The sequence below is a fragment of the Spermophilus citellus genome, assembly GCF_964194105.1.
Source record: "Spermophilus citellus genome assembly, chromosome: 19".
Lineage (NCBI taxonomy): Eukaryota > Metazoa > Chordata > Mammalia > Rodentia > Sciuridae > Spermophilus > Spermophilus citellus.
The window spans coordinates 20,097,144-20,229,834 of NC_138201.1; the positions used below are offsets into that span (position 1 = coordinate 20,097,144).

Here is a 132,691-nt window from a genome sequence, read left to right on the forward strand (position 1 = left end):
ATGGTTCTTACATATTTGATGGTTAGGTGCAATCATCCTATCTTCTTGAGTTCTGGAATCCAGTCTGTGAAAGTGTCCCAGAACTTGTCCCCACCAGCGTAATTTGTGTTCTCACTGGTAGAGATACCTGTATTGCTCACATAAATGACAGGTTGTTGGCTGAGGAATGGAATCTAGCACATGGACGTGACCCAGGCAGGGCTCTAGGTAAATTACATTTCTAAAAGAAAAGTGGGGGTCTGCACAGAGGGCAGGTTTATAAAATGACTCACTGATCTGCATGATCCCATCAATCACATCTGCATGCTACCTGTCTCTATCAGTATGTAGCTGAGTGGTAGAGCTACCACGAGCACTGAAAATAGATGATAGATAGATAGATAGATAGATAGATAGATAGATAGATAGATCGATCGATCGATCAAGGCAGGGATGAGCTGCATCTTTGAGAACCAATTATGTATCACCCCATAGAGTTCCCTAATAATTTTGCATTTTAAAAATACAATCTTTGGCTTATAAAATTTAATATCCACTGGTAGGCCAGGTGTTAGATATTCATCAAAAATGGAAAAAAGTAGAGACCAATATTGTGTGACCAGAAACTCAAGAAAACTTTTATTCATGGGCCATAAATCATCTTTCAAAACCAGTGAACATTTTATCAGTTTTCTAAAACAAACATAAAAACAAAAACAAAACAAATAACCCCACTGGGCATTCTGCTCAGAAAGGGGAATGCAATCTTCTGGAATGGAGGAGGAGTTTGAAGGTCAAAACTTTCTGAGCTTCTAAATCTATTCTGTCCCCATTTTTTATTTTATTAACGGTGACATCTTTTTTCTCTGTCTGCCTCCCCAAGCATTCAGTGTTTCCAGGTCTCAACATCTGTCCATGCCCCTGTGTCCCCAGAGGTTCTGCCTGTCCTCTTTGCCACCTCGCCACTCATGGCTCCTCCCTGCTTTCCCAGGTGTCATCTCTGACCCTCTACTTGCCTCTCTCTCTGGTCCAGATGTTATTGGAATTGTTACAACATATTTCTAAGCCTTTTTTAGACAATCTGCCCATCCATACCTGTGGCCATATGCATGGATTCTGCACCCAAGGTCTCAAACCCTGGTGGATGGGAAGGATCTGAACATGACTTGCTCATGTACCAAGTAAATGTACAGATTTTCTCCCAAGTAACGACAATGGCATAATGGCTACTTACATAGTGGTTACTTTGTAGCAGTTTTTTAAAAAAATATTTTAGTTGTAGATGGACAGAATAACTTTTTTCTATTTATTTATTTCCAGGTGTTGCTGAGGATCAAACCCAGTGCCTCACAAGTGGTAGGTGAGTGCTCTGCCACTGAACCCCAGCCCCAGCCCTGTAGCAAATTGTACTAGTAACCCAGAGATCATTTAAATTATAGGAGGAGGTGAGCAGGCTGTCTGCAAACTGTATACATAAATTGATGCACTTTGCAATGCTTTGGGGATTGCTGGCCTGGAACAAGTCACCCACCTATGATTAATGAAAACTGCAAGACATCTCCACTGCTGAAATCAGTCTTCACTTTTCTCCTCCCACAAACATTTTTTTTTAATCTGGGTTCTCACATTTTGTCACCAAGAACTTTGAAGTGGCTTTGACTCCTTGTCCTTGGTCAGCTATCTATTCTATTACTTGCAATCATTCACATGGAAGTTTTTCTGCAACTCTCTTCTCATTCAGCACTGGTACGGACCCTTACTGGCTCTTGCTTAAACTGATGGGGAAAAAAAAACAAATCAAAAACAACTTCTCTCTCACTTCTTGACTTCAACCCTAATCATTGAAACAATCATTATTTTTATCATTAAAGAAAATTAACTGAGCCAGGCAGAACATTGCATGCCCATGATCCCAGCAACTTGGGAGGCGGAGGCAGGAGGATTATGAGTTCAAAGTCAGCCTCAGAACTTAATCAGGAGTAAGCAACCCAGTGAGACCCTGTCTCTAAATAAAGTATATATTTTTAAAAGGGGGGGCTGGGGATGGGGCTCAGTGGTTAAGCAGCCCTGGGTTCAATCCCTGGTGCCAAAAATAATTAAATAAATAATGAGCAGAATTGACCACTGAAATTCCTTCTAAGAAACTTTCAAACTCTCACAGCCTAGTATTAAGTAGAGGCTGCAAAATGTTAGCCCAGGATCACGAAAAATATGTGCTTCTGCATACATTATATTGTATGAGAATGAGGCTTAAATTCTTCCATGGATGACGACCACAGCATTTTCCTTTTGGAGAGAACAAGGACCTCCACTGGCTCCTCGTTATGCCCAGGGACTGATACTTCATCCCTCAGATCATAGTGGCACTGGGGGGAGGGGTTACCTTGTGTTGTCAGATGAAATTAAGTTCAACCCTGGGCGTTAAGCATACACCAGACTGCCTTGTTGACACATGAGCCATTCTTAAAGGACACTTTGGCATACAACCATATACTATGGAAACGATGTTCAACTTCCTTCCTGGTGGACATTTTAGCATTACAACGAAGTAGAATTGACTTCCTAGTCACTGGCACTTTTTCTTGGGGTTATTTGTGAAAGGGGTTCGTTCTAAACTTATTAAACACATCTCAACTTCTTGGGTCAGAGTCTCATGGGAAATCATGTTTGCCATTAGGAGAGGGTCAAGGTGTGTCTTCTATTCTTAGGTTCCAAGTGCTAACATACAACATGGGCACAAACAGAATGTGGTGCATGAGTAATTGGAGAGATGTTCTCTTCTACACAAGTGGAGCACTGTCAAGACAGTCAGTCTCTCAACAAAGATGGCAACTAGAAACTAACAGGAAGGTATCCAAAAACAGTATATCAACTGGGAAACTGCTGGAGAAGGCAGAGGCTCCTGCCCCTGGAGGGCTGGGGTGGGGTGGGGTGAGATTTCATCATGCTCCTCAGAACACTTTGCAATTTAAAACTCATGAGTTGCTCATTCTGGAATTGTCTATAGCTTACAGAAAGGGATACCATAGATAAGCGGAACTATGATAGTCCAATTTCTGTAAAACAAATACCAAGAGGCAATCTCGTGAGTGGTCAGAGACAAACAGTTGTTCAGGTACAAGATAGCATTAGTGGGTTTCCCTAGAGAATCTAAGAAGCTGGAAGGCAGTGGGACAACATGATGGAACTTGTTTTTATAAACAATAATTTTATATCTTGCAAAACTCTGCTTCAAAAGATAAGGGGAGATTTGTACAAGGAAAGGTTTGCAGTGAGTAAACAACTCTTCCAGAAATGCCAATAGAGCCATCAAGGATAAAGGAAATGAAAAAAGACAGAACCTTGAGCCAACATAAAATAATGAGAAATGGTGGTAGATATAGCTCAGTAGCTCAATATGGTAGCTAAATATAGCCAGTGTCATGGAGTATTTAGTTTCTAACTCTTTTCTATGTGTTTTAAAAATATAAGTGTAAAAATTGTACTCTATATGTGTAATAAGAATTGCAATGCATTCCACTGTCATGTATTTAAAAAAATAAAATTAAAAACAATTAAGAATAAATGAGTGAAAAAGTAACACTTAGAACACAAAAATAACACAACATAAAAATAACACTTAGAACCAAACAAACATTGATGTTGAATGATTACAAGACTCCATTTTTCATTGCTATCAGGAAATACTTAAGGATGAGTAGTTTGTGAATAAAAAGTCATTTAGGTCAGAATTTTAGAGTCCAAGATAAAGGCATGCCATCCACTTGGCTTCTGGGGAGAACCCACTTTGCTCTGTTCCAGCATGGTGGCTGTCATCAGAGTGGGGACAAGTGGAAGAGGGAAAATCATATGGACCAACACAAGCCACAGAGCAGAGAGGGGCAGTCTTGAGTTTTCATAACAACTCGTTTTCTCAAAAACTCATTCCAAGAGACTAGTGTCCATTCCTCCTGAGGGTGGTGTCCCCAATGACTGAATTAACACCCAGCAGACAGCACATTTGAAAGGTTCCCCTGCCTCAGTGCTACCATAAGGAGGATCAAGTATCCAAAACCTAAGCTTGTTTGTGGACAAATGATATCCAAGCCATAGAAGACACACGATGCATGAAGTTATAGTCTATGACAAAGATAGAAACCAATTCTGAGGGACAAATCTGTAAGCTCAGCAAAAATTTCCTATACTATTGAAACTAATTTGTCATGCATAAAAACTGATTGTCATAAATTTAAGATGTTAGAGTTCCCAGCCCAATCACTAAGGAAAAACTAAACCATGTGCCAAAAGAAGAAAATAAAATAAAAATGGTACAGAATAAAAATGAATCATTAATAGGCAATAATGGAAAAATTGATGAACCAAAAACATGTAGGTAGAAAACAAGTGGCAACATAGAAGAAGCATTTGGTTCATTACTATTACTTTTTTCATTACTATTACTGCATATAGATCCAATTTGTTCCAATTTTCGAAAACATATTGATCAAGTTGGGCATGCAGCACACATCTGTGACTCTAGAAACTCAGGAGGCTGAGGTAAGAGGATTGCAAGTTTGAGGGCAAATTTGATGACTTATGGAGAGCCTGTCTAACTCATCATCATCTGGGCACAGTGGTGCAATGTTGTCTCTAACCTACTTGTGAGACTGAAGCTAGGGTATCACAAGTTAGATGCTGGCTTCAGCAACTTAGTGTAACAGTGTCTGAAAATAAAATATAATAATATTAAAAATTGGCTGGGGGGCTGGGGATGTGGCTCAAGCGGTAGCGTGCTCGCCTGGCATGTGTGCGGCCCAGGTTCGATCCTCAGCACCACATACAAACAAAGATGTTGTGTCCGCCGAGAACTAAAAAAATAAATATTAAAAATTCTCTCTCTCTCTCTCTCTCTCTCTCTCTCTCTCCCCCCCCCTCACTCTCTCTTAAAAAAATTGGCTGGGAATGTAGCCCAGTGTTACACTCTTGGGCATAAGACCTGGAACCAAATAAAATTATTCTGCTGTCTACATCAGATTCACTTTAGATTCCAAGGCAAAGACAGGATGAGAATAAAAATAAATATAAAAAGATATAAAAATAGCAATCAAGAGCCCACCACAGTAGTTCAGTGACTCGGGAAGCTGAGGCAAGAGGATCATGAATTCAAAACTGCAGGTGGTATAAATAGAGTTCCTCTTGGTGGAATGGTCTGGCTGCAAACTAAAAGCTAAGAAAGGTAAAGCCGGGGGAATAACCCACAGGATACAGGAAGTAATTTTAAAAGCGGGGATGGGGTGGGCTAGCTGATCTTAGCGATGAAGCTTCCACACTCAAAAGAGCAAAATGGAGCCCCTGTTTGCTTTATTTATATCAGGGAATATCAAAGGTTTTCCATAGAATGTTCTTTGCCAAGTAAGGTAGAAGGTGGGCTTTGCAGTTCCCAATGGGTTATGCCCAACTCCGGAGCTACAAGATGGTCATGTGCTTTGGGCAATCTAGTGCACTCTGGGGGGATGTGGATAGTTCCCAAGGTAAGACCTAATTCTCTATGGCTCCATACTCAGAGAAGACCCTCAAGTAATTCATGGGTGGCACCCTGCATATTCCCCCTTTTTACTTTGCAAAAGAAAATGATGAGCTGTTATTTCAAGTTCCTGGATTTTTTTTCTGATAGTGTGACAACCTATTATCACAATACAAAAAAAAACTAGGAGCAAACATCTCATTCCAATAATATACCATGCAGAGTGTTTCAGCGTGTTTCCAGGGTTAAAGCCATTCCATTCTTGAAGTATTTCCAGTTTGAGAGGTAGGATCCATAAGTTCAATTTTGCTTTTTTGAATATCCTGGATGTCGTGTTGTAATTCCATAAGATCCAGGCTATTATTATTTGCTATGCCAAATACCCATTAGATGATTTAAACTTTCCCCAATCCCATTAGGAAGGTTTATATTTGGCTGTAGTAACACAGATCTTCATAGTCAGATGGAATTTAAGCCTTTCCTTAAAGTTGAGAGCAGAAAGCTCATTACCAATATTTATGACAGTAGTTTCTAAGGCATTCAATTTAGTTTCTATATTTTCATCAATATTTATGATTATTGGGGGCTTTTTGAACCAAAGACATATAGGTAGTATTTTGGAAGTATTTTGAGCCAAATTATTAAGAAAATTTGCATGTTGAATGTTCTGAGATATAGCCACTGAGGCTGTAACCATAGAAGTGATAAATTAAATTAAATGAAATTATAAAAAATATAACCAAGAATTATGAGTCCAAGAGCTCACTTAAGTCTGGTCACCTGAGCATGCGTCTATTGTAAAACCTCAACACCAGCATCAGCATGCCATGGCTCTAAAATGTTGACTGGTAGTAAGACGAAGGAAGACTGGTGAAGGATTAATGTTCCTTTCCCCTCTGTTATATCTAGTGATGCAATTAGGTAAATTGCACTTTTTACAGGCTACAAGATATTTATCATCCTTTCTTTTAACTCTCACATTTCCAGTAATTAAAACATAAGGAGATTGAACACAGCCGCCAGGCCATACCAGGAACCCTCTTTACACCCCCTGCCTACAAAGTCAGGCATAGGGTTGACAGTGTAATATAGGAAATATGAGGCTGCAATTAAGCACCAAACATCTTTTTGGATACCGCTTCACTTAAGGTTAGGATATTACCAACAAAACCTCCAGGAATCATGCCATCCTTATGTGCTTGATTTTGTCAATTCTTGGAGACCAGCCTAAAATATATCCACTATTTCTAGAACCTTTTTGTTGTACTGGCAAGACATCTGCACAGTCTATCCATTTAGGAAAGGTGCCAAATTCTATTGCAGAATGATTAGGACAGTAAGGTATTGGCAGACGTTCTGTGACAATGACTAGCTTTTTATGAGAAAGTCCCATTTTAATAACTGTTTGGACATATTTCTTACAGTCCCAGGGTCCAGTACGATTGGCTGGTCTAGACCCCAGATATGCTGTATTTTCTTCAGAAGATACCCCTAGATAGCCAGCATGCTTATCATGGGACCAATATATACATAGTTGTCCACTGTAACCAGTATAACTAAATCCAGTCACAGGGTTGGGTGTAATCCGAGTTATCTGTAAAACCACACAGTACATGAGTATCATTCATAAATTCTGGGATGGATTCTCCGGTCCACACCACTGGGTGTACCAAAGGTGGGTCTGGAAATATGTCCAATTGGTTTCTCCCTGGACCCCATTTACTGGACAGCTCAACAGAGCTAACATGGCCACAAACATTGTGGCTGCAGAGTTCATTCCTCCTTGTGTCAAAGTATCTGTTCAGGCTATAGCGTTAGATTCTACAGTTGCCTCCATAATGGTAGTTTCAACATTCAGTCTCTCTAGGCCTTCTTCATCCTATTCCTCCTTTGTAGCTTTCACTTCCTGCTGGGGGTCAGGTCTGACATCTCTGGATCAATCTTCAGTATCTGAACCTCGGTTCCAGGTCCTCCATGTTTGATAGCACATTCAGGTACCCCAATAGGATGAGAGGCACCTTCTGGGAAAACACAAGCATGACCTCTGCCCCACATTATCACTGGATCTGATATTTTCTGTTATTATGTTTGTAAATCTTTCCACAAACCTTGGCTCAAGGGACCACCTGCAGTAGAAGAAATGAGTCCTTTGGCTGCAGTGTGACTTTCAGAGTCACAATTTAAAAAAAAATTAAAACAAAGCATGATTAAAGTTATTTTGTGGGGCCTTGTAATTGTAGCTTAATAGATAAATGAGCTCATTCTACAATGGCTTGACCTTGAGGCTTCTATGGAATACCTGTTTTATGATCAATACAAAATTGATGGCAAACTGCTGAAAAGAAAAATTAGTATAAGCTGGAGTATTATCAATTTCAATCTGTAAAGGACATCATAATGCTTCAAAAGTAGCTAGATAGTGAGAAATAACATGCTGAGTATTTTCTTTTACACAGGCAGTGGCAAAAATAAATCTAGAGTATGTATCAACAATAACATGAACTTAACACTGTTTGCCAAATTGAGGGATGAGAGTTACATCCATTTGCTATAACTGATTTGGTCATAAACCATGGGATTAACCCCAGTTGGTGAAGATAAAATATGTTGAAAACATTGTGAGATTTGATGAACAATTTGACAAGTTTTTCCCCAGGAATATTAAATTTTTATGTAAACTAGAAGCATTCTGATGATGTAAAGAATGTGAGGCTTTTGCACAATCATATAAAGACATTTATTCACAAATGGCAATAAGTTTATCAATCTTATTATTACCTGATTCTAAAGGACCTGGAATATTAGAATGTGCCCTTATATGGCTAATGAAACATGGATGGTGACATATTTGAATTATCTTTTATAAGGTCTGAAACACTCTTGCAATGGTGTGTTCCCAGTAGTTGATGTTTCAATATTTTTTGTGACTTCAACTGCAATATAAACTATCAGAATAAATATGGATTGACTAATTTGCAAAATGAATTAAAGCCCAAATGAGAGCTTAAATTTCTGCTCATTCTGCAGAAGTATATGCTGTCTGTATTATCTCTGTATAAACATGGCTATAGAAACATGCTTTTCCTGAACTCGATCCATCAGCAAATACTGTTAGTTCTCCAACTATTGGTTAAGCACATACAATTTTGGGAAAAATAAATGTAGTCACAAGAGTAAACTGAATAATTTTCTCATGAAGGTAATGGCTTTCCATTTGACCAGGGAAATTAGCAAAAGCTATCTGCCAAGTATTAGAAGATTGCCAAAGCCAATCATGCTCTTGTGTAGAAAAAGGGCCAACATTAATATTAGACTATGACCCAACTCTCTGCAAAACTCGTGTTCTTCCTTTAGTAACTAACTGAGCAATAAAGCCATGGTATGGAGTTGATGAATTTTGAGGAGAATGAGGTAGGCAAGGCCACTCAATAATTCCCAATTATTGCCATATTGCTCCTGTAGGTGTATGAACAGTGGGAAATGTTAATCAATATATAGGCTCTTGTGGATTAATTCTAGTAAGCTGTGCAGTAATCCTTGTAGATTCAACTTTTGTTATGGCAATCCTTTCTTCTGCCAAAGTTGATGAGAAGGAAGAGAAGGATCTCCCTGTGCAATCTGAAACAAAGGACACAAATCTGCAGTGGCTAGTTTTAAACTAGGTCATAGCCAATGAATATCACCTAGTAACTTTTAGAGTTCATGTGCCTTGGGCAATTTAATGTACCTTGGGGAGCTGCAATACTTCCCAAGTTTAAATCTAAATCTCCAGGACTATATAGAATATTCTGCCCAAAAGAGTAGAGTACACATTTTACTCCAGTGTGTAGGAAACATTGTGCAGGACTTCCCATTTTAAATCCATAAAAATGTCAATAAATTTAAAAGCACTGAAATTAGGACAAGTATCTTTTATAACTACAATGAAATTAAAAAAAAACAAAAAATTTAAAAATTTGCTAACATGTAGCAATTAGACAGTGTATTTTTAGGAAGAAGTAAAAGAAAAAACAAGAAAATAGTTTAGGTGGATAAATAGACGACCCCCAAGTAATTCACAGGTGGCTCCTTGAAAGTCAGTGAGGCCCTACCTCAAAATACAACATAAAAATGGCTGGGGATAGGTCTCAGTGGTAAAGTGCTCCTGGGTAAAACCCCCAGTACAAGTAAAAACAAATAAAAAACAACAAAGAAAACAGCTGGAGGGCTATGCACATGTCAGACAAAATCAGCTGTAACAGAAATTGTTAGATAGAGGCAAGAACATGATATATACTTGTAATTACATATATTAAATTATATATTAAATACATATGCACATTTATGATAAAAATTAAAATATATAATACATATCAATAAAGGGGGCAATCTCACAAACTAAGTTATAAATGTATACATGTCAAAAAAACAATGCTCCAAAATATGTGAAGTGAAAACTATCAGGATTAAAGGAAGAAAAATTTCTCCAAAAAGGGGTGGATAATTTGTGATATCCCATTTTCAAGAATGAATAAAATGTCTAGCAGAAAGTCCATGTAAAACAAAACAAAATGACTTGAACAACAGTATAACTATACTAGGTCTAGAGGACTATATAGAATATTCTGCCCCGAAGAGTAGAATACACATTTTACTCCAGTGTGTAGGAAACATTATGCAGAACTTGCCATTATAAAGCCATAAAAATGTCAATGAATTTTAAAGCACTGAAATTAGGACAAGTATCTTTTGTAACTACAATGAACTAAAGTTAATAAAACAGAAAATTTAAAAATTTACAATCATGTAGCAATTAGACAGTAAACTCTTTAGGCAGAAGAAAAAGAAAAAAAATAGAAACTAGTTTAAATAGATAAAAATGAAAATCAAACATGAAAATGAAAGCAACCATGCCAAAACTGATGAGATGCAGCTAAAGTAGCCCTCAGAAGAAAATTCATAACCACAAAGGCCTACATTATAAAATAAAAACTGCCCAAACAAAAACCTAAATTTACACAGTACTAGACAAAGAGAAGCAAGCTGTAATCAAATTGCACAGAGGATAAATTTTAATAAAGAATGGAGCAAGCATAAAACAAATAGACAAAAGAATTAAGAAAACAAACTTGATTGTTCAAAAGATTTACAAAATTGATTGTTCAATTAACCAAGCAAAGAGAGAGAGAGAGAGAGAGAGAGAGAGAGAGAGAGAGAGAGAGAGAACTCAAGTTAATAAATATTAAAAAAAAAGTGAGACCACAAAAACAGACTCCACAAAAAAAAATTAGAAAAATTTAAGGGCATATTATGAACAACTGAATGTGAACAAATTTTTACATAACATCCATCAAACTGACTTAGACATAGAAAATCTCAAAAGACTTAATAAGAGATTGAATCAGTAAAAAAACACAATAGTAACATCCATATCAGAGCTGAGCATGGTTGGTGTACACCTGTATCCCAGTGACTTGGGAGGGTGAGGCAGGAAGATCGTGAGTTCAAAGCCAGCCTCAGCAAAAGCAAGGTGCTGAGCAACTCAGTGAGACCCTGTCTCTAAATAAAATACAAAATAGGGCTGGGGATGTGGCTCGGGAGTCAAGGGCCCTGGAGTTCAATCCCTGGTACCCAACAACAACAAAATTCCATATTAGAAATGTGAACTGAAACTATCAAACTATATCTAACTCTAAAAACAGATAGATAGCTTTGTGTGAATTAAATCCTAAGGTCTCTACGAAAGAATGATTTAAATAAAAAAGTTCAGCATTTGTGCAGGATATAGCACCAATCAATACAATTTTTGTAGCTGAACAATAAATATTAAAAGCAAAATTACTTTAAAAAATTCCATTTATGGTAGTATCAAATATTAAATACACAGCAAAAAATTAACAAACAAATATGTCTTGTAAGCAGAAAATACTATAGAAAATGTTTAAAAGAATAAATAGGAATTGACTATTTATTGATAAGATTAATGTTGCTGAAATGGTAAAATGCAAATTGATTTACATATCAATGTAAACCTTACCAAAAGTCCCACATGCCATTTTTGAAAAAGATGTAATAATAAGCCTAAAGTGAATATGGAAGTTCAGTCAACCTCAAATACCAAATACAGTTTGTTTGTTTGTTTGTTTTCAATAAAAATATAAAGAACAAAATTGGGAGACTTATACATCCCAATTTTAAAGCTCATTATAAAGTTTCAGTACTCAAAGAAACTGGATCCCTATTCCTCACCCTGTTCAAAATCAATTCAAAAGTGGTAAAAGACCTGACTGTGAAACTACAAAATAAACAAGGGAAAGCAATTTAAGACTCTTGTAAGGACAACAAATGTTTTGGACAGAATTTTGAAATCACAAAAAAAGTAAAAATTAAAAATTCCATTAAACTAAAAAGTTGACGAACAGCAAAGAAAAAAAGGGGGGAGGGAATCCTTATAAAATGGGAGAAAATCTTTACCCAGTATGTGTTTGATACAATCTTCATATTTAGAATATGTAAAGAACAAAAATAATCATAACACCAAACAAACAATCAAAAAATAAGTAATGCCATTCAAGTGGGCAAACAAAGTAGACAGTTTTTCAAAAGAAACAAAAAGTTCCAGCAAACATGAAGAAAAATATTCAATATAAGTAGCCTTCAGGAAAATGCAAATAAAAAATGCAATGAGGAAGACTGGGGAAATAACTCAGTAGGTAGAGTGCTTGCCTTGCATGTGCAAGGCCCTGGGTTCAGTCCCCAGCACCACAAGAAAAAAAATACATGAGGTATCATCACATCCCAGTAAGAATGGATAAATTAGAAAAGTGACAAACACGATGTGGATGTAGAAAAAAATCAACACTTAGGCACGGGTGTGTGCAAGTAAATTGGGTAGCTGATATGAAAAACTGTGCATATTACTCAAAAAACTAACAATAGTTGGGATCATGGCACATGACTAATCCCATATATTTAAGAAGCTAAAGAAGGAGGACTACAAGTTTAAGGCCAGCTTGTGCAAGTTCAAGTTCAAACAGTGCAAAACCCTGTCTCCAATAAAAAAGAAATATGCTGGAGGCCAGGAATGCTGATAAATGCCTGTAAAGTAGGCAACTTGGGAGACCACAGGAGGAGGATCCTGAATTTGCTGCAAGGATAGGAAACTTAATGTAATGCTCCCTCAAAAAAAATAATAATAAATAATAATAATAATAATAATAAGGCACTGTGATGTAGTCTAATTGTCAAATGTTTGCCAAGCACATGAGGCTTTGGTTAAGTCTTTTGTATCTCAACTAAATAATACTAAAATAGAATTACCTTGTGATTCAGGTATCCCACTTGGGAGTATGTAATGAACAAGAATGAAACCTTCATCTGATACCTGGATGCCCATGTTTATTGAGGCACATCCCAATTGAAAAGATATAGAATCACCTAGGAATTCTGGGGCAGATGGATACAGAAAATATGGCATATATGTAGGCATACATCCATAAAAATCAAATCCTGCCACCTGCAACCAATTGGGTGAAATTGGAGGGCAGAGTGGTAAAATGAAAAAAAAACCAGACACATAAATACAAACACTGCATGCTGTCCCTCAGGTGGGGGAGGCTAAACCTGAATTTAGGTTGGTGATTTTCAAAGGTTAAAGAGTGAAGGTGGGAAATGAGAAAGGAATTTCATCAGTGGATGAGGCGTATGTGTTAAAATACCATGCAGAGACCCTTTATTGTGTATATATAGTACATCTTCATCAAAGCTATTTTGAAAATGTTACTGTAATCAGTACTGAGTCACACTTACAAAATGATTAAATGGAATAATATCCCAGGCATGGTTGTGGATGCCTATAGTACCAGCAACTCAGGGCACTGAGGAAGGAGAATTGACAATTTGAGGTCACCCTTGGGAATATAGCAAGATATTGTCTCAAAACCGAAGAAATAATGAACTGGGGATAAATCTCAGTGGTAGAGTGTTTCTAGATTCAAATTCATTACTGCAAAAAGAAATAAGTAAATGGAATACAATTTAGAAATAGATCCTTATATTTATGGAACATGATCTCAAACACTATCTCACACATTACACAATTAATTTTAAATGGAATAAAAGTGTAAATATGAGAATTGGGACTACAAGATTCTTGGCAGAAAACATGTAAAAATCTCATAACCCTGCATTGAACAATGGATTCTTAGAAAAGACAAATTTTCTTTGTTTCTTTTTGGTACCAGGGATTGAACACAGGGGAGCTTAACTACTGAGCAACATTCCCAGCCCTTTTAAAATTTTTACTTAGAGACCAATTGCTAAGTCTGGCTTTGAACATGTAATCCTCCTGCCTCAGCCTCCCAAACTGCTAGGATTATAGGCAGGTGCCAAAAGATACTGCTTATAATGTCACATATTTAGAAAGTATCGACAGGATTTTAGATATGAGGTTTATGATGTGGCATAATAAATTTTGTGAAGGGTAAAGAAAAATATATTTATAATTTAGCCAATATGTTTTTTTTTAAACTATAGACTTCATCTAGACTTCCATATATACTATTTGAAATTTCACTGTTCCCAACGGGGACTTCTATCTGAAAAACTCCAACCACATTTACCTTGTATAAGTCAAACCTGGACATCCATTTTTCTTAATCTATAGACTTAAATAAAATTGAAATTTCTCAAGAGTAAAGATTATTCCTCTGGAGCCAAATGATCCATAGCATTGTGTGGAATCATATAAGCTGAAGGGCTGTAAAAGAAATAATATTAACTAATTAACTTCTGACCCCAAATAAAATCTGTATACTTGTCTTTTCTTCATGTAGTCATGAATGTATTGTTGAGTCACAAAAAAAAAAGAAATATAATAATTTTGTGGGCATATTTTTTAGCAAGTTATGAATTATCATGAAAATGGTTCTCATTTTCACCAAACCCACAGAAGTATCAACAGAGTCAAGATTAAGCCTATTACATTCAGAAATGTCTTTGCTCCTTTATTAATTATTTGTTGGTACAGAAAATTGAACTCTGGGGTGCTTTACCCCTGAGCTACATCTCCAGTGCCTTTGTTCATTTTTAAATTTTATTTTTTTTATTAGTGAATTTCAGTTACATGTAACATTAAGGTTTATTTTGACATGAAATCCTACCACTTTTAAACGGGGATTATTCTATCTGAGTGGCGTGATTAAAATAAATACAAATATTATATAGCCATAGCCACATCCAAAGTAATGAAAATTTCCTCAACTGTTTTTATGACTTTTATGCTTCTAGCTATTACACAAAGGACTTTGATCCTTTTTTTAATTTTATTTTTGTACATGATGTGAGGTACGTATCCAAATACATTTTTTCTTCTTGTGGATATCTAGTCATCTCAGGGGCATTTTTGCTTTACCTTTCATTCTTGAAAAATATAAGCACTGTGTGTGTGTTTTTTTGTGTGTGTGTGTGTGTGTGTGTGTGTGTGTAATCCCTCTGAACACCAGTTACAAATTGCTGCCCATGCAGGTCAGGCAAATTGCTGCCCACACAGTTACAAATTGCTGCCCCCGACCTGCAAAGTCAGCTGACCTTAAGGGCACTCATGTGAATTTCCAGGGACACCAAATAAAACATAGACACACTTTACCTTTACACAAGCTTCAGGACTTCTTCTCTGCTCTTGGCCTCAGGCCCCCCAAACGGGAGGGCAAGAAAGTCACGAGAGGCTGGTGAGAAAGTGACCACATTCAGAAGAGAGCTTTTATTGGAGGACTCTTGTTCTTAGAAAGTTCTATTCAAAAAAGGCCAGAGGGGGCAGGGTTACAAGGGACACATGAGGATAAGTCAACCCGCATGGGTAATGCCTACATCTGAAGACCCATCTCTCTATCTAAGCTGGGACAACGCCCAAGTCACCACAAATGTAGTGACTGGTCAGAGCCTCCTGCTTCAGGACTGGAAGGCATGGGTCATTCAGAAGGGCTTCCCACATATCCGTCCTTCTTTCTTTGAAAAAGCAGGTGATGGGTCATTATTTTGAGTCCCTGAATTCTTCTTCTAGGGGCACAACATCCTACAATTACAACACAAGAGAGAATAAGTAGCAATGAGAACAATACAAGGATATACCATGCAGAGTGTTTAAGAATGTTTCCAGGGTTAAAGCAGTTTAAGTATTTGATCAGCTAAAGAAGTAGGATCTGAAAAATGAATCTTACAATTTTGTATCTTGAATCTGATGATGCAGCTCCAAAAGATCCAAGCATTATACTGCCAAATATCCAACAAATGGATTTGAACCTTCTCCCAATACCACTAAGAAGCATTGCATTTGGCAGCAGTGACACACACATACCTATAGCTAGCATGAATTTAGGTCTTTCCTTGAATTTCAAAGTGGAAAGTTCATTATCTATATTCACGACAGCAGTCTCTAAGGCATTTAGCGTGGTCTCATTGCTTTCATCAACATTTATTTGATTGTGAAGAGCACTGGAAGTATTCTGAGCCAAATAATTAAGAAAATTTGCATGTTGAATATTTGAGATATGGCCACCAAAGCTGTCACCATGGAAGCAATTAAAAAACAAGGGAACAACTCTCACTATTATGAGTCCAAGAGCACACTTAGGTCTCGCTAGCTGGGCATGTATTTGTTGTCTCAAGAAAGAGAAAAGAGGCGGAGCCTTGGTGAGGGTGTAGCTCAGTGGTAAAGCAGCCTTGAGTTCAATCCCCTGTGGAGACCAGTGACAGTGATTGGGAGACAAGTGTCTGAGATGGAGGTCTCTAATGACGTAATGGCAGTGGCATGCTTGGTGACTGGAAAAGTTTCTATGCAAAAGTATAGGATGCCTGGTTGCTATGGCAATGCTCTCCATGGGGGAGACTCTGTTGTGGGAGACTTTTCAGCTTTGACCTTATTCTCAGGCACAAAGTTCCCTGCTAAGTCAACTACATAGTTCACCACTTCCACTGTTTTAAAGGAAGCTTTAAAATAACTTTAAAGGATGGACTTTCTTGAGAGCTGCAGGGTGCTCTTAACATTGCACATTCCAACTATAGAATGTAACTGAGGAAATAGCTGCATACTGTTGCTAAGTGTGTAACTTTCATAAATACAAAGAATAATGCTTGCATAGTCTTTAATATGATCAATGAAAGATACACAATAAAGATTGCTGGTGTAATTCTTTCTTTTTTTTAGAGAGATAATTTTTAATATTTGTTCATTTATATTTTTAATTTTTGGTGGATACAACATCTTGTATTTTATTTATATGTAGTGCTGAGGATCAAACCTAGGGCCCCACAAACGCCAAGTGAGCACGCTACCACTTGAGCCACATCCCCAGCCCTCCTGGTATAATTCTTTAGACCTGCTGCTCCATCATAGAGCAGTGCTCCACCCGATCCCAGATGTTGTATCTTCTGCGTGTGTGACTCTTTATTTCTTCCAATGTCCCATCAAACCCTGACAGAACCTGCTAGTTTGGCCACACTTGTCACAGCAATACCCAGTAACAAAAATAAATAAAAACCATCAATCTCTAATTAAATCACTTCATATGTTTTTTGATATGTTAAAATAAGGTATATGAAAACTAAAAATTCCTATAAAATCTGATGTACTTCTCAGAATATTTAATAGTCTAACATTATCTAATTCATTAAATATGAAAAAATCAGAGTTCTATCTGGGCATCCTGAAATGTGTAAACATAGTCACTGATAATCACAGAGGAAAAAAAAATACCAACTACAGAAATACAGATATTCTCTATCTCAACATTTGCCTTGGGTAGATTACTGCTACTTTGATAATCTGGTCCCGTCTGTAAGTATCCATACCCAATTCCAAATATAATGAAAATTACTAATCCTATCTCATCAACAACTGGTATATATTTTGGCCTCAGAATTGGCTAATATATCAATATATCAAGTATAGGGCAAAATATATTTTGAGAAAGTGCCTCTCTAAACAATATACACAAATGACATTGTTTTATAATTCTCTTTAATGTGCCTACATACAGCACAATACATGAGCCTTAGAACAAGCACAAGTGACAAGAGTGGTGGTCCCAGAGTCATCAACAGATCAATAAGCAATCAAGGAAAAGGAAGAGGCCAGCTGCAGGGAACACAAGACACATCCCTATGGTCCCAGCTGCCAGCCTCACCCCATCTCAAAAAATAACAATTAAAAGGACTGTGGAGAAACTCAGTGGTAGAGCACTCCTGGGTGAAATCTGAACAAAGAAAGAGAGGAAAGAAGTTCAGAAGAGCCATTTCACCAATCCTTACCAAAGGCTGGAGTGGAGAGGCCAAAACTGACATACACAATATGTAATGAAACATTAGCCACAAAAGACTTAAAATCCAGGAAAATGGAATCTAATAATAAGAGAGATTTAACCCAGAAAAACATGTTGCTTTCAAATCTTCATGCTGATGCAATGCTCCTGTCCAACCCAGGGTGCAGTTTTGTTACCTCTGAACACATAAAAAAAAAAAGAAAGAAAGAAAAGAAATGAAGGCACACACCATTTTCACACACCTACAGTGGTTATCTCAAAATAAATAAACAAAATGAAACAAAATAAAATTTTCCTCAAGTCTGAACAAGTTCAAATGGATCTGAAACAAGCAAAGTTCTCACCACATTTCTACATACAGGGCTCTTCTCCAGTGTGATTTCTTAAATGCTGTTCAAAGGGACCTGGAAAGTTGAAAGTGTTACTGCAACTTTTAAAGATAGAAAAAGGATTTTCACAGATGTGAATTCTTTTATGCCTTTGGAGAAAACTCTGAAAGCTGAATACTGCCCCACATAGCTTATCCTCAGCATTTTCTACAGTATGAGTCCTTTCATACAACTGAACAAAACTAGAACAGCTGAACCCTTTATATTTCTTACTTGCATAGGATTTATTCTTTTTATTCCAAAACAATATTCCCAGTCCTTAAGAAAAAAATGAGAAAACTAGAAGATTTCCCACATTTCTCACATTCACAGGGCTTCTCTGCATGAGTGTTTTCATATATTGATTGATCTCTCTCTATCTCACACATACACACACACACACACACACACACACACACACACACATTTTCAGCAGTGTGAGCCTCTCTTGTCTTTGAGGATGACATGAAATATTGATTTACCAGATTTCACATTCAAAGGGTTTTTCTCCAGTAAACTTCCTACATGTATATGAGTGAAACAGTAATAACAGAAGAGTTTACCAATTGTTTTCATGCATACGATTTCTATGCAGTATGTGTTCTTTCACATGTGTGAAGCAGACAAGATGGGGCAAAGGCTTCTCTATGTTGTTGACATTCATTGGGCTTCTCTCCAGTATGTGTTCTTCCATGAATCTGAAGGTAACTAGATCTAGCAAAGGCTTTGCCACACTGCTTACATTCTTAGGGCTTCTCTCCAGTATGAGTTTGTTCATGTGAGTGAAGGTTAGAGGACTGAGTGAAGGCTTTGCCACACTGCTTACATTCATACGGCTTCTCTCCAGTATGAGTGTGTTTATGCATCCGAAGGGAAAAGGCAGTAGTGTAGGCTTTTCCACATTGTTGACATTCATAGGGCTTCTCTCCAGTGTGTGTTCTTCCATGTCTGTTAAGCTGATAGGATGTAGCAAAGGCTTTTCCACATTGTTTGCATTCATAGGGCTTCTCTCCAGTATGTATTCTTCCATGTTTATGAAGCTGACGGGATGTAGCAAAGGCTTTGCCACACTGCTTACATTCATAGGGCTTCTCTCCAGTATGAGTTCTTTTATGTATGTGAAGGACACCAGATCTAGCAAAGGCTTTGCCACACTGCTTACATTCATAGGGCTTCTCTCCAGTATGCACTCTTCCATGTATTTGAAGTTCACTGGATCTAGAAAAGGCTTTGCCACACTGCTTACAATCATAGGGCTTCTCTCCAGTATGAGTTTGTTCATGTGAGTGAAGGTGAGAGGACTGAGTAAAGGCTTTCCCACACCACTTACATTCATAGGGCTTCTCTCCAGTATGCATTCTTCCATGTATGTGAAGACGACGGGATGAAGCAAATGTTTTTCCACATTCTTGACATCCAAAGGGTTTCTTTCTAGTATGTGTTCTTCCATGAATCTGAAGGTGACAAGATGTAGCAAAGGCTTTTCCACACTGCTTACATTCATAGGGCTTCTCTCCAGTGTGTGTTCTTCCATGTCTGTTAAGCTGATGGGACATAGCAAAGGCTTTTCCACATTGTTTGCATTCATAAGGCTTCTCTCCAGTATGTGTTCTTCCATGAATCTGAAGGTAACTAGATCTAGCAAAGGCTTTTCCACACTGCTTACATTCATAGGGCTTCTCGCCAGTATGTGTTCTTCCATGTGCATGAAGCTGACGGGATGTAGCAAAGGCTTTTCCACACTGCTTACATTCATAGGGCTTCTCTCCAGTATGAGTGTGTTTATGAATCCAAAGGTACAAGGCAGTAGTGTAGGCTTTTCCACATTGTTGACATTCATAGGGCTTCTCTCCAGTGTGTGTTCTTCCATGTCTGTTAAGATGATAGGATGTAGCAAAGGCTTTTCCACATTGTTTGCATTCATAGGGCTTCTCTCCAGTATGTGTTCTTCCATGTTTATGAAGCTGACGGGATGTAGCAAAGGCTTTGCCACACTGCTTACATTCATAGGGCTTCTCTCCAGTGTGAGTTTTCTGATGTATTCTAAGTAATCTGGGATAAGCAAAGTCTTTCCCACATAGCTTACATTTGAAATGTGCATTCCCTGTGTGCGTGATCCTGCGCTTTTGAAGACTTGTGTGTGAAATAAAGGTTTGACCATCTTGTTTACATTCATAGAGTTTCTCTCCAGAATGAGTTCTTTCATGTCTTCTAAATAAAGAGGAGAAATGAAAGGCTTTCCCACATACCTCACATTGAAAAGGTTTACCTCCACTGTGTGTTATCATGTGTCTTTGAACACCTGGGAGAGAAGAAGAGGCTTCACCACATTGTTGACATTCATAGGGTTGCCCCCCAGGATGAGTTTCTTCATGTGTTTGAATGTCATTGGAACAACTGATGACTTTCCCACATACTGTACTTTCACATGGTCTATCTCCAGTTTGTAACAACATTTGTGTGTGAACACTTTTGAAAGAAACCAGAGATTTCCTATATTGTTTAAATGCACATGGCTTCTCTTCACATTCTTCATGCTTATAGTATTTGTGTCCAGAGTGAGATGTGATGTGCCTATGAAGGAAAGAAGGACATATGAAATCTTTTGCACACATAATGAAGTCACATGGATTTAATCTATTAAAATTTGTCTTTGTTTGATTAAGAATTGGAATCGATTTGAAGGTTTCCCCACACTATTCTGTGGGGAAAGTTTCAAGTTTACCATAGGACTTCTTTGAAGAAGAAGTGACCAGCACATAATTGATATCTAACTCATTCACAGTTTTCTATTTATTTATAGGTCTTTACATTTCTACCAACATCACGTAAAGGCTAGATTTTCTGACATGTTAAAGTTCCCTGAAAATAAAGAGATTGAAAGGAAACAATCCTTTGCAACACAGCTTCTCTATGGCTACTATTCACATAGTCATATTCACATATGCAATTTCATACTACTTTTTGCATGTCAAATACTTTGAAAAGACTGAATACCTGTTCCAGATAAGTATGTATTTGTGGTAAAAAATATTATAAGAATAAATACATTTCCAATTATGCATACTTCTTCGGTTGGTTTGCTTTAAAAATTATATGACAGTTCTCAGATTCCCTCACGAATTCCTCGTGAGTACAGTTACCTTAGGTTGCTTCCAGAGTTTTCAATCTGATCTTCAGTGGTCTTGTCTTCCCACTTGTTTCCTAAAATGAGACAACATAACAATCTTTATGAATATTTAGGAGCTAGAAATGCTTTGCCATATTTTAGGTGCCATTTATGCTTCAATAATTCATCAACTGATTTCCTTTTCACCTTCTACATAAATGACCAAAATAAACATGAGTTCTCGATTTGATTAACTTTAAAACCATCATTGTTACCTATAGAAGCCAGGTTTCTGAGGACTTCCCGCATCACATCTATGTAAAGGTTCTTCTGAGAGGCATCCAGAAAAGCCCACTCCTCCTTGGTGAAGTTCACAGCCACATCCTCAAAGGTCACTGAGATCTGAAATATACCACAAATGTATATACAACTCCAAGACACATAAGTATGAAGATATCCAACATACAGAACAAGGAGAGAATATTAAAAGCTACGAGAGAAAGAAGGCAGATTACATTCAGGGGTAAACCAATTAGGTTAACGGCTGATTTTTCATCACAGACGTTGGAAGCAAGAAGATCCTGGAACAACGTATTTCAAATGCTGAAAAATAATCATTTCCAACCAACAATACTGTATCCAGCAAAATTAAGCTTCAGATTTGACAATGAAATTAAAATATTTCACGAGAAACAAAAGTCAAAAGAATTTGCAGCCAGAAAACCAGCACTGCAAGTCATTCTGAGCAAAACACTACAAGAAGAGGAATTGAAAAACAGCACCCAAAACTAACATTGGGAGGGAACCCAGTAAAGGGAAGAACAAAAAATATAACCAAAAAGGAAATACGAGCCATATTAAAATAAATACATAAATAAGCATGTCTGGAAGTACAAACGACATATCAACAGTAAGCTTAAACGTTAATGGCTTAAATTCACCAATCAAGAGACAAAGGCTAGTAACCTGGATTAGAAAAATGAATCCAAGAATATGCTGCCTTCAGGAGACTCATATGATAGGAAAAGACATACACAGGTTGAAAGTGAAAGGCTGGGAAAAATCATACCACTCACATGGTCCTCGGAAGCAAGCAGGAGTGGCCATACTCATATCAAATAAAATCAACTTCAAACCTAAGTTAATCAAAAGGGATAAAGAAGGCCACTATATACTGCTAAAAGGAACCATCCACCAACAAGACATAATAATTATCAATAAGTATGCACCAAACAATGGTGCTGCAACGTTCATAAAACAAACTTTCCTCAAGTTCAAGAGTCAAATGGACCACAACACAATAATTATCAGTGACTTCAACACACTGCTCTCTCCTTTGGACAGATCCACCAGACAACAGCTGAATAAAGAAACTGTAGAACTCAATAACACAATTAATAACCTAGACTGGCCAGAGCAATTAGACAGACAAAAGAATTTAAAGCCATAAAAATAGGAAAAGAAGAACTTATATTATCACTATTTGTGGATGATATGATAATATATCTAACAGACCCAAAAGGATCTACAAAGAAACTACTAGTGTTAATAAATGAATTCAGCAAATATAAAATCAACACGCATAAATCCAACCATTCCTGTATATCAGCGCCAAACCTTCTGAAATGGAAATGAGGACAACCACCCCATTCACAATATCCTCAAAAAAAATAAAATACTTGGGAATCAACCTAAGAAAAGAGGTGAAAGATTTATACAATGAAAACTACAGAACCCTAAAGAGAGAAGTAGAAGAAGACCTTAGAAGATGGAAAAATGTACCCTGTTCATGGATATGAAGAACTAACATCATCAAAATGGAAATATTACCCAAAGTTCTCTATAGGTTCAATGCAATGCCAATCAAAATCCCAAGGGCATTTCTTGTAGAAATAGAGAAAACAATTATGAAATTCATATGGGAAAACAAAAGACCCAGAATAGCAAAAGCAATTCTAAGCAGGCAGTGTGAGTCAGGTGGTATAGCAATACCAGAGTTCGAACTATACTACAGAGCAACAGTAACAAAAACAGCATGGTACTGGTACCAAAACAGGCGAGTGGATGAATGGTACACAATAGAGAACACAGAGACCAATCCACAAAATTATAACTATCTTATATTTGATAAAGGGGCTAAAAGCATGCAATGGAGGAAGGATAGCATCTTCAACAAATGGTGCTGGGAAACTCAAAAAAATTAACAATAAGAAAACAAACAAGGGCTGGGGATGTGGCTCAAGTGGTAGCGCACTCGCCTGGCGAGCATGCGGTCCGGGTTCGATCCTCAGCACCACATACAAAACAAAAATGTTGTCTCTGCTGAGAACTAAAATAAGTAAATATTAAAACTCTTCTCTCGGCCTGGGGATGTGGCTCAAGCGGTAGCGCACTCGCCTGGCATGCGTGCGGCCTGGGTTCGATCCTGAGCACCACATACAAAGAAAGATGTTGTGTCCGCCAAAAACTAAAAAAAATAAAATATTAAAATAAAATTTCTCTCTCTCTCTCTCTCTCTCTCTCTCTCTCTCTCTCAAAACTCTTCTCTTTCTCTCTCTCAAAAAAAAAAACAATAACCCAATCAACATATGGGCCAAAGACTTGAACAGACACTTCTCAGAGGAGGACATACAATCAATCAACAAGTACATGAAAAAATGCTCACTATCTCTAGCAGTCAGAGAAATGCAAATCAAAACCACCCTAAGATACCATCTCACTCCAGTAAGATTGGCAGCCATTAGGAAGTCAAACAACAACAGGTGCTGGCGAGGATGTGGGGAAAGGGGTACTCTTATACATTGCAGGTGGGATTGCAAATTGGTGTGGCCAATTTGGAAAGCTATATGGAGATTGTTGGGAAAGCTGGGAATGGAACCACCATTTGACCCAGCTATTGCCCTTCTCCGAGTATTCCCTGAAGACCTTAAAAGTGCGTACTACAGGGATACTCCCACATCGATGTTCATAGCAGCACAATTCACAATAGCTAGACTTTGGAACCAACACAGATGCCCTTCAATAGATGAAAGGATAAAAAAAAATGTGGCATTTATACACAATGGAGTATTAAGCAGCACTAAAAAATGACAAAATCATGGAATTTGCAGGGAAATGGATGGCATTAGAGCAGATTATGCTAAGTGAAGCTAGCCAATCCCTAAAAAACAAATGCCAAATGTCTTCTTTGATATAAAGAGATATAAAGAGAGCAACTAAGAACAGAGCAGGGAGGAAGAGCAGGAGGAAAAGACTAACATTAAACAGAGACATGAGGTGGGAGGGAAAGGGAGAGAAAAGGGAAATTGCATGGAAATGGAAGGAGACCCTCATTGTTATACAAAATTACATATAAGAGGTTATGACGGGAATGGGAAAAAAAAAGAAGGAGAGAAATGAATTGTAGTAGATGGGGTAGAGAGAGAAGACGGGAGGGCATGGGAGGGGGGATAGTAGAGGATAGGAAAGGTAGCAGAATACAGCACTCACTAATATGGCATCATGTAAAAACATAGATGTGTAACCGATGTGATTCTGCAATCTATAATTGGGATAAAAATGGGAGTTCATACCCCACTTGAATCTAATGTATAAAATACAATATGTCAAGAGCTTTGTAATGTTTTGAACAACCAATTAAAAAATGAGAAAAAAAAAGAAAGAAAGAACTCAATGACCTAAAAATGTCACCATGGGCTGGAGATGTGGCTCAAGCGGTAGCACACTCGACTGGCATGCGTGCGGCCCGGGTTCAATCCTCAGCACCACATACAAATATGTTGTGTCTGCTGAATACTAAAAAATAAATATTAAAAAAATTCTCTTCTCTCTCTCTTTAAAAAGAAAAAAACCCAAAAAAATATCACCTTGTCCAAACAACAGCCTTACAAAGTTTTATAACTCTCAAAACAATCTTCTTAATAAACAGCAGGCACTACTTTTCTAAGTCTCACAGCAACAATGAATGTCCAATGATTGTCAAACTCTTCTTAACAGCAGCCGGTTCACTACCATAATATACATTCATGAGACACATACCAATGTTGTAATCAAGGACATTTTGATCAAGGGTTGGCCACATTTGCAAAGGTTGTCTGTGGTGAAAGAGATTCATCGTGCCTGTAGCAATGGTGGTGTAAACAAACCTAAGGCAGAAGTTCTTCCAGAGTGTGGTAAAGCAAGAAGTTTGTAGCCCAGAATTCTGAACTATCCCACACAGTCCGTGTGTGAAAGAGGCCACCATTCACATCTGTAAGCATGCTATGATGTCTGCACAGTGAAGGAACAGACAAAAAGAAAATGTTCCTGCCACTTACACAGAAGCATACTCAAGGACTGAAACCATACAGAACCACCCCAAACAATGAAGAACCCACAATTACCCTCAGAGACATCAGCCCAACTCTGTCAGGAAAATGATGCAGACAGGAGGGCTTCATGGACCTTCAACCAAATGGGAAGCACACTGAGGTCTCAGGGTCACAGCAACACTCCACAGGACATAAACCATACCCCTACAAGTGCACCACCAGTGAAATCCCATGTATACTCAAAGAACATGAGAGCTAAAGCAGAAATCAGATCAGAAGAAGCTGAAAGGCCTCCAGGGAAGGGGACATGAAACACAGGGCTCTGAACAGACACAGGACAAAGAGGTGACTCAAGAGAAAAGGTGACCATTTTGAAAGAAAAAAATATAAAAGTCCATCATAGGAAATTCATAGAGAACACCAGAGGTGGCGCTGTATTGGTATCTAAGTCATCCAACACACATTCCAGAAAAGAAGAGCTAAAAGCAACCAATGAAACTGCCGCTTCAGAAAACCAGAGAAAGAAGAGCAAGGTAAACCTAAATTAACCACAGGTAGGTTGCCGCAGTCTGGCTAGGCACAATTCAGGAGCCACTTGTCAAACAAAACAAACCTCATTTTTAAAACCACACACGCCAAACAAAAAAGCTCCTCAATAAAAACCTTCAGAGCCCAACTGCCACCACCGGCTTCCCACAAGCCTCTCAACCTCCCCCACTCCTCCTGCTCTTGAGGCCGATTGGCGGGGTCATGTGGGCGGAGCCAAAAAAGTCCCCCAATGAGCAGCTCCGTAGTCTGAAAGGGCAGGGAAACAGCCCAATGAGCATCACCACAGAGGAGCCAATCAGCTAGAAGTTGCTCGGGCCCCTGTGATCCAATCATCAGCTGGCAGTCTGAAAGTTTGCTGGGGCCCCTTCAGCTGTGGCTCTCAACATCTCCCTCTCTCTGTTTAAACAACAAGCATGTGGCTTAGGGACCGTGCCTGCCTTAGGTTGTCCAATAGTACATATGGTCCTTACCCGTTATCTTAGGGTGCTACCATTGCAATTGGATCTTACCTATCACTGACTACCGGTCCAATATACAGCCACACCTGTGGATAGGTCTTTGTACCAGCGGGGGGGGGAGAGGTTCTTTGCCTAACCTCTGTTGGCCCCCAAATTTTAGCTGAACGATCATGACAAGCAGAAGGGAGGAAGATACACAAAGCCAATTGACGGCTCCTTTGGGAAAAATTGTACCACCAAAGACATCATCAGCAAAAATACCCCAACGCTACCACAAGTCGCTGCACCAACAGATAGTTCACAATGCATACAGGTGAGTTCACAATGCATACAAGTGATACATAGTCCAGGCAAGTTCTGCAACCAGCTCAGTGATGGCTATTGCAGAAGCTGTAGATTGGTTTTATCTTTGTCTTCACCAGCACTGGGATGAAGATAGGAATTCTGGCAATAATGGCTAAAGAAAAAATTATGTAACATTCCAGAAGGCAATAAAAGAAAACAATTTTCTTAACAATTTACATTGTCTTCACCGGCACTGGGATGAAGATAGGAATTCTGGCAATAATGGCTAAAGAAAAAATTATGTAACATTCCAGAAGGCACTAAAAGAAAACAATTTTCTTAACAATTTACATTATCTTGAAGAGAATTATTAAATAAAATGAAAAGAAAAGGTGAAAGTAAACAAACAAATCTGTTAAGCTCCTTTTTTGTTCACGTATTAAAACAATCCTCAACAGTTGTTTACCCAATTTAAAATAAACCACTTAAATCATGTGAAAAAAAAATATTTCCATCCATTTTTTCATGAGTGCTCATCATATATGATATATGGACATATGTACATACAAACATACAACATAAAACACAAGTGTGCACACAACACATAACATAATAGTAAAGGCCTTATAACTTTTTACAGGTGAAATCTCCATTGCAATATTTAAAAACTCTATAGTCAAAAAATAGAACTGATCAGCAAAACATTAACCTAGGTAGGTCTGTATGAGCTCAAAAAACAAAATAGAACTTCATGATGTGGGAGGGCAATAATAAAATAGATATTGAAAAAAGCATCCTGGTTCTGTCGACGATGTAAGGGTAGCCAAACTGGAGTTCTGGATATCAGCTGTTATGGATTTTAGCCAAATCATCTTCTTTTTGGTCTGTAGAAATCGCTTTAGTTAGGGCTAAAGATGTGGCTCAAGCGGTAGCGCGCTCGCATGGCATGCGTGCGGCCCGGTTTCAATCCTCAGCACCACATACAAAAACAAAAGATGTTATGTCTGCCAAGAACTAAAAAATAAATATTAAAAAATTATCTCCCACTCTCGAAAAAAAAAAAAAAAAAGAAATCGCTTTAGTTAATCTCTCTGGAATCCAAATCGGCTGCTGTTCTCCCTGTGGAAACACATAAACACACTCCCCGACTCCAGACAATTACTGGGTCAGGACCTTTCCATTGTCCTGTTAGAATATCCTTCCAAAGTACCTTGGGCTTATGTACATTTTTTGGACACATATGCCTTTCTGCAGCACTAAGACCTGATGAATCCAAATTTTAAAAGTTTAGAGTAAAAAGGGTTATTTTAAGTTTAATTTTGGGGAATATATACCCCTTCCCAATTCCTTCTTTTTCTTTAATAAGTACATTTTAATAGTTTGATGAGCTCTTTCAACTATGCCTTGTCCCTGTGGATTGTATGGGATTCTTGTTATATGAGTAATGCCAAATGTTGAGCAAAATTGTTTAAAAGAGTTTGAAGTATAACCAGGGGCATAATCTGTTTTGGAATGCCCACAGTGGCAAAATTTTGTAAGGAATGAGCTATAATATCTTTAGTTTTTTCTCCGGCATGAAGGGAGCCCATCAAAAATCCAGAAGAAGTATCAACTGTAACATGCAAATATTTTAATTTTTCAAATTCTGGCAAGTGTGTGACATCCATCTGCCAAATATGGTTAGGTATCAGTCCTCTAGGATTGACTCCAAGATTAACTTGTGGTAAAAAGGTCACACAATTTTGACATTGTTTTATATTTGTCTAGCTTGTTCCTTAGTTATTTTAAGATGCTTTTGTAAAGTATTAGCATTGACATGGAACCTTTTATGAAAATTTATAGCTTCTTCTAGTGTAGAGAAAATATGTATGTCATGTGTAGTTTTATCTGCTAAATCATTGCCCAAACTAAGGGCTCCAGGCAATCCTGTATGTGCCCTGATATGTCCTATAAAGAATGGATCTTTTCTGTCCCAGATTAGACTTTGTATAGTGGAAAGAAAAGAGAAAACAGTAGAGGAAGGGGAAATCCTACCAGCATCTTCAAGGGATACTATAGCATTAACTACATACTATCGGAAAATAAATTAAATACAGAATCTTTAAACATCACAAAAGCTTGTAATACTGCATTAAGCTCTACCTTTTGAGCTGATTGTTTGGGTACTAAAAATGTAAAAGTTTGATCAGGGGTAACTATTGCTGCTGTACCATTATTTGACCCATCAGTGAATATATTTGGAGCATTCATGATAGGGGTTTTTCTTGTCATTTTTGGAAAAATTACAGGATGCAATGACCAAAAAGACAATACAGGATTAGATGGTAAGTGGTTATCAAATGAAACATTAGACTTGCACATGATTATTGCCCAAGTATTTAACTCATTAGCTAACTCATCAATTTGACCCATAGTATATGGAGTAATAATTTTATTGGGAGAAATTCCAAACACTCCCTTTGCTGCTTTTATTCCTTTGAGTATTAATTGTCCTACAGCCTCAGGATACCTAGTAAGAATAGTGTCAGGAGAATAAGATAAATGTATCCATAATAATGGACCTTCTTGCCAAAATACTCCTGTAGGAATATATTTTGTTGGTAGTACAATAAATAATAAAGGCAAACTTATATCAATTCTATCCAAATGCATATTTTCCATATATGTTTCAATGATTTTTAATGCCTTTCTTGCTTCAGGCATTAACATTCGGGGTGAATTTGGATCTGATGGAACTTTTAGGATATCAAATAAAGGTCCCAACTCTCCTGTTGGTATACCTAGATAAGGCCTTATCCAATTTATGTCTCCTAATAACTTTTGAAAGTCGTTAAGTGATTTGAGTTAATCTACTCGTATTTGAATTTTTGGTGGACGGACCATGGTTGAGGATAATAGAACTCCTAAATAATTAATTGGAAAATTTAATTGTACTTTATCTATTGCTACCTCTAGATTATAATTTTTTAATAAGTTTCTGAGTGTGGCATAACATTCTAGCAATGTGTTTTTATCTTTGTGTACCAATAATACATCATCCATATAGTGAAATATTTGTAGTTCAGGATTTTGATTTCTAAGTGGCTGGATTACTTTGTTAACATAAATTTGAAACATACTTGGGCTGTTAGCCATCCCTTGAGGGAGTACTTTCCACTCATATCTCTGATCAGGTCCTTCATGATTCAGTGCAGGGATAGTAAATGCAAAATGTGGACTATCCTCAAGATGAATTGGAATTGAAAAAAAAAACAATCTTTAATATCTATAACTAAAACATACCAAGTTTTTGGCAAAGCAGACAATTCACGAATCCCCGATTGAGCAGGTTCCATAATAACCATCTCATTATTAATGGCTCTGAAATCTTGCAATAATCTCCCTTTACCAGATTTCTTTCTGATGACAAAAATGGGAGTATTATGGGGAGATACAGAAGGTTGTATATCTCCTTCTGCTAATTGTTGTTTGACCAGGTCATGGGCTGCTTGTATCTTTTCTTTAGTCAGGGGCCACTGAGGAACCCATACTGGTCTTTCTGATTTCCAAGTAATTTTTATTGACTTAGTGGCCCTTTGTGAAAATCCAACCCATGTCTGTCAATTCCTTGATCTATTTGTATTGGTGCTGCTATACCTTGTTCTTGTTTTTCTAATCTTTTTCCTTTCCTAAAACCTTGTCTAGTCATAATAGTGGGTGCATTTTGGTTGATGTTATTTGTTAATGTCAAACCTAATTGATCTAGGACATCTCGTCCCCATAAATTTACGGGAAGATGATCCAATACATATGGCTGTATAGTTCCTTCACATCCTTCAGGATCCTTCCAATCTATACCATTGCACTTCTATGGGGATTAGCCGCCACTCCCAAGCCTCGAAGTGTTTCAGTGGCTTGTTGTAATGGCCAATGTTTTGGCCATTCTTGATGAAAGATAATGCTAAGGTCTGCACCTGTATCCAGTACCCCATTAAATTCATGTCCTTGAATATTTAGCATGGGGCGAGAATCTAAATTTAAAGAAAGCATAGCCCAATCTACACCTGTGGAGCCTAATCCCTTGGAACCTCTTTCTACAGTACGACTGGAAAATTTATCATGTAGGCTGGGTATTATTAGTAACTGTGCTATTCTATCTCCTGGTGAAATTACTGATATACCCTTTGGAGAACTGGCTATAATTTTTATTTCACCTTCATAAATTGGGATCAATTACCCCAGGACTTATCATAAGTCCTTTTAGAGTAGAAGAGCTGTGTCCCAATAATAAGCCTACTGTTCCTTTGGGAAGAGGTCCTTTTACCCCTGTGGGAATGATTTGAACTCCCATCTCTGGAGTTAGTACTGATGTGGAGGAGGCGCAGATGTCCAACCCTGCACTCCCTCTGGTTTGTCTGATGAGGGATCTGATGGACAATGTGTCCTGGGCACTACACTGATGGAGTTGCTGGGTTCCTCCAGTGCTCCGTATATTTGTGGTTTGGGGCCCCGGAGCATTGGGAACCCCTGTCCATTTTTTGGCAATGGAGCCCGATGCCTTTCTCCATGATATCGTGGATAAACACCTGGTCCTTGTTCATTTTTTGATAATGGAGTACCCTCTATGGTGGTTTGAGAACGGCATTCATTAGCCCAATGTTTCCCTCTACAGCATTGTGGGCAAATACCCGGTATTCTACTCCTTTGATACCTAGTTTTGTTAAACCCTCCTCCTATGGGGCAATTCCTTTTAAATGTCCTGTTTGTTCACAATTGTAGCATGTTCTTGGCCTGGCATATAAAGCCTGTTTTACTGCAGCTGCCACGACTTGCCCTTGTTCATTAATGTCTCTGGCATCTAAAGCCTGTTTTACTGCAGCTGCCACGACTTGCCCTTGTTCATTAATGTCTCTACATAATTTAATATATGTGTTTAAATCTTCATGTTTCCATGGTCTAATGACTTCTCTGCACCAATGATTCGCTTGCTCATAAGCCAGTTGTTTTATTAATGGCATTGCTTGTTCTGTATTCCCAAAAACTCTGGTAGCTGTTTGAATAAGCCTATCTACAAATTCAGCGTAAGGTTCATTAGCTCCTTGTATTACCTTAGATAATTGACCTTGTAAACCTCCATGCCCTTGTAATGTCTTCCATGCCCTAACCACATCTGAAACAATTTGTGCGTATACACCAGGATCATATGCAATTTGTTGCTGCTGATCCTCATAAGGTCCCTTTCCTAACAACATATCTAGATTTCTCTGAGGATAACCAGCTGCTGCATTTTGCCTAGCCGTCTCCTTGCAAAATTCCTCATTGGCAACCTTCCATAACAGGTATTGTCCTCCATTTAGCACAGCTTTACATATATTAGCCCAATCTGCTGGTGTCATGTTCAAGTTGGTAATGGATTCGACCATGCTTACAGTGAAGGGTGCTTGAGGACCATAGGTTGTTACAGTCCCTTTCAGCTGCTTCACTTTTTTGAAATTTAAAGCATGGTGAATTCGCTGCCCTCCTGCCTCAAATACAGAGCATGTTAATATTTGAGATCCTGTCTCAGGATCCCAACTATCTACTACAGGGGTTGGGGGCCTCCCAGCATATGGAGGTGGCCTTGTTGGTTGGTCACTTACGTCCTCTGGTGATAGAAAGGTGTTAGTAGCAGTCTCCTGTAGAGGTGGTGCTGTTGGTTGGACACTTACACCCTCTGGTGATAGAAAGGTGTTATTAGCAGTCTCCTGTTGTAACTTTCCCCTGATGGCTTTTTCTGCTTTACACTTTCTTTCTCTGACTAGCTTAAGAGGCCTTTGGACTAAGCAAACAAGATACCAACATCCACAATGGCAATGTGCCAACTGGCAGAGTCCCTGTGCTTTTCTTTTCTATTCTTTTTAAATCTTCACCATGATGGTTCCATTGTGATATATTCAACAACTCCTCCTTAAAAAGCCATGGGCCACATCTTTGTATTGTATCAACGTATGCCCTGACTGTTCTTGATTTTACTGGGATGCCTCCTTCCTCTAACAATTTACTTAACAGTCTTTCGGTTTGTTTTTTACTAATTTCTGATCCCATATTTCTACTATACTACAACCCAACAAGATGACGCCAAACAAAACCGAGATAGAATGAAATAAAAATGGTCAACAAAAAATCATTATACCCTATCTATCCTCCTGACATGTGCATCCGTCCTTTCTCCCTATCTGTTCCTCAGATGTAAAGTTTTTCCTCAGATGTGAGCAGATTTTCTTCCGTCTCACTCATCTCCAGGGACAGGCAACTTAAAACAAAACTAAAGCAAAACAAAAGAAGAATCTTAAAATGGCTACCCATCCTCTCACCCTGCCTTCAGGGGCAAGCAGTTTACCTTATCACTTACCCTCAGTCATTCCCCGAGCGGCCCACCAAATGCCGCAGTCTGGCTGGGCACAATTCAGGAGCCACTTGTCAAAAGAAACAAACTTTATTTTTAGAACCACACATGCCAAACAAAAAAGCTCCTCAGGAAAAACCTTCAGAGCCCAACTGCCACCACCGGCTTCCCATAAGCCTCTCAACCTCCACCACTCCTCCTGCTCTTGAGACCGATTGGCTGGGTCACGTAGGTGGAGCCAAAAAAGTCCCCCAATGAGCAGCTCCATAGTCTGAAAGGGAGGGGAAACAGCCCAATGAGCATCACCGCTGAGGAGCCAATCAGCTAGAAGTTGCTGGGGCCGCTGTGAGCCAATCATCAGCTGACAGTCTGAAAGTTTGCTGGGGCCCCTTCGGCTGTGGCTCTCAACAGTAGGTAACAGAGAAAGTGTTGATGAAACCAGAATCAGGAAATCCGCAGTCTGCAAAATCAAGTTCTTCATGAACATCAGCATCACTGATTAACTAACAAAAGGCTAAGAATACAGAGGACAGAGACTGGGGTTGTAGCTCAGTGGAAGAGTGCTTGCCTAGTGCTTGGGAGAAACTGGGTTCAATCCTCACTGCCACATAAAAAGAAAGAAATAAAAAGTGTAAAATACACAATAATATTAAAGAAAAAAAACAACAAGGACCGAATACCTACTAACAGTTTTAAAAGTGTCATCGTCAACAATGCATTGGAACTTCAGATTATCATAAATGTGCTTGACACAAATTAGACAACTTACAGAAACTGGACCATTTCTTTGAGAGAGACAATCTCCTACAACTTACACACAAGGGGAAATACTCAAAACAAATGAGCCCATGGCTGCTGAGAAAAACAGACTCAATAAATAATTACTTCCCAAACAGGCAAGGCAAGGCTCTGACATCTCAAACAGGCTTCCATGAGACACATAAGAACTGCCACCAGTTTTCTACCATTTTTCCTGAACATAAAAGCTGAGTTAACACCTCCTAAGTCTTCCTGAGGCATAAGTTACCATATTATCCAAATTAAATAGATAAAGAAAAGTATTAAATAGAAAAGAAGACTATGAATGATGCTCATAATCATAAATGCAAAATTTAATTATATATGCAAAAAACTGTACAATTGAGTCATCACACTCCAGGTGTCTATGCAAATGATGTGAAAATTATGGGCACAGGAACCCTCACTGCAGTGACTACAGCAGCCATATCCAGAACTGCCCAAAGCTAGATGCAAGGAAGATGCACCTTTCAATACTGAGTGGACAGCTGCAGTTTAACCACACCAAAGAGCATCACCCAGAAAATGAGCTCTGCAGCCTGGAAAGATACAGCACCCTTAAAGGCAGACTGGTAAGTGAGAGAAGCCAGTTTGAAATGGCCAAGTGCAGCAAGATTCCAAGTCAAGAACATTCTGAAAAAGACAATATTACAGATGCACTAGCAGAATTGATGGGGGCCAGGGACTTAGGGAGCAGAGAGGGAGGAAGGAATGAGGAGGAGTGATGAACAGGTGGAACATTGGATTCCCAGAGCAGTGAAACTCTTCTGTATGACATTATCTTGTATACGACATGACACACACAATCACATCACAAGGAAGGGGAACCCTAAAGTAAAGGATGAACTTTGGATTATCCTAAGTGTTGCTTCATCCATTCTCTTTATCAAATGTTCAACACTGGTTTAGTAACTAACAAACACCCTACACCAATGCAATATGTTGAAAACAGTAGAGACTATCAGCTGGAGAAAAGGCGTATTTGTTACTACGTGTAATGGTACATTTAATTGTCACCTTGATTGGATTAAAGGATGCCAATGATTAATGAGCTTCTGGGTGTGTCCATGAGGGTATGTCTACAAATGATGGGCATATGGGATAGTGAGCCAAACTGGAGAACCTCCTTAAGCTAGGCAGCACCATCCAATAGAACGGTGTCTTGGGTGGAACAAAATTCTTCACACACCCAAAGTGGACTCTGCCAGTGATTCTCTAGTGAGTTTCCAGAATCTTTGGTCTGGACTAGGGCTGCACCATTGATCCCCCTTGTTCTGAGGCTTCAGCCTCTGGGACTCTGCAGCTACTACTTCTCAAGCTCTCCAGCCTGCAGATGGCCACTGTGGACATCCACCTTCGGGTAAATTAGGCCAATCTAATGAATCCCCTTTGATAATCACACTTCCTCTTGATACTGTTCCTCTAGAGAACACTGACTAATAAACTATGCAAGCCTAAAATTGCTCATAAAAAAAAAGTTTATCTAATAAAGAAGTAAATAAACTACCAAGCCATGAAGTTTTAAAAATGTAATCATAAGAAACAATATTATATGCTAAATACCTTTTTCATAATAATGCAAAAAATGAAGCAAAGAGGAAGAGTCATAATTACAAATTTTAAAAGTATGAACAAAAGCAAGAAAACTGATTTTCAATACTATTTTCATCTGGAAAGAAATTGGATGATAACTCTTCAAAACTCATTCCAACTACTGGTGTAGTGGTGTGCACCTGTAATTTCAGCCACTAGGGAGGTCAAGGCAGGGAAATGGAAAAAGTTTGAGGCCTGTCTCAGCAACATAGCAAGACACTCAGAAATTTAGTGAGAATGGTCTTCATCAAAAATAAAAAGGGGGTCTGGGACTGTAGCTGAGTGGCAAACCACTTGCTAACATGTGTGAGGCACTGGGTATGATCCTCAGCACCACAGAAAAATTAATACAATAAAGATATTCTGTCCATCTACAACTATACAAAATACTTTTTAAAAAAGAAAAAGAAAACATAAATAAATAAGAAGGGCTGAGGATGTGCTCAGTGGTCGAGTGACTGTAGATTTATTCCCCAGTAAAACACCTGCCCACCTCCAGAACGTTGCTTACAAATTGAAATTTATTTCTGGAAGATAACTAAGCATGAGCAAGTCCATGGCATCAATTCCCAGCACTCAGTAAGTAAGCAAATAAATAAACAACAGTCTACAATACTAATTCTCTTGGGCTGGAGAGCAGCTTGGTAAAATACATGTAATGAGAGATAAAAATGATTAGCATACATAAGGTACATAATTAGAGGCATAAAAACACAACAAAATCAGTGGAAAGACACCACACTTTCTCACAAAGAAGATTGAATGTTCCCATGTTCTAAACTCTCTGAAAAAACACTGAGCTTTTCAACAAATTCTGTGAAATTTAGGGCATGGTTTACTGTATTTTAGAGGTAAACTTAGAAAAACTATATCTAAAAATGGAAATAGTAGGGTTGGGATTCTGGCTCAGCAGTAGAGTGCTTGCCTAGCACGTGAGATACCCTAGGTTTGATCCTCAGCACCACATAAAAATAAATAAATAGGTATTGTGTCCAACTACAGCCACAACAAAAAATACTCTTCAAAAAATTGAAAACAGTAAACTGCAACTAAGACCAGGCAAAACGTTGTACAGGACAGAGAGAATAGAGAGAGCATTTATGTTACTCCCAAGTTTCATAAGCTAAAAGGCTAGCTCCCAAAGGGGTGGCCCTACGAGGAGGCAGTTGGGAGGGAACAGGAATTAGGTGACATGGTGAGGGGATCAGCACCCTTATTTAGACACATGGATCTCTCCTTTGCAGAAAACAGGTGTCATTTACTCTTTCACTGATGTTCAGTGATTAAATGATTACAGTTGGGTATTCAAGGTATTGCCAAAATTGTCCTTAAAAATTACAATGAAGACGGGTGTGATGGTGCACACCTGTAACCCCAGCGGTACAGGAGTCTGAGGCCCTAGATGATGTAGCAAGACTCTGTCTCAAAACAAAGAATCTAAAAGGGGCTGGTGGTTAAGCACCTCTGGGTTCCATTTCTGATAACAAAAAACCACACAGTTAACATGAACCTGCCAAGTTCAAACAACAACAGTGAAAAACTGTCGTCCTTTGTCAAATTCATCACCTTGGGAAGGACAGATACTAGTTTTCATGAAATCACATTCATAAATTTGCCCACCACTATTTTTGTAGAATTGGACTCAAATTCTGCAGCAATAATGCAAGACAGACTTTCTCTGTATCTTACGTGGTATTTAGGAATCGAAGGTTGGATTTCAATTTGAAACCACTGAAAAGACAAATCTGAATCTTACAAACTTTCTATACATACTCAGGGGTAGCAACAGTTAAATTAGGTAATTAGATGTTTTCTTTTTCTTTTTTTCTTTTTTGCTTGATGCCCCCGAGATTAAACCCAGAGATATTTTACTACTGAGCCACATCCGCAGTCATTTTTATATTTTATTTTGAGACGCAGTCTCACCAGGTTGCATAAGGCCTCGCTAAGTTGCTAAGGCTGTCCTCAAATTTGCAACACTCCTGTCTCAGCCTCTGGAGCAGGAAGGATCACAGGTGTGCACCACTGTATCTGGCTGTAAACTGGGATTTTTAACAACAACAACAAAAAAAAAACGTGACGGGAGTTCATAACCCACTTGAATCAACCTGTGAAATATGGTATATTAAGAACTATGTAATGTTTTGAAAGAACCAACAATTAAAAAAAAAGGTGGATTTTAACCCACGTCTCTATTGCCTCTTTAATAATAGTCCATCCCATTTGGCTCTGAATAAATAAACCTGGGCCTCAGATAAGTGAGTACATCATTTCAAAGTGATACACAGAAAGCTTTGGTGCTGAGGGAGCACAGATGTGTCAGGCTCAAGGGGCAGGGAATGTCCCTGACAGCTGGGACATGCTTCCTCCTGGTCTTGCTCATGGAAAGCATCCAGGATCACCCTCCCAGGCACCTGGACCACGACTCCAGTCTATGAGGCTTTTTAGCTTTGCACAGCTCTGCACTGGGGTGGGTGGTCCTTATGCTCTGGGAGAGGTTTTGCTCCTTCACACTGTGAGACTAAAAGGGCAGGAGTCACTGCTGACCTGGCCCCTCAGCACCAGCATCCACAGGCTGACTGTCCACCTGTCTCCAAGGATTGGGAACAGAGCTTGGGGAAAACAAGGTCCCAAGGAAGTAGCTGTTTCGATGAGGCCTTTTCCAGGAGATTCCTCAGCCCAGGGCCCCCAGCAGCTTCCCTGAGAGGCTGCACCCCACACCTCAGGCTGCCCTCTAGGAGCAGCTGACCCAGGGCCTGAAATTCTGTTCACCCTGCAAGGCATAGGACACCTGTGGGCACTCTGCGGCAGCTCCAGGAGAGGATAGTGGCTGAGGACATGGGACTCTGGGAGGTGTCCAAAGGGAACCTCTGCCCAAGAAATCTGACATGGTGCCTATGCCTAAGGAAGATAAAAGGAGAAGCACAAGATTTTTACAGCTGTGAACTCAAGTACTCTATACAGTTGCATCTACAAAGAACCTTCAGAGTACTTGACTTTGGCTAACTAAACCACCATGAGGGTGGAAAGGCAGGGTTCTGTATGGAGAGCAAACATTATCTTGGGCTATCTTAAGCCCTTTAATAGCCAATCATCTTAATTTCTGTATCAGACCACAATCTCAAAACTTCTCAGAATATATCACTAGCCTTACCAGACGTCTCCAAAATCTATCAAAGCTCACAATGCAATAACAGACATACAGAAGAAATTTTCTTTATTTTTTTTTCTGTACCCCACCAATGTGATGTTCCTACCAATGCAATTGGTTAATGCAGTGATACACAGTTTCTTTTATAAAAGTTCATGGAGGCCAGGCACAGTGGCACACAACTGTAATCCCAGCAGCTTGAGAGGCTAAGATAGGAGGATTGCTAAATTCAAAGCCAGACTCAACAACTGAGTGAGATCATGTCTGAAAATATAATATAAAAAAGCTGGGAATGTGGCTCAGTGTTTAAGTGCCCCTGGGTTCAATCCCTGGTATGAGGAAGGAAGGAAGGAAGAAAGGGAGGGAGGAAGGGAGGAAGGGGAAGGAAGGAAGGAAGGAAGGAAGGAAGGAAGGAAGGAAGGAAGGAAGGAAAATAAATAAGTAAAAGAAAGAAAAAAAGAAGTGATGTAATCTCTTCCAGGGAGGGACACACACATCATTTAGCGTAACTTGAATCCATGTTCCTTAGTATGATAATTAATATTTGGGTTAAAATGAACTATTTTCTGTAGCTGGGGATGTCGATGCCTTTAAACCCAACAGATTGGGAAGCTGAGGCAGAAGGATCACAATTTTCAGGCCAGGCTGGGCACCATAGCCAGATCCTTTCTGAAAATCATACTGAAAAGAGCTGGGGATGAAGGACAGTCAAGGAATCAGACATTATTATAGTGGCATCCCCTCTTTTCACAGAAAATTTTAACTGGGTTTCTCCAGAAATCTTCACCATGGCTAATTTTAGGGCTGTCAACAAAAGAGTGTCCACAAAAAAGTTCAGTGTAGATAAACTTCCTATTTTTGTGTTGCCCTATTTTACTGGGCTGCTAGTCTGGAAGAAATCAGCACTCCAGGTGCTGGACTCCCCCTTACTAGTTTTTTTACACACTTGTATCCAGTATACTAGTTTGTAGAAATGTGCAAACAAGGCCTCTGGCCTTGAGCTGGGTTTCACAGAGAAGTCACCAACTGGGCTCCATGGGAACAGCTGGTGGGGGAGGAAAGAAAGGGGAGAAGAAGCTCTCCCCTCCTCAGGTGCTGTCCTTGAAGGGTTAACTTGGCCAGAACAGAGAAAGAAAAACCTGCTTTTATGTGTGTGATGTGACAACTTGACTATGGTGACTCCACTTTGTGAACTCAGCCATGACACTCAAAAAGCTCATGACTGGGGCCATTTGGATTCTTTTGTTCATGAAAATTCCCCAAGAACACAGAGTTATCTATGGGGCCAACTGGAGACTAACTGACCACAACTTTCAGGCTTGCTTACGTTGCCTGGACCCCAAAACTTCCCTTTTGTTGTTTTTGTGCTTAAATATGGAGCCAACTGAAGGCAGGGGCACCACTCTGACCATCTCATTCATTCGAGAGCAGAGTGTCTGCAATAAGGCTTAACTGGAATGAAACTGTGTGGTCTGAGAGTTATTTGGGGGTCCCGGTATTACAATGTGAACTTCTAAGCCCCTCCCCTTACATGCTGGGTATAAAATTCTGAAACCACCTGAACTCGGGGTTCAGGGGATGGATGGATTGATTACAGCAAAAGCATTGCCCTCTGAGTCTGGCTGCAGCCAGATAAAACTGTTCCAGCTATCTTCAGTGCCTTGCCTCCTTTGTCCCTACATCATTATCACCCTGTATGCTTACCTAACTACAGGACTGGTGTGACTCTACATCATGGACTATCAGAAAAAGGAGCACTTACACTCTATTGATGTAGCCCAGGATTCCATATCCCTGGGATCTATAAACAACCCCCTTATTCCCTTTAAAGCAGTTATTCTGACCAAACACAAGGAAGTGTTAAGTAATCATTCTTTCCCCTCAAGGATACTATTCACAAATAGAAAACAAATGCTTTCAAAAGTGTTCTTCTTGCCAGGGACATTGGCACAGGCCTGTAACCCCAGTTAAGCGGGAGGCTGAAGCAGGAGGATCACAAATTGGAGGCCAGCCCAGATTCCAACACAAGGGGAAGGGGGGAAGGGAGGGGGAAGGGAGGGGGGAAGGAAGATTGATTGATTCTTTCCAATATTTCACTAAGCGGTAATGACAATTAGCAGACTGTGTCTATTTGAAACGAGTGGGAAGAAGGAATGTCTGGCTGAGCTGCGAGGTGGACGGAAGGTGGCCTTTTAGAAGGCAGGAGGCGCCTGCAATTTGGAGGACCTCCACTGGGTGGAGCTCCACTAGGAGACGGAAGGTGCATTTGTGGCCCTGCTTCCTACACGTTGGGAAAAGTGAGTGCGGGCCACAGGTAGGAAGCAAAGGGGACACCTGGGACCTGAGCCTCCCTTCCAAACCCAGGGAACCAGGAGACAGGGCCCAGGGCCACCCCGACAGCAGCGACTCCGCGCGCCACTCAGCAGCTCACCCGCCCGCCGGGCCCCAAGGCAGGTGCTGACCGTGTACCTTCAGCGAACTCACCATTTCAGGCTTCTCTGGTGACCTGACGTCCTCTGGAGGAACCTCCGGGCACCCGAGATCCCCGGGAACACGGGCAGCGCAGTCACCCGGGTCCCTGGAGCAGAGAACGCGGGGCCTGGAGCAGGAGTAGCCCAGTCGGTGAGGAAGAAAAGACCGCCAGAGTGCGGAAGCCCGCCCTTCCCCTCCCTCTGCGCACTGATTGGACAGTTCCCCCCAGCGACCCTGGATGGATGGCCTTCAGGCCCGCCTCTGGATCGTGACTGACAGCTAACTTCATTCAATCACTGGCTGAAATTGGGTAGAGTGACAGATTCTTGGCCCCAGCCCTTTTCAGGAGGAGCTTCCCGGCTGTGCTGGGAAGGAATCCAGGTGGGAAGCCTTGGCTTAGCCTCTGCGACAGAGGTGACACCTGCCGCTGAGCTAGGCTTTAGCCATAGAGGGCTTTCCGAGCATGGCGGGGCCCTGGGTTTAACCTCAACACAGAAACAAAGCACAGCTTCTCCTGGAGGCTGAGGCTGGAGGAGCCCAAGGTCAGGTCAGCACCTGCAAAGAGTGAGACCCTGTCTTCAAATAAAATGAAAAGGTGGGGATGGAGCTCAGAGGACGGGGTCAAGCCCCATTGGGTTTATTCCCCAGTACCTTAAAAAAGAAAGAACGATATTTTATTATATATTATATATATAATCTATATTTTATATATTTTTTGTATATAAAATATATATCATATTTTTTATAAAATATATATAATATATTATATATTTATATATAAAATATGGATTTTATATAATATACTTTATATATATAAAATATATTTTATATGTAAAATATATATTTATATATATAAAATATATAATATATATATATTTCTCACACCAAGTACATCTAATCAGAATATTATCTATAATATATTATATAATATATATATATATTTTTCCCCCAGCTGATGCTACCTCAAGTGACTTAGAAAGACACGGTCTCCAAATTTTTGAAACACTTTTTAAAGATATCATATATATGACCCATATATAATATCTAAAAATCAGAACAATTTGAAAACTATTTAGTAATTCTCCCCACCTCCTGGCCTCTGTTGCTTTGAGGAGGCTCCTGATCTATGAAAGGAAGCAACTGGGGTTGGCTCTGATGCCCAAGGCTCCCTCCCCAGCAGAAAGGGTGGGGGAGGAAGGAAGGCGATCCTCTAGGACAGCAATGTGCTGTGGAAATAAAATGGGTGCTTTGAGCTTAGTGTCGATGTTCTACTTCGACTGTTAGGAAGTCTTCTGCAGAGATGTGACTCTGGTGACCCCACAGGTCTGGTCAGGTGTTCACCCAAAGCCAAACAGAAAAGGTTATGATGCAAAGCAGGAAAGAAACTTTGACCAGTGCAGCTACACCAGGAAGACAAGGAAACCCTGTCCTTACCCTGTCTTCAGATGCTGACAAGGACTTTGAGGTTTTATAGAAAGGTTAATCATAGGCATGTATGGATAGGGGAAATCGTATCTAGGATTTAGTATTATCTGTAGGATTTAAGCTTAAGGCATCTGTGGTCTTATAACTTGTGTCTGAGCTCACACTCACTTGCCCCCTGGACGCATGTCACTCCATTGCACAGACTGACCTCACTTTGTCAGGAGGAAGTCCCCCTCCAGTGTATTCTTTCCATGTCAAGGTTTTCAAGAAAAGCCACAAGCCCTAGGAAGCAACATACCCCCAGTAGCTGACCCTCAGCATCCTGGGTTTCAACTGATAGTCAAACCAGAAAGAAACCAAATCCCTGCTCAGCTGGGCCCATTAACCCTGCATATAAACCATAAAAAATTGCCACTTGAGGCCAATACTGCCTGTCATGTCTATCCCCCTCTTGGAAATTAAGTACAACTTTATTCTCTACTCTTAAGTTGGGCTTTGTGAAGTCTTTCACATCCTGCTCACTGGCCCAAGTTCATTCTACCTAACAATATTGCCCATGGCCAAGGGGGGCTATTGTGTAAAAAGTCCTATTCCCACGGGTGTGGAAAAGTGGACACATAGTTGCCCAGGGCTGAGAATTGAATTCCAGGTGCCTTTATTGTCCCCCATGGTAGAGATTGAATTGAGGGCAGGCGCACTTTGCCACTGAGCATCCCTTTTATTGTGGTTCAAAGAAGGTGGGTGTGAGCATAACTGTAATGGGCCTGAGAGAATAACTCCAGATGGTGACTCCAAGCTACTATCAATCCAATGAAGAAGTTGACAAATCAGAGGGTGAGACCCAGCATGGTTGTTCATGCCTGTAATCCCAGAGGCTCAGGAGGCCGAGACAGGAGGATTGCTAGTTCGAATCTAGCCATCAGCAAAAATGAGGTGCTAAGCAACTCAATGAGAGCCTGACTCTAAATAAAATACCAAACATGGATGGGTATGAGAATATAGTATTTTGCCTTAAATGTAGAATTGAGACATAAGAAAGGCAGCCTGAGAGCAAGGAGAGCAAAATGGAGAGTCACGTGTACAGCCTCAGACTGTGAATGTGGCAGATCCCGAGTCCATGCACCTGAACCAGCCTGGACCCACAGGAGGTAGGGGAGGGGTCACCCTGACCAAGAGAGAAAGAAACAGTGTTGATTTAGGTAAAGTGAAGAGTGTCTAGGTCCAAGATGCACTCAACCCAAGAAGACTTTCCCGGCACAAAAGGACAAAGGGAGTTGGGGACAACTAAGGGTGTATTGCTTTATATACAAATATGGGGGGGTTTTGATACCAGGGATTTGACTGAGCGCTGCCTAGCCACTGAGCCAAACTTCCAGCTCTTTTTTACTTTTACACAGGGTCTGGCTAAGTGGCTTAGGGCCTCCTTAAGCTGCAGAGGCTGCTTCCAACTTGTAGTTTTCCTTCATTAACCTCCCAAACCACTGGGATTTCAGGCATGTGCCACTCTGCCCTGCAGCATGCTTCTTTAAACAGCCCAGTGGGACACAGGGAAACCCAGGTGAAGATCTGGAAGTTGGTGCACCCCATAGTACTTTGCCAAAGAGGAACTGGGGTGGGAAGCGGGGACCCTTGTGAACCAGAGGAAAGAATGCTGACTGCAACTTGCCTGCTCACCCAGATGTTCCATCGTGAAATACTCTCAGCGAAAGCTGTGCTTTTTCTGTACCTGTGTCTCTTAGTCTTTTAGGGGACACACACAAGAATGGTGGGAACAGACGGTTAAGAGAATAATCCTGGAAAATAGGCCCGCCGTGCTGACCTGCACATGCATTCTTTTCCAAAGAGCAATTTACCTGCAACTCTGCCTGGCCTAAGTGGACAGGAGGTGTCACATACCTCAGCAAACTACCTGTGATCTGCATGAGAGATCCAGGCAGGAAACCCCCTAAGAGGAAGCCAAGTGACTATGCGGGGACAGACTTTGTGACTCTTTCCACAGACCAGATTTTGGAAGAAAGGATAATTTTTTGGATAAGAATCCAATTAGAATGGCTCAGAGTGGGCCAAGGTGACATAGAGTTGCCACGACTGTCGAGACTTGAAAGTATGATGTCACCCTGCTGTCAAAAGTCAAAATGTGCACCTGGGCAGGAGTCTCTGGAAATTTCCCAGGGACTCCAATAAAACTAGAGTGCAGAAGAGGCACACGGTCTCTCTGCTTTCTGAGAGGACCCACTCTCGCCCTTGAGAATGTCTCCTTCCCCTTCAAGAAGTTCATGCCTGTTACAGGGTAACCTGTCTGAAAACTTTCTGATGTGATTGCAAAAATCAAGGGTTCAAGGAGGTCTTTTCACTGCCTCAGTTTCTCAGGAGGTCCCAGCTCTATAATGAGTTCATTCTCTCTAAAAAAAATCAGAAACCTTCATTAACAAACAGCAAAACAAACAAAAATAGATCAGTAACCAGCTAGAGCAGCCTAAGCAATTTAGCTTCACTCTGTCTCAGAATAAAACTTGCAATAGAGATGTAGTTCAGGGCATGTAGTTCAGAGGGCCGAGCATGGTGGCGAACACTTCAAGCCACAGCAGCTTGTGAGGTTGAGGCAGGAGGACCGTGAGTTCAAAGCCAGCCTCAGCCATGGTGAGGTCCTAAGCAATTTGGCCTGATGCTTTCTCTAAATAAAATACAAAATAGGGCTGGGAATGGGGCTCAGTGGTTGAGTGCCCCTGCGTTCAATCGCCAGTCCCTACCCTCCCTCCAAAAAGACATAAGAAAATAGAATGTAAAATGGCAGATATAAATCTAACGACATCAACAGTGACATTATATGGGAATTGACGGAGCGATCCTATCCAAAGGTAGAGGTCATCAAAAAAAGTAAAAACAATGTCCAATTCTACGCACCTGAGACCCAGATCAAAAAATGTAATGAGCAACCTAGTCCCATCTTTGCCCCAGATCTCCCTATTGGCTGCGTGATACCTTTTTCGTTGGGTTCTATGATGTCTCCTCTGACCTTAAGGGTTCACAGAAAGAGAGAGAAAGAAAGAGAGACAGTTTCAGGGGTTGATGTTGTGATCAGTCAGAGCCTCTTGCTTCAGGACTGGAAGGCAGCGGGTCATTCAGAGTGGCTCCCCACATATCTCCTCTTCCTTAATATTTGAAGGCGATTGGGAAATTGTATCTTTCAGTCACTGGATTTTTGGTCCCAGGTCATCATGATCTACTATTGAAACACAAAAGGCATTAGTAAAAAACATACTATCTCTAGGACATAACCAACTTGGAAGATCCAGGTTGTTGTTGTTGTTGTTGTTGTTATTATTATTATTATTCTGCCAAACACTCATCAGAAGATTCTTCATCTTTTCTCGATTTTATTGGGAAGCCTTGCATTTGGCAATGGTAACACAGACATATTCATTTGGCATGACGCTTCAGCCTCTCCACAAACCATGAAGAAGAGGGCTCAGTCACAATATTTATCACAGTGGCCTTTTAGAGCATTTTAACTCCGTTCTAATTTTTCCATCAGCATTTGTCTGACTATGAAAGCTCTTGGAAGGAATTTAAGTCCAACGTTAAGAGAATCCCTATACTGTAAGTTTGAAACAGAGCCATAAAGACTGTATAATAGAAGCAAGGAATAATATTTAAAGTAGTCACTTCAAAGATCCTGAGACCAGGAGCTGGCCTAGATCTGGTTAACTGGCATGCACCTGTTTCAGACCTGAACCTTAACTTCAGCAGAGTGTAGCTCTGAAATATCAGCTGGCAATAACTAAGATGAGTTGTATTCATACAGGCGACAGGATAGTCATCATCCTTTCTTTAATTCTCACATTTAAGGAGTCTCTTAGGTCTGTCCGTGAGGTAGATATTCTGAAGGCAGAAGACAAACATCCTAACATCCTTTTGGGTGCCATCTCACTGAGGGTTAGGGTATTACCAGTAAAACCTCCAGGTGACAGGCATCTTCCTGTAATTGTTGTTGTCCATTCTAGGAGACCAGCCTAAATGCATCCACTATTTCTAGACCTCTTGTGTGGAACTGACTAGACATTTGCATAATACTCAGGAATACTCAGGAATAACACTTAGGAAACGTGCCAATTTCTATTGTACAATGATCAGGGCAACCCTACATTGGTGGATACCTTATGTAAATAACTGGCCTGTAGAGAAAAATTCTATTTCAACAATCTTTCTCTTTGGACAATGGTCCAGATAAGGAGTCTTAATTTCTAAGGGCAGCATGATTGTCTGGTTTAGGTTTCTCGTATGGTGACTATACCTCAAATAGAATCCCAGACAACCTGCTTGCCATAGGATCAACATATAACTGGCCACTACAGTCAGTAGGATTAATCTAGTTTCATGGGTGGAATTTCCAGTCCACACTACAATGCACATTACAAATGGATCTGAGGGCTGGGGTGGTGGCTCGGTGGTGGAGCGCTCGCCTAGCACGTGTGAGGCCCTGGGTTTGATCCTCAGCACCACATGAGACCATAAACAGAATAAAGGGATTGTTTCCATCTACAAGTAAAAAGCAAATTTAAAAAAAATAGATCTGAGGAATGGGTCCATAGAAGTCTCTTCATGATTTTTACTTACCTGACAATTTCATGAAGCTCCATGGTTGGAAACTCTGTAGTTGGAAGATTTACCTTCCTGTGTCAGGTTTTTTGGTCATTTTCATGATGACAGGTTTAAATTCTATCTTTTCAAATCTGATTTAATTTACTGAATCATATTCAGCAGCCATGAACATGATTCAGTAAATTCAGCAGCAGTCTCAATTTTTTTTTGATGGTGCTGGGGATTGAACCCAGGGCCTTGTGCATGTGAGCAAAGCACCCTAACAACTGAGCTATATGCCCTGAGATTCTCAATATTACAATTAAGAAAAAAAATAAATATTTTGTAAGATCTAGTGTGTGCCTCTGGGGTCCTGTGTTCCCCCTTTTCTTTATTTAATAAAATTCAGTAAAGACTTGGCATAAGACATAGTATCATCAGTTTAAGTTATGGATACTAGTACAAGTATTTAAATAATCAGATTTACCTTGTATTGATTATTGTAATTTCCCAATATATATGCTAGTTGATCCATCCTAACAATTTAAAAGGAATCCTCAACATACAACTTTAATTTAGAGAACTTCAGTCCTAATAAAATTCCCAGATCTCAAAATGATTCAACAAACAAAATATGCAAGAATGGACAGTCTTTGAATCAATCAAATTGAGTCTCCAGGGAGAATTGTAAAAATTAGAATCTAAGTCAGCAGTTTAATGTATTTAGTGTTTAATCAAGAATGTGAATGTATTCACCGAAATTAATCCTTGCTTTAAACAATAAGAATCATTAGGCAAAAAAGACTTTGCTTAAAGGAATTAAACTTAATATTTTAATAGGTCTTTATCATGTCAAAATATGAACAGAAATATTAGCTCAGTATCAGCATAGAGAATAAAACCAGGGAAATAGCCTGAAATATCCTTGAATTAATCAGTTAAAACTTTTAGTCAGTCCAGTACATATAAATCTTTTTTTTACATTTCTATATTATCTGTCTAATTAATAATATAAAATATTTCTATTTAGGAAAATATTTTTATCATAAAAATCTAGAATATAAAGATCTTGGTTTACCCAAAGATGATTTCCTTCTTCTTAGGTCCTCCAATATCTGCTTCTCCTCTGTTGAAATTCCTTTTAGAATTTTTCCTGGTTACACTTTGAAATAATTTCTGAAAATAATTTCTGAAAAATACTTATATTTGTACCTTGATAAAAAGAAATATCAATGAGGGCTGGGGTTGGGGCTCAGTGGTAGCCTGCTTTCCTGGCATGCATGAGGCACTGGGTTCAATTCTTGGCATTGCATACAAATAAATTTAAAAAGTAAAGGCTCATCAACAACTTAAAAAATATATTTTTTTTAAAAAAGAAAAGAGATATCAATGAAAATATAGTTAAAGTCCTTGGATATTTCTGTAGATAAGGGCATAACCTATAATTAACACAGTAGAATGGATTAACTTTATGTAACCACATGGTTCTTAAGATATTTTGGATCCATTTCAATTTGTTTTTAACTAGAAGTGCACGCCTGCATGTGATGTAACGCGATGTAACTGATGATCCTTGTGTATACATTTATTTATTTCTTGTAATTATAAAGTCAGGAAAAAGAAGAAGGATTTGGGGGGTCATCCCAGGAACATGGATGGCTTTGTTTCTGCAATGAGCAAATGCATCCCTGAGTTACAGCCATCTGATCCGGTAGGAGGTTCAGAAAATACACACACACACACACACACACACACACACACACACACACACACACACACAGGCTGAACCCTTTTATTGAGGAGAAGCCATTCAAATGAGGCCAGGGGTCAGGTTTCAGGGGGCTGAGTCTAGCTCCTGATGTATTGTCCACAAGAGGCTTGGTTTCAGCTTTGGAGTTGTTCTGTATCCTCACTTGCAGGGAAAGCATGAATGAGAGTCAGACCCCATCATTCCTCCTCCAATTAAAAAAATCCTGCAGGAGAAGGGTGAAGTGTGTGGGAAGGGCGCCCCCTGCCAGGCTCTTGCAGGAACACACGGCTGCAGAGTTCTTAGCGTCCCTGTTAGCCTCAGATTGTGTCACCTGAGCCGCAAGTGGAGACCTACTCTAAGTTCCCCCAGATTTCAGAGATGGGGGTATTTGCACAGGACATATCAATAACCTTTGGAAAACATTCATTAGTAAAATCATGTTATGTTGATGTATGCATAGATTTTGGAATGCTTCAATCTAGAGACTGTTTTCACATTCTTTATGGTGTTTGAAGAGAAAATTCTTATCAATTTGATGAGGTAAACCTTATCAAATTTTCTGTTCTTGCTGGTGTAGTGGTTCATGCCTGTCATCCCAGCAGCTCAGGAGGCTGGTGCAGGAGGACGGCGAGTTTCAAACCAGCCTTGGCAACTTAGTGAGGCCTGAAGCAACTCAGTGAGATCTTGTCTCTAAATAAAATATAAAGAAGAGCTGGGCATGTGGATCAGTGGTTAAGTGCCCATAGGTTCAATCCTCCAAACCAAGAAAATAAAATAAAAAATAAAAAATTTTTAAAAATGGTTACTGATTCTACCTTCAGTATGATTCTAAGACATCTTTCCTCTCTCAAGATCCCCAAAATTCCCTCGTTTTTTGCCCTGATAACTTGAGTAATTTCAGTATTTGCATTTCTGTGTGTTCCATGACACTAGAGTATATTTGGACACATTATACATACATGGAGTGTAACTTATTCTGATTAGGATCCCAGTCTTTTAGTTCTACATGATGTGGAGTTACCCTGGTCTGTAGTTATATATGAACATAAAAATGTGTCCCATTAAGTTTACTCTCTTTCCTATAACATCCCCCCCCTTCCCATAATTTCCCTTTATCTAATCCAATAGACTTTTATTTTTTTCCCTCCTCAATCTCCGTGTGTGTGTATGTGTGTGGGGGGAGGCAACTAGGCTGATTGCATAGTTGAGCTATTGTGAATTGAGTTGCTAGAAACAGTTTTGTGGCTGACTCACTGTAGTGTGCTGATCTTTAAGTCCTTTGGATATAAATCGAGAAGTGGCATAGCTGGGTCAAATGGTGGTTCCATTTCAAGTTTTCTAAGGAATCTCCATACTGCTTTCCAGAGTGGTTGCACCAATCTGCAGTCCCACCAATAATGGGTGAGTGCCGGGTTTCTGTTCTCGTGACTAAAAGGCTCAGGGGTCACTCTAGTTAAACTGGGCTAACTGGGCTGCATGAAATAACCACACAAGAGACACAAATACCTTTTTCTTTGGGGTTGCTGTGACAGCTCCTCTGACATTACGGGTCCGCAGAAAGAGGGAGAGAGAGAGCACGCGCTGAATCCTTTTATTGAGGAGAAGCTATTCAAATGAGGCAAGGGGTCAGGTTTCAGGGGGCTGAGTCTATCTTCATGATGTCCACTGTCAGCAGGTTGACTGACACCTGGGTAGGCCACACCCAAGGGCACAGTAAGAGGAGGGGACACACACAAGGCACTTCCGTGGAAGATTCTATCCTAAACAGGGCAAGGGGTTATATTACAAGGGAACAGGTGAGCATAGCTTCACCCATGGGGCTGTAGCAAGACACACCCATTTCTGTGACTGAGCACCTCAGCACCCAGCTGGGGAGTGTAACTCAGTCACCTGTGAGGTTGGCCTCCCACATATTCCCCCTTTCTTAATATAAAAAAAGGAATGCAACTGGGAAATTTCTTTCAGTCACTTGGCTCTTGGTCCAAGGTCATCACAATCTGCTATTGAAACACAAAAAGAATTAGTAGAAAACATATTATCTTCATTACAGTCAACACAATAATCTGGATTATTATTACCTTGCCAAACACTCATCAGAAGATTTTTAATCTTTTCCAATTTTATTGGGATGCATTGTTTTTGGCCATAGTAACAGACATTTTCATTGCCATGGCATTTAGGCCTCTCCATAAACCATAGGGCAAAGGGCTCACTCACATTATTCATTACATTGTCTTCTAGAACATCATTACTTAGTTCTCATCCTTCCATTAGCACTTATCTGACCATGAAGGAAGTTGGATGCAATTTAAGTCTAACATTAAGAAAATCCATACATTGTAAGTTGTAAGACATAGCCACAAAGGCCAAAATTGAATAAGGAAGGAATAATATTTAAAGTAGTTACTTTAGGGATTATGAGACCAGCAGTTTGGTTAGGTCTGGTTAATAAACATACACCTGTTTTAAAGCCTGAATATTAACTTCAGTGTATTATAGTTCTGAAATATTAGCTGGCAATAATTAATGAGGCAATAAGTTGTATTCTTATAGGCTACAGGATATTTATCATTTTTTCTCTTCACTCTCATATTTAAGGAGCTATTTAGGTCTGTCAGTAATACAAATACCCTTGGAAAAATTTATTTTAATAATCTTTCCAACAATTGTCCATAAAGGTAAATGTAGTCTTGGTCACTAAAGTCCAGCAAAATTGGCTGACTTGAGTTTTTTATCTGCTGTCTAGCATAAGTTTCTGTCACTGGTGTGGTCAATTTGTTGCTCTGCTATTTGGCTACCTCAGTCCCGAGAGCTGGTGATAACTGGCTGTGACAAACCTCAAGTCAATGTCCAGTAGCTCAGTTTCTTTTTGGAATGTACACAACTATTATAGGGTTTGAGTGGGGCGTGCCTGTCAATCTACATAAGCAAGATAATATCCATAAGCCAATCATCTTCTGCCTAGTGTAACCATACTGTGAGGAAACTCTATATGCTATATGGATTTTAGATATGAGGTTTATGATGTGGCATAATAAATTTTGTGAATGGTAAAGAAAAATATATTTATAATTTAGCCAATATGTTTTTTTAAACGATAGACTTCATCTAGCCTTCCGTATATAATATTTAAAATTTCACTGTTCCCAATGGGGACTTCTATCTGAAAAACTCCAACCACATTTACCTTGTATAAGTCAAACCTGGACATCCATTTTTCTTAATATAGACTTAAATAAAATTGAAATTTATCAAGAGTAAAGATTATTCCTCTAGAGCCAAATGATGCATAGCATTGTGTGGAATCATATTAGCTGAAGGGCTGTAAAAGAAATAATATTAACTAATTACCTTCAGACCCAAAATAACATCTGTATACTTGTCGCTTCTTCATGTAGTCATGAATGTATCGTTGAGTCAACAAAAAGAGAAATCTTATAATTTTGTGGGCATATTTTTTAACAAATTATGAATTATCATGAAAATGGTTCTCATTTTCACCGAACTCACAGAAGTGTCAAAAGAGTCAAGATTAAGCCTATTACATTGAGAAATGTCTTTGTTCCTTTATTAATTATTTGTTGGTACTGGAAATTGAACTCTGGGGTGCTTTACCCCTGAGCTACATTTTTAAATTTTATTTTTTATTTTTGAATTTCAGTTACACATAACATTAATGTTTACTTTGACATGAAATCATACCACTTTTAAACAGGGATTATTCTATCTGAGTGGTGTGATTAAAATAAATACAAATATTATACAGTCATAACCACATCCAAAGTAATGAAAATTTCCTCAACTGTTTTTATGACTTTTATGCTTCTAGCTATTACACAAAGGACTTTGATCCTTTTTTAAATTTTATTTTTGTACATGATGTGAGGTACGTATCCAAATACATTTTTTCTTCTTGTGGATATCTAGTCATCTCAGGGGAATTTTTGCTTTAGCTTTCACTCTTGAAAAATATACCTATGATTACTGGTAAGATTTCTTACTTCGAAAGTCCCAATAAAACACTTAAAGTAGTTAAAGCCTATTACTTAAAAGCACTTTTCTGAAGTGCTTCTAAAATGAATGTATATTAATTTTATATTATTCTATTTTTAATTCCAAAGGTAATTTTCTTTTTCATATGACCTATTTATCTGCTTTAAGAGTTTCTTTGATACTTTTCCAAAATACAACTATTCGTATGTCTTTGTAATCTTTAACAAAAGAGCAGGCTCTTCAGCACAACCCATTTACCATTAATATTAACAATGTGTTTCCCATTTTGATCATGAATTCCTGTGTAAGGCAAAGGTGGGCCTGTTACTGAAGGGAAATGTATGTTGCACAGATTATAGATTAAGAATGTGGGGTTTAGTGCAAATTGTTAAGTTTTTCTCAAGAACCTTGAGATTTGTAAGATTTTCTTCATAAATTTTGGAGGAATAACACTATTGTTTGAATCCTGAGAGATATCAAAACACATCTCCAGGCATGCCTTAATTGTATCTTTAGTCTCATTTTGGGAATTTTCCTGCCATTTCAGTCAACATGTACTTTTATTATTGATTGATGTATACCCCATTTTCCATATTATGAGTATCGTAAACAATACATTTAACCCTCCACATGGTTTCAGTTTCCAAATGGTGTAGCTCTGCCACGGCATATCCCATGCTGTGACCCTATCAGACAGAGGGTGCAGGAACAACTTAACCACCTTATCTATAAGACACCAGCTATTTTCCATATGACTTCTGTGGAACTTGTGATTGAATCTTGAGTTCCAGCCTATAGTGGGTCAATTAATTGTCACTGGATAACAAGTCATTCTAGAACTTATTGGCTCACTCGACCCTTGAGCCAAATCCCCAGCAGTATTTTGTATTTTATTTAAAGAAAGAGGTTTCACTGATTTGCTTAGCACTTCTCCCTTGCTAAAGTTGGCATTGAACTCATGATCCTTCTGCTTCAGGCTTCCAGGACCCTGGGATTACAGGAGTGCACCACTGCACTCAGCTCTGTTCACAATTTTAATGCCAGCATTCCCTCTTTGCCTTATCAACTATTTTTATGCTATATTTCTAATAGATGCAGTATTTCTAATTTTTCCTCCCAGAACTGGATGACAGTTTATAGATTTTTCTTTCTCTTTGTGAGCATTTCACATGACAAAAAAGCAGACACAATGATGTGATGTGAAGAAAGAAAAAGGTGACACTTTAAACAGAGAGAATGTGTCCTCTCTGTAAAGAGAAGAGCATGGCTCTCTTTCTCTCCAATTTTATTAGAGATCTAAAAAGAGATTCTAAAGAATCCTTCCCAGGTACACTTCTTGACTTTGGACTGACAGAAGGACAATATCAAACTCTCAAGTATCCAGTGCCATGAAAACTTTAGGTTAATTAGCCTCATGTTCATGATTTATAATTGAATTCTTAATCATAAACTCTTGCAGAATTTATGGTTAGTAAGAATTATCTTTCTTTCCCTGAGTTCCAGAATCTGGTCTTTAACAAGATCACAAAAGTCTCCCCTTTAGTGTAACTTGTGTTCCTCTTACAAAAATTATTTTGAAACTGCATTTCTCCTGCAGATAATAGTTTGTTAAAGAATGTAACACATCCTGTCCAGTTAATCCAGAAAGGGTGCAAGTAAATTGCTTCTTGGAAGATAAAGCATAGGGTCAATGTGTTGAGCCTATTTATTTATTTATTATGCTGTGTGTTGAAATCAGAGCTAGTCGACCACTGAGCTACATCACCAGCTCCTTTTTTATATTTTATTTACAGACAAGATCTCAATGATTTGCTTAGTGCCTGGCTGATATGTTGCTGAGACTGGCTCTAAATTCATGATTCTCCTGTCTCACCCTCCCAAGCTGCTGGGAATACAGGTATGTGGCACTATGCCCAACCTACCATTTACCTTAAAAGTACTTCAGATCTTTTACCAGGTTCTGTGAAAATTACTACAATGAAAATATAAATGTAGTCTTCTATGATCTAATGACTCCAATTTTTTTAGATACTTACCCAGAATTACTACTACTGAATCATATGACATTTTTATTTTAACTTATTGAAGAACCTTAATACCATTTTCAAAAATACCTTTATTCAATTTATATTCTCACCAGCATTTTTACAGGTGAATCTTTATATCCATGCTCATATGCTCTGGAGTACCTACTATCTTTCAGATTTTTATTTTTTACTTCTAAATATTTTACTTATTTATTTACTAGTCATAGATAGACAAATAACTTTTATTTTATTTATTTGTTTTTATGTGCTTCTGATGCTTGCACACAGTGCCTCCCATGTGCTAGGGAAGCACTCTATAACTGAGCCAGAACCCCAGCCTCTATCTTTCAGATTTTTATCATAGGCATTCTGACAAGTCTGCATAGGGGGAAGGAAAGTTTTCATTTGATGCATTAAATTTCTGAGGCAAGTGTGTTATATTCCAGGGTGTCAAGTAGCTAGAAGAAGAGTGTACTGTATTTTCTGTGGTGAAACAGGAATCTGTGGTTTCTAACACATTTTTAACAGGACTGCTGCAAATTTTAGTTTTTGGAAGCAGTTACAAACAATGCAAATCCAACTATTTGTAATGTATGAATATTTGCACATGCTCAGTCTCTGTTGCTTATAGAAATTGGATGTTTAGGATATACACCCTGGAACAGAAGTCACTAATTTTAGATGCTCAGTACATGGAGAAACTACTTCTGAAAACAACTGGAAGGCCTGGAATTATTACTGGGGTGAACAAGAGTAGGTCAGGGCTCAGAAAGTGCTCAAATATTATTGAGTCTATCAGTAGTCTGTTTAATTTTCCCCTTTGGTACCTATAATTGATTTGAGAGAGAAGCAATTCTTCCAGCAACAGAGTTAGCAAAACTACTGGAACTTAGGCCTAGTGCAGATGACTAGAAACTTTCTCTAGAAACTTCCAGATGACTGGGAGCAAAAAGTGACAATTAGCATTTTGAAAATCATTCTCAGAAAACACCATAAAGAGTAGCAGAAAAATCTGAGGGGTTCACAATTCGGAATTCATTTTTTAATTTGTTGATCATTTTATTATGGAGTCACTAGAGTTCCTTTTATACTCTGAATATGATAGATAATTAAACATGTAATGTAAAATATTTTCTCCTGCTCAGCAACTTGTTTTTTTAAAAAATATTTTCACATGTATGACCTCCTCAGCAGCCACATCAATGTTTATAGCAGCTCAATTTGCAATAGCTAGACTATGGACCAACCTAGGTGGTTCTTGAAAGATGAATGGATAAAGAAAATGTGGTATATATAATCAATGGAATATTAGTCAGGTTGAAAGTAGGCTAAAATTATGGCATTTTCTAGTAAATGGTTGGAGTTGGAGAATATCATGCTAAGTGAAATAAGCCAGTCTCGCAAAACCAAAGACAAATGTTTTCCCTACTATGCTGATGCTAATTCAGGAGGGAGGGGGCACTGGGGCAGAATCGCTTTACCTTACATTAGGTTGAGGGAAGTGATGGGAGGGAGGGGAGAGGGATGTGGGAATAGGAAAGATAGTAGTAGATTGAAACAGACATCATTACTGTATGTATATATTTGACTACATGACTAATATGATTCTGCAACATGGACACTCAGAAAAATGAGAAATGATATCCCATCCAAGTATGATATACCACAGTATATATATGTGCATTCTACTGTCATGGGGATGAAAGAGGGTCTGGGGATGTGGCTTAGTGGTTAAGAACCCCTTGTACTATAATGAGTGAGAGAGAAAATAGGGAAGACAAATCAGAAGGCAGGATGGATCCACACAATTCCAACAAGTTTCCCATAATCCCTACCCTCATTACCAAGTACTTAGGGTCTGTGTGGTATTGGTCCATCTGTGAAAATTTGAAAAAAAGTATTTTTTCTTATGATCTGGAGACATAGAAATGGACTTGCAAATTTCTACCAGGCCTGGTAGAATGGGTTGGAAACAGTAGTCACATCCTATAGAATTCCAAAGTTATTACTCTAATTGAACCACTTCAGCTGAGTTCCCAGCAAATGGGACTGCCATTGGGGTAACGGTTCAGAGACCACATTGCTCCAGGTTTAGATGACTGTGAGAGCAGCCTGAACAAGAGTCCACCACTGTCTCAAGAAAGAAAAAAGAGGGGGGGCCTTGGTGAGGGTGTAGCTCAGTGGTAAAGCAGCCTTGGGTCAATCCCCTGTGGAGACCAGTGACAGTGATTGGGAGACAAGTGTCTGAGATGGAGGTCTCTAATGACGTCATGGCAGGGACATGCTTGGTGACTGGAAAAGTTTCTATGCAAAAGTATAGGATGCCTGGTTGCTATGGCAATGCTCTCCATGGGGGAGACTCTGTTGTGGGAGACTTTTCAGCTTTGACCTCATTCTCAGGCACAAAGTTCCTTGCTAAATCAACCACAATGTTTCACCAGTTCCGCTGCTTTAAAGGGTGCTTTAAAGTAACTTTAAAGGATGGACTTTCTTGAGAGCTGCACACTGCTATAACATTGCACATTCCAACTATAGAATGTAACGGAGGAAATAGCTGCATACTGTTCCTAACTGTGTAACTTTCATAAATACAAAGAATAATGCTTGCATAGTCTTTAATATGATCAATTAAAGATATACAATAAAGATTGCTAGGGTAATTATTTTTTTCTTTTCTTTTAGAGAGAGATAATTTTCAACATTTGTCCATTTATATTTTTAGGTTTTGGTGGATACAACATCTTGTATTTTATTTATATGTGGTGCTGAGGATCAAACCTAGGGCCCCACGAATGTGAGGTGAGTGGGCTACCACTTGAGCCACATTTCCAGCCCCCCTGGCATAATTCTTTAGACCTGCTGCTCCATCATAGAGCAGTGCTCCACCCGATCCCAGATGTTGTATCTTCTGCATGTGTGACTCTATTTCTTCCAATTTCCCATTAAACCTTGCCAGAACCTCCTAGTTTGGCCATTTGTCACAGAAATCCCCAGTAGCAAAAATAAATAAACACCATCAATCTCTAATTAAATCACTTCATGTTTTTTGATATGTTAAAACAAGGTATATGGAAACTAAAAATTCCTATAAAATCTGATGTGCTCCTCAGAATATTTAATAGTCTAACATTTTCTAATTCATGAAATATGGAAGAATCAGAGTTCTAACTGGGCATCCTGAAATGTTTAAACACAGTCACTGATAATCACAGAGGAAAAAATAAAACACCAACTACAGAAACGCAGATATTCTCTATCTCAGCATTTGCCTTGGGTAGATTACTGCTACTTTGATGATCTGGTCCAGTCTGTAAGTATCCATACCCAATACCAAATATAATGAAAATTACTAATCCTATCTGATCAAAGACTGGTATATATTTTGGCCGCAGATTTGGCTAATATTTTCTGTTTTCTCTCTTTCAATAGCATTCTAATGCAAATTGTCCTTATCACTAACAGGGCCAAATACATTTTTAGACTACTCATGAGCTTTTCACAAATGACCTGAGCAGAGAATCACAGCATCAGGTTTTTGCAGGAGCACATCGTAAATTGCTGACATCCTCCTCCAAGGTTGCTTGACACACTCCTTGAAGACAAGAAAATCTGACACCTTTTAGGCTGCCCTGGACCATGTGGCAATGTGTTCTTCACTTATCAGTTTCACTTGAGCTCCCCAATGACATCATCTATAAATCAGAGACCTCCATATGGAATTCCTCCATCAAAAGGCTCTGAAAACACAGACACGTTTAGCACCTTCATAGACTCCTGCACAATAAAAGCTTTCACAAACTCTTTATGATAAGGACATTATGGCCACTTGTGATGACTACCAATTACAGAGGGTTCCCAGAGCAGGAAGCTGCTCCTTATGGACCTTGCTATATTATTACTTTTTAAACCATACACTTGATTTTTATTGAATTGGTGAATTTTACAGAGTTCCTGAATTAATGAACCATGCCTGAGAATCCAAAGAAGAAAACAATATAATGGACAAGCCCATCCACCCATCATACGGTTTATTAAAACTTGGTTTCTAATGCATTTTTCTTGGGGATACTGGGAATTGAACTCAGTGGCACTCAACCACTCAGCCAACTCCCAGTCTTCTTTTTTATTTATTATTTGAGTTACTTCTTAGAGACAGGGTCTCACTGAGTTCTTTACTCCTTGTTATCCAGGGACGCCACCTTTCAAATCACAACCCTTGAGTTAAGGTTGTGGCTCAGTGGTTGACAATGTGCCTAGCTTGTGGGAGGCACTGGGTTTCATTCTTAGGACAAAAAAAAAATTAGTATATATATAATTTTTTTAAAAAAATGAAAAGATGGGCTGGATGTGGTGGTGTATGCCTTTAATTCCTGAGACTCGAGAGGCTGATTCTGAAGAATCAATGTTGGAGGCTAGCCTCAGCACCTTAGGAAGACCCTAAGAAACTCAGCAAGTCCCTGTCTCAAAATAAAATGTAAAAAGGAACTGGAATGTAGCTCAGTGTATAGCACCACCAGACTAAATCCCCAGTGGATGGATGGATTGATTGATCTCTCTCTATCTCACACATACACACATACACACACACACACATTTTCAGCAGTGTGAGCCTCTCTTGTCTTTGAGGATGACATGAAATATTGATTTACCATATTTCACATTCAAAGGATTTTTCTCCAGTAAACTTCCTACATGTATATGAGTGAAACAGTAATAACAGAAGAGTTTGCCAATTGTTTTCATGCTTACGATTTCTATGCAGTATGTGTTCTTTCACATGTGTGAAGCAGACAAGATGTGCCAAAGGCTTCTCCACATTGTTGACATTCATTGGGCTTTTCTCCAGTATACATTCTTCCGTGTCTGTGAAGGTCACTGCTTACATTCCTAGGGCTTCTCTCCAGTATGAGTTTGTTCATGTGAGTGAAGGTGAGAAGACTGACTGAAGGCTTTCCCACACTGCTTACATTCATAGGGCCTCTCTCCAGTATGAGTTCGTTTATGTATCTGAAGGTTATAGGCAGCAGTAAAGGCTTTTCCACATTGTTCACATTCATAGGGCTTTTCTCCGGTATGCATTCTTCCATGTATGCGAAGATGACGGGATGAAGCAAATGTTTTTCCACATTGTTGACATCCAAAGGGTTTCTTTCTAGTATGTGTTCTTCCATGAATCTGAAGGCAATTAGATGTAGCAAAGGCTTTTCCACACTGCTTACATTCATACAGCTTCTCTCCAGTGTGTGTTCTTCCATGAATCTGAAGGTGACTAGTTCTAGCAAAGGCTTTTCCACACTGCTTACATTCATAGGGCTTCTCTCCAGTGTGTTATTCCATGAATCTGAAGGTGACTAGATCTAGCAAAGGTTTTTCCACACTGCTTACATTCATAGGGCTTCTCTCCAGTATGAGTTTGTTCATGTGAGTGAAGGTGAGAGGACTGAGTGAAGGCTTTCCCACACCACTTACATTCATAGGGCTTCTCTCCAGTATGAGTTCTTTCATGTATGTGAAGGTCACCAGATCTAGCAAAGGCTTTGCCACACTGCTTACATTCATAGGGCTTCTCTCCAGTATGCACTCTTCCATGTATTTGAAGTTGACTGGATGTAGCAAAGGCTTTGCCACACTGCTTACATTCATAGGGCTTCTCTCCAGTATGCACTCTTCCATGTATTTGAAGTTGACTGGATGTAGCAAAGGCTTTGCCACACTGCTTACATTCATAGGGCTTCTCTCCAGTATCAGTTCGTTCACGTATCTGAAGGTAAGAGGAAGCAGTAAAGGCTTTTCCACATTGTTGACATTCATAGGGCTTCTCTCCAGTGTGTGTTCTTTCATGGCTCTTAAGCTTATAGGATGCAGCAAAGGCTTTTCCACATTGTTTGCATTCATAGGGCTTCTCTCCAGTATGTATTCTTCCATGTTTATGAAGCTGAGAGGATGTAGCAAAGGCTTTGCTACACTGCTTACATTCATAGGGTTTCTCTCCAGTGTGAGTTCTTTCATGTATGTGAAGGTCACCAGATCTAGCAAAGGCTTTGCCACACTGCTTACATTCATAGGGCTTCTCTCCAGTGTGAGTTCTTTCATGTGTGTGAAGGTCACCAGATCTAGCAAAGGCTTTGCCACACTGTTTACATTCATAGGGCTTCTCTCCAGTGTGAGTTCTTTCATGTATGTGAAGGTCACCAGATCTACCAAAGGCTTTGCCACACTGCTTACATTCATAGGGCTTCTCTCCAGTATGTGTTTTCTGATGTATTCTAAGTAATCTGGGATAAGCAAAGTCTTTCCCACATACCTTACATTTGAAATGTGCATTCCCTGTGTGTGTGATCCTGTGCTTTTGAAGACTTGTGTGTGAAATAAAGGTTCGACCATCTTGTTTACATTCATAGAGTTTCTCTCCAGAATGAGTTCTTTCATGTCTTCTAAATAAAGAGGAGAAATGAAAGGCTTTCCCACATACCTCACATTGAAAAGGTTTACCTCCACTGTGTGTTATCATGTGTCTTTGAACACCTGGGAGAGAAGAAGAGGCTTCACCACATTGTTGACATTCATAGGGTTGCCACCCAGGATGAGTTTCTTCATGTCTTTGAATGTCATTGGAACAACTGATGACTTTCCCACATACTGTACTTTCACATGGTCTATCTCCAGTTTGTAACAACATTTGTGTGTGAACACTTCTGAGAGAAACCAGAGATTTCCTATATTGTTTAAATGCACATGGATTCTCTTCACATTCTTCATGCTTATAGTATTTGTGTCCAGAGTGAGATGTGATGTGCCTATGAAGGAATGAAGGACATATGAAATCTTTTGCACACATAATGAAGTCACATGGATTTAATCTATTAAAATTTGTCTTTGTTTGATTAAGAATTGGAATCAATTTGAAGGTTTCCCCACACTATTCTGTGGGGAAAGTTTCAAGTTTACCATAGGACTTCTTTGAAGAAGAAGTGACCAGCACATAATTGATATCTAACTCATTCACAGTTTTCTATTTATTTATAGGTCTTTACATTTCTACCAACATCACATGAAGGCTAGATTTTCTGACTTGTTAAAGTTCCCTGAAAATAAAGAGATTGAAAGGAAACAATCCTTTGTAACACAGCTTCTCTATGGCTATTATTCACATAGTCATATTCACATATGCAATTTCATACTACTTTTTGCATGTCAAATACTTTGAAAAGACTGAATACCTGTTACAGATAAGTATGTATTTCTGGTAAAAAATATTATAAGAATAAATACATTTCCAATTATGCATACTTCTACGGTTGGTTTACTTTAAAAATTATATGACAGTTCTCAGATTCCCTCACGAATTCCTCTTGTGAGTACAGTTACCTTAGGTTGCTTCCACAGTTTTCAATCTGATCTTCAGTGGTCTTGTCTTCCCACTTGTTTCCTAAAATGAGACAACATAACAATCTTTATGAATATTTAGGAGCTAGAAATGCTTTGCCAAATTGTAGGTGCCATTTATGCTTCAATAATTCATCAACTGATTTCCTTTTCACCTTCTACATAAATGACCAAAATAAACATGAGTTCTCGATTTGATTAATCTTAAAACCATCATTGTTACCTATAGAAGCCAGGTTTCTGAGGACTTCCAGCATCACATCTCTGTAAAGGTTCTTCTGGGAAGCATCCAGAAAAGCCCACTCCTCCTTGGTGAAGTTCACAGCCACATCCTCAAAGGTCACTGAGATCTGAAGTATACCACAAATGTATATACAACTCCAAGACACATAATTATGAAGATATCCAACATACAGAACAAGGACAGAATATTAAAAGCTACGAGAGAAAGAAGGCAGATTACATTCAGGGGTAAACCAATTAGGTTAACGGCTGATTTTTCATCACAGACGTTGGAAGCAAGAAGATCCTGGAACAACGTATTTCAAACACTGAAAAATAATCAATTCCAACCAACACTACTGTATTCAGCAAAATTAAGCTTCAGATTTGACAATGAAATTAAAATATTTCACAATAAACAAAAGTTAAAAGAATTTGCAGCCAGAAAACCAGCACTGCAAGTCATTCTGAGCAAAACACTACAAGAAGAGGAATTGAAAAACAGCACCCAAAACTAACATTGGGAGGTAACCCAGTAAAGGGAAGAACAAAAAATATAACCAAAAAGGAAATACGAGCCATATTAAAATAAATACATAAATAAGCATGTCTGAAAGTACAAACAATATATCAATAGTAACCTTAAAAGTTAATGCCTTAAATTCACCAATCAAGAGACAAAGGCTAGTAACCCAGATTTAAAAAATGAATCCAAGAATATGCTGCCTTCAGGAGACTCATATGATAGGAAAAGACATACACAGGTTGAAAGTGAAAGGCTGGGAAAAATCATACCACTCACATGGTCCTCGGAAGCAAGCAGGAGTGGCCATACTCATATCAAATAAAATCAACTTCAAACCTAAGTTAATCAAAAGGGATAAAGAAGGCCAATATATACTGTTAAAAGGAACCATCCACCAACAAGACATAACAATTATCAATAAGTATGCACCAAACAATGGTGCTGCAACATTCATAAAACAAACTCTCCTCAAGTTCAAGAGTCAAATGGACCACAACACAATAATTATCAATGACTTCAACACACCGCGCTCTCCTTTGGACAGATCCACCAGACAAAAGCTGAATAAAGAAACTGTAGAACTCAATAACACAATTAATAACCTAGACTTAACTGACATATATAGAATACATCAAACATCATCAAATGGATACACATTCTTCTCAGCAGCACATGGATCCTTCTCAAAGATAGACCATATATTATGCCATAGGGCAAGTCTTAGTAAATATAAAGGGGTGGAGATAATATAATGCACCTTATCTGATCATAATGGAATGAAACTGGAAATCAATGATAAAAGAAGGAAGGAAAAATCCTGCATCACCTGGAAAATGAACAATATGTTACTAAATGATCAATGGGTTACAGAAGACATAAAGGAGGAAATCAAAAAATTCTTAGAAACAAATGAAAATACAGACACAACATATCGGAATCTATGGGACACAATGAAAGCAGTTTTAAGAGGGAAATTCATTTCCTGGAGGTCATTCCTCAAAAAAAGAAAAAACCAACAAATAAATGAACTCACACTTCATCTCAAAACCCTAGAAAAGGAACAGCAAAACAACAGCAAATGTAGCAGAAGGCAAGAAAGAATTAAAATCAGAATGGAAATCAATGAAATTGAAACAAAAAAAAACATTGAAAAAATTGATAAAACTAAAAGTTGGTTCTTTGAAAAAATAAATAAGATTGGCAGACCCTTAGCCATGCTAACGAAGAGAAGAAGAGAGAGAACTCAAATTACCAACATATGGGATGAAAAAGGCAATATCACAACAGATACTACAGAAATGCAGAAGATAATTAGAAATTATTTTGAAAACCTATATTCCAATAAAATAGAAGATACTGAAGATATCGATAAATTTCTTAAGTCATATGACTTGCCCAGATTGAGTCAGGAAGATACACACAATTTAAACAGACCAATGACAAAAGAGGAAATAGAAGAAGCCATCAAAAGACTACCAACCAAGAAAAGCCCAGGACCGGATGGGTATACAGCGGACTTTTACAAAACCTTCAAAGAAGAATTAATACCAATACTTTTCAAATTATTTCAAGAAACAGAAAAAGAAGGAGATCTTCCAAATTCATTGTATGAGACCAACATCACCCCGATACCGAAACCAGAGAAAGATACTTCAAAGAAAGAAAACTACAGACCAATATCTCTAATGAACATAGATGCAAAATTCCTCAATAAAATCCTGACAAATCGAATACAAAAGCATATCAAAAAAATTGTGCACCATGATCAAGTAGGATTCATCCCTGGGATGCAAGGCTGGGTCAATATATGGAAATCAAGAAATGTTATTCACCACATCAATAGACTTAAAAAAAACACATGATCATCTCGATAGATGCAGAAAAAGCATTCGACAAAGTACAACATCCCTTTATGTTCAAAAAACTAGAAAAACTAGGGATAACAGGATCTTACCTCAACATCGTAAAAGCTATATATGCTAAACCTCAGGGTAGCATCATTCTGAATGGAGAAAAACTGAAGGCATTCCCTCTAACATCTGGAACAAGACAGGGATGCCCTCTATCACCACTTCTATTCAATATAGTTCTAAATACACTGGCAAGAGCAATTAGACAGACGAAAGAAATTAAAGCCATAAAAATAAGAAAAAAAGAACTTAAATTATCACTATTTCTGGATGATATGATACTATATCTAACAGACCCAAAAGGATCTACAAAGAAACTACTAGAGTTAATAAATGAATTCAGCAAATATAAAATCAACACGCATAAATCCAAGCCATTCCTGTATATCAGCGCCAAACCTTCTGAAATGGAAATGAGGACAACCACCCCATTCACACTATCCTCAAAAAAAAAAAATACTTGGGAATCAACCTAAGAAAAGAGGTGAAAGATTTATACAATGAAAACTACAGAACCCTAAAGAGAGAAGTAGAAGAAGACCTTAGAAGATGGAAAAATGTACCCGGTTCATGGATATGAAGAACTAACATCATCAAAATGGAAATATTACCCAAATTTCTCTATAGGTTCAATGCAATGCCAATCAAAATCCCAAGGGCATTTCTTGTAGAAATAGATAAAGCAATTATGAAATTCATATGGAAAAACAAAAGACCCAGAATAGCAAAAGCAATTCTAAGCAGGCAGTGTGAGTCAGGTGGTATAGCAATACCAGAGTTCGAACTATACTACAGAGCAATAGTAACAAAAACAGCATGGTACTGGTACCAAAACAGGCGAGTGGACGAATGGTACACAATAGAGAAAACAGAGACCAATCCACAAAATTACAACTATCTTATATTTGATAAAGGGGGCTAAAAGCATGCAATAGAGGAAGGATAGCATCTTCAACAAATGGTGCTGGGAAACTCAAAAAAATTAACAATAAGAAAACAAACAAGGGCTGGGGATGTGGCTCAAGTGGTAGCGCACTCGCCTGGCGAGCATGCGGTCCGGGTTCGATCCTCAGCACCACATACAAAACAAAAATGTTGTGTCTGCTGAGAACTAAAATAAGTAAATACTAAAACTCTTCTCTCGGGCTGGGGATGTGACTCAAGTGGTAGCGCACTCGCCTGGCATGTGTGCGGCCCGGGTTCGATCCTCAGCACCACATACAAAGATGTTGTGTCTGCCAAAAACTAAAAAAAAATAAAATATTAAAATAAAATTCTCTCTCTCTCTCTCAAAACTCTTCTCTTTCTCTCTCTCAAAAAAAAATAATAACCCAATCAACAAATGGGCCAAAGACTTGAACAGACACTTCTCAGAGGAGGACATACAGTCAATCAACAAGTACATGAAAAAATGCTCACCATCTCTAGCAGTCAGAGAAATGCAAATCAAAACCACCCTAAGATACCATCTCACTCCAGTAAGATTGGCAGCCATTAGGAAGTCAAAAAACAACAAGTGCTGGCGAGGATGTGGGGAAAGGGGTACTCTTATACATTGCTGGTGGGACTGCAAATTGGTGTGGCCAATTTGGAAAGCTATATGGAGATTCCTGGGAAAGCTGGGAATGGAACCACCATTTGACCCAGCTATTGCCCTTCTCCGACTATTCCCTGAAGACCTTAAAAGTGCGTACTACAGGGATACTCCCACATCGATGTTCATAGCAGCACAATTCACAATAGCTAGACTTTGGAACCAACCCTGATGCCCTTCAATAGATGAATGGATAAAAAAAAATGTGGCATTTATACACAATGGAGTATTACACAGCACTAAAAAATGACAAAATCATGGAATTTGCAGGGAAATGGATGGCATTAGAGCAAATTATGCTAAGTGAAGCTAGCCAATCCCTAAAAAACAAATGCCAAATGTCTTCTTTGATATAAAGAGAGCAACTAAGAACAGACCAGGAGGAAGAGCAGGAGGAAAAGACTAACATTAAACAGAGACAGGAGGTGGGAGGGAAAGGGAGAAAAAAGGGAAATTGCATGGAAATGGAAGGAGACCCTCATTGTTATACAAAATTACATATAAGAGGTTGTGACGGGAATGGGAAAACAAAAACAAGGACAGAAATGAATTGTAGTAGATGGGGTAGAGAGAGAAGACGGGAGGGCATGGGAGGGGGGATAGTAGAGGATAGGAAAGGTAGCAGAATACAGCAGTCACTAATATGGCATCATGTAAAAACGTGGATGTGTAACCGATGTGATTCTGCAATCTATAATTGGGGTAAAAATGGGAGTTCATAACACACTGGAATCTAATGTATAAAATACGATATGTCAAGAGCTTTGTAATGTTTTGAACAACCAATTTAAAAAATGAGAAAAAAAAAAGAAAGAAAGAACTCAATGACCTAAAAATGTCACCATGGGCTGGAGATGTGGCTCAAGCAGTAGCACGCTCGCCTGGCATGCGTGCGGCCCGGGTTCGATCCTCAGCACCACATACAAACAAAGATGTTGTGTCTGCCGAGAACTAAAAAAATACATATTAAAAAAATTCTCTTCTCTCTCTTTAAAAAAAAAAAAAGTCACCTTGTCCAAACAACAGCCTTACAAAGTCTTATAACTCTCAAAACAATCTTCTTAATAAACAGCAGGCACTACTTTTCTAAGTCTCACAGCAACAATGAATGTCCAATGATTGTCAAACTCTTCTTAACAGCAGCCGGTTCACTACCATAATATACATTCATGAGACACATACCAATGTTGTGCTCAAGGACATTTTGATCAAGGGTGGGCCACATAGGCAATGATCGTCTGTAGTGAAAGAGATTCATCGTGCCTGTAGCAATGGTGGTGCAAACAAACCTAAGGCAGAAGCTCTTCCAGAGTGTGGTAAAGCAACAAGTTTGTAGCCCAGAATTCTGAACTATCCCACACAGTCTGCGTGTGAAAGAGGCCACCATTCACATCTGTAAGCATGATATGATGTCTGCACAGTGAAGGAACAGACAAAAAGAAAATGTCCCTGCCACTTACACAGAAGCATACTCAAGGACTGAAACCATACAGAACCACCCCAAACAATGAAGAATCCACAATTACCCTCAGAGACATCAGCCCAACTCTGTCAGGGCAATGATGCAGACAGGAGGGCTTCATTGACCTTCAACCAAACGGGAAGCACACTGAGGTCTCAGGGTCACAGCAACACTCCACAGGACATAAACCACACCCCTATGAGTGCACCACCAGTGAAATCCCATGTATGCTCAAAGAACATAAGAGCTAAAGCAGAAATCAGATCAGAAGAAGCTGAAAGGCCTCCAGGGAAGGGGACATGAAACACAGGGCTCTGAACAGACACAGGACAAAGAGGTGACTCAAGAGAAAAGGTGACCATTTTGAAAGAAAAAAATATAAAAGTCCATCATAGGAAATTCATAGAGAACACCAGAGGTGGCACTGTATTGGTATCTAAGTCATCAAACACACATTTCAGAAAAGAACAGCTAAAAGCAACCAATGAAACTGCCGCTTCAGAAAACCAGAGAAAGAAGAGCAAGGTAAACCTAAATTAACCACAGGTAGGTTGCTGCAGTCTGGCTGGGCACAATTCAGGAGCCACTTGTCAAAGGAAACAAACTTCATTTTTAGAACCACACACGCCAAACAAAAAAGCTCCTCAGGAAAAACCTTCAGAGCCCAACTGCCACCACCAGCTTCCCACAAGCCTCTCAACATTCCCCACTCCTCCTGCTCTTGAGGCCGATTGGCGGGGTCATGTGGGCCGAGCCAAAAAATCCCCCAATGCGCAGCTCCGTAGTCTGAAAGGGCAGGGAAACGGCCCAATGAGCATTACCGCAGAGGAGCCAATCAGATAGAAGTTGCTGGGGCTGCTGTGAGCCAATCATCAGCCGGCAGCTGGAAGTTTGCTGGGGCTCCTTCAGCTGTGGCTCTCAACATCTCCCCCTCTCTGTTTAAACAACAAGCATGTGGCTTAGGGACCGTGCCTGCCTTAGGTTGTCCAATAGTACATATGGTCCTTACCCATTATCTTAGGGTGGTACCATTGCAATTGGATCTTACCTGTCACTGACTACCGGTCCAATATACTGCCACACCTGTGGAGAGGTCTTTGTACCAGCGGGGGGGAGGGGGGTAAGGTTCTTTGCCTCACCTCTGTTGGCCCCCAAATTTTAGCTGAACGATCATGACAAGCAGAAGGGAGGAAGATACACCAAGCCAATTGACGGCTCCTTTTGGAAAAATTGTACCACCGAAGACATCATCAGCAAAAATACCCCAACGCTACCACAAGTCACTGCACCAACAGATAGTTCACAATGCATACAGGTGAGTTCACAATGCATACAAGTGATACATAGTCCACGCAACTTCTGCAACCAACTCAGTGATGGCTATTGCAGAAGCTGTAGATTGGTTTTATCTTTGTCTTCACTGGCACTGGGATGAAGATAGGAATTCTGGCAATAATGGCTAAAGAAAAAATTATGTAACATTCCAGAAGGCACTCAAAGAAAACAATTTTCTTAACAATTTACATTGTATTCACCGGCACTGGGATGAAGATAGGAATTCTGGCAATAATGGCTAAAGAAAAAATTATGTAACATTCCAGAAGGCACTAAAAGAAAACAATTTTCTTAACAATTTACATTATCTTGAAGAGAATTATTAAATATAAAGAAAAGGAAAGGTGAAAGTAAACAAACAAATCTGTTAAGCTCCTTTTTTGTTCACATATTAAAACAATCCTCAACAGTTGTTTACCCAATTTAAAATAAACCATTTAAATCACGTGAAAAAAAAATATTTGGATCCATTTTTTCATGAGCGCTCATCATATATGATATATGGACATATGTACATACAAACATACAACATAAAACACAAGTGTGCACACAACACATAACATAATAGTAAAGGCCTTATAACTTTTTACAGGTGAAATCTCCATTGCAATGTTTAAAAACTCTATAGTCAAAAAATAGAACTGATCAGCAAAACATTAACCTAGGTCTGTATGAGCTCAAAAAACAAAATAGAACTTCATGATGTGGGAGGGCAATAATAAAATAGATATTGAAAAAAGGATCCTGGTTCTGTCAAAGATGTAAGGGTAGCCAAACTGGGGTTCTGGATATCAGCTGTTATGGATTTGAGCCAAATCATCTTCTTTTTGGTCTGTAGAAATCGCTTTAGATAGGGCTGGGGATGTGGCTCAAGCGGTAGCGCGCTCGCCTGGCATGTGTGCGGCCCGGGTTCGATCCTCAGCACCACATACAAAAACAAAAGATGTTATGTCTGCCAAGAACTAAAAAATAAATATTAAAAAATTATCTCCCTCTCTCTCGAAAAAAAAAAAAAAGAAATTGCTTTAGTTAATCTCTCTGGAATCCAAATCGGCTGCTGTTCTCCCTGTGGAAACACATAAACACACCCCCCGACTCCAGACAATTACTGGGTCAGGACCTTTCCATTGTCCTGTTAGAATATCCTTCCAAAGTACCTTGGGCTTATGTACATTTTTTGGACACATACGCCTTTCTGCAGCACTAAGCCCTGATGAATCCAAATTTTAAAAGTTTAGAGTAAAAAGGGTTATTTTAAGTTTAACTTTGGGGAATATATACCGCTTCCCAATTCCTTCTTTTTGCTTTAATAAGTACATTTTAATAGTTTGATGAGCTCTTTCAACTTTGCCTTGTCCCTGTGGATTGTATGGGATTCTTGTTATATGAGATATGCCAAATGTTGAGCAAAATTGCTTAAAAGAGGTAGAAGTATAACCAGGGGCATAATCTGTTTTGGAACGCCCACAGTGGCAAAATTTTGTAAGCAATGAGCTATAACGTCTTTAGTTTTTTCTCCAGCATGAAGGGAACCCATCAAAAATCCAGAAGAAGTATCAACTGTAACATGCAAATATTTTAATTTTTCAAATTCTGGCAAGTGTGTGACATCCATCTGCCAAATATGGTTAGGTATCAGTCCTCTAGGATTGACTCCAAGATTAACTTGTGGTAAAAAGGTCACACAATTTTGGCATTGTTTTATTATTTGTCTAGCTTGTTCCTTAGTTATATTAAGACACTTTTGTAAAGTATTAGCATTGACATGGAACCTTTTATGAAAATTTATAGCTTCTTCTAGTGTAGAGAAAATATGTATGTCATGTGTAGTTTTATCTGCTAAATCATTGCCCAAACTAAGGGCTCCAGGCAATCCTGTATGTGCCCTGATATATCCTATAAAGAATGGATCTTTTCTGTCCCAGATTAGACTTTGTATACTGGAAAGAAAAGAGAAAACAGTAGAGGAAGGGGAAATCCTACCAGCATCTTCAAGGGATACTATAGCATTAACTACATACTATCGGAAAATAAATTAAATACAGAATCTTTAAACATCACAAAAGCTTGTAATACTGCATTAAGCTCTACCTTTTGAGCTGATTGTTTGGGTACTAAAAATGTAAACGTTTGATCAGGGGTAACTATTGCTGCTGTACCATTATTTGACCCATCAGTGAATATATTTGGAGCATTCATGATAGGGGTTTTTCTTGTCATTTTTGGAAAAATTACAGGATGCAATGACCAAAAAGACAATACAGGATTAGATGGTAAGTGGTTATCAAATGAAACATTAGACTTGCACATGATTATTGCCCAAGTATTTAACTCATTAGCTAACTCATCAATTTGACCCATAGTATATGGAGTAATAATTTTATTGGGAGAAATTCCAAACACTCCCTTTGCTGCTTTTATTCCTTTGAGTATTAATTGTCCTACAGCCTCAGGATACCTAGTAAGAATAGTGTTAGGAGAATAAGATAAATGTATCCATAATAATGGACCTTCTTGCCAAAATACTCCTGTAGGAATATATTTTGTTGGTAGTACAATAAATAATAAAGGCAAACTTATATCAATTCTATCCAAATGCATATTTTCCATATATGTTTCAATGATTTTTAATGCCTTTCTTGCTTCAGGCATTAACATTCGGGGTGAATTTGGATATGATAGAACTTTTAGGATATCAAATAAAGGTCCCAACTCTCCTGTTGGTATACCTAGATAAGGCCTTATCCAATTTATGTCTCCTAATAACTTTTGAAAGTCGTTAAGTGATTTGAGTTGATCTACTCGTATTTGAATTTTTGGTGGACGGACCATGGTTGAGGATAATAGAACTCCTAAATAATTAATTGGAAAATTTAATTGTACTTTATCTATTGCTACCTCTAGATTATAATTTTTTAATAAGTTTGTGAGTGTGGCATAACATTCTAGCAATGTGTTTTTATCTTTGTGTGCCAATAATACATCATCCATATAGTGAAATATTTGTAGTTCAGGATTTTGATTTCTAAGTGGCTGGATTACTTTGTTAACATAAATTTGAAACATACTTGGGCTCTTAGCCATCCCTTGAGGGAGTACTTTCCACTCATATCTCTGATCTGGACCTTCATGATTCAGTGCAGGGATAGTAAATGCAAAACGTGGACTATCCTTAGGATGAATTGGAATTGAAAAAAAAACAATCTTTAATATCTATAACTAAAACATACTAAGTTTTTGGCAAAGCAGACAATTCACGAATCCCCGATTGAGCAGGTTCCATAATAACCATCTCATTATTAATGGCTCTTAAATCTTGCAATAATCTCCATTTACCAGATTTCTTTCTGATGACAAAAATGGGAGTATTATGGGGAGATACAGAAGGTTGTATATGTCCTTCCGCTAATTGTTGTTTGACTAGTTCATGGGCTGCTTGCATCTTTTCTTTAGTCAGGGGACACTGAGGAACCCATACTGGTCTTTCTGATTTCCAAGTAATTTTTATTGTCTTAGTGGCCCTTTCTGAAAATCCAACCCATGTCTGTCCATTCCTTCATCTATTTGTATTGGTGCTGCTATACCTTGTTCTTGTTTTTCTAATCTTTTTCCTTTCCTAAAACCTTGTCTAGTCATAATAGTGGGTGCATTTTGGTTGATGTTATTTGTTAATGTCAAACCTAATTGATCTAGGACATCTCGGCCCCATAAATTTACGGGAAGATGATCCAATACATATGGCTGTATAGTTCCTTCACATCCTTCAGGATCCTTCCAATCTAATACCATTGCACTTCTATGGGGATTAGTCACCACTCCTAGGCCTCGAAGCGTTTGAGTGGCTTGTTGTAATGGCCAATGTTTTGGCCATTCTTGACGAGACATGATGCTAAGGTCTGCACCTGTATCCAGTAGCCCATTAAATTCATGTCCTTGAATATTTAGTTTTAGCATGGGGCGAGAATCTAAATTTAAAGAAAGCATAGCCCAATCTACACCTGTGGAGCCTAATCCCTTGGAACCTCTTTCTACAGTACGACTGGAAAATTTGTCATGTAAGCTTGGTATTATTAGTAACTGTGCTATTCTATCTCCTGGTGAAATTACTGATATACCCTTTGGAGAACTGGCTATAATTTTTATTGCACCTTCATAACTGGGATCAATTACCCCAGGACTTATCATAAGTCCTTTTAGAGTAGAAGAGCTGTGTCCCAATAATAAGCCTATTGTTCCTTTGGGAAGAGGTCCTTTTACCCCTGTGGGAATGATTTGAATTCCCATCTCTGGAGTTAGTACTGATCTGGAGGAGGTGCAGATGTCCAACCATGCGCTCCCTATGGTTTGTCTGATGAGGGATCTGATGGACAATGTGTCCTGGGCACTACCCTGATGGAGTTGCTGGGTTCCTCCAGTGCTCCGTATATTTGTGGTTTGGGGCCCCGGAGCATTGGGAACCCCTGTCCATTTTTTGGCAATGGAGCCCGATGCCTTTCTCCATGATATCGTGGATAAACACCTGGTCCTTGTTCATTTTTTGATAATGGAGTACCCTCTATGGTGGTTTGAGAACGGCATTTATTAGCCCAATGTTTCCCTCTAAAGCATCGTGGGCAAATAGCCGGTATTCTACTTTTTTGATACCTAGTTTTGTTAAACCCTCCTCCTTTGGGGCAATTCCTTTTAAAATGTCCTGTTTTTTCACAATTGTAGCATGTTCTTGGCCTGGCATCTAAAGCCTGTTTTACTGCAGCTGCCACGACTTGCCCTTGTTCATTAATGTCTCTACATAATTTAATATATGTGTTTAAATCTTCATGTTTCCATGGTCTAATGACTTCTCTGCACCGATGATTCGCTTGCTCATAAGCCAGTTGTTTTATTAATGCCATTGCTTGTTCTGTATTCCCAAAAACTCTGGTAGATGTTTGAATAAGCCTATCTACAAATTCAGCATAAGATTCATTAACTCCTTGTATTATCTTAGATAATTGACCTTGTAAACCTCCACGCCCTTGTAATGTCTTCCATGCCCTAACCACATCTGCAGCAATTTGTGCGTATACACCAGGATCATACGCAATTTGTTGCTGCTGATCCGCATAAGGTCCCTTTCCTAACAACATATCTAGATTTCTCTGAGGATAACCAGCTGCTGCATTTTGCCTAGCCGTCTCCTTGCAAAATTCCTCATTGGCAACCTTCTATAACAGGTACTGTCCTCCATTTAGCACAGCTTTATATATATTAGCCCAATCTGCTGGCGTCATGTTCAAGTTGGTAATGGATTCGACCATGCTTACAGTGAAGGGTGCTTGAGGACCATAGGTTGTTACAGCCTCTTTTAGCTGCTTCACTTTTCTGAAATTTAAAGCATGGTGAATTCGCTGCCTTCCTGCCTCAAATACAGAGCATGTTAATGTTTGAGATCCTGTCTCAGGATCCCAACTATCTACTGCGGGGGTTGGGGGCCTCCCAGCATATGGAGGTGGCCTTGTTGTTTGGTCAATTACATCCTCTGGTGATAGAAAGGTGTTAGTAGCAGTCTCCTGTAGAGGTGGTGCTGTTGATTGGACACTTACGCCCTCTGGTGATAGAAAGGTGTTAGTAGCAGTCTCCTGTTGTAACTTTCCTCCTGATGGCTTTTTCTGCTTTACACTTTCTTTCTCTGACTAGCTTAAGAGGCCTTTGGACTAAGCAAACAAGATACCAACATCCACAATGGCAATGTGCCAACTGGCAGAGTCCCTGGGCTTTTCTTTTCTATTCTTTTTAAATCTTCACCATGATGGTTCCACTGTGATATATTTAACAACCCCTCGTTAAAAAGACATGGGCTCCATTTTTGTATTGTATCAACGTATGCCTTGACTGCTCTTGATTTTACTGGGATGTCTCCCAAAGCTAGATGCAAGGAAGATGCTCCTTTCAATACTGAATGGACAAGCTGAAGTTTAACCACACCAAAGAGCATCACCCAGAAAATGAGCTCTGCAGCCTGGAAAGATACAGCACCCTTAAAGGCAGACTGGTAGTGAGAGAAGCCAGTTTGAAATGGCCAAGTGCAGTAAGATTCCAAGTCAAGAACATTCTGGAAAAGTCAACATTATAGATGCACTAGCAGAACTGATGGGTGCCAGGGACTTAGGGAGCAAAGAGGGAGGAAGGAATGAGGAGGAGTGATGAACAGGTGGAACATTGGATTCCCAGAGCAGTGAAACTCTTCTGTATGACATTATCTTGTATACGACATGACACACACAATCACATCACAAGGAAGAGGAACCCTAAAGTAAAGGATGAACTTTGGCTTATCCTAAATGTTGCTTCATCCATTCTCTTTATCAAATGTTCAACACTGGTTTAGTAACTAACAAACACCCTACACCAATTCAATATGTTGAAAACAGTGGAGACTATCAGCTGGAGAGAAGGGGTATTTGATACTATGTGTAATCGTACATATAATTGTCACCTTGATTGGATTAAAAGATGCCAATGATTAATGAGCTTCTGGATGTGTCCATGAGGGTGTGTCTACAAATGACGGGCATATGGGATAGTGAGCCAAACTGGAGAACCTCCTTAAGCTAGGATGCACCATCCAATAGGACGGTGTCTTGGGTGGAACAAAATTCTTCACACACCCAAAGTAGACTCTGCCAGTGATTCTCTAGTGAGTTTCCAGAATCTTTGGTCTGGACTAGGGCAGCACCATTGATCCCCCTTGTTCTGAGGCTTCAGCCTCTGGGACTCTGCAGCTACTACTTCTGAAGCTCTCCAGCCTGCAGATGGCCACTGTGGACATCCACCTTCGGGTAAATTAGGCCAATCTAATGAATCCCCTTTGATAATCACACTTCCTCTTGATACTGTTCCTCTGGAGAACACTGACTAATAAACTATGCAAGCCTAAAATTGCTCATAAAAACAAAGTTTATCTAATAAACAAGTAAATAAACTACCAAGCCATGAAGTTTTAAAAATGTATACATAAGAAACAATATTAATATGCTAAATACCTTTTTCATAATAATGCAAAAATAAAGCAAAGAGGAAGAGTCATAGTTACAAATTTCAAAAGTATGAACAAAAGCAAGAAAACTGATTTTCAATACTATTTTCATCTGGAAAGAAATTGGATGATAACTCTTCAAAACTCATTCCAACTGCTGGTGTAGTGGTGTGCACCTGTAATTTCAGCCACTAGGGAGGTCAAGGCAGGGAAATGGAAAAAGTTTGAGGCCTGTCTCAGCAACATAGCAAGACACTCAGAAATTTAGTGAGAATGGTCTTCATCAAAAATAAAAAGGGGGTCTGGGACTGTAGCTGAGTGGCAGACCACTTGCTAACATGTGTGAGGCACTGGGTATGATCCACAGCACCACAGAAAAATTAATACAATAAAGGTATTCTGTCCATCTACAACTATACAAAATACTTTTTAAAAAAGAAAAAGAAAACATAAATAAATAAGAAGGGCTGAGGATGTGCTCAGTGGTCGAGTGACTGTACATTTATTCCCCAGTAAAACACCTGCCCACCTCCAGAACATTGCTTACAAATTGAAATTTATTTCTGGAAGATAACTAAGCATGAGCAACTCCATGGCATCAATTCCCAGCACTCAGTAAGTATGCAAATAAATAAACAACAGTCTACAATACTAATTCTCTTGGGCTGGAGAGCAGCTTGGTAAAATACATATAATGAGAAATAAAAAATGATTATCATACATAAGGTACACAATTAGAGGCATAAAAACACAACAAAATCAGTGGAAAGACACCACACTTTCTCACAAAGAAGATTGAATGTTCCCATGTTCTAAACCCTCTGAAAAAACACTGAGCTTTTCAGCAAATTCTGTGAAATTTAGGGCATGGTTTACTGTATTTTGGAGGTAAACTTAGAAAAACTATATCTAAAAATGGAAATAGTAGGGTTGGGATTCTGGCTCAGCAGTAGAGTGCCTAGCACATGAGAGGCCCTAGGTTTGATCCTCAGCACCACATAAAAATAAATAAATAGGTATTGTGTCCAACTACAGCCACAACAAAAAATACTCTTTAAAAAATTGGAAACAATAAACTGTACCTAAGACCAGGCAAAATGTTGTACAGGACACAGAGAATAGAGAGAGCATTTATGTTACTCCCAAGTTTCATAAGCTAAAAGGCTAGCTCCCAAAGGGGTGGCCCTATGAGGAGGCAGTTGGGAGGGAACAGGAATTAGGTGACATGGTGAGGGGATCACCACCCTTATTTAGACACATGGATCTCTCCTTTGCAGAAAACGGGTGTCATTTACTCTTTCACTGATATTCAGTGATTAAATGATTACAGTTGGGTATTCAAGGCATTGTCAAAATTGTCCTTAAAAATTACAATGAAGACGGATGTGATGGTGCACACCTGTAACCCCAGCGGCCCTAGATGATGTAGCAAGACTCTGTCTCAAAACAAAGAATCTAAAAGGGGCTGGTGGTTAAGCACCTCTGGGTTCCATTCCTGATAACAAAAAACCACACAGTTTACATGAACCTGCCAAGTTCAGACAACAACAGTGAAAAACTGTCGTCCTTTGTCAAATTCATCACCTTGGGAAGGACAGATACTAGTTTTCATGAAATCACATTCATAAATTTGCCCACCACTATTTTTGTAGAATTGGACTCAAATTCTGCAGCAATAATGCAAGACAGACTTTCTCTGTATCTTACGTGGTATTTTGGAATCTAGGGTTGGATTTCAATTTGAAACCACTGAAAAGACAAATCTGAATCTTACAAACTTTCTACACATACTCAGGGGTAGCAAAAGTTAAATTAGGTAATTAGATGATTTCTTTTTCTTTTTTTCTTTTTTGTTTGATGCCCCCGAGATTAAACCCAGAGATATTTTACTACTGAGCCACATCCGCAGTCATTTTTATATTTTATTTTGAGATGCAGTCTCACCAGGTTGCATAAGGCCTCGCTAAGTTGCTAAGGCTGTCCTCAAATTTGCAACACTCCTGTCTCAGCCTCTGGAGAAGGAAGGATCACAGGTGTGCACCACTGTTTCTGGCTGTAAGCTGGGATTTTTAACAACAAAAAAAAAAGGTGGATTTTAATCCACCTCTCTCTTGCCTCTTTAATAATAGTCCATCCCATTTGGCTCTGAATAAATAAACCTGGGCCTCAGATAAGTGAGCACATCATTTCAAAGTGATACACAGAAAGCTTTGGCTGAGGGAGCACAGATGTGTCAGGCTCAAGGGGCAGGGAAGGTCCCTGACAGCTGGGACATGCTTCCTCCTGGTCTTGCTCATGGAAAGCATCCAGGATCACCCTCCCAGGCACCTGGACCATGACTCCAGTCTATGAGGCTTTACAGATTTGCACAGCTCTGCACTGGGGTGGGTGGTCCTTATGCTCTGGGAGAGGTTTTGCTCCTTCACACTGTGAGACTGAAAGGGCAGGAGTCACTGCTGACCTGGCCCCTCAGCACCAGCATCCACAGGCTGACTGTCCACCTGTCTCCAAGGATTGAAAACAGAGCTTGGGGAAAACAAGTTCCCAAGGAAGTAGCTGTTTAGATGAGGCCTTTTCCAGGAGATTCCTCAGCCCAGGGCCCCCAGCAGCTTCCCTGAGAGGCTGCACCCCACACCTCAGGCTGCCCTCTAGGAGGAGCTGACCCAGGGCCTGAAATTCTGTTCACCCTGCAAGGCACAGGGCAGCTGTGGGCACTCTGTGGCAGCTCCAGGAGAGGACAGTGGCTGAGGACATGGGACTCTGGGAGGTGTCCAAAGGGAACCTCTGCCCAAGAAATCTGACATGGTGCCTACACCTAAGGAAGACAAAAGAAAAAGCACAAGATTTTTACAGCTGTGAACTCAGGTTCTCTATACAGTTGCATCTACATCAAAGAACCTTCAGAGTACTTGACTTTGACTAACTAGAGCACCATGAGGGTGGAAAGGCAGGGTTCTGTATGGAGAGCAAACATTATCTTGGGCTATCTTAAGCCCTTTAATAGCCAATCATCTTAATTTCTGTATCAGACCACAATCTCAAAACTTCTCAGAATATATCACTAGCCTTACCAGACGTCTCCAAAGTCTACCAAAGCTCACAATGCAATAACAGACATACAGAAGAACTTTTCTTTATTTTTTTTTCTGTACCCCACCAATGTGATGTTCCTACCAATGCAATTGGCTAATGCAGTGATACAGTTTCTTTTATAAAAGTTCATGGAGGCCAGGCACAGTGGCACACAACTGTAATCCCAGCAGCTTGAAAGTCTAAGATAGGAGGATTGCTAAATTCAAAGCCAGACTCAACAACTTAGTGAGATCATGTCTGAAAATATAATATAAAAGAGCTAGGAATGTGGCTCAGTGTTTAAGTGCCCCTGGGTTCAATCCCTGGTATGAGGAAAGAAGGAAGAAAGGGAGGGAGGAAGGGAGGAAAATAAATAAGTAAAAGAAAGAAAAAAAGAAGTGATGTAATCTCTTCCAGGAAGGGACACACACCTCATTCAGGGTAACTTGAATCCATGTTCCTTAGTATGATAATTAATATTTAGGTTAAAATGAACTATTTTCTGTAGCTGGGGGTGTCGATGCCTTTAAACCCAACAGATTGGGAAGCTGAGGCAGAAGGATCACAATTTTCAGGCCAGGCTGGGCACCATAGCCAGATCCTTTCTGAAAATCATACTGAAAAGAGCTGGGGATGAAGGACAGTCAAGGAATCAGACATTACTGTAGGGGCATCCACTCTTTTCACAAAAAAAAAAAATTAACTAGGATTCTCCAGAAATCTGCACCATGGCTAATTTTAGGACAACAAAAAAGTGTCCACAAAAAAGTTCAGTGTAGATAAACTTCCTATTTTTGTGTTGCCTTATTTTATGGGGCTGCTAGTCTGGAAGAAATCAGCACTCCATGTGCTGGACTCCCCCTTACTAGTTTTTTACACACTTGTATCCAGAATAGTAGTTTGTAGAAATGTGCAAACAAGGCCTCTGGCCTTGAGCTGGGCTTCACAGAGAAGTCACCAACTGGGCTCCATGGGAACAGCTGGTGGGGGAGGAAAGAAAGGGGAGAAGAAGCTCTCCCCTCCTCAGGTGCTGGCCTTGAAGGGTTAACTTGGCCAGAACAGAGAAAGAAAAACCTGCTTTTATGTGTGTGATGTGACAACTTGACTGTGGTGACTCCACTTTGTGAACTCAGCCATGACACTCAAAAAGCTCATGACTGGGGCCATTTGAATTCTTTTGTTCATGAAAATTCCCCAAGAACACAGAGTGATCTATGGGGCCAACTGGAGACTAACTGACCACAACTTTCAGGCTTGCTTAAGTTGCCTGGACCCCAAAACTTCCCTTTTGTGGTTTTTGTGCTTAAATATGGAGCCAACTGAAGGCAGGGGCACCACTCTGACCATCTCATTCTTTCGAGAGCAGTGTCTGCAATAAGGCTTAACTGGAATGAGACTGTGTGGTCTGAGAGTTATTTGGGTATCCTGGTATTACAATGTGAACTTCTGAGCCCCTCCTCTTACATGCTGGGTATAAAATTCTGAAACCACCTGAACTCGGGGTTCAGGGGATGGATGGATTGATTACAGCAAAAGCATTGCCCTCTGAGTCTGGCTACAGCCAGATAAAACTGTTTCCAGCTATCTTCAGTGCCTTGCCTCCTTTGTCCCTACATCATTATTACCCTGTATGCTTACCTAACTACAGGACTGGTGTGACTCTACATCATGGACTATCAGAAAAAGGAGCACTTATACTCTATTGATGTAGCCCAGAATTCCATATCCCTGGGATCTATAAACAACCCCCTTATTCCCTTTAAAGCAGTTATTCTGACCAAACACAAGGAAGTGATAAGTGATCATTCTTTCCCCTCAAGGATAATATTCACAAATAGAAAACAAATGCTTTCAAAAGTGTTTTTCTTGCCAGGGACATTGGCACAAGCCTGTAACCCCAGTTAATCGGGAGGCTGAAGCAGGAGGATCACAAATTGGAGGCCAGCCCAGATTCCAACACAAGGGGAAGGGGGGAAGGGAAGGGGGAAGGGAGGGGGGAAGGAAGATTGATTGATTCTTTCCAATATTTCACTAAGCGATAATGACAATTAGCAGACGGTGTCTATTTGAAACGAGTGGGAAGAAGGAATGTCTGGCTGAGCTGCGAGGTGGAGGGAAGGTGGCCTTTTAGAAGGCAGGAGGAGCCTGCAATTTGGAGGACCTCCACTGGGTGGAGCTCCACTGGGAGAAGGAAGGTGCATTTGTGACCCTGCTTCCTACACGTTGGGAAAAGTGAGTGCGGGCCACAGGTAGGAAGCAAAGGGGACACCTGGGACCTGAGCCACCCTTCCAAACCCAGGGAACCAGGGGACAGGGCCCAGGGCCACCCGACAGCGGCGACTCCACGCGCCACTCAGCAGCTCACCCGCCACGGGCCCCAAGGCAGGTGCTGACCGCGTACCTTCAGCGAACTCACCATTTTTGGCTTCTCTGGTGACCTGGCGTCCTCTGGAGGAACCGCGGGCACCCGAGATCCCCGGGAACACGGGCAGCGCAGTCACCCGGGTCCCTGGAGCAGAGAACACGGGGCCTGGAGCAGGAGTAGCCCAGTTGGTGAGGAAGAAAAGCCCGCGAGAGTGCGGAAGCCCGCCCTTCCCCGCCCTCTGCGCACTGATTGGACAGTTCCCCCCAGCGACCCGGATAAATGGCCTCCAGGCCCGCCTCTGGATCGTGACTGACAGCTAACGTCTTCCAATCACTGGCTGAAATTGGGTAGAGTGACAGATTCTTGGCCCCAGCCCCTTTCAGGAGGAGCTTCCGGGCTGTGCTGGGAACGAATCCAAGTGGGAAGCCTTGGCTTAGCCTCTGCCACAGAGGTGACATCTGCCGCTGAGCTAGGCTTCAGCCTTAGAGGGCTTTCCGAGCATGGCGGGGCCCTGGGATTAACCTCAACACAGAAACAAAGCACAGCTTCTCCTGGAGGCTGAGGCTGGAGGAGCCCAAGGTCAGGTCAGCACCTGCAAACAGTGACACCATGTCTTCAAATAAAATGAAAAGGTGACGATGGAGCTCAGAGGACGGGGTCAAGCCCCATTGGGTTTATTCCCCAGTACCTTAAAAAAGAAAGAACGATATTTTATTATATACATATAATATATATTTTATATATATATATATATAAAATATATATGATATATATTTTATAAAATATATATCATATATTTTATATATAAAATATGTATTTTATATAATATATTCTATATATAAAATAGATGTTTTATATAATATATTTTATATATTTTTTTCTCACACCAAGTACATCTAATCAGAATATTATATATAATATATATTATATATAACATATATATAAAAAATATATATATATATTTTTTCGCCCAGTTGATGCGACCTCAGGTGACTTAGAAAGACACGGTCTCCAACTTTTTGAAACACTTTTTAACGATATCATATATATGACCCATATATAATATCTAAAAATGAAAACAATTTGAAAACTATTTAGTAACTCTCCTCACCTCCTGGCCTCTGTTGCTTTGACGAGGCTCCTGATCTATGAAAGGAAGCAACTGGGGTTGGCTCTGATGCCCAAGGCTCCCTCCCCAGCAGAAAGGGTGGGGGAGGAAGGAAGGCGATCCTCTAGGGCAGCAATGTGCGGTGGAAATAAAATGGGTGCTTTGTGCTTAGTGTCGATGTTGTACTTCGACTGTTAGGAAGTCTTCTGAAGAGATGTGCCTCTGGTGACCCCACAGGTCTGGTCAGGTGTTCACCCAAAGCCAAACAGAAAAGGTTATGATGCAAAGCAGGAAAGAAACTTTAACCAGTGCAGCTACACCAGGAAGACAAGGAAACCCTGTCCTTACCCTGTCTTCAGATGCTGACAAGGACTTTGAGGTTTTATAGAAAGGGTAATCATAGGCATGTATGGATAGGGGAAATCGTATCTAGGATTTAGTATTATCTGTAGGATTTAAGCTTCAGGCATCTGTGGTCTTATAACTTGTCTGTGAGCTCACACTCACTTGCCTCCATTGCACAGACTGACCTCACTTTGTCAGGAGGAAGTCCCCCTCCAGTGTATTCTTTCCATGTCAAGGTTTTCAAGAAAAGCCACAAGCCCTAGGAAGCAACATACCCCCAGTAGCTGACCCTCAGCATCCTGGGTTTCAACTGATAATCAAACCAGAAAGAAACCAAATCCATGCTCAGCTGGGCCCATTAACCCTGCATATAAACCATAAAAAATTGCCACTTGATGCCAATACTGCCTGTCATGTCTGTCCCCCTCTTGGAAATTAAGTACAACTTTATTCTCTACTCTTAAGTTGGGCTTTGTGAAGTCTTTCACATCCTGCTCACTGGCCCAAGTTCATTCTACCTAACAATATTGCCCAAGGCCAAGGGGGGCTATTGTGTAAAGAGTCCTATTCCCACAGGTGTGGAAAAGTGGACACATAGCTGCGCAGGGCTGAGAATTGAATTCCAGGTGCCTTTATTGTCCCCCATGGTAGAGATTGAATTGAAGGCAGGGGCACTTTGCCACTGAGCATCCCTTTTATTGTGGTTCAAAGAAGGTGGGTGTGAGCATAACTGTAATGGGCCCGAGAGAATAACTCCAGATGGTGACTCCAAGCTACTATCAATCCAATGAAGAAGTTGACAAATCAGAGGGTGAGACCCAGCATGGTTGTTCATGCCTGTAATCCCAGAGGCTCAGGAGCCCGAGACAGGAGGATTGCTAGTTCGAATCTAGCCATCAGCAAAAATGAGGTGCTAAGTAACTCAATGAGAGCCTGACTCTAAATTAAATACCAAATATGGATGGTTTATGAGAATATAGTATTTTGCCTTAAATGTAGAATTGAGACATAAGAAAGGCAGCCTGAGAGCAAGGAGAGCAAAATGGAGAGTCATGTGTACAGCCTCAGACTGTGGATGTGGCAGATCCCGAGTCCATGCACCTGAACCACCCTGGACCCACAGGAGGTAGGGGAGGGGTCACCCTGACCAAGAGCGAAAGAAACAGTGTTGATTTAGGTAAAGTCGAAAGTGTCTAGGTCTAAGATGCACTCAACCCAAGAAGACTTTCCCGGCACAAAAGGACAAAGGGAGTTGGGGACAACTAAGGGTGTATTGCTTTATATACAAATATGGGGGGGTTTTGATACCAGGGATTTGACTGAGCGCTGCCTAGCCACTGAGCCAAACTTTCAGCTGTTTTTTACTTGGACACAGGGTCTGGCTAAGTGGCTTAGGGCCTCCCTAAGCTGCAGAGGCTGGCTTCCTACTTGCAGTTTTCCTGCATTAACCTCCCAAACTACTGGGATTTCAGGCATGTGCCACTCTGCCCTGCAGCATGCTTCTTTAAACAGCCCAGTGGGACACAGGGAAACCCAGGTGAAGATCTGGAAGTTGGTGCACCCCATAGTACTTTGCCAAAGAGGAACTGGGGTGGGAAGCGGGGACCCTTGTGAACCAGAGGATAGAATGCTGACTGCAACTTGCCTGCTCACCCAGATGTTCCATCCTGAAATACTCTCAGCGAAAGCTGTGCTTTTTCTGTACCTGTGTCTCTTAGTGTTTTAGGGGACACAAACAAGAATGGTGGGAACAGATGGTTAAGAGAATAATCCTGGAAAATGGGCCCACTGTGCTGACCTGCACATGCATTCTTTTCCAAAAAGCAATTTACCTGGAACTCTGCCTGGCCTAAGTGGTCAGGAGGTGTCACATTCCTCAGAAAACTACCTGTGATCTGCATGAGAGATCCAGGCAGGAAACCCCCTAAGAGGAAGCCAAGTGACTATGCGGGGACAGACTTTGTGACTCTTTCCACAGACCAGATTTTGGAAGAAAGGATAATTTTTTGGATAAGAATCCAATTAGAATGGCTCAGCGTGGGCCAAGGTGACACAGAGTTGCCATGACTGTCGAGTCTTGAAAGTATGATGTCACCCTGCTGTCAAAAGTCAAAAAGTGCACCTGGGCAGGAGTCTCTGGAAATTTCCCAGGGACTCCAATAAAACTAGAGTGCAGAAGAGGCACACGGTCTCTCTGCTTTCTGAGAGGACCCACTCTCGCCCTTGAGAATGTCTCCTTCCCCTTCAAGAAGTTCATGCCTGTTACAGGGTAACCTGTCTGAAAACTTTCTGATGTGATTGCAAAAATCAAGGGTTCAAGGAGGTCTTTTCACTGCCTCAGTTTCTCAGGAGGTCCCAGCTCTATAATGAGTTCATTCTCTCTAAAAAAATTCAGAAACCTTCATTAACAAACAGCAAAACAAACAAAAATAGATCAGTAACCAGCTAGAGCAGCCTAAGCAATTTAGCTTCACTCTGTCTCAGAATAAAACTTGCAATAGAGATGTAGTTCAGGGCATGTAGTTCAGAGGGCCGAGCATGGTGGCGAACACTTCAAGCCACAGCAGCTTGTGAGGTTGAGGCAGGAGGACCGTGAGTTCAAAGCCAGCCTCAGCCATGGTGAGGTCCTAAGCAATTTGGCCTGATGCTTTCTCTAAATAAAATACAAAATAGGGCTGGGAATGGGGCTCAGTGGTTGAGTGCCCCTGCGTTCAATCGCCAGTCCCTACCCTCCCTCCAAAAAGACATAAGAAAATAGAATGTAAAATGGCAGATATAAATCTAACGACATCAACAGTGACATTATATGGGAATTGACGGAGCGATCCTATCCAAAGGTAGAGGTCATCAAAAAAAGTAAAAACAATGTCCAATTCTACGCACCTGAGACCCAGATCAAAAAATGTAATGAGCAACCTAGTCCCATCTTTGCCCCAGATCTCCCTATTGGCTGCGTGATACCTTTTTCGTTGGGTTCTATGATGTCTCCTCTGACCTTAAGGGTTCACAGAAAGAGAGAGAAAGAAAGAGAGACAGTTTCAGGGGTTGATGTTGTGATCAGTCAGAGCCTCTTGCTTCAGGACTGGAAGGCAGCGGGTCATTCAGAGTGGCTCCCCACATATCTCCTCTTCCTTAATATTTGAAGGCGATTGGGAAATTGTATCTTTCAGTCACTGGATTTTTGGTCCCAGGTCATCATGATCTACTATTGAAACACAAAAGGCATTAGTAAAAAACATACTATCTCTAGGACATAACCAACTTGGAAGATCCAGGTTGTTGTTGTTGTTGTTGTTGTTGTTATTATTATTATTCTGCCAAACACTCATCAGAAGATTCTTCATCTTTTCTTGATTTTATTGGGAAGCCTTGCATTTGGCAATGGTAACACAGACATATTCATTTGGCATGACGCTTCAGCCTCTCCACAAACCATGAAGAAGAGGGCTCAGTCACAATATTTATCACAGTGGCCTTTTAGAGCATTTTAACTCAGTTCTAATTTTTCCATCAGCATTTGTCTGACTATGAAAGCTCTTGGAAGGAATTTAAGTCCAACGTTAAGAGAATCCCTATACTGTAAGTTTGAAACAGAGCCATAAAGACTGTATAATAGAAGCAAGGAATAATATTTAAAGTAGTCACTTCAAAGATCCTGAGACCAGGAGCTGGCCTAGATCTGGTTAACTGGCATGCACCTGTTTCAGACCTGACCCTTAACTTCAGCAGAGTGTAGCTCTGAAATATCAGCTGGCAATAACTAAGATGAGTTGTATTCATACAGGCGACAGGATAGTCATCATCCTTTCTCTTAATTCTGACATTTAAGGAGTCTGCTAGGTGTGTCAGTGAGGTAGATATTCTGAAGGCAGAAGACAAACATCCTAACATCCTTTAGGGTGCCATCTCATGAGGGTTAGGGTATTACCAGTAAAACCTCCAGGTGACAGGCATCCTCCTGTAATTGTTCTTGTCCATTCTAGGAGACCAGCCTAAATGCATCCACTATTTCTAGACCTCTTGTGTGGTCCTGACTAGATATTTGCATAATACTCAGGAATACTCAGGAATAATACTTAGGAAACGTGCCAATTTCTATTGTACAATGATCAGGGCAACCCTACATTGGTGGATACCTTATGTAAATAACTGGCCTGTAGAGAAAAACTCTATTTCAACAATCTTTCTCTTTGGACGATGGTCCAGATAAGGAGTCTTAATTTCTAAGGACAGCATGATTGTCTGGTTTAGGTTTCTCGTATGGTGACTATTCCTCAAATACAATCCAAGACAACCTGTTTGCCACAGGATCAACATATAACTGGCCACTACACTCAGTAGGATTAATCTAGTTTCATGGGTGGAATGGTCCAGTCCACACTACAATGCACATTAAAAATGGATCTGAGGGCTGGAGTGGTGGCTCGGTGGTGGAGCGCTCGCCTAGCACGTGTGAGGCCCTGGGTTTGATCCTCAGCACCACATGAGAACATAAACAGAATAAAGGGATTGTTTCCATCTACAAGTAAAAAGCAAATTTAAAAAAAATAGATCTGAGGAATGGGTCCATAAAAGTCTCTTCCTGATTTTTACTTCCCTGACAAGTTCATGAAGCTCCATGGTTGGAAACTCTACAGTTGGAAGATTTACCTTCCTGTGTCAGGTTTTTCAGTCATTTTCATGATGACAGGTTTAAATTCTATCTTTTCAAATCTTATTTAATTTACTGAATCATATTCAGCAGCCATGAACATGATTCAGTAAATTCAGCAGCAGTCTCAATTTTTTTTTTTGATGGTGCTGGGGATTGAACCCAGGGCCTTGTGCATGTGAGCAAAGCACCCTAACAACTGAGCTATATGTCCTGAGATTCTCAATATTACAATTAAGAAAAAAATAAATATTTTGTAAGATCTAGTGTGTGCCTCTGGGGTCCTGTGTTCCCCCTTTCTTTATTTAATAAAATTCAGTAAAGACTTGGCATAAGCCATAGTATCATCAGTTTAAGTTACGGATAGTAGTACAAGTATTTAAATAATCAGATTTACCTTGTATTGATTATTGTAATTTCCCAATCTATATGCTAGTTGATCCATCCTAACAATTTAAAAGGAATCCTCGACATACAACTTTAATTTAGAGAACCTCAGTCCTAATAAAATTCCCAGATCTCAAAATGATTCAACAAACAAAATATGCAAGAATGGACAGTCTTTGAATCAATCAAATTTAGTCTCCAAGGAGAATTGTAAAAATTAGAATCTAAGTCAGCAGTTTAATGTATTTAGTGTTTAATGAAGAATGTGAATGTATTCACCGAAATTAATCCTTGCCTTAAACAATAAGAATCATTAGGCAAAAAAGACCGTGCTTAAAGGAATTAAACTTAATATTTTAATAGGTCTTTATCAAGTCAAAAGATGAACAGAAATATTAGCTCAGTATCAGCATAGAGAATAAAACCAGGGAAATAGCCTGAAATATCCTTGAATTAATCAGTTAAAACTTCTAGTCAGTCCAGTACATATAAATCTTTTTTTTTACATTTCTATATTATCTGTCTAATTAATAATATAAAATATTTCTATTTAGGAAAATATTTTTATCATAAAAATCTAAAATATAAAGATCTTGGTTTACCCAAAGATGATTTCCTTCTTCTTAGGACCTCCAATATCTGCTTCTCCTCTGTTGAAATTCCTTTTAGAATTTTTCCTGGTTACACTTTGAAATAATTTCTGAAAATAATTTCTGAAAAATAATTATCTTTGTACCTTGATAAAAAGAAATATCAATGAGGGCTGGGGTTGGGGCTCAGTGGTAGCCCGCTTGCCTGGCATGCATGAGGCACTGGGTTCAATTCTTGGCATTGCATACAAATAAATTTAAAAAGTAAAGGCTCATCAACAACTTAAAAAATATATTTTTTTTAAAAAAAGAAAAGAGATATCAATGAAAATATAGTTAAAGTCCTTGGATATTTCTGTAGATAAGGGCATAACCTATAATTAACACAGTAGAATTGATTAACGTTATGTAACCACCTGGTTCTTAAGATATTTTGGATCCATTTCAATTTGTTTTTAACTAGAAGTGCACGCCTGCATGTGACGTAACGCGATGTAGCTGATGATCCTTGTGTATACATTTATTTATTTCTTGTAATTATAAAGTCAGGAAAAAGAAGAAGGATTTGGGGGGTCATCCCAGGAACATGGATGGCTTTGTTTCTGCAATGAGCAAATGCATCCCTGAGTTACAGCCATCTGATCCAGTAGGAGGATCAGAAAATACACACACATACACACACACACACACACACACACACACAAACACACACACACAGGCTGAACCCTTTTATTGAGGAGAAGCCATTCAAATGAGGCCCGGGGTCAGGTTTCAGGGGACTGAGTCTAGCTTCCTGATGTCTTGTCCACAAGAGGCTTGGTTTCAGCTTTGGAGTTGTTCTGAATCCTCACTTGCAGGGAAAGCATGAATGAGAGTCAGACCCCATCATTCCTCTTCCAATTAAAAAAATCCTACAGGAGAAGGGTGGAGTGTGTGGGAAGGGTGCCCCCTGCCAGGCTCTTGCAGGAACACACGGCTGCAGAGTTCTTAGGGTCCCTGTTAGCCTCAGATTGTGTCACCTGAGCAGCAAGTGGAGACCTACTCTAAGTTCCCCCAGACTTCAGAGTTGGGGGTATTTGCACAGGGCATATCAATAACCTTTGGAAAACATTCATTAGTAAAATCATGTTATATTGATGTATGCATAGATTTTGGAATGCTTCAATCTAGAGACTATTTTCACATTCTTTATGCGGTTTGAAGAGAAAATTCTTATCAATTTGATGAGGTACTCTTTATCAAATTTTCTGTTCTTGCTGGTGTAGTGGTTCATGCCTGTCATCCCAGCAGCTCAGGAGGCTGGTGCAGGAGGACGGCGAGTTTCAAACCAGCCTTGGCAACTTAGTGAGGCCTGAAGCAACTCAGTGTGAGACCCTGTCTCTAAATAAAATATAAAGAAGAGCTGGGCATGTGGATCAGTGGTTAAGTGCCCATAGGTTCAATCCTCCATACCAAGAAAATAAAATAAAAAATAAAAAATTTTTAAAAGTGGTTTCTGATTGTAACTTCAGTATGATTCTAAGACATCTTTTCTCTCTCAAGATCCCCAAAATTCCCTCTTGTTTTTTGCCCTGATAATTCGAGTAATTTCACTATTTGCATTTCTGTGTGTTCCATAACACTAGAGTATATTTGGACACATTATACATACATGCAGTGTAACTTATTCTGATTAGGATCCCAGTCTTTTAGTTGTACATGATGTGGAGTTACCCTGGTCTGTAGTTATATATGAACATAAAAATGTGTCCCATTCAGTTTACTCTCTTTCCTATAACATTCCCCTCCCTTCCCATAATTTCCCTTTATCTAATCCAATAGACTTTTATTTTTTTCCCTCCTCAATCTCCGTGTGTGTGTATGTGTGTGTGTGTGTTGGGGGGGGGCAACTAGGCTGATTGCATAGTTGAGCTATTGTGAATTGAGTTGCTAGAAACAGTTTTGTGGCTGACTCACTGTAGTGTGCTGATCTTTAAGTCCTTTGGATATAAATCGAGAAGTGGCATAGCTGGGTCAAATGGTGGTTCCATTTCAAGTTTTCTAAGGAATCTCCATACTGCTTTCCAGAGTGGTTGCACCAATCTGCAGTCCCACCAATAATGGGTGAGTGCCGGGTTTCTGTTCTCGTGACTAAAAGGCTCAGGGGTCACTCTAGTTAAACTGGGCTAACTGGGCTGCATGAAATAACCACACAAGAGACACAAATACCTTTTTCTTTGGGGTTGCTGTGACAGCTCCTCTGACCTTAAGGGTCCGCAAAAAGAGAGAGAGAGAGCACGCGCTGACCCCTTTTATTGAAGAGAAGCTATTCAAATGAGGCAAGGGGTCAGGTTTCAGGGGGCTGAGTCTATCTTCATGATGTCCACTGTCAGCAGGTTGACTGACACCTGGGTAGGCCACACCCAAGGGCACAGTAAGAGGAGGGGACACACACAAGGCACTTCCGTGGAAGATTCTATCCTAAACAGGGCAAGGGGTTATATTACAAGGGAACAGGTGAGCATAGCTTCACCCATGGGGCTGTAGCAAGACACACCCATTTCTGTGACTGAGCACCTCAGCACCCAGCTGGGGAGTGTAACTCAGTCACCTGTAAGGTTGGCCTCCCACATATTCCCCCTTTCTTAATATAAAAAAAGGAATGCAACTGGGAAATTTCTTTCAGTCACTTGGCTCTTGGTCCAAGGTCATCACAATCTGCTATTGAAACACAAAAAGAATTAGTAGAAAACATATTATCTTCATTACAGTCAACACAATAATCTGGATTATTATTACCTTGCCAAACACTCATCAGAAGATTTTTAATCTTTTCCAATTTTATTGGGATGCATTGTTTTTGGCCATAGTAACAGACATTTTCATTGCCATGGCATTTAGGCCTCTCCATAAACCATAGGGCAAAGGGCTCACTCACATTATTCATTACATTGTCTTCTAGAACATCATTACTTAGTTCTCATCCTTCCATTAGCACTTATCTGACCATGAAGGAAGTTGGATGCAATTTAAGTCTAACATTAAGAAAATCCATACATTGTAAGTTGTAAGACATAGCCACAAAGGCCAAAATTGAATAAGCAAGGAATAATATTTAAAGTAGTTACTTTAGGGATTATGAGACCAGCAGTTTGGTTAGGTCTGGTTAATAAACATACACCTGTTTTAAAGCCTGAATAGTAACTTCAGCGTATTATAGTTCTGAAATATTAGCTGGCAATAATTAATGAGGCAATAAGTTGTATTCTTATAGGCTACAGGATATTTATCATTTTTTCTCTTCACTCTCATATTTAAGGAGCTATTTAGGTCTGTCAGTAATACAAATACCCTTGGAAAAATTTATTTTAATAATCTTTCCAACAATTGTCCATAAAGGTAAATGTAGTCTTGGTCACTAAAGTCCAGCAAAATTGGCTGACTTGAGTTTTTTATCTGCTGTCTAGCATAAGTTTCTGTCACTGGTGTGGTCAATTTGTTGCTCTGCTATTTGGCTACCTCAGTCCTGAGAGCTGGTGATAACTGGCTGTGACAAACCTCAAGTCAATGTCCAGTAGCTCAGTTTCTTTTTGGAATGTACACAACTATTATAGGGTTTGAGTGGGGCGTGCCTGTCAATCTACATAAGCAAGATAATATCCATAAGCCAATCATCTTCTGCCTAGTGTAACCATACTGTGAGGAAACTCTATATGCTATATGGATTTTAGATATGAGGTTTATGATGTGGCATAATAAATTTTGTGAATGGTAAAGAAAAATATATTTATAATTTAGCCAATATGTTTTTTTAAACGATAGACTTCATCTAGCCTTCCGTATATAATATTTAAAATTTCACTGTTCCCAATGGGGACTTCTATCTGAAAAACTCCAACCACATTTACCTTGTATAAGTCAAACCTGGACATCCATTTTTCTTAATATAGACTTAAATAAAATTGAAATTTCTCAAGAGTAAAGATTATTCCTCTAGAGCCAAATGATGCATAGCATTGTGTGGAATCATATTAGCTGAAGGGCTGTAAAAGAAATAATATTAACTAATTACCTTCAGACCCCAAATAACATCTGTATACTTGTCGCTTCTTCATGTAGTCATGAATGTATCGTTGAGTCAACAAAAAGAGAAATATTATAATTTTGTGGGCATATTTTTTAACAAATTATGAATTATCATGAAAATGGTTCTCATTTTCACCGAATTCACAGAAGTGTCAAAAGAGTCAAGATTAAGCCTATTACATTGAGAAATGTCTTTGTTCCTTTATTAATTATTTGTTGGTACTGGAAATTGAACTCTGGGGTGCTTTACCCCTGAGCTACATTTTTAAATTTTATTTTTTATTTTTGAATTTCAGTTACACATAACATTAATGTTTACTTTGACATGAAATCATACCACTTTTAAACGGGGATTATTCTATCTGAGTGGTGTGATTAAAATAAATACAAATATTATACAGTCATCACCACATCCAAAGTAATGAAAATTTCCTCAACTGTTTTTATGACTTTTATGCTTCTAGCTATTACACAAAGGACTTTGATCCTTTTTTAAATTTTATTTTTGTACATGATGTGAGGTACGTATCCAAATACATTTTTTCTTCTTGTGGATATCTAGTCATCTCAGGGGCATTTTTGCTTTAGCTTTCACTCTTGAAAAATATACCTATGATTATTGGTAAGATTTCTTACTTCGAAAGTCCCAATAAAACACTTAAAGTAGTTAAAGCCTATTACTTAAAAGCACTTTTCTGAAGTGCTTCTAAAATGAATGTATATTAATTTTATATTATTCTATTTTTAATTCCAAAGGTAATTTTCTTTTTCATATGACCTATTTATCTGCTTTAAGAGTTTCTTTGATACTTTTCCAAAATACAACTATTCGTATGTCTTTGTAATCTTTAACAAAAGAGCAGGCTCTTCAGCACAACCCATTTACCATTAATATTAACAATGTGTTTCCCATTTTGATCATGAATTCCTGTGTAAGGCAAAGGTGGGCCTGTTACTGAAGGGAAATGTATGTTGCACAGATTATAGATTAAGAATGTGGGGTTTAGTGCAAATTGTTAAGTTTTTCTCAAGAACCTTGAGATTTGTAAGATTTTCTTCATAAATTTTGGAGGAATAACACTATTGTTTGAATCCTGAGAGATATCAAAACACATCTACAGGCATGCCTTAATTGTATCTTTAGTCTCATTTTGGGAATTTTCCTGCCATTTCAGTCAACATGTACTTTTATTATTGATTGATGTATACCCCATTTTCCATATTATGAGTATCGTAAACAATACATTTAACCCTCCACATGGTTTCAGTTTCCAAATGGTGTAGCTCTGCCACGGCATATCCCATGCTGTGACCCTATCAGACAGAGGGTGCAGGAACAACTTAACCACCTTATCTATAAGACACCAGCTATTTTCCATATGACTTCTGTGGAACTTGTGATTGAATCTTGAGTTCCAGCCTATAGTGGGTCAATTAATTGTCACTGGATAACAAGTCATTCTAGAACTTATTGGCTCACTCGACCCTTGAGCCAAATCCCCAGCAGTATTTTGTATTTTATTTAAAGAAAGAGGTTTCACTGATTTGCTTAGCACTTCTCCCTTGCTAAAGTTGGCATTGAACTCATGATCCTTCTGCTTCAGGCTTCCAGGACCCTGGGATTACAGGAGTGCACCACTGCACTCAGCTCTGTTCACAATTTTAATGCCAGCATTCCCTCTTTGCCTTATCAACTATTTTTATGCTATATTTATAATAGATGCAGTATTTCTAATTTTTCCTCCCAGAACTGGATGACAGTTTATAGATTTTTCTTTCTCTTTGTGAGCATTTCACATGACAAAAAAGCAGACACAATGATGTGATGTGAAGAAAGAAAAAGGTGACACTTTAAACAGAGAGAATGTGTCCTCTCTGTAAAGAGAAGAGCATGGCTCTCTTTCTCTCCAATTTTATTAGAGATCTAAAAAGAGATTCTAAAGAATCCTTCCCAGGTACACTTCTTGACTTTGGACTGACAGAAGGACAATATCAAACTCTCAAGTATCCAGTGCCATGAAAACTTTAGGTTAATTAGCCTCATGTTCATGATTTATAATTGAATTCTTAATCATAAACTCTTGCAGAATTTATGGTTAGTAAGAATTATCTTTCTTTCCCTGAGTTCCAGAATCTGGTCTTTAACAAGATCACAAAAGTCTCCCCTTTAGTGTAACTTGTGTTCCTCTTACAAAAATTATTTTGAAACTGCATTTCTCCTGCAGATAATAGTTTGTTAAAGAATGTAACACATCCTGTCCAGTTAATCCAGAAAGGGTGCAAGTAAATTGCTTCTTGGAAGATAAAGCATAGGGTCAATGTGTTGAGCCTATTTATTTATTTATTATGCTGTGTGTTGAAATCAGAGCTAGTCGACCACTGAGCTACATCACCAGCTCCTTTTTTATATTTTATTTACAGACAAGATCTCAATGATTTGCTTAGTGCCTGGCTGATATGTTGCTGAGACTGGCTCTAAATTCATGATTCTCCTGTCTCACCCTCCCAAGCTGCTGGGAATACAGGTATGTGGCACTATGCCCAACCTACCATTTACCTTAAAAGTACTTCAGATCTTTTACCAGGTTCTGTGAAAATTACTACAATGAAAATATAAATGTAGTCTTCTATGATCTAATGACTCCAATTTTTTTAGATACTTACCCAGAATTACTACTACTGAATCATATGACATTTTTATTTTAACTTATTGAAGAACCTTAATACCATTTTCAAAAATACCTTTATTCAATTTATATTCTCACCAGCATTTTTACAGGTGAATCTTTATATCCATGCTCATATGCTCTGGAGTACCTACTATCTTTCAGATTTTTATTTTTTACTTCTAAATATTTTACTTATTTATTTACTAGTCATAGATAGACAAATAACTTTTATTTTATTTATTTGTTTTTATGTGCTTCTGATGCTTGAACACAGTGCCTCCCATGTGCTAGGGAAGCACTCTATAACTGAGCCAGAACCCCAGCCTCTATCTTTCAGATTTTTATCATAGGCATTCTGACAAGTCTGCATAGGGAGAAGGAAAGTTTTCATTTGATGCATTAAATTTCTGAGGCAAGTGTGTTAATTTCCAGGGTGTCAAGTAGCTAGAAGAAGAGTGTATTGAATTTTCTGTGCTGAAACAGGAATCTGTGGTTTCTAACACATTTTTAACAGGACTGCTGCAAATTTTAGTTTTTTGAAGCAGTTACAAACAATGCAAATCCAACTATTTGTAATGTATGAATATTTGCACATGCTCAGTCTCTGTTGCTTATAGAAATTGGATGTTTAGGATATACTCCCTGGAACAGAAGTCACTAATTTTAGATGCTCAGTACATGGAGAAACTACTTCTGAAAACAACTGGAAGGCCTGGAATTATTACTGGGGTGAACAAGAGTAGGTCAGGGCTCAGAAAGTGCTCAAATATTATTGAGTCTATCAGTAGTCTGTTTAATTTTCCCCTTTGGTACCTATAATTGATTTGAGAGAGAAGCAATTCTTCCAGCAACAGAGTTAGCAAAACTACTGGAACTTAGGCCTAGTGCAGATGACTAGAAACTTTCTCTAGAAACTTCCAGATGACTGGGAGCAAAAAGTAACAATTAGCATTTTGAAAATCATTCTCAGAAAACACCATAAAGAGTAGCAAAAATATCTGAGGGGTTCACAATTCGGAATTCATTTTTTAATTTGTTGATCATTTTATTATGGAGTCACTAGAGTTCCTTTTATACTCTGAATATGATAGATAATTAAACATGTAATGTAAAATATTTTCTCCTGCTCAGCAACTTGTTTTTTTAAAAAATATTTTCACATGTATGACCTCCTCAGCAGCCACATCAATGTTTATAGCAGCTCAATTTGCAATAGCTAGACTATGGACCAACCTAGGTGGTTCTTGAAAGATGAATGGATAAAGAAAATGTGGTATATATAATCAATGGAATATTAGTCAGGTTGAAAGTAGGCTAAAATTATGGCATTTTCTAGTAAATGGTTGGAGTTGGAGAATATCATGCTAAGTGAAATAAGCCAGTCTCGCAAAACCAAAGACAAATGTTTTCCCTACTATGCTGATGCTAATTCAGGAGGGAGGGGGCACTGGGGCAGAATCGCTTTACCTTACATTAGGTTGAGGGAAGTGATGGGAGGGAGGGGAGAGGGATGTGGGAATAGGAAAGATAGTAGTAGATTGAAACAGACATCATTACTGTATGTATATATTTGACTACATGACTAATATGATTCTGCAACATGGACACTCAGAAAAATGAGAAATGATATCCCATCCAATTATGATATACCAAAGTGTATATATGTGCATTCTACTGTCATGGGGATGAAAGAGGGTCTGGGGATGTGGCTTAGTGGTTAAGAACCCCTTGTACTATAATGAGTGAGAGAGAAAATAGGGAAGACAAATCAGAAGGCAGGATGGATCCACACAATTCCAACAAGTTTCCCATAATCCCTACCCTCATTACCAAGTACTTAGGGTCTGTGTGGTATTGGTCCATCTGTGAAAATTTGAAAAAAAGTATTTTTTCTTATGATCTGGAGACATAGAAATGGACTTGCAAATTTCTACCAGGCCTGGTAGAATGGGTTGGAAACAGTAGTCACATCCTATAGAATTCCAAAGTTATTACTCTAATTGAACCACTTCAGCTGAGTTCCCAGCAAATGGGACTGCCATTGGGGTAACGGTTCAGAGACCACATTGCTCCAGGTTTAGATGACTGTGAGAGCAGCCTGAACAAGAGTCCACCACTGTCTCAAGAAAGAAAAAAGAGGGGGGGCCTTGGTGAGGGTGTAGCTCAGTGGTAAAGCAGCCTTGGGTCAATCCCCTGTGGAGACCAGTGACAGGGATTGGGAGACAAGTGTCTGAGATGGAGGTCTCTAATGACGTCATGGCAGGGACATGCTTGGTGACTGGAAAAGTTTCTATGCAAAAGTATAGGATGCCTGGTTGCTATGGCAATGCTCTCCATGGGGGAGACTCTGTTGTGGGAGACTTTTCAGCTTTGACCTCATTCTCAGGCACAAAGTTCCTTGCTAAATCAACCACAATGTTTCACCAGTTCCGCTGCTTTAAAGGGTGCTTTAAAGTAACTTTAAAGGATGGACTTTCTTGAGAGCTGCACACTGCTATAACATTGCACATTCCAACTATAGAATGTAACGGAGGAAATAGCTGCATACTGTTCCTAACTGTGTAACTTTCATAAATACAAAGAATAATGCTTGCATAGTCTTTAATATGATCAATTAAAGATATACAATAAAGATTGCTAGGGTAATTATTTTTTTCTTTTCTTTTAGAGAGAGATAATTTTCAACATTTGTCCATTTATATTTTTAGGTTTTGGTGGATACAACATCTTGTATTTTATTTATATGTGGTGCTGAGGATCAAACGTAGGGCCCCATGAATGTGAGGTGAGTGGGCTACCACTTGAGCCACATTTCCAGCCCCCCTGGCATAATTCTTTAGACCTGCTGCTCCATCATGGAACAGTGCTCCACCCGATCCCAGATGTTGTATCTTCTGCATGTGTGACTCTATTTCTTCCAATTTCCCATCAAACCTTGCCAGAACCTCCTAGTTTGGCCATTTGTCACAGAAATCCCCAGTAGCAAAAATAAATAAACACCATCAATCTCTAATTAAATCACTTCATGTTTTTTGATATGTTAAAACAAGGTATATGGAAACTAAAAATTCCTATAAAATCTGATGTGCTCCTCAGAATATTTAATAGTCTAACATTTTCTAATTCATGAAATATGGAAAAATCAGAGTTCTAACTGGGCATCCTGAAATGTTTAAACACAGTCACTGATAATCACAGAGGAAAAAATAAAACACCAACTACAGAAACGCAGATATTCTCTATCTCAGCATTTGCCTTGGGTAGATTACTGCTACTTTGATGATCTGGTCCAGTCTGTAGGTATCCATACCCAATACCAAACATAATGAAAATTACGAATCCTATCTGATCAACGACTGGTATATATTTTGGCCTCAGATTTGGCTAATATTTTCTGTTTTCTCTCTTTCAATAGCATTCTAATGCAAATTGTCCTTATCACTAACAGGACCAAATAAATTTTTAGACTACTCATGAGCTTTTCACAAATGACCTGAGCAGAGAATCACAGCATCAGGTTTTTGCAGGAGCACATCGTAAATTGCTGACATCCTCCTCCAAGGTTGCTTGACACACTCCTTGAAGACAAGAAAATCTGACACCTTTTAGGCTGCCCTGAACCATGTGGCAATGTGTTCTTCACTTATCAGTTTCACTTGAGCTCCCCAATGACATCATCTATAAATCAGAGACCTCCATATGGAATTCCTCCATCAAAAGGCTCTGAAAACACAGACACGTTTAGCACCTTCATAGACTCCTGCACAATAAAAGCTTTCACAAACTCTTTATGATAAGGACATTATGGCCACTTGTGATGACTACCAATTACAGAGGGTTCCCAGAGCAGGAAGCTGCTCCTTATGGACCTTGCTATATTATTACTTTTTAAACCATACACTTGATTTTTATTGAATTGGTGAATTTTACAGAGTTCCTGAATTAATGAACCATGCCTGAGAATCCAAAGAAGAAAACAATATAATGGACAAGCCCATCCACCCATCATACGGTTTATTAAAACTTGGTTTCTAATGCATTTTTCTTGGGGATACTGGGAATTGAACTCAGTGGCACTCAACCACTCAGCCAACTCCCAGTCTTCTTTTTTATTTATTATTTGAGTTACTTCTTAGAGACAGGGTCTCACTGAGTTCTTTACTCCTTGTTATCCAGGGACGCCACCTTTCAAATCACAACCCTTGAGTTAAGGTTGTGGCTCAGTGGTTGACAATGTGCCTAGCTTGTGGGAGGCACTGGGTTTCATTCTTAGGACAAAAAAAAATTAGTATATATATAATTTTTTAAAAAAAATGAAAAGATGGGCTGGATGTGGTGGTGTATGCCTTTAATTCCTGAGACTCGAGAGGCTGATTCTGAAGAATCAATGTTGGAGGCTAGCCTCAGCACCTTAGGAAGACCCTAAGAAACTCAGCAAGTCCCTGTCTCAAAATAAAAAGTAAAAAGGAACTGGAATGTAGCTCAGTGTAGAGCACCACCAGACTAAATCCCCAGTGGATGGATGGATTGATTGATCTCTCTCTATCTCACACATACACACATACACACACACACACATTTTCAGCAGTGTGAGCCTCTCTTGTCTTTGAGGATGACATGAAATATTGATTTACCATATTTCACATTCAAAGGATTTTTCTCCAGTAAACTTCCTACATGTATATGAGTGAAACAGTAATAACAGAAGAGTTTGCCAATTGTTTTCATGCTTACGATTTCTATGCAGTATGTGTTCTTTCACATGTGTGAAGCAGACAAGATGTGCCAAAGGCTTCTCCACATTGTTGACATTCATTGGGCTTTTCTCCAGTATACATTCTTCCGTGTCTGTGAAGGTCACTGCTTACATTCGTAGGGCTTCTCTCCAGTATGAGTTTGTTCATGTGAGTGAAGGTGAGAGGACTGAATGAAGGCTTTCCCACACTGCTTACATTCATAGGGCCTCTCTCCAGTATGAGTTCGTTTATGTATCTGAAGGTTATAGGCAGCAGTAAAGGCTTTTCCACATTGTTCACATTCATAGGGCTTTTCTCCGGTATGCATTCTTCCATGTATGCGAAGATGACGGGATGAAGCAAATGTTTTTCCACATTGTTGACTTCCAAAGGGTTTCTTTCTAGTATGTGTTCTTCCATGAATCTGAAGGCAATTAGATGTAGCAAAGGCTTTTCCACACTGCTTACATTCATACAGCTTCTCTCCAGTGTGTGTTCTTCCATGAATCTGAAGGTGACTAGTTCTAGCAAAGGCTTTTCCACACTGCTTACATTCATAGGGCTTCTCTCCAGTGTGTTATTCCATGAATCTGAAGGTGACTAGATCTAGCAAAGGTTTTTCCACACTGCTTACATTCATAGGGCTTCTCTCCAGTATGAGTTTGTTCATGTGAGTGAAGGTGAGAGGACTGAGTGAAGGCTTTCCCACACCACTTACATTCATAGGGCTTCTCTCCAGTATGAGTTCTTTCATGTATGTGAAGGTCACCAGATCTAGCAAAGGCTTTGCCACACTGCTTACATTCATAGGGCTTCTCTCCAGTATGCACTCTTCCATGTATTTGAAGTTGACTGGATGTAGCAAAGGCTTTGCCACACTGCTTACATTCATAGGGCTTCTCTCCAGTATGCACTCTTCCATGTATTTGAAGTTGACTGGATGTAGCAAAGGCTTTGCCACACTGCTTACATTCATAGGGCTTCTCTCCAGTATCAGTTCGTTCACGTATCTGAAGGTAAGAGGAAGCAGTAAAGGCTTTTCCACATTGTTGACATTCATAGGGCTTCTCTCCAGTGTGTGTTCTTTCATGGCTCTTAAGCTTATAGGATGCAGCAAAGGCTTTTCCACATTGTTTGCATTCATAGGGCTTCTCTCCAGTATGTATTCTTCCATGTTTATGAAGCTGAGAGGATGTAGCAAAGGCTTTGCTACACTGCTTACATTCATAGGGTTTCTCTCCAGTGTGAGTTCTTTCATGTATGTGAAGGTCACCAGATCTAGCAAAGGCTTTGCCACACTGCTTACATTCATAGGGCTTCTCTCCAGTGTGAGTTCTTTCATGTGTGTGAAGGTCACCAGATCTAGCAAAGGCTTTGCCACACTGTTTACATTCATAGGGCTTCTCTCCAGTGTGAGTTCTTTCATGTATGTGAAGGTCACCAGATCTACCAAAGGCTTTGCGACACTGCTTACATTCATAGGGCTTCTCTCCAGTATGTGTTTTCTGATGTATTCTAAGTAATCTGGGATAAGCAAAGTCTTTCCCACATACCTTACATTTGAAATGTGCATTCCCTGTGTGTGTGATCCTGTGCTTTTGAAGACTTGTGTGTGAAATAAAGGTTCGACCATCTTGTTTACATTCATAGAGTTTCTCTCCAGAATGAGTTCTTTCATGTCTTCTAAATAAAGAGGAGAAATGAAAGGCTTTCCCACATACCTCACATTGAAAAGGTTTACCTCCACTGTGTGTTATCATGTGTCTTTGAACACCTGGGAGAGAAGAAGAGGCTTCACCACATTGTTGACATTCATAGGGTTGCCACCCAGGATGAGTTTCTTCATGTCTTTGAATGTCATTGGAACAACTGATGACTTTCCCACATACTGTACTTTCACATGGTCTATCTCCAGTTTGTAACAACATTTGTGTGTGAACACTTCTGAGAGAAACCAGAGATTTCCTATATTGTTTAAATGCACATGGATTCTCTTCACATTCTTCATGCTTATAGTATTTGTGTCCAGAGTGAGATGTGATGTGCCTATGAAGGAATGAAGGACATATGAAATCTTTTGCACACATAATGAAGTCACATGGATTTAATCTATTAAAATTTGTCTTTGTTTGATTAAGAATTGGAATCAATTTGAAGGTTTCCCCACACTATTCTGTGGGGAAAGTTTCAAGTTTACCATAGGACTTCTTTGAAGAAGAAGTGACCAGCACATAATTGATATCTAACTCATTCACAGTTTTCTATTTATTTATAGGTCTTTACATTTCTACCAACATCATGTGAAGGCTAGATTTTCTGACTTGTTAAAGTTCCCTGAAAATAAAGAGATTGAAAGGAAACAATCCTTTGTAACACAGCTTCTCCATGGCTATTATTCACATAGTCATATTCACATATGCAATTTCATAGTACTTTTTGCATGTCAAATACTTTGAAAAGACTGAATACCTGTTACAGATAAGTATGTATTTCTGGTAAAAAATATTATAAGAATAAATACATTTCCAATTATGCATACTTCTTCGGTTGGTTTGCTTTAAAAATTATATGACAGTTCTCAGATTCCCTCACGAATTCCTCTTGTGAGTACAGTTACCTTAGGTTGCTTCCAGAGTTTTCAATCTGATCTTCAGTGGTCTTGTCTTCCCACTTGTTTCCTAAAATGAGACAACATAACAATCTTTATGAATATTTAGGAGCTAGAAATGCTTTGCCAAATTGTAGGTGCCATTTATGCTTCAATAATTCATCAACTGATTTCCTTTTCACCTTCTACATAAATGACCAAAATAAACATGAGTTCTCGATTTCATTAATCTTAAAACCATCATTGTTACCTATAGAAGCCAGGTTTCTGAGGACTTCCAGCATCACATCTCTGTAAAGGTTCTTCTGGGAAGCATCCAGAAAAGCCCACTCCTCCTTGGTGAAGTTCACAGCCACATCCTCAAAGGTCACTGAGATCTGAAGTATACCACAAATGTATATACAACTCCAAGACACATAATTATGAAGATATCCAACATACAGAACAAGGACAGAATATTAAAAGCTATGAGAGAAAGAAGGCAGATTACATTCAGGGGTAAACCAATTAGGTTAACGGCTGATTTTTCATCACAGACGTTGGAAGCAAGAAGATCCTGGAACAACGTATTTCAAACACTGAAAAATAATCAATTCCAACCAACACTACTGTATTCAGCAAAATTAAGCTTCAGATTTGACAATGAAATTAAAATATTTCACAATAAACAAAAGTTAAAAGAATTTGCAGCCAGAAAACCAGCACTGCAAGTCATTCTGAGCAAAACACTACAAGAAGAGGAATTGAAAAACAGCACCCAAAACTAACATTGGGAGGTAACCCAGTAAAGGGAAGAACAAAAAATATAACCAAAAAGGAAATACGAGCCATATTAAAATAAATACATAAATAAGCATGTCTGAAAGTACAAACAATATATCAATAGTAACCTTAAAAATTAATGGCTTAAATTCACCAATCAAGAGACAAAGGCTAGTAACCCAGATTTAAAAAATGAATCCAAGAATATGCTGCCTTCAGGAGACTCATATGATAGGAAAAGACATACACAGGTTGAAAGTGAAAGGCTGGGAAAAATCATACCACTCACATGGTCCTCGGAAGCAAGCAGGAGTGGCCATACTCATATCAAATAAAATCAACTTCAAACCTAAGTTAATCAAAAGGGATAAAGAAGGCCAATATATACTGTTAAAAGGAACCATCCACCAACAAGACATAACAATTATCAATAAGTATGCACCAAACAATGGTGCTGCAACATTCATAAAACAAACTCTCCTCAAGTTCAAGAGTCAAATGGACCACAACACAATAATTATCAATGACTTCAACACACCGCTCTCTCCTTTGGACAGATCCACCAGACAAAAGCTGAATAAAGAAACTGTAGAACTCAATAACACAATTAATAACCTAGACTTAACTGACATATATAGAATACATCAAACATCATCAAATGGATACACATTCTTCTCAGCAGCACATGGATCCTTCTCAAAGATAGACCATATATTATGCCATAGGGCAAGTCTTAGTAAATATAAAGGGGTGGAGATAATATAATGCACCTTATCTGATCATAATGGAATGAAACTGGAAATCAATGATAAAAGAAGGAAGGAAAAATCCTGCATCACCTGGAAAATGAACAATATGTTACTAAATGATCAATGGGTTACAGAAGACATAAAGGAGGAAATCAAAAAATTCTTAGAAACAAATGAAAATACAGACACAACATATCGGAATCTATGGGACACAATGAAAGCAGTTTTAAGAGGGAAATTCATTTCCTGGAGGTCATTCCTCAAAAAAAGAAAAAACCAACAAATAAATGAACTCACACTTCATCTCAAAACCCTAGAAAAGGAACAGCAAAACAACAGCAAATGTAGCAGAAGGCAAGAAAGAATTAAAATCAGAATGGAAATCAATGAAATTGAAACAAAAAAAAACATTGAAAAAATTGATAAAACTAAAAGTTGGTTCTTTGAAAAAATAAATAAGATTGACAGACCCTTAGCCATGCTAACGAAGAGAAGAAGAGAGAGAACTCAAATTACCAACATATGGGATGAAAAAGGCAATATCACAACAGATACTACAGAAATGCAGAAGATAATTAGAAATTATTTTGAAAACCTATATTCCAATAAAATAGAAGATACTGAAGATATCGATAAATTTCATAAGTCATATGACTTGCCCAGATTGAGTCAGGAAGATACACACAATTTAAACAGACCAATGACAAAAGAGGAAATAGAAGAAGCCATCAAAAGACTACCAACCAAGAAAAGCCCAGGACCGGATGGGTATACAGCAGACTTTTACAAAACCTTCAAAGAAGAATTAATACCAATACTTTTCAAATTATTTCAAGAAACAGAAAAAGAAGGAGATCTTCCAAATTCATTGTATGAGACCAACATCACCCTGATACCGAAACCAGACAAAGATACTTCAAAGAAAGAAAACTACAGACCAATATCTCTAATGAACATAGATGCAAAAATCCTCAATAAAATCCTGACAAATCGAATACAAAAGCATATCAAAAAAATTGTGCACCATGATCAAGTAGGATTCATCCCTGGGATGCAAGGCTGGGTCAATATATGGAAATCAAGAAATGTTATTCACCACATCAATAGACTTAAAAAAAACATATGATCATCTCGATAGATGCAGAAAAAGCATTCGACAAAGTACAACATCCCTTTATGTTCAAAATACTAGAAAAACTAGGGATAACAGGATCTTACCTCAACATCGTAAAAGCTATATATGCTAAACCTCAGGGTAGCATCATTCTGAATGGAGAAAAACTGAAGGCAGTCCCTCTAACATCTGGAACAAGACAGGGATGCCCTCTATCAACACTTCTATTCAATATAGTTCTAAATACACTGGCAAGAGCAATTAGACAGACGAAAGAAATTAAAGCCATAAAAATAAGAAAAAAAGAACTTAAATTATCACTATTTCTGGATGATATGATACTATATCTAACAGACCCAAAAGGATCTACAAAGAAACTACTAGAGTTAATAAATGAATTCAGCAAATATAAAATCAACACGCATAAATCCAAGCCATTCCTGTATATCAGCGCCAAACCTTCTGAAATGGAAATGAGGACAACCACCCCATTCACAATATCCTCAAAAAAAAAAAAATACTTGGGAATCAACCTAAGAAAAGAGGTGAAAGATTTATACAATGAAAACTACAGAACCCTAAAGAGAGAAGTAGAAGAAGACCTTAGAAGATGGAAAAATGTACCCGGTTCATGGATATGAAGAACTAACATCATCAAAATGGAAATATTACCCACATTTCTCTATAGGTTCAATGCAATGCCAATCAAAATCCCAAGGGCATTTCTTGTAGAAATAGATAAAGCAATTATGAAATTCATATGGAAAAACAAAAGACCCAGAATAGCAAAAGCAATTCTAAGCAGGCAGTGTGAGTCAGGTGGTATAGCAATACCAGAGTTCGAACTATACTACAGAGCAATAGTAACAAAAACAGCATGGTACTGGTACCAAAACAGGCGAGTGGACGAATGGTACACAATAGAGAAAACAGAGACCAATCCACAAAATTACAACTATCTTATATTTGATAAAGGGGGCTAAAAGCATGCAATGGAGGAAGGATAGCATCTTCAACAAATGGTGCTGGGAAACTCAAAAAAATTAACAATAAGAAAACAAACAAGGGCTGGGGATGTGGCTCAAGTGGTAGCGCACTCGCCTGGCGAGCATGCGGTCCGGGTTCGATCCTCAGCACCACATACAAAACAAAAATGTTGTGTCTGCTGAGAACTAAAATAAGTAAATATTAAAACTCTTCTCTCGGGCTGGGGATGTGACTCAAGTGGTAGCGCACTCGCCTGGCATGTGTGCGGCCCGGGTTCGATCCTCAGCACCACATACAAAGATGTTTTGTCCGCCAAAAACTAAAAAAAAATAAAATATTAAAATAAAATTCTCTCTCTCTCTCTCAAAACTCTTCTCTTTCTCTCTCTCAAAAAAAATAATAACCCAATCAACAAATGGGCCAAAGACTTGAACAGACACTTCTCAGAGGAGGACATACAGTCAATCAACAAGTACATGAAAAAATGCTCACCATCTCTAGCAGTCAGAGAAATGCAAATCAAAACCACCCTAAGATACCATCTCACTCCAGTAAGATTGGCAGCCATTAGGAAGTCAAACAACAACAAGTGCTGGCGAGGATGTGGGGAAAGGGGTACTCTTATACATTGCTGGTGGGACTGCAAATTGGTGTGGCCAATTTGGAAAGCTATATGGAGATTCCTGGGAAAGCTGGGAATGGAACCACCATTTGACCCAGCTATTGCCCTTCTCCGACTATTCCCTGAAGACCTTAAAAGTGCGTACTACAGGGATACTCCCACATCGATGTTCATAGCAGCACAATTCACAATAGCTAGACTTTGGAACCAACCCTGATGCCCTTCAATAGATGAATGGATAAAAAAAATGTGGCATTTATACACAATGGAGTATTACACAGCACTAAAAAATGACAAAATCATGGAATTTGCAGGGAAATGGATGGCATTAGAGCAAATTATGCTAAGTGAAGCTAGCCAATCCCTAAAAAACAAATGCCAAATGTCTTCTTTGATATAAAGAGAGCAACTAAGAACAGACCAGGAGGAAGAGCAGGAGGAAAAGACTAACATTAAACAGAGACATGAGGTGGGAGGGAAAGGGAGAAAAAAGGGAAATTGCATGGAAATGGAAGGAGACCCTCATTGTTATACAAAATTACATATAAGAGGTTGTGATGGGAATGGGAAAACAAAAACAAGGACAGAAATGAATTGTAGTAGATGGGGTAGAGAGAGAAGACGGGAGGGCATGGGAGGGGGGATAGTAGAGGATAGGAAAGGTAGCAGAATACAGCAGTCACTAATATGGCATCATGTAAAAACGTGGATGTGTAACCGATGTGATTCTGCAATCTATAATTGGGGTAAAAATGGGAGTTCATAACACACTGGAATCTAATGTATAAAATACGATATGTCAAGAGCTTTGTAATGTTTTGAACAACCAATTTAAAAAATGAGAAAAAAAAAGAAAGAAAGAACTCAATGACCTAAAAATGTCACCATGGGCTGGAGATGTGGCTCAAGCAGTAGCACGCTCGCCTGGCATGCGTGAGGCCCGGGTTCGATCCTCAGCACCACATACAAACAAAGATGTTGTGTCTGCCGAGAACTAAAAAAATAAATATTAAAAAAATTCTCTTCTCTCTCTTTAAAAAAAAAAAAAGTCACCTTGTCCAAACAACAGCCTTACAAAGTCTTATAACTCTCAAAACAATCTTCTTAATAAACAGCAGGCACTACTTTTCTAAGTCTCACAGCAACAATGAATGTCCAATGATTGTCAGACTCTTCTTAACAGCAGCCGGTTCACTACCATAATATACATTCATGAGACACATACCAATGTTGTGCTCAAGGACATTTTGATCAAGGGTGGGCCACATAGGCAATGATTGTCTGTAGTGAAAGAGATTCATCGTGCCTGTAGCAATGGTGGTGCAAACAAACCTAAGGCAGAAGCTCTTCCAGAGTGTGGTAAAGCAACAAGTTTGTAGCCCAGAATTCTGAACTATCCCACACAGTCTGCGTGTGAAAGAGGCCACCATTCACATCTGTAAGCATGATATGATGTCTGCACAGTGAAGGAACAGACAAAAAGAAAATGTCCCTGCCACTTACACAGAAGCATACTCAAGGACTGAAACCATACAGAACCACCCCAAACAATGAAGAATCCACAATTACCCTCAGAGACATCAGCCCAACTCTGTCAGGGCAATGATGCAGACAGGAGGGCTTCATGGACCTTCAACCAAACGGGAAGCACACTGAGGTCTCAGGGTCACAGCAACACTCCACAGGACATAAACCACACCCCTATGAGTGCACCACCAGTGAAATCCCATGTATGCTCAAAGAACATAAGAGCTAAAGCAGAAATCAGATCAGAAGAAGCTGAAAGGCCTCCAGGGAAGGGGACATGAAACACAGGGCTCTGAACAGACACAGGACAAAGAGGTGACTCAAGAGAAAAGGTGACCATTTTGAAAGAAAAAAATATAAAAGTCCATCATAGGAAATTCATAGAGAACACCAGAGGTGGCACTGTATTGGTATCTAAGTCATCAAACACATTTCAGAAAAGAACAGCTAAAAGCAACCAATGAAACTGCCGCTTCAGAAAACCAGAGAAAGAAGAGCAAGGTAAACCTAAATTAACCACAGGTAGGTTGCTGCAGTCTGGCTGGGCACAATTCAGGAGGCACTTGTCAAAGGAAACAAACTTCATTTTTAGAACCACACACGCCAAACAAAAAAGCTCCTCAGGAAAAACCTTCAGAGCCCAACTGCCACCACCAGCTTCCCACAAGCCTCTCAACATTCCCCACTCCTCCTGCTCTTGAGGCCGATTGGCGCGGTCATGTGGGCCGAGCCAAAAAATCCCCCAATGAGCAGCTCCGTAGTCTGAAAGGGCAGGGAAACGGCCCAATGAGCATTACCGCAGAGGAGCCAATCAGATAGAAGTTGCTGGGGCTGCTGTGAGCCAATCATCAGCCGGCAGCTGGAAGTTTGCTGGGGCTCCTTCAGCTGTGGCTCTCAACATCTCCCCCTCTCTGTTTAAACAACAAGCATGTGGCTTAGGGACCGTGCCTGCCTTAGGTTGTCCAATAGTACATATGGTCCTTACCCGTTATCTTAGGGTGGTACCATTGCAATTGGATCTTACCTGTCACTGACTACCGGTCCAATATACTGCCACACCTGTGGAGAGGTCTTTGTACCAGCGGGGGGGAGGGGGGTAAGGTTCTTTGCCTCACCTCTGTTGGCCCCCAAATTTTAGCTGAACGATCATGACAAGCAGAAGGGAGGAAGATACACCAAGCCAATTGATGGCTCCTTTTGGAAAAATTGTACCACCGAAGACATCATCAGCAAAAATACCCCAACGCTACCACAAGTCACTCCACCAACAGATAGTTCACAATGCATACAGGTGAGTTCACAATGCATACAAGTGATACATAGTCCACGCAACTTCTGCAACCAACTCAGTGATGGCTATTGCAGAAGCTGTAGATTGGTTTTATCTTTGTCTTCACTGGCACTGGGATGAAGATAGGAATTCTGGCAATAATGGCTAAAGAAAAAATTATGTAACATTCCAGAAGGCACTCAAAGAAAACAATTTTCTTAACAATTTACATTGTATTCACCGGCACTGGGATGAAGATAGGAATTCTGGCAATAATGGCTAAAGAAAAAATTATGTAACATTCCAGAAGGCACTAAAAGAAAACAATTTTCTTAACAATTTACATTATCTTGAAGAGAATTATTAAATATAAAGAAAAGGAAAGGTGAAAGTAAACAAACAAATCTGTTAAGCTCCTTTTTTGTTCACATATTAAAACAATCCTCAACAGTTGTTTACCCAATTTAAAATAAACCATTTAAATCACGTGAAAAAAAATATTTGGATCCATTTTTTCATGAGCGCTCATCATATATGATATATGGACATATGTACATACAAACATACAACATAAAACACAAGTGTGCACACAACACATAACATAATAGTAAAGGCCTTATAACTTTTTACAGGTGAAATCTCCATTGCAATGTTTAAAAACTCTATAGTCAAAAAATAGAACTGATCAGCAAAACATTAACCTAGGTCTGTATGAGCTCAAAAAACAAAATAGAACTTCATGATGTGGGAGGGCAATAATAAAATAGATATTGAAAAAAGGATCCTGGTTCTGTCAAAGATGTAAGGGTAGCCAAACTGGGGTTCTGGATATCAGCTGTTATGGATTTGAGCCAAATCATCTTCTTTTTGGTCTGTAGAAATCGCTTTAGATAGGGCTGGGGATGTGGCTCAAGTGGTAGCGCGCTCGCCTGGCATGTGTGCGGCCCGGGTTCGATCCTCAGCACCACATACAAAAACAAAAGATGTTATGTCTGCCAAGAACTAAAAAATAAATATTAAAAAATTATCTCCCTCTCTCTCGAAAAAAAAAAAAGAAATTGCTTTAGTTAATCTCTCTGGAATCCAAATCGGCTGCTGTTCTCCCTGTGGAAACACATAAACACACCCCCCGACTCCAGACAATTACTGGGTCAGGACCTTTCCATTGTCCTGTTAGAATATCCTTCCAAAGTACCTTGGGCTTATGTACATTTTTTGGACACATATGCCTTTCTGCAGCACTCAGCCCTGATGAATCCAAATTTTAAAAGTTTAGAGTAAAAAGGGTTATTTTAAGTTTAACTTTGGGGAATATATACCACTTCCCAATTCCTTCTTTTTGCTTTAATAAGTACATTTTAATAGTTTGATGAGCTCTTTCAACTTTGCCTTGTCCCTGTGGATTGTATGGGATTCTTGTTATATGAGATATGCCAAATGTTGAGCAAAATTGCTTAAAAGAGGTAGAAGTATAACCAGGGGCATAATCTGTTTTGGAACGCTCACAGTGGCAAAATTTTGTAAGCAATGAGCTATAACGTCTTTAGTTTTTTCTCCAGCATGAAGGGAACCCATCAAAAATCCAGAAGAAGTATCAACTGTAACATGCAAATATTTTAATTTTTCAAATTCTGGCAAGTGTGTGACATCCATCTGCCAAATATGGTTAGGTATCAGTCCTCTAGGATTGACTCCAAGATTAACTTGTGGTAAAAAGGTCACACAATTTTGGCATTGTTTTATTATTTGTCTAGCTTGTTCCTTAGTTATATTAAGACGCTTTTGTAAAGTATTAGCATTGACATGGAACCTTTTATGAAAATTTATAGCTTCTTCTAGTGTAGAGAAAATATGTATGTCATGTGTAGTTTTATCTGCTAAATCATTGCCCAAACTAAGGGCTCCAGGCAATCCTGTATGTGCCCTGATATATCCTATAAAGAATGGATCTTTTCTGTCCCAGATTAGACTTTGTATACTGGAAAGAAAAGAGAAAACAGTAGAGGAAGGGGAAATCCTACCAGCATCTTCAAGGGATACTATAGCATTAACTACATACTATTGGAAAATAAATTAAATACAGAATCTTTAAACATCACAAAAGCTTGTAATACTGCATTAAGCTCTACCTTTTGAGCTGATTGTTTGGGTACTAAAAATGTAAAAGTTTGATCAGGGGTAACTATTGCTGCTGTACCATTATTTGACCCATCAGTGAATATATTTGGAGCATTCATGATAGGGGTTTTTCTTGTCATTTTTGGAAAAATTACAGGATGCAATGACCAAAAAGACAATACAGGATTAGATGGTAAGTGGTTATCAAATGAAACATTAGACTTGCACATGATTATTGCCCAAGTATTTAACTCATTAGCTAACTCATCAATTTGACCCATAGTATATGGAGTAATAATTTTATTGGGAGAAATTCCAAACACTCCCTTTGCTGCTTTTATTCCTTTGAGTATTAATTGTCCTACAGCCTCAGGATACCTAGTAAGAATAGTGTTAGGAGAATAAGATAAATGTATCCATAATAATGGACCTTCTTGCCAAAATACTCCTGTAGGAATATATTTTGTTGGTAGTACAATAAATAATAAAGGCAAACTTATATCAATTCTATCCAAATGCATATTTTCCATATATGTTTCAATGATTTTTAATGCCTTTCTTGCTTCAGGCATTAACATTCGGGGTGAATTTGGATCTGATAGAACTTTTAGGATATCAAATAAAGGTCCCAACTCTCCTGTTGGTATACCTAGATAAGGCCTTATCCAATTTATGTCTCCTAATAACTTTTGAAAGTCGTTAAGTGATTTGAGTTGATCTACTCGTATTTGAATTTTTGGTGGACGGACCATGGTTGAGGATAATAGAACTCCTAAATAATTAATTGGAAAATTTAATTGTACTTTATCTATTGCTACCTCTAGATTATAATTTTTTAATAAGTTTGTGAGTGTGGCATAACATTCTAGCAATGTGTTTTTATCTTTGTGTGCCAATAATACATCATCCATATAGTGAAATATTTGTAGTTCAGGATTTTGATTTCTAAGTGGCTGGATTACTTTGTTAACATAAATTTGAAACATACTTGGGCTGTTAGCCATCCCTTGAGGGAGTACTTTCTACTCATATCTCTGATCTGGACCTTCATGATTCAGTGCAGGGATAGTAAATGCAAAACGTGGACTATCCTTAGGATGAATTGGAATTGAAAAAAAAAACAATCTTTAATATCTATAACTAAAACATACTAAGTTTTTGGCAAAGCAGACAATTCACGAATCCCCGATTGAGCAGGTTCCATAATAACCATCTCATTATTAATGGCTCTTAAATCTTGCAATAATCTCCATTTACCAGATTTCTTTCTGATGACAAAAATGGGAGTATTATGGGGAGATACAGAAGGTTGTATATGTCCTTCCGCTAATTGTTGTTTGACTAGTTCATGGGCTGCTTGCATCTTTTCTTTAGTCAGGGGACACTGAGGAACCCATACTGGTCTTTCTGATTTCCAAGTAATTTTTATTGTCTTAGTGGCCCTTTCTGAAAATCCAACCCATGTCTGTCCATTCCTTCATCTATTTGTATTGGTGCTGCTATACCTTGTTCTTGTTTTTCTAATCTTTTTCCTTTCCTAAAACCTTGTCTAGTCATAATAGTGGGTGCATTTTGGTTGATGTTATTTGTTAATGTCAAACCTAATTGATCTAGGACATCTCGGCCCCATAAATTTACGGGAAGATGATCCAATACATATGGCTGTATAGTTCCTTCACATCCTTCAGGATCCTTCCAATCTAATACCATTGCACTTCTATGGGGATTAGTCACCACTCCTAGGCCTCGAAGCGTTTGAGTGGCTTGTTGTAATGGCCAATGTTTTGGCCATTCTTGACGAGACATGATGCTAAGGTCTGCACCTGTATCCAGTAGCCCATTAAATTCATGTCCTTGAATATTTAGTTTTAGCATGGGGCGAGAATCTAAATTTAAAGAAAGCATAGCCCAATCTACACCTGTGGAGCCTAATCCCTTGGAACCTCTTTCTACAGTACGACTGGAAAATTTATCATGTAAGCTTGGTATTATTAGTAACTGTGCTATTCTATCTCCTGGTGAAATTACTGATATACCCTTTGGAGAACTGGCTATAATTTTTATTGCACCTTCATAACTGGGATCAATTACCCCAGGACTTATCATAAGTCCTTTTAGAGTAGAAGAGCTGTGTCCCAATAATAAGCCTATTGTTCCTTTGGGAAGAGGTCCTTTTACCCCTGTGGGAATGATTTGAACTCCCATCTCTGGAGTTAGTACTGATCTGGAGGAGGTGCAGATGTCCAACCCTGCGCTCCCTCTGGTTTGTCTGATGAGGGATCTGATGGACAATGTGTCCTGGGCACTACCCTGATGGAGTTGCTGGGTTCCTCCAGTGCTCCGTATATTTGTGGTTTGGGGCCCCGGAGCATTGGGAACCCCTGTCCATTTTTTGGCAATGGAGCCCGATGCCTTTCTCCATGATATCGTGGATAAACACCTGGTCCTTGTTCATTTTTTGATAATGGAGTACCCTCTATGGTGGTTTGAGAACGGCATTTATTAGCCCAATGTTTCCCTCTAAAGCATCGTGGGCAAATAGCCGGTATTCTACTTTTTTGATACCTAGTTTTGTTAAACCCTCCTCCTTTGGGGCAATTCCTTTTAAAATGTCCTGTTTTTTCACAATTGTAGCATGTTCTTGGCCTGGCATCTAAAGCCTGTTTTACTGCAGCTGCCACGACTTGCCCTTGTTCATTAATGTCTCTACATAATTTAATATATGTGTTTAAATCTTCATGTTTCCATGGTCTAATGACTTCTCTGCACCGATGATTCGCTTGCTCATAAGCCAGTTGTTTTATTAATGCCATTGCTTGTTCTGTATTCCCAAAAACTCTGGTAGATGTTTGAATAAGCCTATCTACAAATTCAGCATAAGATTCATTAACTCCTTGTATTACCTTAGATAATTGACCTTGTAAACCTCCACGCCCTTGTAATGTCTTCCATGCCCTAACCACATCTGCAGCAATTTGTGCGTATACACCAGGATCATACGCAATTTGTTGCTGCTGATCCGCATAAGGTCCCTTTCCTAACAACATATCTAGATTTCTCTGAGGATAACCAGCTGCTGCATTTTGCCTAGCCGTCTCCTTGCAAAATTCCTCATTGGCAACCTTCTATAACAGGTACTGTCCTCCATTTAGCACAGCTTTACATATATTAGCCCAATCTGCTGGCGTCATGTTCAAGTTGGTAATGGATTCGACCATGCTTACAGTGAAGGGTGCTTGAGGACCATAGGTTGTTACAGCCTCTTTTAGCTGCTTCACTTTTCTGAAATTTAAAGCATGGGGAATTCGCTGCCTTCCTGCCTCAAATACAGAGCATGTTAATGTTTGAGATCCTGTCTCAGGATCCCAACTATCTACTGCGGGGGTTGGGGGCCTCCCAGCATATGGAGGTGGCCTTGTTGGTTGGTCAATTACATCCTCTGGTGATAGAAAGGTGTTAGTAGCAGTCTCCTGTAGAGGTGGTGCTGTTGATTGGACACTTACGCCCTCTGGTGATAGAAAGGTGTTAGTAGCAGTCTCCTGTTGTAACTTTCCTCCTGATGGCTTTTTCTGCTTTACACTTTCTTTCTCTGACTAGCTTAAGAGGCCTTTGGACTAAGCAAACAAGATACCAACATCCACAATGGCAATGTGCCAACTGGCAGAGTCCCTGGGCTTTTCTTTTCTATTCTTTTTAAATCTTCACCATGATGGTTCCACTGTGATATATTTAACAACCCCTCGTTAAAAAGACATGGGCTCCATTTTTGTATTGTATCAACGTATGCCTTGACTGCTCTTCATTTTACTGGGATGTCTCCCAAAGCTAGATGCAAGGAAGATGCTCCTTTCAATACTGAATGGACAAGCTGAAGTTTAACCACACCAAAGAGCATCACCCAGAAAATGAGCTCTGCAGCCTGGAAAGATACAGCACCCTTAAAGGCAGACTGGTAGTGAGAGAAGCCAGTTTGAAATGGCCAAGTGCAGTAAGATTCCAAGTCAAGAACATTCTGGAAAAGTCAACATTATAGATGCACTAGCAGAACTGATGGGTGCCAGGGACTTAGGGAGCAAAGAGGGAGGAAGGAATGAGGAGGAGTGATGAACAGGTGGAACATTGGATTCCCAGAGCAGTGAAACTCTTCTGTATGACATTATCTTGTATACGACATGACACACACAATCACATCACAAGGAAGAGGAACCCTAAAGTAAAGGATGAACTTTGGCTTATCCTAAATGTTGCTTCATCCATTCTCTTTATCAAATGTTCAACACTGGTTTAGTAACTAACAAACACCCTACACCAATTCAATATGTTGAAAACAGTGGAGACTATCAGCTGGAGAGAAGGGGTATTTGATACTATGTGTAATCGTACATATAATTGTCACCTTGATTGGATTAAAAGATGCCAATGATTAATGAGCTTCTGGATGTGTCCATGAGGGTGTGTCTACAAATGACGGGCATATGCCGTGAGCCAAACTGGAGAACCTCCTTAAGCTAGGATGCACCATCCAATAGGACGGTGTCTTGGGTGGAACAAAATTCTTCACACACCCAAAGTAGACTCTGCCAGTGATTCTCTAGTGAGTTTCCAGAATCTTTGGTCTGGACTAGGGCAGCACCATTGATCCCCCTTGTTCTGAGGCTTCAGCCTCTGGGACTCTGCAGCTACTACTTCTCAAGCTCTCCAGCCTGCAGATGGCCACTGTGGACATCCACCTTTGGGTAAATTAGGCCAATCTAATGAATCCCCTTTGATAATCACACTTCCTCTTGATACTGTTCCTCTGGAGAACACTGACTAATAAACTATGCAAGCCTAAAATTGCTCATAAAAACAAAGTTTATCTAATAAACAAGTAAATAAACTACCAAGCCATGAAGTTTTAAAAATGTATACATAAGAAACAATATTAATATGCTAAATACCTTTTTCATAATAATGCAAAAATAAAGCAAAGAGGAAGAGTCATAGTTACAAATTTCAAAAGTATGAACAAAAGCAAGAAAACTGATTTTCAATACTATTTTCATCTGGAAAGAAATTGGATGATAACTCTTCAAAACTCATTCCAACTGCTGGTGTAGTGGTGTGCACCTGTAATTTCAGCCACTAGGGAGGTCAAGGCAGGGAAATGGAAAAAGTTTGAGGCCTGTCTCAGCAACATAGCAAGACACTCAGAAATTTAGTGAGAATGGTCTTCATCAAAAATAAAAAGGGGGTCTGGGACTGTAGCTGAGTGGCAGACCACTTGCTAACATGTGTGAGGCACTGGGTATGATCCTCAGCACCACAGAAAAATTAATACAATAAAGGTATTCTGTCCATCTACAACTATACAAAATACTTTTTAAAAAAGAAAAAGAAAACATAAATAAATAAGAAGGGCTGAGGATGTGCTCAGTGGTCGAGTGACTGTACATTTATTCCCCAGTAAAACACCTGCCCACCTCCAGAACATTGCTTACAAATTAAAATTTATTTCTGGAAGATAACTAAGCATGAGCAACTCCACGGCATCAATTCCCAGCACTCAGAAAGTATGCAAATAAATAAACAACATAAATAACATAAATAACAACATAAATAAGTGCCCCTGGGTTCAATCCCTGGTATGAGGAAAGAAGGAAGAAAGGGAGGGAGGAAGGGAGGGAGGGAGGGAAGAAGGGAGGAAGGGAGGAAGGGGAAGGAAGGAAGGAAGGAAGGAAGGAAGGAAGGAAGGAAAATAAATAAGTAAAAGAAAGAAAAAAAGAAGTGATGTAATCTCTTCCAGGGAGGGACACACACATCATTCAGGGTAACTTGAATCCATGTTCCTTAGTATGATAATTAATATTTAGGTTAAAATGAACTATTTTCTGTAGCTGGGGGTGTCGATGCCTTTAAACCCAACTGATTGGGAAGCTGAGGCAGGAGGATCACAATTTTCAGGCCAGGCTGGGCACCATAGCCAGATCCTTTCTGAAAATCATACTGAAAAGAGCTGGGGATGAAGGACAGTCAAGGAATCAGACATTACTATAGGGGCATCCACTCTTTTCACAAAAAAAAAAATTAACTAGGATTCTCCAGAAATCTGCACCATGGCTAATTTTAGGACAACAAAAAAGTGTCCACAAAAAAGTTCAGTGTAGATAAACTTCCTATTTTTGTGTTGCCTTATTTTACGGGGCTGCTAGTCTGGAAGAAATCAGCACTCCAGGTGCTGGACTCCCCCTTACTAGTTTTTTACACACTTGTATCCAGAATAGTAGTTTGTAGAAATGTGCAAACAAGGCCTCTGGCCTTGAGCTGGGCTTCACAGAGAAGTCACCAACTGGGCTCCATGGGAACAGCTGGTGGGGGAGGAAAGAAAGGGGAGAAGAAGCTCTCCCCTCCTCAGGTGCTGGCCTTGAAGGGTTAACTTGGCCAGAACAGAGAAAGAAAAACCTGCTTTTATGTGTGTGATGTGACAACTTGACTGTGGTGACTCCACTTTGTGAACTCAGCCATGACACTCAAAAAGCTCATGACTGGGGCCATTTGAATTCTTTTGTTCATGAAAATTCCCCAAGAACACAGAGTGATCTATGGGGCCAACTGGAGACTAACTGACCACAACTTTCAGGCTTGCTTAAGTTGCCTGGACCCCAAAACTTCCCTTTTGTGGTTTTTGTGCTTAAATATGGAGCCAACTGAAGGCAGGGGCACCACTCTGACCATCTCATTCTTTCGAGAGCAGTGTCTGCAATAAGGCTTAACTGGAATGAGACTGTGTGGTCTGAGAGTTATTTGGGGGTCCCGGTATTACAATGTGAACTTCTGAGCCCCTCCCCTTACATGCTGGGTATAAAATTCTGAAACCACCTGAACTCGGGGTTCAGGGGATGGATGGATTGATTACAGCAAAAGCATTGCCCTCTGAGTCTGGCTACAGCCAGATAAAACTGTTTCCAGCTATCTTCAGTGCCTTGCCTCCTTTGTCCCTACATCATTATTACCCTGTGTGCTTACCTAACTACAGGACTGGTGTGACTCTACATCATGGACTATCAGAAAAAGGAGCACTTATACTCTATTAATGTAGCCCAGAATTAAATATCCCTGGGATCTATAAACAACCCCCTTATTCCCTTTAAAGCAGTTATTCTGACCAAACACAAGGAAGTGATAAGTGATCATTCTTTCCCCTCAAGGATAATATTCACAAATAGAAAACAAATGCTTTCAAAAGTGTTTTTCTTGCCAGGGACATTGGCACAGGCCTGTAACCCCAGTTAATCGGGAGGCTGAAGCAGGAGGATCACAAATTGGAGGCCAGCCCAGATTCCAACACAAGGGGAAGGGGGGAAGGGAGGGGGAAGGGAGGGGGGAAGGAAGATTGATTGATTCTTTCCAATATTTCACTAAGCGATAATGACAATTAGCAGACGGTGTCTATTTGAAACGAGTGGGAAGAAGGAATGTCTGGCTGAGCTGTGAGGTGGAGGGAAGGTGGCCTTTTAGAAGGCAGGAGGCGCCTGCAATTTGGAGGACCTCCACTGGGTGGAGCTCCACTGGGAGACGGAAGGTGCATTTGTGGCCCTGCTTCCTACACGTTGGGAAAAGTGAGAGCGGGCCACAGGTAGGAAGCAAAGGGGACACCTGGGACCTGAGCCACCCTTCCAAACCCAGGGAACCAGGGGACAGGGCCCAGGGCCACCCGACAGCGGCGACTCCACGCGCCACTCAGCAGCTCACCCGCCACGGGCCCCAAGGCAGGTGCTGACCGCGTACCTTCAGCGAACTCACCATTTTTGGCTTCTCTGGTGACCTGGCGTCCTCTGGAGGAACCGCGGGCACCCGAGATCCCCGGGAACACGGGCAGCACAGTCACCCGGGTCCCTGGAGCAGAGAACACGGGGCCTGGAGCAGGAGTAGCCCAGTTGGTGAGGAAGAAAAGCCCGCGAGAGTGAGGAAGCCCGCCCTTCCCCGCCCTCTGCGCACTGATTGGACAGTTCCCCCCAGCGACCCGGATGGATGGCCTCCAGGCCCGCCTCTGGATCGTGACGGACAGCTAACGTCTTCCAATCACTGGCTGAAATTGGGTAGAGTGACAGATTCTTGGCCCCAGCCCCTTTCAGGAGGAGCTTCCGGGCTGTGCTGGGAAGGAATCCAGGTGGGAAGCCTTGGCTTAGCCTCTGGGACAGAGGTGACACCTGCCGCTGAGCTAGGCTTCAGCCATAGAGGGCTTTCCGAGCATGGCGGGGCCCTGGGATTAACCTCAACACAGAAACAAAGCACAGCTTCTCCTGGAGGCTGAGGCTGGAGGAGCCCAAGGTCAGGTCAGCACCTGCAAACAGTGACACCATGTCTTCAAATAAAATGAAAAGATGGGGATGGAGCTCAGAGGACGGGGTCAAGCCCCATTGGGTTTATTCCCCAGTACCTTAAAAAAGAAAGAACGATATTTTATTATATACATATAATATATATTTTATATACTTTTGTATATATAAAATATATATGATATATATTTTATAAAATATATATCATATATATTTTATATATAAAATATGTATTTTATATAATATATTCTATATATAAAATAGATGTTTTATATAATATATTTTATATATTTTTTTCTCACACCAAGTACATCTAATCAGAATATTATATATAATATATATTATATATAACATATATATAAAATATATATATATATATTTTTTCGCCCAGTTGATGCGACCTCAAGTGACTTAGAAAGACACGGTCTCCAACTTTTTGAAACACTTTTTAACGATATCATATATATGACCCATATATAATATCTAAAAATGAAAACAATTTGAAAATTATTTAGTAATTCCCCTCACCTCCTGGCCTCTGTTGCTTTGAGGAGGCTCCTGATCTATGAAAGGAAGCAACTGGGGTTGGCTCTGATGCCCAAGGCTCCCTCCCCAGCAGAAAGGGTGGGGGAGGAAGGAAGGCGATCCTCTAGGGCAGCAATGTGCGGTGGAAATAAAATGGGTGCTTTGTGCTTAGTGTCGATGTTGTACTTCGACTGTTAGGAAGTCTTCTGAAGAGATGTGCCTCTGGTGACCCCACAGGTCTGGTCAGGTGTTCACCCAAAGCCAAACAGAAAAGGTTATGATGCAAAGCAGGAAAGAAACTTTGACCAGTGCAGCTACACCAGGAAGACAAGGAAACCCTGTCCTTACCCTGTCTTCAGATGCTGACAAGGACTTTGAGGTTTTATAGAAAGGGTAATCATAGGCATGTATGGATAGGGGAAATCGTATCTAGGATTTAGTATTATCTGTAGGATTTAAGCTTCAGGCATCTGTGGTCTTATAACTTGTCTGTGAGCTCACACTCACTTGCCCCCTGTATGCATGTCACTCTATTGCACAGACTGACCTCACTTTGTCAGGAGGAAGTCCCCCTCCAGTGTATTCTTTCCATGTCAAGGTTTTCAAGAAAGGCCACAAGCCCTAGGAAGCAACATACCCCCAGGCGCTGACCCTCAGCATCCTGGGTTTCAACTGATAGTCAAACCAGAAAGAAACCAAATCCCTGCTCAGCTGGGCCCATTAACCCTGCATATAAACCATAAAAAATTGGCACTTGGGGCCAATACTGCCTGTCATGTCTATCCCCCTCTTGGAAATTAAGTACAACTTTATTCTCTACTGTTAAGTTGGGCTTTGTGAAGTCTTTCACATCCTGCTCACTGGCCCAAGTTCATTCTACCTAACAATATTGCTCAAGGCCAAGGGGGGCTATTGGGTAAAAAGTCCTATTGCCACAGGTGTGGAAAAGTGGACACATAGCTGCCCAGGGCTGAGAATTGAATTCCAGGTGCCTTTATTGTCCCCCATGGTAGAGATTGAATTGAGGGCAGGGCACTTTGCCACTGAGCATCCCTTTTATTGTGGTTCAAAGAAGGTGGGTGTGAGCATAACTGTAATGGGCCTGAGAGAATAACTCCAGATGGTGACTCCAAGCTACTATCAATCCAATGAAGAAGTTGACAAATCAGAGGGTGAGACCCAGCATGGTTGTTCATGCCTGTAATCCCAGAGGCTCAGGAGGCCGAGACAGGAGGATTGCTAGTTCGAATCTAGCCATCAGCAAAAATGAGGTGCTAAGCAACTCAATGAGAGCCTGACTCTAAATAAAATACCAAACATGGATGGTTTATGAGAATATAGTATTTTGCCTTAAATGTAGAATTGAGACATAAGAAAGGCAGCCTGAGAGCAAGGAGAGCAAATTGGAGAGTCACGTGTACAGCCTCAGACTGTGGAGGTGGCAGATCCCGAGTCCATGCACCTGAACCACCCTGGACCCACAGGAGGTAGGGGAGGGGTCACCCTGACCAAGAGAGAAAGAAACAGTGTTGATTTAGGTAAAGTCAAAAGTGTCTAGGTCCAAGATGCACTCAACCCAAGAAGACTTTCCCGGCACAAAAGGACAAAGGGAGTTGGGGACAACTAAGGGTGTATTTCTTTATATACAAATATGGGGGGGTTTTGATACCAGGGATTTGACTGAGCGCTGCCTAGACACTGAGCCAAACTTCCAGCTCTTTTTTACTTGGACACAGGGTCTGGCTAAGTGGCTTAGGGCCTCCTTAAGCTGCAGAGGCTGGCTTCCAACTTGCAGTTTTCCTGCATTAACCTCCCAAACCACTGGGATTTCAGGCATGTGCCACTCTGCCCTGCAGCATGCTTCTTTAAACAGCCCAGTGGGACACAGGGAAACCCAGGTGAAGATCTGGAAGTTGGCGCACCCCATAGTACTTTGCCAAAGAGGAACTGGGGTGGGAAGCGGGGACCCTTGTGAACCAGAGGATAGAATGCTGACTGCAACTTGCCTGCTCACCCAGATATTCCATCCTGAAATACTCTCAGCGAAAGCTGTGCTTTTTCTGTACCTGTGTCTCTTAGTCTTTTAATGGACACACACAAGAATGGGGGGAACAGACGGTTAAGAGAATAATCCTGTAAAATGGGCCCGCCGTGCTGACCTGCACATGCATTCTTTTCCAAAAAGCAATTTACCTGCAATCTGCCTGGCCTAAGTGGACAGGAGGTGTCACATTCCTCAGGAAACTACCTGTGATCTGCATGAGAAATGCAGGCAGGAAAACCCCTAAGAGGAACCCAAGTGACTATGCGGGGACAGACTTTGTGACTCTTTCCACAGACCAGATTTTGGAAGAAAGCATACTTTTTTGGATAAGAATCCATTTAGAATGGCTCAGCGTGGGCCAATGTGGCACAGCGTTGCCATGACTGTTGAGTCTTGAAAGTATGATGTCACCCTGCTGTCAAAAGTCAAAAAGTGCACCTGGGAAGGAGTCTCTGGAAATTTCCCAGGGACTCCAATAAAACTAGAGTGCAGAAGAGGCACACGGTCTCTCTGCTTTCTGAGAGGACCCACTCTCGCCCTTGAGAATGTCTCCTTCCCCTTCAAGAAGTTCATGCCTGTTACAGGGTAACCTGTCTGAAAACTTTCTGATGTGATTGCAAAAATCAAGGGTTCAAGGAGGTCTTTTCACTGCCTCCATTTCTCAGGAGGTCCCAGCTCTATAATGAGTTCATTCTCTCTAAAGAAAAATCAGAAACCTTCATTAACAAACAGCAAAACAAAACAAACAAAAATAGATCAGTAACCTGCTAGAGCAGCCTCAGCAATTTAGCTTCACTCTGTCTCAAAATAAAACTTGCAATAGAGATGTAGTTCAGGGCATGTAGTTCAGAGGGCCGAGCATGGTGGCGCACACTTCAAGCCACAGCAGCTTGTGAGGCTGAGGCAGGAGGACCGTGAGTTCAAATCCAGCCTCAGCCATGGTGAGGTCATAAGCAATTTGGCCTGACGCTTTCTCTAAATAAAATACAAAATAGGGCTGGGAATGGGGCTCAGTGGTTGAGTGCCCCTGCGTTCAATCCCCAGTCCCCACCCTCCCTCCAAAAAGACATAAGAAAATAGAATGTAAAATGGCAAGATATAAATCTAACGACATCAACAGTGACATTATACGGGAATTGACTGTGGGATCCTATCCAAAGGTAGAGGTCATCAGAAAAAGTAAAAACAATGTCCAATTCTATGCACCTGAGACCCAGATCAGGAAATGTAATGAGCAACCTAGTCCCATCTTTGCCCCAGATCTCCCTATTGGCTGCGTGATACCTTTTTCTTTGGGTTCTATGATGTCTCCTCTGACCTTAAGGGTTCACAGAAAGAGAGAACGAGAAAGAGAGAGAGAGAGAGAGAGAGAGAGAGAGAGAGAGTGTGTTTCAGGGGTTGATGTTGTGATCGGTCAGAGCCTCTTGCTTCAGGACTGGAAGGTGGCGGGTCATTCAGAGTGGCTCCCCACATATCTCCTCTTCCTTAATATTTGAAGGCGATTGGGAAATTGTATCTTTCAGTCACTGGATTCTTGGTCCGAGGTCATCATGATCTACTATTGAAACACAAAAGGCATTAGTAGAAAACATACTATCTCTAGGACATAACCAACTTGGAAGATCCAGGTTGTTGTTGTTGTTGTTGTTGTTGTTGTTGTTGTTGTTATTATTATTATTCTGCCAAACACCCATCAGAAGATTCTTCATCTTTTCTTGATTTTATTGGGAAGCCTTGCACTTTGCAATGGTAACACAGACATTTTCATTTGGCATGACGCTTCAGCCTCTCCACAAACCACGGAGAAGAGGGCTCAGTCACAATATTTATCACAGTGGCCTTTTAGAGCATTTTAACTCAGTTCTAATTTTTCCATCAGCATTTGTCTGACTATGAAAGCTCCTGGAAGGAATTTAAGTCCAATGTTAAGAGAATCCCTATAATGTAAGTTTGAAACACAGCCATAAAGACTGTATCATAGAAGCAAGGAATAATATTTAAAGTGGTCACTTCAAAGATCCTGAGACCAGGAGCTGGCCTAATCTGGTTAACTGGCATGCACCTGTTTCAGACCTGAACCTTAACTTCAGCAGAGTGTAGCTCTGAAATATCAGCTGGCAATAACTAAGATGAGTTGTATTCATACAGGCGACAGGATAGTCATCATCCTTTCTCTTAATTCTGACATTTAAGGAGTCTGCTAGGTGTGTCAGTGAGGTAGATATTCTGAAGGCAGAAGACAAACATCCTAACATCCTTTTGGGTGCCATCTCACTGAGGGTTGGGGTATTACCAGTAAAACCTCCAGGTGACAGGCATCCTCCTGTAATTGTTCTTGTCCATTCTAGGAGACCAGCCTAAATGCATCCACTATTTCTAGACCTCTTGTGTGGTACTGACTAGACATTTGCATAATACTCAGGAATACTCAGGAATAACACTTAGGAAACGTGCCAATTTCTATTGTACAATGATCAGGGCAACCCTACATTGGTGGATACCTTATGTAAATAACTGGCCTGTAGAGAAAAACTCTATTTCAACAATCTCTCTCTTTGGACAATGGTCCAGATAAGGAGTCTTAATTTCTAAGGGCAACATGATTGTCTGGTTTAGGTTTCTTGTATGGTGACTATACCTCAAATAGAATCCCAGACAACCTGCTTGCCATAGGATCAACATATAACTGACCACTACAGTCAGTAGGATTAATCTAGTTTCATGGGTGGGATTTCCAGTCCACACTACAATGCACATTAAAAATGGATCTGAGGGCTGGGGTGGTGGCTCGGTGGTGGAGCGCTCGCCTAGCACATGTGAGGCCCTGGGTTTGATCCTCAGCACCACATGAGAACATAAGCAGACTAAAGGGATTGTTTCTATCTACAAGTAAAAAGCAAATTTAAAAAAATAGATCTGAGGAATGGGTCCATAGAAGTCTCTTCATGATTTTTACTTACCTCACAAGTTCATGAAGCTCCATGGTTGGAAACTCTGCAGTTGGAAGATTTACCTTCCTGTGTCAGGTTTACAATTAAGAAAAAAAATAAATATTTTGTAAGATCTAGTGTGTGCCTCTGGGGTCCTGTGTTCCCCCGTTTCTTTATTTAATAAAATTCAGTAAAGACTTGGCATAAGCCATAGTATCATCAGTTTAAGTTACGGATAGTAGTACAAGTATTTAAATAATCAGATTTACCTTGTATTGATTATTGTAATTTCCCAATATATATGCTAGTTGATCCATCCTAACAATTTAAAAGGAATCCTCAACATACAACTTTAATTTAGAGAACCTCAGTCCTAATAAAATTCCCAGATCTCAAAATGATTCAACAAACAAAATATGCAAGAATGGACAGTCTTTGAATCAATCAAATTTAGTCTCCAAGGAGAATTGTAAAAATTAGAATAGAAGTCAGCAGTTTAATGTATTTAGTGTTTAATCAAGAATGTGAATGTATTCACTGAAATTAATCCTTGCCTTAAACAATAAGAATCATTAGGCAAAAAGACCTTGCTTAAAGGAATTAAACTTAATATTTTAATAGGTCTTTATCATGTCAAAATATGAACAGAAATATTAGCTCAGTATCAGCATAGAGAATAAAACCAGGGAAATAGCCTGAAATATCCTTGAATTAATCAGTTAAAACTTTTAGTCAGTCTAGTACATATAAATCTTTTTTTTTACATTTCTATATTATCTGTCTAATTAATAATATAAAATATTTCTATTTAGGAAAATATTTTTATCATAAAAATCTAGAATATAAAGATCTTGGTTTACCCAAAGATGATTTCCTTCTTCTTAGGACCTCCAATATCTGCTTATCCTCTGTTGAAATTCCTTTTAGAATTTTTCCTGGTTACACTTTGAAATAATTTCTGAAAATAATTTCTGAAAAATAATTATCTTTGTACCTTGATAAAAAGAAATATCAATGAGGGCTGGGGTTGGGGCTCAGTGGTAGCCCGCTTGCCTGGCATGCATGAGGCACTGGGTTCAATTCTTGGCATTGCATACAAATAAATTTAAAAAGTAAAGGCTCATCAACAACTTAAAAAATATATTTAAAAAAAAAAGAAAAGAGATATCAATGAAAATATAGTAAAAGTCCTTGGATATTTCTGTAGATAAGGGCATAACCTATAATTAACACAGTAGAATTGATTAACTTTATGTAACCACGTGGTTCTTAAGATATTTTGGATCCATTTCAGTTTGTTTTTAACTAGAAGTGCACGCCTGCATGTGACGTAACGCGATGTAGCTGATGATCCTTGTGTATACATTTATTTATTTCTTGTAATTATAAAGTCAGGAAAAAGAAGAAGGATTTGGGGGGTCATCCCAGGAACATGGATGGCTTTGTTTCTGCAATGAGCAAATGCATCCACGAGTTACAGCCATCTGATCCAGTAGGAGGTTCAGAAAATACACACACACACACACACACACACACACACACACACACACACACAGGCTGAACCCTTTTATTGAGGAGAAGCCATTCAAATGAGGCCAGGGATCAGGTTTCAGGGGGCTGAGTCTAGCTCCCTGATGTCTTGTCCACAAGAGGCTTGGTTTCAGCTTTGGAGTTGTTCTGTATCCTCACTTGCAGGGAAAGCATGAATGAGAGTCACACCCCATCATTCCTCCTCCAATTAAAAAAAAATCCTTCAGGAGAAGGGTGAAGTATGTGGGAAGGGCGTCCCCTGCCAGGCTCTTGCAGGAACACACGGCTGCAGAGTTCTTAGGGTCCCTGTTAGCCTCAGATTGTGTCACCTGAGCAGCAAGTGGAGACCTACTCTAAGATCCCCCAGATTTCAGAGATGGGGATATTTGAACAGGGCATATCAATAACCTTTGGAAAACATTCATTAGTAAAATCATGTTATATTGATGTATGCATAGATTTTGGATTGCTTCAATCTAGAGACTGTTTTCACATTCTTTATGGTGTTTGAAGAGAAAATTCTTCTCAATTTGATGAGGTACTCTTTATCAAGTTTTCTGTTCTTGCTGGTGTAGTGGTTCATGCCTGTCATCCCAGCAGCTCAGGAGGCTGGTGCAGGAGGACGGCGAGTTTCAAACCAGCCTTGGCAACTTAGTGAGGCCTGAAGCAACTCAGTGAGATCTTGTCTCTAAATAAAATATAAAGAAGAGCTGGGCATGTGGATCAGTGGTTAAGTGCCCATAGGTTCAATCCTCCATACCAAGAAAATAAAATAAAAAATAAAATTTTTTAAAAATGGTTTCTGAGTGTACCTTCAGTATGATTCTAAGACATCTTTCCTCTCTCAAGATCCCCAAAATTCCCTCTTGTTTTTTGCCCTGATAATTCGAGTAATTTCAGTATTTGCATTTCTGTGTGTTCCATGACACTAGAGTATATTTGGACACATTATACATACATGGAGTGTAACTTATTCTGATTAGGATCCCAGTCTTTTAGTTGTACATGATGTGGAGTTACCCTGGTCTGTAGTTATATATGAACATAAAAATGTGTCCCATTCAGTTTACTCTCTTTCCTATAACATTCCCCCCGCCTTCCCATAATTTCACTTCATCTAATCCAATAGACTTTTATTTTTTTTCCCACCTCAATCTCCGTGTGTGTGTATGTGTGTGTGTTCGGGGGGGGCAACTAGGCAGATTGCATAGTTGAGCTATTGTGAATTGAGTTGCTAGAAACATTTTTGTGGCTGAGTCACTGTAGTGTGCTGATCTTTAAGTCCTTTGGATATAAATCGAGAAGTGGCATAGCTGGGTCAAATGGTGGTTCCATTTCAAGTTTTCTAAGGAATCTCCATACTGCTTTCCAGAGTGGTTGCACCAATCTGCAGTCCCACCAAAAATGGGTGAGTGCCGGGTTTCTGTTCTCGCGACTAAAAGGCTCAGGGGTCACTCTAGTTAAACTGGGCTAACTGGGCTGCATGAAATAACCACACAAGAGACACAAATACCTTTTTCTTTGGGGTTGCTGTGACAGCTCCTCTGACCTTAAGGATCCGCAGAAAGAGGGAGAGAGAGAGCACGCGCTGACCCCTTTTATTGAGGAGAAGCTATTCAAATGAGGCAAGGGGTCAGGTTTCAGGGGGCTGAGTCTATCTTCATGATGTCCACTGTCAGCAGGTTGACTGACACCTGGGTAGGCCACACCCAAGGGCACAGTAAGAGGAGGGGACACACACAAGGCACTTCCATGGAAGATTCTATCCTAAACAGGGCAAGGGGTTATATTACAAAGGAACAGGTGAGCATAGCTTCACCCATGGGGCTGTAGCAAGACACACCCATTTCTGTGACTGAGCACCTCAGAAACCAGCTGGGGAGTGTAACTCAGTCACCTGTAAGGTTGGCCTCCCACATATTCCCCCTTTCTTAATATAAAAAAAGGAATGCAACTGGGAAATTTTCTTTCAGTCACTTGGCTCTTGGTCCAAGGTCATCACAATCTGCTATTGAAACACAAAAAGAATTAGTAGAAAACATATTATCTTCTTAACAGTCAACACAATAATCTGGATTATTATTACCTTGCCAAACACTCATCAGAAGATTTTTAATCTTTTCCAATTTTATTGGGATGCATTGTTTTTGGACATAGTAACAGACATTTTCATTGCCATGGCATTTAGGCCTCTCCATAAACCATAGGACAAAGGGCTCACTCACATTATTCATTACATTGTCTTCTAGAACATCATTACTTAGTTCTCAGCCTTCCATTAGCACTTATCTGACCATGAAGGAAGTTGGATGCAATTTAAGTCAAACATTAAGAAAATCCATACATTGTAAGATTTAAGACATAGCCACAAAGGCCGAAATTGAGTAAGCAAGGAATAATATTTAAAGTAGTTACTTTAGGGATTATGAGACCAGCAGTTTGGCTAGGTCTGGTTAATAAACATACACCTGTTTCAAAGCCTGAATATTAACTTCAGCTTATTATAGTTCTGAAATATTAGCTGGCAATAATTAATGAGGCAATAAGTTGTATTCTTATAGGCTACAGGATATTTATCATTTTTTCTCTTCGCTCTCATATTTAAGGAGTTAATTAGGTCTGTCAGTAATACAAATACCCTTGGAAAAATTTATTTTAATAATCTTTCCAACAATTGTCCATAAAGGTAAATGTAGTCTTGGTCACTAAAGTCCAGCTTGAGTTTTTTATCTGCTGTCTAGCATAAGTTTCTGTCACTGGTGTGGTCAATTTGTTGCTCTGCTATTTGGCTACCTCAGTCCCGAGAGCTGGTAATAACTGGCTGGTGACAAACCTCAAGTCAATGTCCAGTAGCTCAGTTTCTTTTTGGAAAGTACACAACTATTATAGGGTTTGAGTGGGGTGTGCGGGTCAATCTACATAAGCAAGATAATATCCATAAGCCAATCATCTTCTGCCTAGTGTAACCATACTGTGAGGAAACTCTATATGCTTGTAGCTTTAGTTGCAACTGAAGGCTATTCTAACATTTTCTCCTCTTCTATTAAATTGATTGTCAAAGGAGAACCCTGATGAGAAAAGAAAGGAAAAGGAAAGGCATAGAAAAAAAATGAGTACCAAGAAAGAGAAAAGCATCCAGACATGGCCCATTACTGTACTGCATTTGTCTCCTGCTGTGGTGAGCAGGCAGTCACTGTTGACTAGGTCTCTGTCACTAGGGTTCTGATCTGAGCTGGATGTGGGGAGCAAAGCAACCATGGGGCAGGAGACCTCTCTCAGAAGGGGAGAAGAATTAGGCCTTTGCACCAGTGGGGGGGTGAGGTTCTTTGCCTCACCTCTGTTGGCCCCCAAATTTTCTCCTGATGGCCCCTCTGTGACTGTGCCTGTCTTAGGTTGTCCCTCCCTTGAGGAATCTTACCCGTCACTGGCTAACCAGCCATTCTCTGGGGCCAAACAGGGTGATGTGGAGTGTGCATGGCATCGTCCCCAAGAGGGCTCTCTGTCTCCTTGATAGATAATGCCCCCGTGGCCTCCACGCCAGCATTTACCCTGGGATCAGCAAACTCATGTTTCTTTTCCATGGAGGGCCCAGCTCACAGCACCGGGCTGGTGGGGATGCATTCAGGAAGGAAGGAGACAGGCCATAGAAAGACAAACTGTAATATAGTGACAAAGCTGAGAGAGACAGATGAAGAGAGATCCCTCATACAGAACTGGCCCTTAATTGGTGTTATTCACATCGGGTCCATAGCTGTTATCCATACCGATGCAGAACAATCCATTATTTCAACACTCTCTTTTTCTCAAAAGATAATTCCAGACAGTCTTGTTTACCATAGAATCAATATAGAGGTATAACTGACCATTACAGTCAGGACAATTAATTTAGTTTCATGGGTGGACTTTCCAGTCCACACTGCAAGACACATTAAAGGTGGACCAGGAAAATGGGTCTATACAAGTCTTTTCATCATTTTTATTTACCTGACAAGCTCGTGAAGCTGCATGGCTATAAACTCTGTAGCTGGAAATTGACATTCCTGGGCCAGGTTTCTCACTCATTATAATGATGACTGGTTTAAACTCTCCTTTGATATCTGATTAAATTTACTGAATCATGTTCAGTAACACTAAGATTCTCAATATTACAATTTAAGAAAAAACTTTTAAAGTATTTTGTAAATTCTAGTGTCACTCTGGGATCCTGTATCCCCCCTTTTATTTATTTAATAAAATCAAGTAAAGGCTTGGCATCAGTCATAGTATAATTAGTTTAAGTTATAGATAATAGTACAAGTATTTAAATCACTAAAAATAGATTTACCTTTTATTGATTATTAAAATTTTTTAATATACACTAGTCGATCCATCCTAACAATTTAGAAAGAATCCTCAATCTTTTTGAGAGAAGGTTGCAAAATCTCTATATTTTAGAATATTATCCTTTAAATAGGTATCTCTTAATTGCCTTAAAAAAATATGATGAAGGTTATTTTCTGTGTAGGGAGCAGTATATAAATCTTACTGTATTTTTTATGGACAAAAGATCTAGTTAGAGAACTTACATAATATCAATGAATTTTTTTAAGTTTGTAACCTTTATTGTTTAAAATTAATATATAACTTTAATTTGGAGAACATTAGTATTAATAATTTTTTTAATTTTATAATTATCTAACAAACAAACTATGCAAAAATTAGTATCTCAGTGTCTTAGAATCAATCAATTTTAGTCTCTAAGGAAAATTGTTATAATCGGGATTTAACTTAGTAGTTCAATGTACTTAATGTTTAATCAACAATGTGAATTTATTTACCAAAACTAATCTTTGTCTTAAACAGTAATAATTATTAGGCAATAAGGATCTTACTTTACAGAAATAAACTTACATTTTAATAGATTGTTTATCATGTCAAAATATGGACAAAATCTGAGCTCATATTAGTATAGTTAAATTAGGAAAATAACCTGAAATACCCTTAAATTAATTATAGTCAGTTTAGTATATATAGATCTCTGTTTTAATTGTTCTAACTTTTTACATCATCTGTTTAGATAACAATATAAAAAGCTTTTTTACTTAGTAAAATGAATATACAGACCTTGTTTTGCCCAAAGATGATTTCTTTCTTCTTTT

General features: G+C 39.5%; 1 protein-coding gene and 1 long non-coding RNA gene across 2 annotated transcripts; both read right to left on the reverse strand.

Moving 5' to 3' along the window:
* Positions 1–7,381: 7,381 nt before the first annotated feature.
* On the reverse strand, positions 7,382–81,983 carry LOC308638620 (zinc finger protein 124-like; the record flags this gene model as incomplete). Its single annotated transcript, XM_081276240.1, has 5 exons — positions 81,950–81,983; positions 62,621–62,747; positions 21,290–21,350; positions 20,569–20,720; positions 7,382–7,500 (listed from the first exon to the last, which is right to left on the reverse strand). The coding sequence occupies exons 1-5, from the start codon at positions 81,950–81,952 to the stop codon at positions 7,382–7,384; spliced, it is 462 nt and encodes a 153-aa protein (XP_081132366.1). The 5' UTR covers positions 81,953–81,983.
* Positions 81,984–102,989: 21,006 nt separating this feature from the next.
* Positions 102,990–120,031, reverse strand: LOC308638595. The gene is made up of 3 exons (XR_014019887.1): positions 119,989–120,031; positions 103,308–103,434; positions 102,990–103,127 (listed from the first exon to the last, which is right to left on the reverse strand). It is a non-coding gene; the product is annotated as an uncharacterized lncRNA (long non-coding RNA).
* Positions 120,032–132,691: the final 12,660 nt, after the last annotated feature.